General features: G+C 39.9%; 5 protein-coding genes across 8 annotated transcripts; 1 reads left to right on the top strand and 4 right to left on the bottom strand.

Moving 5' to 3' along the window:
• The first annotated feature begins 24400 nt into the window (after positions 1–24400).
• LOC138629574 (radixin) lies at positions 24401–71681 on the top strand. 4 transcript variants are annotated; one of them, XM_069713368.1, is made up of 16 exons: positions 24401–24547; positions 24743–24816; positions 34800–34899; positions 52798–52881; positions 58705–58800; positions 59221–59343; positions 61105–61256; positions 61595–61678; positions 61791–61937; positions 63524–63620; positions 63719–63882; positions 65298–65428; positions 66820–66980; positions 67416–67508; positions 67843–68061; positions 70390–71681. In XM_069713368.1, exons 3-16 carry the CDS (start codon positions 34888–34890, stop codon positions 70552–70554), a joined length of 1728 nt encoding a protein of 575 aa, XP_069569469.1. In that variant the 5' UTR covers positions 24401–24547; positions 24743–24816; positions 34800–34887; the 3' UTR covers positions 70555–71681. The 4 variants fall into 4 exon arrangements, with proteins under 4 accessions (XP_069569469.1, XP_069569470.1, XP_069569468.1 ...); XM_069713369.1 differs by lacking the exon at positions 24743–24816; XM_069713367.1 differs by lacking the exon at positions 24401–24547 and having other exon boundaries at positions 24641–24816.
• A 7205-nt stretch (positions 71682–78886) lies between these two features.
• On the bottom strand, positions 78887–85276 carry LOC138629598 (probable ribonuclease ZC3H12C). Its single transcript, XM_069713408.1, has 5 exons — positions 84477–85276; positions 83022–83161; positions 82363–82597; positions 81376–81482; positions 78887–80385 (listed from the first exon to the last, which is right to left on the bottom strand). Exons 1-5 carry the CDS (start codon positions 85274–85276, stop codon positions 78887–78889), a joined length of 2781 nt encoding a protein of 926 aa, XP_069569509.1.
• Positions 85277–92285: 7009 nt separating this feature from the next.
• LOC138629604 (E3 SUMO-protein ligase ZBED1-like) lies at positions 92286–107452 on the bottom strand. The gene is made up of 5 exons (XM_069713417.1): positions 107288–107452; positions 106603–107188; positions 106429–106500; positions 98152–98300; positions 92286–92432 (listed from the first exon to the last, which is right to left on the bottom strand). Exons 1-5 carry the CDS (start codon positions 107450–107452, stop codon positions 92286–92288), a joined length of 1119 nt encoding a protein of 372 aa, XP_069569518.1.
• Positions 107453–108998: 1546 nt separating this feature from the next.
• il1rl1 (interleukin 1 receptor-like 1) lies at positions 108999–123860 on the bottom strand. The gene is made up of 12 exons (XM_069713407.1): positions 123772–123860; positions 121637–121700; positions 120348–120594; positions 120047–120236; positions 117244–117391; positions 115900–115965; positions 112568–112685; positions 111459–111607; positions 111202–111339; positions 110032–110196; positions 109516–109661; positions 108999–109322 (listed from the first exon to the last, which is right to left on the bottom strand). Exons 2-12 carry the CDS (start codon positions 121695–121697, stop codon positions 109074–109076), a joined length of 1677 nt encoding a protein of 558 aa, XP_069569508.1. The 5' UTR covers positions 121698–121700; positions 123772–123860; the 3' UTR covers positions 108999–109073.
• A 5553-nt stretch (positions 123861–129413) lies between these two features.
• il1rl2 (interleukin 1 receptor-like 2) lies at positions 129414–138348 on the bottom strand. Its single transcript, XM_069713384.1, has 10 exons — positions 138098–138348; positions 137389–137557; positions 136200–136362; positions 134525–134587; positions 134056–134182; positions 132901–133040; positions 132577–132723; positions 132197–132361; positions 131103–131291; positions 129414–129864 (listed from the first exon to the last, which is right to left on the bottom strand). Exons 1-10 carry the CDS (start codon positions 138346–138348, stop codon positions 129650–129652), a joined length of 1629 nt encoding a protein of 542 aa, XP_069569485.1. The 3' UTR covers positions 129414–129649.
• Between the last annotated feature and the right edge of the window lie 4462 nt (positions 138349–142810).

Raw genomic sequence — 142810 nt, 5'->3', positions numbered from 1 at the left:
GTCAAAGTTTGTCATTGATAGTTAATGTGTAGCTTATTGACTGATTCACGATGTCAGCTCAGACTCGTTTTGATCCGCTCCTGTTTGACCTGGTAAAGTTACTGCATAACACATTAATAAAACACTTCCTGTATTTGTGTTTCAAATTAGAAGCCCTCCAACAAATCAGAAACCCAAACCCCTTCATTTCTTAATGAGGTTTTATTGTGAAACATTTGCAGGAACTTTGGACAATTACACTTTAGATGAGTAATTCCGAAGATCTGCTGACACGCTCCTGAACACGCACATTTAATGGACTTCCAGCTTTTCTGCAGCATCCAGAAACCTCAGGACAGTTTCCATGCTGTTTTCCACATGCTGTGTGTATGCATGTGTATTTGTGTCCCCCTCGTGTGTGCCCATGAAGGTGGGCGGGAAGTCACATGAGTCTGACCTTTGCTGGCATTAAGAAACAGATTAGACCCAACTTTCATCTACCTCTTTGTTATCACTGCCAACGCTCCCATCCATGTTCACCATGAAATGAATAAGAAAAGCTTCTAAGATCCTTTTGCTCCACCATTGTTGGGGAATCCCAGAATATGTCCTGGGAATCCCTACATAAAATAATCTGAAATCAGAAGGATATCATGGAAGTGTTACAGTTGTCTTTTGTAGATTGAGATCGATTTTTCTGTATTTTGATGATTTAAAATTGAAAAATGTACATTTTCAACCTTATACAGTTTCATTTTTCATTAAGTGTAAATTAAACTCCAGCACATTAAAATGTAATATGGTGTTATTAACCACAAATCTGAGCGCTGTTCTTCACTCTCAGGCATCTTGAGTATATAACAATTATACATTGGTTGTTTGGGGCACACATTAGCAGTACAGCTGGAAAGAGTTTGGGTTTAAGTCTGTTATCATTGTCAGAAGCTGGTATCAATCATGGCCGGTCATCTTCTCCTAACCATCATTTTATTTATCTTCACAAATTCATTTTATACACCATTACGTATTCACTCAATTCGGGTGATGGAGACATTTTTCCACAATATTCTTGTTAAGCAGACCTAACCCTGCCCAAATATGGCAGCACAAAACTTTTGCAACAGGCAGATGATGTCTGTCTCTTTTTATTACAGTTGAGCCTTTTACAAATCACAAGATCAACAAGTGAAATAATTCCAGTATAATTTCTATCCCTACCATGCTCTCCAACACATCACCCACAGCATCCTCCCAAGATGCCCAAAACAGTAACATCAAGCACAAATAAATACATAACACACATGCAATGACCTCATTTAAACAGCCACACATGAGAAGAGGAAAGAAATGAAAAAAATTGTAAAAATAAAAAAGTTTGCCCTCATTTTTATCTTTATACTAGCACTCTTTAGTTCAGTGCTGTTCCAATCCGAGAAGGAATCAGGGAATTAATTCTCCAAGTGTGTTATTTAGGTTAAGTCATTATAAGCGATAAAAAAAGAAGCTTCCAGGCTCTTTTAAATTCATCTTAATCCCTCTTCAAATTTATTGTTTTCCAAGCTTCAAGTAAAACATAATCTCTCTCACCAATTGTACAGGATGTTGCCTCTGATCTCCTCTAGTTCAATTCAGTTTTGATTCAATGCTCAGTCACCTCATTTTTTGTGCAGTTGCATTTTCAACTTTTAAATCATCCTTCAAATGGACTCTTTGCTGTGGTTTACAGCAAACACTGAAACACGGGAGGTAACATGAGAGAGGGAGGAAATGGCAGGTGAGGCGGGGATGCTGCCGTGACCTATGGGTAAAACCGAAGACATCAAGCACAGTTAATATCCCTCGCTCAACATCAAGGCTTCAAAAGCAGCCCCCCTCCACTCCCCTTCAACACCTACACCCCATGTTCCGCTCTGATGACTGACACGCATGTGAGTCATGTTTTGTGGCAGGTCCGTGCTATTCATTTTGAAGGTATAAAGTGTCCTCTTTGCACCTTTTTATGGATCGCTGCATGTGTTGGTCGTAGGTTACTGCAATGCACTGCAATGCACTGTACTCCTGCCTCACACAATTTAACATAAACAAACTTCAACTCATTGAAAATGCAGCAGCCAGACTCATAACTGGAGAGAGCACATAACACCTTTTTTTAAACTCACTTCATTGGCTCTCTGTCCGTTTTACAATAGATTTTTAACATTTTAATGATCACTTATAAGGCTCGCAGGGGGATGGCGCCTGAATATATAGCTGATCTCATGTCCCCCTACGAGCCTACATGCAACCTGAGATCCTCTGGTAGGTCGTTCCTGACCGTACCCCGAACTAACCACAAAACTGAAGGTGACTGGGCGTTTTCTGTTGGGGCCCCTCAGTTATGGAGGGACCTGCCAAACGTGATCAGGGACACTAACACACTGTTTTCTTTTAAGTCACTCTTAAAAACACATTATTTTAGCCTTGCTTTTTGTTGACTGCCTTATTTTATTGATTGACTGTCTGTTTTATTGTCTGTTGTATTTTATCATTGTATTGTATACTGTTGCATATTGTGTTTTAAATGTAAAGCACTTTGTAACTTGTTTTTGAAAAGCACTATAGAAATAATATTATTATTATTGTTATTATCTTCCAGTTTTGATCCTTTTGGTCACTGTGCAACAGAGAGCATAGCATTTAATCTTTTAAAGGTGCTGCATGTATCAGTTTATGTTGATCAAACTGTTAAGAAGTGGCTTTGACACTACATTATATCTAATAGTGTAGACCTTTGAGGTGGAAATGATCTTTATTTAATACTATACCCATCTTAATTTGACTGTAATTTTCATCATTTCGACACTAAACAGGGCAAAAGCAAAATATTTAATTCACTAGATTGCTTCAGGTAAATGTGGGTCTTTTTCTTCTTCTTTCTCTTGTTGTTTGAAAATTCCAAAACCCAAACGCATAACACTCTTCTTCTTTTAAAATTAAAAAACAAAGGGAAAACAATCTTCTTTGAAATTTCAAAAACAACAGTTGATATACGTCTTCTTACTATTATTATTCTTCGAAAATTTAAAACAGACATGGATACCACCTAAATACCACAGATACCTAACTGCACACACATGCACATAGCTACTATAGAATGATATACAATGCACCTCATGTCACCGCAGGAACCCAAACACAACAGTGAAAACATTATGGTAACAGTTTAGGGTGTAAAACATCAAACAGCATATTAAGCTGGGTGGGTTAGAAAACATGGGGACAACATATTAGGCTTATGGGTGGTTATTTACTTGTGTGTGTGTGTGTGTGTGTGTGTGTGTGTGTGTGTGTGTGTGTGTGTGTGTGTGTGTGTGTGTGTGTGTGTGTGTGTGTGTGTGTGCGCGCGTATCTGTGTGTAGTGATGTGTGTGCATGAGTCTCGGATGTGATTCAACAGCATCACCTCAGAGAGCTTGGCAGGCGTGTAAAGGAAAGTTGAAGTGTGTGTGTGAGTGTGTTTTCTTGTCCATTACCCGGTCATGTCTGCCCATTATGTTCCTGACCTTTCACCCCCTTACATAAGCTTTCTTGTTTACTGCACTCAGGCCTTTTTTCCCAAAGCAAGAATCCACACAGTCTTTGATATGACAAAAATATAAATTGGCTTTGGGCTGCTTGCCAGCAAGTGAATCAGAGCTGGCCTTTAGGTGACATAACACACCTTCTGGAGCCCTCCTGCAGGTTTCCAATTCTTGTGCAACAGTGTTTTTTTTTTTATTTATTTTTTTTTTTTTTTTTACAGCTAATTGGATCTGAGAACCTGCAGCATTACCTCTGACCATGAGCTCTGAGTTTTGACCAAAAGAATGCAAGTCCAGGTGCGAGGGTGATAAGGATTCCTCTTTGATGCCTTCATCTGAGGACATTGTCAAAACAGTGCACTGGGAGGTTACCCAAGGACAGATCCAAAAAATGTTCAAGGGGTTTTTACATCAATTCTTGGCTGAGAACATACTGGAATTCCCCAGGAGGTTCTGGAGGATGGGACTAATCTGTGCTAAAAAAAAAAAAAACGGATGGATGGGTTGAAAAGGAAGCCTTTGTCTTAGCAGTGCTTAACAACACAACAACTCATAACAACGTTATGACTGGTCAGTATTCCCTGTGTTGAGTTTTGCATCAAAAATAATACCGCTAAAGTCTATTAAACTGAAAGAACAACAATTCTTTGTGCCAAATTTAGAGTTAGACATGAGTCTCATGTTTGTGGTGTTTCTGTAAAGAAAGTGTTTGTTAGTCATTAGTATTGGTGAATCTACAGTTGTGTGTCAGTGTTCCAATGCAAACAGCATACATGTAGGAACAGGAACAGGAACATAACGATTGGAGTATTTGGACAATGTAAATCTCTGCATACAAGATAGAAACAGAAAAGCCAAACCAAGAGTAAAATGTCTGTAGCAGCAGTTAAAGCCTACACTGTTTTGTGCTACTGTACACCATATGCTTCCAGCATTGAGGTGACAGGTTGGGGAAGTTGCTTTCTTGCTTCAAAATGATATTGTACAGAGCCCTGACCTCGAGCCCATTCACCAGCTTTTGGATGAACCGGAACATTGACTGCGAGTTACTTCACAGTTGGACCTCATTCTCGTAGTTAAATGAGAGTGAATGCCTGCTTCAAAAATCGTTTTAAAAACCTGAAAACTGAAAAGTGAAAGCTTCTGTAGTGGCAGATTACAGTCCATGGCTCTGGAAATGTATAACACAAAGGCTTTGGATGTCTACATGCTTTGTCTGGGGGTTAAATCTTCAAATCTGAAAAACTGAATTGTAACTGGGAGATGCAGTCTGGATAATGACTTCACACTCTCCCCCCTCTCTCTCAGCTTCTTATTTTCCCGTATTTACCAATAATGAAACGTGACCTTTGACCTTTAATAGAGATGGGTGAGATGCAGAGACTAACAGCAAAACCTTTTAAAAAGGGAAAAAGTATTGCATTTATATTTATTTGTTTATAAATAAAAGAAATTCAGAGTTGAGAAAGCATGAAATACTTAAATCTATCGATTGGTTTTAATAGACCTAATTATGCAGTGACCAATTTTGGATTTTAGAAGCCAGAATTTAACCTTCAGCCAATCCTCTCAAAATGCTTTTGTTCTCAATCTGAACGCCTCTCATTTCTATTCACTGCACCATTCAATCGTAACCCTGCAGGTAACAGTATCCTTTGTGGACTTTGCTTTATTCTTAACTTCGCTCCTCCAATTCGAATCACACGCAGGACAGATAGACATATTCTCGCCTGCTTTTCATTACTGGCATTAGTCACTATCCTCTTCTGCCAGCAATTTGTTAATAAAGGAGCCAACCAGGCATGCTGTCCTAGCCTAAAGGGTGCTTCGGATACAGTATAAATGCCATATGTCATGTAAAGAGGGATGTAACACGCTGAACTGCTCCAGTTCAGTCTAACATTATTTTCTTAAATGAAAAAAAGAAAGCACTGTGCGCACTTACAGCAGTCTTTAGGCTCCCCAACTGGTTATTATAACCACTACAGATGATGTCATGGTTGAATAACAGTAGTCAGAGAATGGTTTCATAGCGGCTCAAAGGCAGATTTAGTCTGTTAATAAAGTGGTGCATCAAAGTTTTTGTTAAAAGTAGGGAAAAGAGATTCCAATCTGACAAATATTCTACTTGGTCATTTTATATATTTATTGTGGAAAATAAACCAATAAAACATAAATTTGAGTGGCAAAAGCAGGTGAACGTCCAGTATAAGCAGTTAATTTGAAGGTGAAATAAGAGTCTGGTGTTTTAGATCAATGGGATGATAATCACGTGAGATGGCACCTTGTTTTTATATTAAAAAAAAAAAAAAAAAAAAATATGGGGTGTGACTATCACAACACATTTGTGGAAGTGTCTCATAAGAACAAATAAACCTCAGAAAAAGATTTGGAAAAGGTAACAAATGAAGGCCATTCGAGACCATTGTTACCCTCCCCAGGAATAATCAACCAACAAAGATTACTCCAAGGACAAGGCGTGTTATAGTCTGCCCAGGGTGACATCTAAGCAACAAAAGGCCTCTCTGCAAATGGCTAATGTTAATGAGTCCGCCACCAGGGTTATAGGGAGAAAGCCACTGCTCTCCAAAACTAACATTGCTGCCCACTTGCAGTTTGCTAAAATCAAGTGGACAAGTCAGAAGGGTATTTGAAAATGTTTTGTGGATGGATGAGACCACAATAGACTTTTTTTTTTGTTTAAATGAGAAACTTTATATTTGGAGAAAGGAAAACACTGCAATCCGGCATCAGAACCTGATCCCATCTGTTAAGCACGGAAGTGGTAGTATCATGGTTTGGGCCTCTTTTGCTGAATCTGAGTCAGGATGCCTCGTCATCACTGATGAAACAATCAATTCTGTGTTAGAATGACCAAGTCAAAATCCTGACCTTTAATCCAGTAAAAATGTCGTGTAAAATCCTGAAGCAAACAGTTAATTTGAGAAACCCACCACCACCCCAGAGTTGAAGCTGCTCTGCATGAAGGAATGGGCTAAAATTCCTAAAAGAAGTTCGGCAGGACTGCTTAAGTTACTGGAGACATTTGGTTGTAGTTATTGCTGCAAAAAGAGGTCACATCAGGGAAACTTTTCTTTTGCTCAAAGTAGCCCACAAAATTTTTGTCTCATTTGTTTTATTGTGTTGTCATTATCTACTTTTATGAAATGTGTGAAAATGTGATGATGTTTGAGGATATTATTGAAAAAAAAAACAACAACTACAGGGTTCACAAAAGTTCAAGCACCGTTAAGCACAGCAATGAGTAAGTAATGCATAGAAGCTGCACGACAAATGTATGCACTTAAAGATGTGTGAGTCAGTCCAGTTACGTAAACTGCCAATCTGATCTCACAGAAATACATGAAATGACCATAAACTCTTAACGCCTCATTGGTGGTGGACAAAGATCCCCCAACCAAATGCTTCTCTGGAATGCTTGGTCTATATGTTTATATCTGATATCTCTAAAATCTGAATATCAAGAAATTGCTCTGAAACATGCTCTGGCTTATTTGCATCTCTTTAAACCAATCATGACTAGGATGCAGCGACCATGTCGTTGCAAAAAAGTGTTGGGGGGGAACTCGTTTTGGTGGAACATTCATTACTGTTTTTACAGCTCTGACCATTTATAGCCATTCATTTATATTTCAACAATAGTTACAGTAGTATACTATCAAGTGTTATGTCCAGCAGCTACAACAATAAACGGAACAATTTTGAGTTTTCATCAACTCTATAAATCCCTCAGCGGGATTTGATTTCCAAATACCCTCAAATCTGATTAATATAATCATTGTAAGTGGCTCTAAGAGGCTTTGGCCCAATTTAGTTCCTATCTGAATAACTGAACAATAAAAAAAGGGAAACTAATATTCAGGCATGTTGCCATCACTGGTGGGAGCATAATCTGCCATGGTGACCCCCTTTCTGCTTTTCTATTGGCTCACAGCCCAGCAGTTGTCGGGGGAGACGGAGTTCACCAGCTGTCATTCACCAGCCTATTTGTTAAGATGAAGTTCAGATTATCAGCATGCTTGTCTCCTGTATCACTCATGTTGTAAGGACATAACCTCAACCTAATGTTACCTCTTCACACTAAAAATTTAAGATTTACAAGGTCAGATTTAAGGTCAGGGTTGGTCTCCTGCAAATGAATGTAAGTTAACGTCCTCTGGATTGATGGAGATAGAGTCCGATGGTCAGGTACAGCTCATTAACACTGTGTTCATTCTAGCTCTGCAGATCTTGTTTCAGGATCAGGGACAGAACAGCTAAAAACTTCTGAGAAATGCCAGAGCTGAGTATAATGTATATATCATATATATACTGAGTCAGGAGGGACTTTCCGAAAAAGTGATTTTTAGCTGCTAAATGTCATTTTTAGTTACTGATCACAATTTGTGTCAAATAAAATATACACTCAGTAATAAAAAAAATATTTGATATAAGTCCATTTACCAGTCATTGAAGCCAATGTTATAGAGTACAATGAAACATGCAAGAAGATTTTATGAAATATTGACCTGTGCTGTTGATTACCAGAGATGCTATATTAGAGTAGTTTTAAATGTGCACAAAAAAGGCCTGATTCACTAAAGTTTTGCGTGTGTAAAATCACGTGCAAACTCCACACCACCCACAAACATTTTTTTCAAGCAGATTTACTAACGACGTGCAATGAGGATTCAAATGTTCAATTTAACACACGTTGTCCATTTTGCGTGTTTGCCTGCATGCATATGTAATATTGGCCATTTCTACCCAAAAGTGCAAAATACTGGGAGGGGAAATGAAAATAGAACAATTTAGCCCCCGCAACGATATTCACTAAACCTGAAAGTAGAAATAGGAGAAGTGATTGATGTGTATGTTGTATGTACGACTGAAGGGAACGTTTTAACGGCTGCTCTTATTGTGGTGAGAAGGAGACGCAGAGAAATCAAAGAATACGTAGAGAACGTGGTTTTACACCTGTGGAAACATTTTTGAGACGTCAGAGGGAAAAATGATTCAGACATATTGTTTGTCCAGCGATGACATTTCTGAGTTATTGAATGAACTGAATGATGATTGACAGCCAACAACATTGAGGAGCCACAAAATACCAGCAATTAAAAAACATCTTACGACTCAGCATTGTCCTGCCTCTGGGTCGTTCCAGAGTATCTCTGCTTGGATATCCCACCAGTCCTGTTATTCAGGTGTGATGTCACAGGTACTGAATGTGTCCCGTAGAATTCACAGGTAGCTTCATCAGGTTCACGAGCACTCGCGAGGCACTGAATGAAAAGTCACCTGCTCATCACAGAAAGATCTGGACCTGCTGATCGGTGTTTGTTAGAGGATCTCATCCACCGTGCCTCCTCTTTTATTTGCCGACGTTTTATTATGAAACCTTTTTTTCCGCCTTTTTGTTTTCCCCACAGTATTGACTTTCTTGCTGATAATCTCCTATATAGCGTTTTGTTCTTGTTATATTTATATTTCTTAATTTCAATGGGATCAGATTTGCTTTTCCTTTCGTGGTCGTTGTTTTTCATTGCTGGAATCACTTTAACACACGCAAACCCCTCTTTTAAATACAGCGATTTGCACCTGATTTCAATGACCAAATTACTCTTAATAAATCACCTGCAAAACTTTTAGAAGGAACACGCAATTCAGTACCCTTTATTAGCGATCTTAGTAAATCAGGCCCAAAGTGTTATATTATTGCAGAACAACACTTAAAGGGTCAACTGACTCTAAGTTACTACCTATCTTCACCAATCAAACGCTTCGCTAACTCCCTGGATGCTATGCTAACATTACCTCAATACAACTACCACAAGAAACTAGCGAGTACAAAGCCTTAGTAACAAGGTGAGAGTGTGCAGTATCTCTGAGATTATCGAGTCAGCACCTCCCTTCACCGGTGTTCCCTCAAGTTGGGCCCATGAGACTTCGTTAAGGCCCAACAGCTCTCCTGGCGTCCCAGAACTACTACCCTCAACACTCACACTCACACCCACCACCCCTCCTCTACCTGTTTAACATCTTAACTAGAATGACTTGTCCCCCAATCAACCTTAATACATGTCATTGTTCAACCTACAGGATGGGGAAAAACTACTACAAACCACAATCTGCACTTCCTGATTTTTCATGGATTATTAGTGATTATCAGTTACTATTTGTGTTTGGATTTTTAACATATCAAAAGCAAAATGTACAGAACCAGGAGATGGAAGAGGCAACTAGAAATCAGGGCCACAACATGTTTGGATTTTATATTTTCCTAGTTGTTGCTGATAGTTATAACATCCCAATGAATAGCCTCGTATGTATGTAACAGGATTTGTAAAAAATATGTATCTTCCCAGGGGGTTCTACTTGTGTTCAAAATAAACAAAGGAGACAACAATAAATATATTTTGGCTTTACGTTCAAGGTTGGTTTGTTTTTGCTTAACTTACACTGATGTTTTTGAAGTGCCTTTTTTTGACCGGTAATTCTTTGTAGTACAGCATCAGGCCAGGCTCTTTCCTAATCTGAGATATCATATCTGAAGCACAAACAAATGATGGAACTGAACTGCAGTATGCTTTCACTCCTACAACAACACTGATGTCAGGTATCAGAAACCAGCTTCGAGATTACTTTTATTCTCTCTGTTTTGGTTCTTGGACTCTGGGATGACCAGGAATCATCGAGGAGAGACGTGCAAGGTCATCCAGAAACCAAACCACCCACTTCCCTAACCAGAGTACTCCTTTGTTTGATCTGGCAAACCCAACACAACTCCCACAACTTCCTCCCTTCATCCAACAAAATGAGACAAGTCCTCTCCGGTGGTCAGCCAAGTAAGACTTTTGGAAACAGAAACAGATGGGAAGCAGCGCAAGACGGACATTTAAATTCCACCTGCCTTTTCTCCAAAAAATGTTGACTGAAACCTATTGGTCTTCAATGTCCTTCAGTAACCATTATTACATCATCATCTCATAAGAAAATTGTCATTACATAAAATAATTATTAATTTCACCCCGAATTGGAGCCACAGGAAGTCCTTCGATTCACTGTTAATGTTAACATTTTGTTAAATGCTGCTTTAAGGCATGGCAGGGATGTTTCACTGCAGATGTTACATTACAGTATGTTCACACAGACAGCAAATAGTGCCAGGGATTGACTAGTCATGTGTAACGGCATTATATAAATGAATTAGTTATTAAGAAAAAAAAAAACACAATTAAATTACAGTTACTATTGAGAAGTTACTTTTTCAGATCAGTTTTTTGGCAGTCCACTAAAAATAATCCCATCAATAATTAGATATTAAGTCTCAAAAAGCATGTTTTTGGGGGCTTGTCTGTTGATTGGCAGGCTTGTTGTGCAGTCAGATTTCCACTATGTTCACCACTTTCTAACATTACTCTACAGTGTAAAGCTTGTTTACCAGAGGTGAAAATGCTGTCAACATGTTCGTGCTCGATTTCAAACCTATGTAAGTTGATGTGACCACAGTCAGTCATACAAAACAAAGTACCTAAAACTCTGACAATAATCAGTGTTGAGCTCGGTTGTAAGGCTTACACTCCCGAGTTTACGTTTATTTTTTTTAGGACTTTTTAAGTTTACGGACTAGTTTAAAACATTTGTTCGAAAATTGATGAGAAAGTAATCAAAAGTATTTATCAATGTACATTTCAAAAGTAATCTCCCCAGCACTGGGCACCAAACAGAAGCATTGGGATTTTTGGGAGTTTGACACAAAATTCGATGTGCGCCCTCTGGTCATGTCCACGGAGAAATCGTTGATGCGCCAGACCAGCATTCACAGAAACGTGTTTTAACTCAGGAAACTGATGATGATCAAGAGCTGAAATCTGTAACACTTACTCATTAGAGTTATAGTTCGTTCTACTTTGTGCACGTTGCAGTGCTGCACACCGTTCACGCTAGTAGGGGCAGTCTCTGAACTTTTTGATCGTATTCTACTAAATTAAAACGAGAGCAACATTATGAATTCACAAGACGATTTATTTTAAGAAATGTATCAGCAGTGTTTTGGAAACAGACTCCTCAGTTCAAGAACTTTAAGTGATGAGGCAATGGGGGAAGACAAAGAAGAACAGAGACAACAGAGTAAGTGTTCCATATAACAGGCCTGCTGGTGCGTCTGTTCAGACTCAGTGGTGAGAGCGGAGCCAGAGAGCCAATCTGAAAACTATTGTAGCTTTTGGCTAACAGAACAGTGATTGTAGCTTCCAACAATGTTGTTTTCTTATTTCAGCTTTTGTTTGAATACGTAAAAGCAGGTTTACACACAAGCGAGGAAGCAGATGTGTGCATATAAACACAGACAGAATCACACACACTTTGCAGTAAGTCTAGATTTGTAGGACTGTCTATGTGAACATGTTAGAAATACAGTAGACAGTCTGAATGGAAACGTCTGCAGGTTCTGTTTGGTGGCCGAGTAAAAATATTGAGCTGCTTTTTAAATAACAAACCCTTTTGCTAAAAGGCTGACCAGGAAAGCAACTGTTGGATTGCCTGGGGAGCAATAAAAGGTCACAGATAGAAAAGCATTAGCCTCAACACGCTGCAAAGGGTCTAAATATTTCTGACAATGTTGGAAAGGCTCAGATTTTTGCTTTACACAACTTGGAGCATTTCAGCATCTGCATGTAGTTTTGTTTAACCTGTTTTTTCATATTTTTTTCTGAAGGGTGACATGTTTAAAAAAAATTGTTTCCCTCATTCGCTTGTCTATTGTATCTGTTTTTGTGTCGTGTTTTTTTTTTAGTTCCACAAATATGTTTGCATTACAGGAGACATTTTAAAGAGCAAATCAAAACTTCGAAAGCAATTTTGTGCAAAAGTGCAAAGATGGTCTCAGCACAGATCCGGTGCGCTATTTTCAGCCCATGGGGCCTTTTTCCACGCTTGCAGGTTGCTATTTTCAAATCTCAACATGAAATGGGTCGAGCAGCGCAACAAGTTGAGAAGCGTTCATGCGATGCAAGTTTGGTGATAATTTACGCACGGCAGCTTGGGCCATTCAGTTGATAACTGGAAAGTAAATAAGGTGCACTCAAAGCTCCAGATGCCATTCATTTACATCAGTTATGTTTGCAGTGCATTATTCTTTATCAGTTGTTAATAAATAAATTGTATTGTGAGCTTTGAGTGTGCTTCTCACACCTCAGCATACTTCCAGTGTTTTTTTAATTATTGATAAAATAGCAAATACAGTTAAGAGTTAAATCATCCACATTTCCAGTGCATCACCTGGTATTTCCTCCTGAACGCCCCTAAAAACCTTGACGTTCGCAGCTCAGACTGTTGAGACAGCTGCATCCTACGCTGAAACATGGCTGGCGCTGCTGGCGCTGCAGGTCTGCTCCTTCTTAAACTGTTATGAAATAGTCAATATGCTCCACAGCAGTTTTAAAGGGGATGAGAGGAGCTGATTATATTAGACATGATTGAAGTCAGCTGTGACACACCTTCTAATTATCTATTCCTCTTACTTTACCGCATGAGCCACTCTACGCCACAGATGCTCTTGTGTTTGTGTTCTACTAATTAGCACAAAAAAAGTTGGCCACATCAAAGTGAGCTCTCAGCGCACAGAAACTAGACTTGTGTTTGCGCTGTGCCTAAATTCAAGAAAATAGAGCCCCAATCTAGATGGTTGCACTTTATTTGGAATCAGACATTAATCACCGTGACAATGACTGATTGTTTTAAATCCTAAATTTGGGATTAAAATGAGATTTTCTCATTTTATATGTGTGAGTAGTTTAGGAAAAAAACAGGCATCAAATCCCATCAATTTTTGCTAATCCCAATTTCCTTTGCAAATATTTACACTATGATATTATTCTTATTCCAACTGTAAACAAAAATGGGGTCCTGATTCTGAAGGAGTTTACTGGCAGTCTGAGTTCATATTCAGTGTTTTATGTTCACAAGAATGATGTTTTATCTTTCAAGCTGTGTCTAGTCGCTCTGTTTACATCTTCATACTGTGAGCATGAGTATCCCTGCTCACATTAATTAACAAAACATTTTTAACATCAACAAATACAATGATCTGATCAAAGTGGAGGCACTAAAACCGTAAAATCGTCTACTACTAAAAGCACTCACTAAAAATAGGTAGCCTCCAAGAGACTGAATATCATGTGTGTTATTATCTTCTACAATCATCTGTCCCTACAATACTTTCACAGAGGACAAAGTGTCAAAACAGCTGTACCGTTTCAGGTAAGCGATTGCACTTCAGGGTGCTTTACTGGCCTACATCAGGGTAGCACAATCATCTGTTTCTGCTTCTATCTAATATGCATAAAGATAAACACGAGTCTTTTACACTCACAGGGCAAGAGAGTTCAAACACAATGCTGACATTGAATTTGGAGGAATACAAAGGTCCCCTCTCTCTCTCTCTCTCTCTCTCTCTCTCTCTCTCTCTCTCTCTCTCTCTATGTTTGTCTCTGTTTGTCTCTGTTTGTCTGAAGATTCCCAGAAAAGACAACGTTATCATTGCAATACCAAAATAGGTCAGAGCTGCAGGACAGTGAGGGAGGGTAGAGGGTGAGGACGTGACCAGAGGACGACTTTGGAAACATCGAGAGTGTGAACATATTGTAGCAGCATCTAATGTTAATGTGTCTTCTAAACTGGCTATTTTCAGGTTTAAGCTATTCAATATTTGGGACTCTTAAATCAAATGTAACTCCTTGTCCAGCCATGGGAAGATTCTTCTAGTTTATTTCAACTTGGGTTTAGTTGTGGTTTGATTGTAATTAGTTGGGTCTAGCCTGGCAATATGGCTTTCCCATATTTTATGGTTTGGTTAAAAACCAAATCTGGAGGGAGGAGGAGGCAGCAGCCTGGTATGACAAGACATAAATGTACTGTGTGAATATATAAGTCTGGCTACGCTCCATTGGGGATGGTTTTCCGGTTGTTGCATCCTACCGGGCATCGACCTCCAGTTAATTTTGAAATGAGTAGATCAGCCTTTAACAAGTCGGCATTGGCTGCCACAGACCACCAACATTAACAGCCATCTATCCATTATGTGTACCCACTTTATCCTGTACAGGGTCGCAGAGGACTGGAGTCTATCCCAGCTGACTTGGGGCGAATGAGGCGGAGTCCACCCTGGAAAGGTTACGAGTCTGTTGCAGGGACAACACAGAGAGACAGACAGCCATTCACATTCACATTCAATTTTGAATCCCTAATCTTCTTAACACACATGTCTGAACTGAGGCAGGAAGCCAGCCTGGTGTTAGGTCTGGATATGCTCCATAGGGAATTGTTTCCATTCGTTGCATCCTAGACCTCACGCTAACGTTGAAACTATTAAAACAGTCTTTAACCAATCGGCTTTTACTGTTCATTAACTGGACTGAACAAACCTTCACGCAAAAAAGGGTTTCCAGGCTACAATCACAGCAAAGACTAAAGCTGTGAGTAATTGTCAACCAAAGCCAGACCAGAAGAACAGTGCACTTATCATCCAAAGTATCTGTTCTAAACATCCATGACAGTTTAGCAGCTTACTGGCTCAGCTTTTACCTGCTACACGTAGTTAAGATGTCTGTCTTTTCTAAACTTTCTAAAACTGACTGTATTGTTCTCAGAGCTCAGAATTTAGTTCCAGGACTGTTATTATAACTGATAGAATTATTATTGTAGTGTACCACACAGTTTGGCCTGTCGAACCTCTTCATTGGTAGAGAAACTCCAGAGAAGCTTAAAGAGTCGTGTTGTTGAATTATTTCTCTTTTTCTTTCCTTTGCTTGTGTTTCTCTCACTCACTATCCTGCTCCGTGTTTCTCCTCTCCGGCTTCTTTTCATTTCAACATCATTTCACCTTTTCATCTTCATCCTCACCACCCTCCTCCCCTCACCTCTCTGTTTCTGGCCTGCAGCTCTTTGTTGTAGTGATTCCTCCATATAAAGCAACGGAAACACTGAGAGTCCTGAGCTGACGACGACACGTCCTCCCTTGTCGCTATGACTGATTGGGCTGCGTGTGAAAGTCATCCTGCATGTGAAACTGTACCAATAATCCTCCAATACCTTAATATGGAGAAACAGTACACAAATGACTGTTGGCTTAACAGTGGGAAGCCCTTTACTGTTTATTTACAGCATTTATTTACTTAAGTTTTGATAAAGAGTACAATAGTCCACAATATAATTAATTGTACCATGACAAATAAGAACATATTGCAGTGTAATATACCGTTTAGTTTAATAAACAGAATTTTACAGTTAAAATGGTCTTTCAAAAATATTTGTTTTAGCTATATAAATGACACTATATTGTATTTGGGGCTGAATTTAAGAGGTGTTTGGCTCATAACTTGGACACATACGGTATAAAACTAATATTTTCATGGTTAGATAAATTGGGGTTGAGTGGTAACATGTGTTTCTATTCATTTATTATAATTTGTATGAATTCATGCATTGCCACCCCTTCATCCTGCTGACTGCTGAGCAACACAGGGAGTGTGTTCATCCGGCCACTTTGATTTCTCTTCCTATTTTACATCATAGTAGGCGTCATTATGTAGCAGTGACACAAAATGATTGAAAGAGATGACAAGCAGAGGAGCCACCAGGCTGAGAAAAGGGAAGTCCTCCTTAGTCTCCATGACAACCACAGCCACCAAGGTTTGGACCACAGCACACACCTGAGGCTACTGGCCAGGTTTCAATTACAAAAGTGAGGATTTCTGCAGCCCATACACTGGCCAAAAATGAGTTTTGAAGCCAAATTCATTGTGATGCTATTTTGACGCTGTAAGCAGGATAATGCAAAGAAACCTGAAGGTAATGGCCAAACAAACAGCTCAACAGAATCCCTCATGACCTATTCTGCATATACTGCCACAGGACAAGAGAGAACAAGCACTATTTGCTTATGAAAATACCAATTAACAGGGCAGTGTTGATGCTTGCTCCCTCCATGCTGTGAGACAGTTGTTAATTTAGTCCCATTAAGAGTTATTTATCATATTACTGCATTTTAAACAAGGATCTGGTTTTGATTCTATCGGTTTGTTTGCCATACTGTGGTGTTGTGGTTTTATGGCACACTTTATTTCTGTGGTGTTCTGTGCTCCAACAGTGGGTGGCTGTTTGTTCTGTCTGATTTCTCCTTTTCCTTTTCCTTTCTCTTTAAGATTTTGTTTACATCCCTAATAAAGAGCCTGTTGATGTAAATAACAATTATCCTTCTCATTGTGATTGAGGCCATCATTTTCATCAGGCACTTTTCCAGCTGGCAGCACATAATTGTTCTACCTGCATAATGTTTAATTTGGCATTCTTCTCTACGCTGCTCAAAACATCACGTCACTTTACAGGCGAAGCCAAACTCTGTGTTGACTATCCAAGTCTGTGTTGGTCCTTGTTGCCAGAGCTCGACGCCCAAACAAAGCTCACATAACTGACATTTACGAGATGAACTGTGTGCAGATGATATATGCAGCACCGCATATCTGATGGGCGGGAGATTAAGACAAGCAGGTTTATTTTCTTGGCCTGTTTTCTGCGAGGTGATGTAGTGTTGAGGTAAGAACCAACAAGTGAAATTATTGAAGTTCCAGAACTAAAGTTTTGAGGTTATAAGATGATGGAGACAAGAAATAATGCTGACAGGGTGGGCGGCGTCTGGCTAATGTAAGGCAGAGAGGTCCTGCACTTTTACTTACTTTAAATGTATTTCAAGTACATTTTACAAGACACATGCAAAAGTAGCCATTAATCACATTTGTCCTGGAAACAGCACTCCTAAATTAATGCAGTTAAAGGATTAAAGTCCAGATTCTATATTTTTGTTGTGAAAATATCACATTCCTTGAAAAGACAGAAACCAAAGGTATAAATTTTAATTGATTCATCAAAAATGTCTTTTGTAATCGTAAAATATGTTCTCATTCCTGCCACACAAGTAGTAAGATGACATTTTCTTGAACAAAGCTTTAGTATAACAACAACGCTTTAGGATTCTTACAATTGTAAGAAATAGCACAAATTTAAGCAATCTCACCAATATTTATGGGAACTTGCAATCTTGTAACATTCCTGCGATTTTTCCACAGAAGAATTTCCTCAACGGAAGCATTATGGTATAAAGAAAAAGTCTTTCCAAACAACAACTCATTTATAATCAGCAAGAGTTCGCTGTCGTAAAGTTAAAGTTACTGAATAGAGGACTATAACAATAAAGATGTCAGACAAAAAAAACAATAAAGATGCCAAATAAAAGTTTAAGAAAGATGGTGGAAAGGTTTCTCAAGTTTCTGAGGTTAGAAGTTAAATCTATTTTTATAAAACATTCACAGTGTTTTAGTTCACTGTAAAGTTTACTTGCTGTATAAATGCCAGAATGTTGAATTGAACTTCACAATGGCTGACCACCTCCATGTGTAAACACACAGCTGTGAGCTGTACTGTACTGTTAAGTAACTCATAATGGGGATATAATGGCTGGCTGTATTGACTCTCCCTTCAAACAAGTGAGACCTGTGTTTGCTTAAAACTTCAAGGGATCAATAGACAAAGAATGCAACGTGCAAACATAAGGATTAAAATGTTCTGCACAGTGTTTTGTTTTTTTTAGATCACAGAGGGATCCAATATCAAACCGTATTCAACACCAGGTGGTGCTCTGCTGCTCTCATGTGGCCGTGGAGGAAACTTTTAGTCAGGTTTTAAGCCAGTTTCCAGGATCAGAGAGATAATGCAATGTGGTTTTAGATTACACCCAATAAAAGTGTTCAACTTTTGTAGCTCACTTATAGACTACAAAAATAACCCTGTAAAAGCATTACCTCTCACACTTAGTGAGCAGCAAAATCCTGTGACAGTGACCAGCTGGAAATTAAAGGAATTTAAGGGTCCAAAATGAGCTCTCAACAACTGGTTGAATGAAAGACTGTATGTTGTTAATTTAATTAGATCAAATTAAAGTTAAAAGGGCCACCTACGGTGGATAAACCTGTTAATATCAGGTACTGAAAAGTCAGCAGGATCCTGCCAAAGTGTGATGCACCCTTCAGTCCACTAGAGGGCACTGTGTCAGTGTCACATTTCGCCTCATTCAGTGTAAAAACATGTCAAATCTTAGTGGAACTTGTGTTATCATTAGTCTTTTGTAATAATGTTATTGAACAGAGTGGGGTGGGGGGAGTGCCTGCAGATATTACAGTGACATTTCCTGCACAAAGACAGAGACCTGCACAGTGGCAACCAATCATCACATGGAGAGTTTAACCAGAATCACTGTGAAGTAACATTTTCTGTGGCCTTAGAAATGGACCAGGGCAGTTTAAAGAGACAATAAACAGATATCCATGCAGGTCTGTTTTGTTAACTCCAGATGTGAGATTTTTAGAGGTGAATGTGTCACATTGTTGAACGATATGAATCATTTTGGTGATAGACTGAATTAGTTACATTGAAGTTACAGCAGTGGTTGTAGAAGTGACTCAAACTTAGGACTACTCAAAAAAGACCATATTTTACTGATAATACAACTGAGTGCCAACCTACACTCAGCAGTGGTTACATGTTTCAAATCTTTATTCCAAAAATAACGCAAAAAAAAACAAAAATTGTGGCACCGATTGATTTTCTCAAATCTGTATTTCCATCTTGTAGACTGGCTGTAAAGCCGTCATATGTCTCTCTCAAGGACAGCAGGATGGCGTTTGAAACTGGATTCATCTGTCAGAGAGACGTTCTTAAGTAACAGAAGTGTCCTGTTGCCCAAAATCTCAGTACCATTATACTTGTTTAGAAAATGATACACAGCTTCACATAGACTATACTCATTGACATGATGACAGTGAAATAAAGAGTAGGTTTACATACACTCAAATTGCAGTTAAAAAAAAAAAAGGACATGTCCAACAATCATAGCACATTTGTGTTAGGCTACAGAGGGAGTAGTGAGTGAAAAATATTCAGTCTTTTCCAGTTGAAATATAATAAATAAAGATGCAAAAATAGGCCACAATCTGTTCTGGTTTTGAGTTTTTCTGTCCTTGTCCGTCCTTCCATCCCACTCTGCTCCTGTGTCTCTCTTTCCTCCTGGTCTCCTCCCTGAATGATCTGTGGGTCAGTTAGGGTTCTTCATCCTTCTGTATTCCTAAAAGATTCATTACATCATTTCTGTCTTGGGATAAAAAGATGACAACATTGCTTAAAAATGTAAAAAATGTTTGTGCACATAGTCAGAACATTTCTACGCACATATTAGTGAATGAGGCCCAATGTTTTTACTGCAGTGCATTTGTATCTGATGTTTCCCTGGAGACGAAAAAACTGCTGTCATAAGGCAAGTGGCCATAAGGTGTCACTGTTGAACAACAGACATCTTCACAGGCTCTGATTTGAAGCTCATTTTTAGTCATGCGATCAAGGAAATAACAATTTCATAAGGAAATATGTTGTATTGTACCATTCATATGTGCAGGCAGGGTGCTTTGCATAAGATGGAAGAGGGGAAAAAAAAAGACTAAAACCGTTTTAAAAGTTGCAAACAAACTTAATAAAATGAATGTGTTAATTAAATGTCACTGAAATTTCACATCTACCACCAATCTGAAGAGCTAACTAAACAGTTGAGTTTAAAACGGTTTTGAAGACAATTTAGTTGCATCTCAGACATTTATGAGCAGCTGATTCCAGTTTTTGATGGAAAGATTTCATTAAGTCAGTTCCAGAGTCATTAGTTCACTTTCCAAGAGGCTCTAATTCACTAGTAAGTGAATGATCTCTGCAAGACCAACTGTGTTATTGGAAAACAGCCATGAGATTACTGTAATCCCATTTAATGTATTACATTACTTCTTCAAAATACTGACTGAAAGCACGCTGGTGAGTGAAAGTGAGAGGATGTTGTTTTCAAGAGATGTGAGGGAGAAAAGGAACCATGTGTGGGAAGAATGTGAAGGACATAAAAATATACTGATGTTTGCCTGCAGACAGCTGTGCATCGATTAACTGAAAATGATGTCCAGTGTTTAACTCCGGTACGCCGATCGTCATCAGCTATTGCAGGGCCGAAGCCAAGACCTTCTCTTAAACCACCAGAAGAAAGAAAGACAGAAATGTATGATGGAAGTAGAACTCCTCTTGTAACCATCCATAAGTGGATCCAGATGTACAGCGGATTAAATTGTTGGTATCCGTCCATGAAAAAAACAGAAAACGCAATATCCAGTGAAATAATGAGAAATTGACAAAAGTAATTGTCCTCCATTATTGTTAATTCATATTTGATTTAAAAAAAAAAAAAAAAAAAAAGAAGACAAAAAAAGGATTTAGATCAGGACCTATAGGAGGCCACTTCAGTCCAGTGTTTTGTTCTTAGCCATTCTGGGGTGATTTTAGCTGTGTTTTGGTTATCATTCTGTTGGAGGACTGAGACAGAGCTTTCTAACACTGGGCAGCTCGTTTTGCTCCAGAATGCCTTGATAGTCTTGAAATGTCATTGGGCCCGGAAAAGATTGAAGGCACCCTGACGCAGCAAAGCAGCTCTAAAACAGAACCGAACCTCCTACAGGTTTCACAGCAGGTATGGTTTTCTTTTCTTGGAAAACTTCATCATTTCATCTGTGAGCACAGACCTGATGTGAGCTACAGTTTTGTCTCATCTGTCCAAAGGAAGTTCTTCCAAAAGCACAATGGTTTGTCAAAATGCATTTTAGCAAATTCCAGTCATTCACAAATGAATTCTTTCAAAAGTGTTGATGCTTGTCTGTAATGTTCTTTCTGTTCCCCTCAGATGCTTTTCTTTCTGTGGTCTATGTTTAGTGTGGTGAACACAATACCACCAAACAGCAGTGACCACTTTTCTTCATGACTAATTACAAGATAAAAGACATGTGTGATACTCATTAAAGAAAACAGTTAGTTTGTAAAATCACTATATCCCAATTATTTCCAAGGTTTTCTAGGGGGGTACTAACAAATCTGTCAATAATTTATCTTTTATCATTTTTCAACGAGCTGTTAAGGGTATGAACATATTCATCCACAGCATTCTATTATAATATATTGAAATAATGTCAAATATGTCTTTCTAAGAGAAGTTATAATTGCTAACTAACTGTGAACGTTAATAACAACTTACAATGTCATTACCCCTTAAGGCCATTTGAAGTGTTTTACAGAGAAATGTATTGATTTAAAACCACAAACATGTAGGTTCAAATAGTTTTACACTTCACATAGTCGGCCTGAAGCAGGAAATAGGCCAAGTGATGAATCAGCCTCCCAAGAGATCTATCATTTTAATCCGACCTCCATACCCAAGCAGCCTCTTTCACTTTCTCTTTGAGGCTGATATCTGACACAGCAGTGCGGTACCACACATTCTTTTCGATTGCTGCAGCCTGTATTAAGCACTGATATTTGACACGCACACTCTGGACATACTTAAACATGAAATGCTGTGTGAGAAAAAGAGAAGAAAGATGAGCAATGAAAGGTGCGAACTTGCCCTCTCTGGGAAGGATGTGCATGTATGTTGTGGATTTTGGAGCTTCTTATGCTCGTTAGAAAATATTATGGAATTTAAGTCCTGACTTGTATGTCAAGGAGCAAAGTTTACCGATCCCGGTGGGCTTACATTTGGCTTCCTGTCCAACATAAGATGATTTTAAAATGTTACTGTTAGTTTTTGAAGTGCTTAAAAGGAGCAGCACCAGCTTTTCTGCTGACCTGTCATACTTCTACACCCCATGATGCTTCCTCAGGTTATTGAACCAGCAACTCTTAGTTACTCCCAGATCCAAACTGGCTCTTGGCCCGACCAGGTTTTCTCAGTGGCACCTCCAAACTTTGGAACAGCCTCCTCCTGATCAGGATGTCAACTAGTTTAAATCCTGTTTGAAAACATATTCATTTTCACTGTTACCAGATATGGTGCAACTAAATTTTAATTTTAATATTTGTTCTTGAGTATTATTACATCCTTGTAAGTCTTCTTTGGCCTATTTTTTTATTAAAATTTCTTTAACTTGGTTTTTATCATTTAAAATGTTCAAATCTGCTGCTTTTTGACCACCTTTTGTTGTATTTAAATGTGCTATATAAATAAATCTGACTTGAATGGACTTGAAGAAGCAGATAATAGCCTTCCATACAGACTTACCACGCTGGTGGATTCAAAATATTTATTTAATAGCCATATTTGACAGATCCTTGCTAAAAAACAAAACAAGGCATTAAACTTTTTTTTTTTTTCTTTTTTTTTTTTGTCCTTATGGGATAAACTAAGCAGAGGAAAGATTATGTGCTAAAAAAAATAAAAAAAAAAAAATAAAGTCATCAGAATTTTACTATTAATCCTTTATAAAAAACAAAAACTGAATTCATCATTGGCTCCCAAAAGGCATTAGTCAGGCTCTACCTGAGTGTACAGCAGAGCAGATCACTGATCGTAGCATCCTCGTGTGTTTTTCTCATTATGACTTCAGGTTTAAATGAGCTGCGTGCCGGTGACTCACAGCTCAAAGATGACACATCTCTCCTCCTCACAACCACATGGCCTCCGTTTCACAACACAGCTATTTTCATGAAGCCCTCGTTTACAGGCGCTAATGAATGGCAAGTTGGAGACGGGCAGTACCGCCTGGTGAGGTGGGAAAAAAAAACAATTTCATTACTACTCTTAGCAAATACATTTCTTAACATTATTATACTGAAATATCACATGGATTTTGATGTGAGTGCAGCTCTGAAGTAAATTTTCTAATTGACATATGCAATGCAAAGAGATAACATTTAAAGTACAGTTTGGTTGTTGACATATCACTTTAAATTGTGTTTGATGAGGGCATGGGAAGGTTTGGTGCTCTGTCAGCGCCACTTTGATTGTTTGCATAGTGATGCCTTAAAGTTACTGTATAATTATTATATCTTACAGTAAGTTTTTAATCACTAGCTGGCTCATTAGGGCCAACTAAAGCCAACAGTCATACTGGACACACATTAAAAACCACAGGTGATGTGACACAACATCATATAAGGCCTAAAGAAAACATCTGAGCACAACCAGAAGCTTTATGGGTCATTGAGGACACTTGAGGCCATGTTTAAGGTCTTTCACATGGGTTCTGTTACACCTCCATTTTTTTTTTTTTAACTTTTTCATTTACCACAACTTTATTTCCCAAAGCTATACACTGAGGAAGATTATTGAGGGGAAACTTGGGGATTACAAAGGAGTTAGAACTCCATGCTCATCTTGACGTTCCCTGTCCACAGCAACTAATCTACGTTTCATCACTGGTACAGACTTCGACCACTAAGGATGGATGTTTTACAGGAACATCTCCCCACATTTAAATAAAATTAGACTGCAAAGTGTGCCCTGTGGTGTGCAATTTAATGCAACGCAAACCAAGTTGTAAATCTAAATCAGCCTTCCCTGGGTACTGGTTGTCTATATTTTACAGTAATATGTGTGTATAAACTTTGCTGTGACACATGATATACTTCTCTATACAGTAGCACTGGCGAACAGCTCAAAACAAAAGGTGGCCTAACCCGTTTACCGGAGGCGCCTGGGAGGTGTAAAATGTCTCCTTTTTGGGTATGATGAAGTCGGGAAGCCCTGGCTGACACCCCGCGGCTCGCTGCTCTGCGGAGCTCCAGTGACCGGAGGGGGGGGGGGGGGGGGATGGAGGGATGGAGGGAGGGGTGTGAATCCGCAGGACTCCTCTCACCACGCCTCGGTACGGTGAGTTCGTCAGCCATATTGACTACCTCTTCTCCGGCCGTGGGAGACTGGCGGAGGAGTCTCATCCAGTGAAGCCTCTGTCAGCGGCTCCACGCACCGTGTCCGGTAAACAGCGCCGAGGACGGGAAGGTGAAACGGGCTATTTTTACTCGCCGTGGATATATAAAGTCCCGCTGCCAGCTGGAGGGGGTGACAGCTGAACACATCCTCAGCGCAGCCGGGCGTTAGAGGTGAGTTTGATCGCCTTCATCTCAGCCTGCCTGCCTTTAAGCCGTTCAGTGGAGGAGGAGGAGGAGGAGGAGGAGGAGGGGGGTTATTTGCTTCTATAGGCTGCAGAGCGGTAACGGTGTCTTTTCACGGGCCCGTTAACGAGCGGCAACACCCGCAACTTGTTTTGTAGCGCATCCCTTTTTTTCTTCTGACAGGCAGGTTAAAGGCGACGTGTTCTTTCTCTCGGTCGAACCGGCTTCTTCTTGCACGTTTCGGGACGGGAGGACGGGTGAGTAAAGTGGTGTCACTTCGCGCTGAGGTGCTGCGTGTCAGATGAAATGTTGTGCACCAGAACAGAGCGGTCGAGGTAATTAGATGCCCGTCCGCTTGGGTTGGTTTGTTTTTAGTTTATTTTATTTTTACAAAATGACCTGAAGGCGCTTCACGCTCATGTTCTGCCTTCAGATTCAGACGGACTACGTTTCGACAGTCTTTCCCTGTCGTTGCTCCACACTCGTTGTTACAGTCACACAGGAGAGCTTCAACGTGTCCACCTCGTCCTGTTTGTGTTTCCGTGCTGCCCGGTGCTGCCCGGTTTGTTTCCGTGCTGCCCGGTGCTGCCCGGTTTGTTTCCGTGCTGCCCGGTGCTGCCCGGTTTGTACAGCTCTGAGTGGAAACAACGTTTCTTGCGCCGTTAGCAACTTTGAAAGCGCGTGCCGCTCCTGCTGACGTCGCGCGTTTCTTTCTGCGACAATGTTGCGAACAGCAGCGACTCCAAACACAATGAGGACGTCGGTACCGACGAACAGTGAGGACGTCGGTACCGACGAACAGTGAGGACGTCGGTACACTGAAGCCGCGTCCGCCCCCTTTCTGTTGATGTTTTTGGAGTTGCTTCTCGTGGTCAGAGGGACTCGGAAACACTCGTGGTCGATTCAAACCCGACTCTTGTTTGCGCCGCCGGCCGCCGCCGCAGCACACGCTCCTGTAATTTAAAGCCAAACAACCACTTCGTTTGCGTCATGGGAGTTTGACGGTTGTTACCAGGGCGAAAAACACAACGTTTACACCGGAGAGCTCGGTGCTGGTTCTTACATGGACTTTAAAATGCCTTTCCTAGATAACCAAGTTCGTTTGAATGAATGTGAAGTCTTCGCCGTTAGGGCGAGTTCATCTTTTTTAAACTGCGGTGGTTTACAGTCAGCGCGCCCACACATGATGCTAGCGGTCCGTCTGGCACAAACAGATGCTCCGTCGGCGTCAGGGAAATTAAGAGCTCTCCGATTGGCCACATTACAGCCAAGGAAGTGAATTAATTGGCTATTATCCCTGTCGCTCAGACCTTCCTCTTGCTTTTAATCCCGCCCCTTCTGGGACCAAATTACAACTCATTTGAGAAAGAGGCTCTCCGCATCGTGACATGAGATAGGCTACCTTTGACGGCGGGTTTTAGATTTCTCTCAGCTGCGCTATTTGTTTTGTAACCTGTTGAATAATCCCATGACTGAAGACCAGAGCAGGAGATTGTGGCCTTACCCTATCCAAAACTCCATAGGGTATTTGTTTTATTTTCTGAAAACTGCACGTCAATAATCAGTTGTTTTTGTGTTGCTTTGGGACTCTAATGCCGGTTCAGTTAAATACACTTCTGAAGCCTCTAGAAAGCCTTAACGTTACTGTCTAAAATATGTATAGACATTCTCAATAAAAAGGTGACCATATTAAGACCAGGAAAGTCTTTGGTTGCCATTTGATAGATACACATTTTAAAAGAAAGTGTCTCAGAACCAATTTTTTAATTTCCATAAAGACTCATGAATGAACCTTTCATTTGGGAAATAAACCCTTGTGGTACCAAGAGTGTGCCTATGTGAGGAAAGGAAGGACACTTATTTCAAAACAAACCTTCATTAAAGCGGCATTTACTGTACAGCAGTGTTCCTCCTCAAAGGCAAAAAAATACACAAATAAGCTGTGGTTTACTTTGTGCAAAAGCAATGTAAACTAACTTGCACCAAAAAAACCAACATGTTAATTGTGAAGGCAAATTTTCCTCAGATTTAGCATGCAAGGCTGAATTGAGACAACATCTTCGTACACCAGCTGCCACTATGAGACTGTCTGAAACTGCTTCTACATCGTTATGGTGTTGGTTGTGATCGTGCCGAACGGCAGATTTGTTTCATTGAGCTTGTTAGAGGAAATTATTAATTCCTTTTTGGTTTTGTATTATTTGCTATTTCAAGTTGTCCAGTATAGTTTCCAGAAACTTTTAAACCATTTGACATTTCCCATAGTTTGCATCGTCCCTTTTACTGTTGAGTGAATATATTTTAAATCAGTGCCTATTTTTGTTCTATCCACTGGGATGTCCAGTTAAACTGAAATGAAGGATGAAACAAAAATGAATGTACCAGAAGTAAATGTTATAATCATCCTCGTATTGTAAAAGTGCATCCATGCATGAGTAACAAGTACAGTAGGTCAAAGTTGAGCTGGGAAGTTGCCCTGCACTGCAGCGGGCATTAAAATGTACAGTTTGATTTTACCACACAGTTTAGTCATCCTGTTCAAATGAATGGTTTTGGACAACGAGTGCCTCATGCACTTATTTACTTTCGAAGCCTCATCGCAGCCAGGTTTATTGACAGCTTCTTTCACTTTTAGCTGCTCGCTGTCTTTTCTTTCTCTTCCTTTTCCTGTATCTGTCTCTCCATCTTTCCTGTACTGTTTAAAATTAGATGAAATCATGTGGGATATGAACTATTCTGACAGAGAGGTCACCGTTTATGAGGAACAGACGAAGGAAAACATGTTTAATTATTGAAATTAAAATCTCACAAGTTTCCTCACATTTTTAATATCCTCAGAGCATCTCTGTGAATAAATCAAGCTGGTTTCAGGTTCTGCCATCAGTCCTGTGTCTTGATCTTGTGTTCGTTTTTAGCTGGTCAACTTCAACTTCTGCAGTTGCCTGTTATGATCCAGAGTGTTTAGAGGTGATGAGGAAGATGCACTGCTTCTGGCATACAGCATTTGGTGAGAGGAATTGACAGAATTAAATGCCTTTTTAGTGGCAATAAAGTAGTATCTACAAATGAGTTAGAATTTCACCGTCAGTTTGCAGTGTGTTTATATTTGTGGTTTCATGGGTCACAGCCTGGACAGGCCATTTGTGCTTCTTGGCAAACACTCTCCTTTGCTGGCACATCAGTGGTACAAAAAACGTTGTTGAGAAGGAAAGAAAAGCAGTTGGTACGGCTTCCTGCTGTTATAACAGCTGTCGGATGTTGAGTGTGTGTGTTTGTGTGTGTGTGTGTCATCTCTGGCACTTACAGCACAACATTTTGTAGTCTCTGGAAACACGCATGTAATGACAGACATAACAAAGAGTGAACTATTCATCCTCCAAAAACCACCAGGAACAAGAACAGTTTTTAACTGCAGGCCGTCACTCTGCTAAACGGTTCAAATCTTTTACATCACTGGACCTTTTTGCACTACACCCAACCGCATCAGCACAATTTGCATTAGGTGCAATTGCACGATTGTTTTAGATGTATATATGTATAGATTCATTCATTTCTATTCTGTAAATATTTCTTTTTATGTTTTATATGTCTATTTATGTCTGTCTGTTTTGTTTTTGTTTGGACGCCCAGAGCGAATCTAAAACCGGAGTCAAATTCATTGTATGTGTCAACATACATGGCCAATAAAGCAATTCTCATTCTGAATTCTAACTCAGGTGACTTTTTGTCGTCGAGTTGGAAGATTTTTTTGTGTCTTTAAAATGTCTCCAAGTAAATATTTGGCCCTCACAAAGATAGAATGAAAACAAAAAAAACACATGCAACCACAGCACACATCTGGAGCTAGAACCGCAAATCATCAGCTCTGACTGTGTCCAGCAGCCACAAAGCTTAGACTTGCTCGCTGAAAGTCCATTATATTTGCAAAACTGTGCAAAAATGTAGTTTAAGGTAAATTATAAGAAAATATTAACGTATGTATTAAAAATCCATAAAGTAAAGGAGTCAGGCGCAGTGGTGGAAGTCAATCAGACAAAATTAGTGAACACTACTGCTGCTGCGTCAGAACCAGTTCCAAATTCATAACATCTGTGGATTGTTACTCTTTTTAATCCTGCTGACCACTGAATAAATATTTATTGTCACTAACTTGACATAAAGTTTAAGTGGTTCTTGTTGAAGTCCGAGTGAAGGTCAGAATGCTTAAGACTCAGGTAGTGTTAACTCCAATAAAACAAACATTTACAAACCACATTTAACATGTGCTTTTGACGAGGGATGGACATTTTAAGATGGCATGCTGCAAACCAGAACCCAATTTCACTGTGAATATTTGGGTCTAGCGACTCTCCATAGGGAATTGTTTGCATTCGTTCCATCCTACTGGGCGTAGACCTCCGGTTCATTTTAACCAATCAGCATGCACCGAAAACGGCCGACACTCTGCCGCCGCTGCAATGACCTATAAGCGTTTTTTTCCTGAGGACAGCGTGTTTTTAATTAGTTTCAATGAGCTTGACGAGCCGCCCAATCACAGTGAAGGAGGGGCGGGACAAACTCGGTTAACCACCGACACTTGTCACTGATTGGTCTGCCCTTCAGAGTAGCTGCGCAAACGCAAATACGAGACAAGTTGCCAGACTGTATTCACAGTATAGAAAACTGAGTTGTGAGTGACAGTCGGTGCAGTCAGGGTAATGTTAAGCATAAGTGCTCAGGAAGGGTCACGAATTTCGAATACTGGAATCATTATTTTAATCTCCAAAATTGAATATTCGAAGAAAAATTGAATATTTCAGAGCGAATTTAGAATAGTGGTTTTGCTTGAAATACCCGTCCCTATCAAGTGCTATTCGATATTTGCCGGGAACAATACTGGTATCATTCGCACACACTCACACACACAGACAAAGAAAGAGACTGACTCACAATTTGCTTGGGCTTAACAAATGCCATTAAACCTAGACAATCCTCGGACCTGACCAAGCTGATGAGAAGCCTGTCTTTAACTATCCCCATTGAGATGAGGGCTGTTATTTGCTCTGCATGTCTTGCATCAGACTTACTTCACCTGGTGACAAAGCTACCCATCTATTGTTCATCTGTAGATGGACCGTCTGCTCTGTGCTTCGCTCTCAAATGACTGCACATAGCTGTGGTAGACGTATGATGTGCTAGCTTTACCTGGCAGAGTGTACACTGTCTTTTCTTTGCTTATAAAAGGACATGTTCTTTTTAAACGTAAAAAACATGTAATTTTGCTGTGTAATGAAAATTGGTAAAGAGCTTGTAGATGCTTTACCGCCACCTTCTGGCGGTAGTGACACTTTACCACCAGGTACCGGTCAAAGCAAGGGAAAATATGCTTTTAAGACAAGACAATTGTCAAAGATTTTATTTTATGATTTATTGAGTATTTTTAAAAAATCATGACCTTCTCCAACTTTTGACACACTTTTGTTGATTTTCTTACTCAAATAACAAAATTCAAATCAGAAGCAGAGGTAGCATCAATAAGGACGATCATTGTATTCGTCTGAATGATCGCAGAGCCAACCTTTCATACAACGTTGTTAAAGAGGAGAGGAAGCACAGGAGAAGTTTTCAGGAAGCTGTAAAGCAGGGCTACAGGAACTTCTATTAAAGTGTGTGTAAAATGCAACAGAGTAGAGGTTGACTCGGAGAAAACAAGAAAAAGAGATGAAAGAGTATAATGTAGAGTTTCTTTCTGCATGAATGGTGACCTTGAAGTTATATCCGCTTGGGAGTGATCCTCTGGTTTCACAGAGTGAGGACACACACACACACACACACACACACACACACACACACACACACACACACACACACACACACACACACACACACACACACACACACACACACACACACACACACACACACACACACACACACACACATATCCAGGTTTACAAGATAGTGGACTACTACATAGAGCAGACCTGTGTTCTTTTGAAAATCCTATTTTATACTTGTGCTTTACAGCTCATAGGTCACTCTGAGGTGTGTGTGTGTGTGTGTGTGTGTGTGTGTGTGTGTGTGTGTGTGTGTGTGTGTGTGTGTGTGTGTGTGTGTGTGTGTGTGTGTGTGTGTGTGTGTGTGTGTGTGTGTGTGTGTGCAGGTGTGTTTCCATAAAGCCTGGAGCATTTAAATCTATTTCATTTTGTAGATTATGATCATGTTCACCTTGCCGAATGGAGAACAACGGTGATGTTACCAGTTCAGTCGGCTGTTGTTAAGAAACAAAAGAGAAGAATCCCATTTGAAGAGGCTTTTTATCTAAAATATAATTGACATGTTTCATTGTATGATGAAATGAAAGTATGGAAGAATAAAGCAGCACATAATCTCTTCTTATAAAGCAAGTACGGTCATCTCTAACTTTCTCTAATTCTGATTTCAAAGGAAAGACTGAAAGTCTTTTAATCATTTTAGCATTCAGTTTCCTCAGCTATCTCCTCGCTGCAGGTATATGGGTCAAGTCAAGCTTTGAATTCTTATGTGTCTTCCCTATACCGACTTTCTCGTCTTTTTTTTCTCACATCAATGCAGTATTCTAGTCGTCTCTCTCTTACCGTCTCTCACCTCTGACGAGTTGGAAAAGAAAGATGCAGTGCAGGCAGGAGGTGCAGAGCTGGGGAAACTTGCACAAGGTGACCCGACTGATAAACTTACCACAGACTGCATGTTTGGCAGTTTTATTGACTCTACTTTCATTTTTAGCTCTTCAGCCAAGGGACTCGCACTGACAACAGTTTAAACTATTTGCTCATTGTGGCTGATGTTAAATTTAGTACCAAATATGTCTTTTCAAGCTGCAACCGAGCTGACAACTTATTTGTTACATTGATTGTAAAAGATGCTGATTCAATCCACCGATGGACTAAAAGATAACTGAATAGCAGTAAGTTTTGAACTGCAATAATCGAATTGAACTTCACAACTCGCTACTTTGCTGGACCTACATAGCTGAGACTGATACTGTCACAACTGCAGAGTTAGAGAGTTTAAGCTGTTTTGTTGCATAAACTTGAGCTTCATGGCACATTCAGATTTGGATAATTCTGCTGTTTTTGCTGCCACTTTTAGTAATATTAATATTACAGCTACTACTGTGAAACTACAGCTATTACTGCACCGATCACTGCTGCGAGTAAAAACACTGCTCAGACGAACGAGACCCTGACCGATACTGGATTTTTGGGTCAGATGTTGATGTCAATATTCAGGAAGTAAAATCATTCCTGTTTCGATACACTGACATTGACGTGGTCATCAAAAACTTGTGAAAAGGAACATGTAACAGAGGCAGGATTAACAATAATGTTTTTTGTCCAAATGCCATCAATACATTAAAACGGTGAAGTTTACTGGGAATTTCCTAATTATACAAGAAATTAAACAAAATAGAACAAGAAATTGAACAAAAACACAAATAGGACACTTTCTACATTACACCAAACAACTTTTTCTGCATTTCCGTCCGGGGGGAAAAAAATTAATAGTCCAACATTTTAAGCTAATACAGATATATCAGTTACAGGTGAACATCGGCGGATGAAATTGGACTACTAATATATCGTTCAGGCTCTACATTGAGCATCATAAACTGTGGGAATATTTGTATTCAGTATATGAAATATTAAATGTAAAGATCTCCGTTTATATATACTATTTTGTGGTAACATTCGTTTTCTTCTCCCTTTTATATTAATGATTACAACATAATTTTACTTTCTTTCACTTTGTATTTGAACTATTTCTCGTGTAAATGGTAGTATAATGGTCAGTTAAATGACAACACAGACTAAGCTGAGCTGCTTTTGTGCCTTAAGAAAGAAAGTGGTCTGCCGACCAGAGCTCACTTTGAACAAAGGCCTGGTATACCTTCAGGATTTGGCCCCAGAAGGACCCTGACATGATGATGGAAGGTCTGACTGAGCTGTGCATTGATCTGGAGGACATGCCCCACAGTTATGTGGCACATCAAAGGGAATTTCTTAAAGACTAATGTGAAGGAGAGAAGTGGGACTGAATTGGGACTTTTCTTTCAAAGTGTGTTCACAATGCTCTCTGATGTAATTATAAAATTTGCAGTTTGCCTCAAGAATATTCAAATATGTAGAAATCACTTTTTCCAGCTTGGGGTAGGACTTTATTGGAAATGGAAACATTTAGGACAGCTAAAGAGGCATGAAGAAATCTGTGACCCACATCGAGTTCTAGGAAGTACACGACTGAAGTTGGCAGTTATGAATAGGTTGTAATTAACAGCATTGATTAGTTAGTACATTATTCAGAGTTGAAGTCCAACATGCACATGTGGTAATAGTTTTAACAGTATAAGTAATTTGCAGTTTTGTAGAAATGTATCTTGGGCTATCGCTAACATTAAATTTTAGCTGATGTTTGATTGTCATACAAATAATTGTGATTAACGATTTAACTGTCCCTAACCCTAACCACAGAAGAAGAAGGAGGCACGATGAGATGACATCATTAAAAGAGCTGATGTCATCAAATCACAATTGGGGGCCAATGATGTGGAAATATTGAACATAATATGACATGTCTGTTAGTTTCATCTAGCTGTTTTTATACAGATAAATAGAAACGACTCTAATGGTTATTCAATATGATCGCAGTCAGCTGAGAGTTTATATATAGTTTATTTATTTGATTATAAGCAGTGCAAAGCCAAGTTCATGCTTATCTGTCATGGTGGATATTTGACTAAGTGTTGACAACATTGCAGGTGTATTTTTTCAGATCTAAAAGTTTAAGTCTCTTTAAATTGGATGATTATTGGTTTCCTTGTAAAAGAAGATAACTTACTAGAAAGTATTAGCTAGCAAAAAAAAAAAAAGGCCTTAAAAATATGTTTTCAAAGTGGCTTTGGAAACACCTTTTTAAGCCTTTTTTTTGATGACCTAGACCTCACACTAATCACACTGAATATCTGTGTGTGCCAGTTTTCAAACCATGCAGACCAAACCCGACATGAAGTTTGCTGGAAGTTTAATAAATCATCTTTATTAATGAACATTTAGAAAGGCAAACCTTTCTTATGTACTTTTGATCGAGTGCTTTATATTCAAAATCTTCCCATGTTGCTTTAGGTTTCAGTCTGTTTCTGTCCTGAGACGGAGCCTGGGTTTGTGATTGAGCCTGGTTTAATTCTCTGTGCTGACACTTGAGAAAGGTCTATTTCTGGCCTCACACATCACTAAGATCTGCCTTCTGTGCGACGCAGACCAAAAGCTCTCTTCATTTGATATTCTATTCAACATAAGATGTTCTAGATAAACCCACACAGTCCAGATGACCATCACTACTAGTGAGCAAGTCAAGAGTCATCACAGAGATCATGTAAATGGCTTCTCAAATCAAAAGGAACAATTCGAGCAGAGGACAGAAGTCATGGCTATTTATGTTTACTGTTTCTTTTTCTTTCTCTTTGGTTTTTGTGCTTCTGTTTTAAGAGTTTCTTCGCTCACCTACTTGCTCATTTCTCTCTGTATCTGAACACCATCTTCCTTCCCACCCTTTGTGTCTCATTTGCTGTTAATGTCATGTTTCATAGTGATGTCAGTCCAGGACCACTTCTGCCTTTCTAACTTCATCTGGACTCTGGAGAATTTTCTACTGTTGCCAACGTAGAGGAGCTCAGCAGCAGCTGCATGTTAACATGACCTGCAGTGTTTCTGTGTGTGTTTCTTTGGTTGCAGCTTAATAACAGTTTCACTTGTAGGAACAGATCAAGATGGTCCGTGGTCAAATTCAATGTGTTCCTCTGTTCTTGTTCTCTAACATAAGATGGCATTGCTATAGCATAAATTGTGCATAAACATAGTGCTAAAAATAATGCTAATTTGTACATTGGTCTTTTAAAATGGTGAAAAATGTCAATCAGCACTTCTCAAAGCCCAAAGTGCAGACAGAAATATCTTCTTTTGTCCCGACCAGCTCATCTGAGCGGGAGCTTGGAGTGGTTGAGCGAGAACTGATTTAAAATGGTGTTGACATGAGCCTAATCAGCACGTTTCATTGTTTCATAGTGTCTCTTTCAATAGTGACACTATTTTATCTTTTTTGATGTACAAGTATAAAAAGTGAACGATTTGAAAGAGATAGAGAAAAGCCATGGACTATGTTATATCTACCTGATGCTTCTGTTTGTTTTTTTGACATTTGTTCTTGCTGCTGTTGTGTGTCTCAGGCGTTGGTGCCCGGAGAGAGGCGGGAAGACGGAGGACGACTTCTTTCGGTTTTATCACCAACAGGGGACGGGCGGAGAGGAGAGAAAGATGCCCAAACCGGTTAGTACCTAACATGCCGAGATTAATGTGGCGATTAATGGCTGATTTATAGCACCACCCGTGCGCACCCTGTCATGTAGAGAGTTACTGCCTGCACTGCTGTTCGTTAGTCCTAATCGTCCACTGGATTCGTCAGTATCCCATTTTAGACTTCAAAAATGTACAGTTATTACTTTGTGGATTTTTGTGGGGTTTCTCACACTTCCATGGGTTTCTATGTTTTTGGGCTCATAAAATATGCACACGAAAATCCCTCTCCTGCTGAGCTGGTTCAGAGGATGTTTGTCCGAGGTTTCCACTGGCCAAGCCAGCTGAATTCCTGTTGGCTTCCCATATCCACGAATACGACAAAAAGGTTTTATTGTACGGCTCTTATGGACTCTCCAGATGGTATTGGATGCAACTGATAGAATTCTGATGGACGTAAAACTGTCTTTTTGGGGTTTGTATACGTGACCTCAATATGCAGCTGGAGATTTTGTCGCCTCAAAGGGTTTGAACATTCTCCCTGTGCCTTCGTGAGTATTCTCCAGGTGCTCAAGCTTCCTCCAACGAAGGTTACGTTGGGTTTGGTTGGTTGGTGGTTCCAATTATCTGTGGGTGCATGTGAGCGTGAATGATTGGCTTTCTTTCTGCGTTGGCCCTGTGATGGACTGTCTATACCCTGCCTTGGCCTTAAGTCGGCTTGGATAGGCTCCTGCCTGTGACCCTGTTCAGGATAAAGTGGGTTTAGATAAGGCTAGAAGGATTTTTTTTTTAAATGAAGAGTAAGACTTTGTACAAACTAAAGTTATTTCAGCCTGCAATTTGGGGTTTGTTGGGAAACAGCAATTAAATTTTTTTTATTTGCTAAAAGCTAAAAAAAACACAAGCTAAATATGCATCAGCCATCAAGTTGTTCTCATAGATGTTCCCAAATAAGAACCAATTACAAAATTCAAGCCAGAATTCCTGTAGTAACACAACATGACGTGATGAGTTCAGTTTAGACAGGCACCATAGCTGCTCAAACAAAGCTCTCTGTTGTTCCCTGACTGAAAAGTACTCCAGAGGCTAAAGTTCCTGACTAAGAAGAGAGACAGATTGTAAGAACAGGAGTTGTTTTAGGCTCTGATAAGAAATAAGAGCTTGACAGTTGTTTTGGTGCCATTCATACCTGTTGTGTCTATGTGAGGTCAGAGTCTGTGATCAGCTCCACCAATTAGAGGAGCGCACAGAGTTTTAGGGAAAACATGCACACTCACACAGAAGCACAACAGTCGGCCACTTTGTGGGACCGTCTTGTCCATTGAGAGGAACAAACACAAAGAGGGCTTTCTTTGCTCTATTTTTAGACACTGGGAGCTTTCATGTCACTCTGACACAAACACATACAAGGCTGTGATTGCACTGCAGCTTAAATAACAAGATTATGCTCCAATGGTTTCGGTACCTTTTTATTATAACACCTTTATGATATTTTAACCTTGGAAACAGGAACATAAACTTTAGGAACCAAAAGAGCACTGGAAACTGAAGCAGTTTTAAACCTCAGTACGGATCTTTGGTATTGTTTCGCTGTACACTACAATAAATCAATTAATGTCAGAAGTTGTAGTTCTGCTCTGACATTTTTAGTTCTTACATTTATATCAATAAAACATGGTCTGAACAAAGTTAAAAACCTGTGATTACTAGGGATGGGCATTTCAAGTCAAAATACTATTTGTAAATTACTCTGAAACCTTCGATTATTGAGCCGTAAACTCCGACCCAACAAATGTTCTCCAACTTCTAAAACCGTCGTCTTAAGCATGTCTTAAGTTTCGTCTTTCAGGTGAAGGCCGTCGTTTACGTTGAACATCAAACCCACTTCGTCTGGCCATTGATTATTGATCAGTGGATGGGCCGTCAGCTCGGTGCTTCACTCTAACGACTGTGCTCAGCTCTGGTAGATTTATATGCTATCTTTAACTGCAGAGTGTGTGCTAAACCTCATCTTCTTTTGTGTTTGGAAATAGTTACACACACAACCTTTTGACGGTTTTAGTCGTCTTTCCATGTTTCTGCTTCACACAGCAACTTCTAATTTCACAGCGGCACACAGTTTTACCTGGCAAAGCTCCGGAGACCGGCAGCAACGTGTTTCCTCTTCCCTTTATGTTGTTTAATGGCGGCTGGCAGACCGCTTTTAGGTGTGTTAGTGCCGTTTTCTGGCGGGAGTAACGCATTACAGCCAGGCACCGGTCAAAACAGGGGAAATAAGGAAGAACCATAATGGCATAATAATACATTTTTTTATACTGTAATGGTTATCTGAATATTTGAAAATCGTGTCCCATCTTTAGTGATTACACAGAAAATATTGACTCCTACTCACCATTTAAAGGCTGTTTTTCTACAACAGTCACATATGGAGGGATTATTTTGATTAACATGTGTTTCATTGAGAGGAAAAAGTCAATCGAATTAAGCAGCTGAATGCACGACTAAGAACCTATAAAAAAATTAAAACAATCACATCAAAATAGATTGAAAGAGATCAGTGAAAATTACAGCAAGGACAGGAAGTTGGTGGTTACAGGGTGTTTACAATCCCGCTGCACGTACATGCTGGCTGCTTCCACACTTATCTGGAGCCACCAGCGGTCGCACCGGGCTTTCGGTACATCAATCTTCATAATGGGGAATTAGGCCAGACCCAGTTCCTGGAAAGAGACTAGGGAAAAAAACCCAAAAAAGCTGTGAGAGGCTGGGAGGTGAAGCGTGGGACATGAAGAGGGGTAGACAGAAATAGAGAGAGGAAGATGAAAAAGATGAAGATGGGTAGAGGAAATGGTGATCGAGTTTGGTCAGTGTCACATAAAGGGACACGTACTTAGATATAAAAATCTTTTGAGGTGATGTAACTGTTCTTTTAGCATCAAAGATTACCTGTCTGGAGTAACAACGTGAGTGAGTCAGTGTAAAGGGATTAGCTGTATCATCTGAGAGACAAATGAAGAAGGCACTGAGCTGAATCAGAGAGGCAGAGTCACAGAAACGAGAGATAAGAGACACAACCGTCTGGACGCACCGATTAAGGACTAACGTACAAGAGTGAAAGAGAAAGTGGGAATGAAGAGCCGAAGCTCCGATTATCGAAACACACCAAAGGGAAGAAAAAAAAAAATGCACACAAAGGGATTAAAGAGGATTTGGGAGAGGACTGAGTGACAGGCACTTTGTTCATATCCACCCAGAAAAACGACACCCAGGCCGCCCTCGAGGGGAACTCCCACTCCGGTTACATTAGACTGCACTTTGACATTAAGCCTCACAGTTTGACGGTGAACTCATCAGCCCTTTCACTACCTAATAGGTGCAAAATCTTTTTTTTTTTTTTTTTTTTTTTTAATTTGAAATATGCTTAAATGTCACGTTGGATTAAAAGCTAAAGCTGAGTTGCCCCCGGAGGCACATTTGACAACCAGTGAGCACGTAAGGTAGCTTGGCTCCATTAGCTTGTAGCTAATGAAGAGCAACAAAAGAAAGAAATGTAGAAGATGAAAACCACAGCAGCTGTTTTACAGGTCGAGGTCATCTACTAGAAAGAGTCTTGTTGAGCCATATAGAAAACCGTCTGCTGACCCCCTAAAAGGCAACACAGGCTACTGTCTAGTTCGCCTCAGGCAGGCCGTTTGCTCCGGACCGTAACGTTCCCCAAGGCTGTGTTTTAATGGTGTTTTTGTGTGTACATACACCCCTAACACAACGTGGTTGACCCCCCTGCACTTGTTTCATGTTAAAAGTGGGGGTTGAACAAAATGAGCTCTGTCAGGAACCAGACAGGGATCGTTGTACAGACAGGAGGTGATTTAATCAGATTAAGAAGAGGATTTACAATGAGACAATCTTATCTTTTTCCTCACGTCACCGTGTTGTGCTGCATCACTGAGATAACCAAAAAGACAATTTGACATTTGCTTGATATCCTTGATATCTTGCTAACAGCAGGGCAGACCCCATCACAGTAATCCCAACCCAGAGCTTGAATTTAGTTGCATATAAAGACTGGCCTTTACACACTGTGGGGCATTTCTTTTTAGTGTGATTTATTCACAAATCAACATATTTTCCCAAAATGTTTTTTCATGTGTGCTTACACACAGAACGAGAATGTTGCACGTAGAAAAAGTGGCATTTTATATTTTCCACACCTTAAATAAAGATATTAACCAATCACATTTTGCATTTCTATTATCACATCATCCCTAGTTTCCCCCTGTGGTAAATATTCATTCAGATGCTGCAGAGCACACAGCTTCATGAGTGTGTTGTCAGATCTGAACCCAAAATATTCCCAAACAACAATTGCCCTTCCTCAGATTATCTGACTGTATCATGACTGACTGTTGTGCACTACATTACATCACCTTAAAGCATCTCCCTGTTAGCTTAAAAAAAAAAAAAGCGAGTTCTCCACCTACAACAGCTACTACCAGCCATGTCTATTTTAAAGAGGTTTTTTCCCATATTTAATCCATCATTGTTTTCTAGGAATGAGCTGGCGTGAATCTTTTCAAATATATATATTTTTTGAGCCACTATTTTCCTCATTCCTCATATGAATAGCATTCACTCAAAATATTCACCAAGTATTTTGCCTTTTTCGTGTTTATTCGTCACACGTCCGATGTGTAAAGACCTTCAGGATACAAACGGTTAAATCAGAAAGCTCGTTCTCAGGTGCACTTGAAAAAAAAGTGAAATTTAAGAAGTCTCATAATGTTACTTTCTAAAGATCTCTGTGGGATTTAGCTGGTTGTGTCATGGATTATGTGTGTGTCATCACACTGATCTTTGGACGAGGTTTTATTGAGGCTGACATCTACATAGTTCCTTCCTGAGATTCAGTTCTATATTTAGACCTCTTCAGAGAATTATGACAAATGAGACCCCACTGTGTTTCAGGTTTTAGGTTGTTAGTGTAGCAGATTTACTGCCTGACACAACGCCACACAAAAGCTTTCCCTTTTCAATTCAAACGTCTTGTTTTCCCGCAATTGTACACAGCAGGTAGGAAACCTTGTTGTCCACAGAGAGGTTTAAAACATGGGTTGACGGGTTTAGGTCTTCATCAGGATCATGAGGCACAGAAAGGCTCCGCCCCCTGTGAGGTGTACTCTTAGGAAACGAGTCTGACTCTGAGCATGTTAGTTTTATGCACCAATTAAAGGTCGGACACCTGGAGAAATCTTATAAATCTGCTGTAACGTAAAAAAAAAAATTCCCTCTGAGGGATTAATAAAGTATCTATCTATCTATCTATCTATCTATCTATCTATCTATCTATCTATCTATCTATCTATCTATCTATCTATCTATCTATCTATCTATCTATCTATCTATCTATCTATCTATCTATCTATCTATCTATCTATCTATCTATCTATCTATCTATCTATCTATCTATCTATCTATCTATCTATCTATCTATCTATCTATCTATCTATCTATCTATCTATCTATCTATCTATCTATCTATCTATCTATCTATCTATCTATCTATCTATCTATCTATCTATCTATCTATCTATCTATCTATCTATCTATCTATCTATCTATCTATCTATCTATCTATCTATCTATCTATCTATCTATCTATCTATCTATCTATCTATCTATCTATCTCTGTCTGTCTGTCTGTCTGTCTGTCTGTCTGTCTGTCTGTCTATCTTATGGATGCTCCTTTGAAGGCAGAAGTAGGACGTGATAACCGTTTGAATGAGGATAACTAAACCTCAAAAAGAGCAGTTGTGTGGAGAGTACAAAGAAAGCGTTACAGTGCTCAATCTTTCTTCTTCACACACCGGGCCAGGTTGTAAATATTGTAAAAAGCCTCCCCAATAATGATGTCAGAAAGTACAGAGGCAAATGTTCAAGACACCATTAAAGGATCCAACAAGCACTTATAAATATAAATTAAAAATTATAACACACACACACACACACACACACACACACACACACACACACACACACACACACACACACACACACACACACACACACACACACACACACACAAATAATGTTTTTAAATGAGGGAAATGACAAAAAAAGGACACAGGAAAATATAAAGAAGAGCAAACATGAAGGCAGTACATCAATAGTCATCCAATGACACACAGCCTGTAAGGTCAAGGGTTGTTGGAGAATCTTTTAGAAGTATTGATTTCCTATATTGTCAGAATGCATAGGTGTGTGTGTGAGAGTGTGTGAGAGTGTGTGAGTGTGTGTGAGTGTGTGAGAGTGTGTGAGAGTGTTTGAGAGTGTGTGAGAGTGTGTGAGTGTGTGAGAGAGAGGGGGAGAAATGAGAGAGAGGAAGGGAGGGAGAGAGACAGAGAGACAAAGGGATCATTTTGTGTGAATGACGAAGTGTGTGTGTATCTGTAGGAATTAAAGGTGCATTACAATATTTTAAAAACACGTCTGCCTGGTTTAGTGTGTTATTTGTGCAGCTACAGTTTGTTTGTTTGTTGGTTTGAGTGTGTTTGTGCATTTGTGTGTATGAGCACTCATCATTAATCCAGGGTGTGAGATGTGGAGGGACATCGTACATTATTGATTTATCGCTGCGTTTTGCACATGTTGCCCCTCCTGGTGACGCTGTCCCTGAGGGCCGGGGGCTCGTGGAGGTGGGGGGGGCAGTGAGCCCTCGCTGCAGGCTTTAAATATTTCAGAGGCCTATTTTCATTTATATAATGGGAATTATCCAAGTCACTAAATCTAATTAGAGGGAGGGTGTGAAGTTCGCCACTGCTCCTCTCTCCTCTCTCCAGCTTCGACTTTATTCAGTCACTGTTTTATTGGAATCTGTTTTTAAAAAATCTGCATTTTTCAAGTATCAGGATAAAACATCAAGCTGAATTTGTAAAGCAGTGTTCAATATGATTTACAACATGGAGATCTACAGGAATAATCATATAGCCAAAGTATATTGACTACACTGTACATTCGGTCTCGGTGTTTCTCCATTATATTGGCTCAGCCCCTTTGTTCCACTTCAAAGAAATGTGAAGCCAGGCCTCTGTCACCCAGCAGCAGAGTGGACCTCACTAATGCTCTTGTGTCTGGATGGGAGAAAATCCCTGCAACAAAATCTGGTGGAAGTGTGGAGGATGTTGTAGCACAGTATGGGTGATCATCGTTATGAAATGAGATGATTAAGAATCACATAGGGGTCCAGTGTTTTTATGTATCCACATTTTTGTGGTCATTTTGTATGCATAGTGTTATAAATACAGTAAGTGTATGTATGTAGGTACTGTATATATTTAGCGATCACATCAAATTAATTGATATTTTGATGAATTGGTTTAATCTTTTCATAATTTTAACTAATTTAACAAGTAAAAACAAGCAATAATGTTCTGGTTCATTCTTCTCAAATGTGGGGATTTCATGTTTTTTCTCAGTTTCAAGTCATTTTAAATGCGTCTGTCGATATTTCCTCCAGCTCCACTGTCACAATGACAGATGCAGGAGATCATTCCTGCCCACTGCTATCAGACTGCACAATAAATCACCTCTGGTTAAATCCATCACCAAACAATAATACTGTTGGGTATATGTTTGCTGCTTAAATATTTGCACTATTGTTAGTTAGTTCAATTTTATATTATTCTATTTCATTGTATATATTGTGCATTTTCATATTTAATATTCAATATTTTTTACTCTGTTATTTGTATTTCTTTACCTGTATCTATAATGCTGCTGTGGCAAAAAAAAAAAAAAAAAAAAAAATCCCCTTGTGGGATTAATAAAGGACCTATCTATCTATCTATCTATCTATCTATCTATCTATCTATCTATCTATCTATCTATCTATCTATCTATCTATCTATCTATCTATCTATCTATCTATCTATCTATCTATCTATCTATCTATCTATCTATCTATCTATCTATCTATCTATCTATCTATCTATCTATCTATCTATCTATCTATCTATCTATCTATCTATCTATCTATCTATCTATCTATCTATCTATCTATCTATCTATTTGGCTGTTGGTTGGGAAAAACTAACAGTTTGAGTTACCTTGAAATATTGACAGTTTTGGTAGGAATAATGTACCGTTTAAGAATTATTTTCATTATTGATTTCCTTCTTCAAAAAATGTATTGTTAGCTGCGGCTTCACTACAAATAATAATACACGTGGACAAAATTGTTGGTACCCTCCGTTAAAGAAAGAAAAACCCACAATGGTTACTGAAATAACTTGAAACTGACAAAAGTAATAATACATACAAATTCACTAAAAATTAACTAATGAAAATCAGACATTGCTTTTGAATTGTGGTTCAACAGAATCATTAAAAAAAAAAAAAAACGTATGAAAATGGCCTGGACAAAAATGAAGGTACCCCTAGATACTAAATAATTTGACCATAGGGACATGTTAAACTAAGGTGTGTCCTCTAATTAGCATCACAGGTGTCTTCAAACTTGTAATCAGTCAGTCTGTCTATTTAAAGGGTGAAAAGTAGTCACTGTGCTGTTTGGTATCACGGTGTGTACCACACTGAACATGGACCACAGAAAGCTAAGGAGAGAGTTGTCTCAGGAGATTAGAAAGACAATTATAGACACGCATGTTAAAGGTAAAGGCTATACGACCATCTCCAAGCAGCTTGATGTTTTTGTGACTGCAGTTGCACATATTATTCAGAAGTTTAAGGTCCACGGGACTGTAGGAAACCTCCCTGGACGTGGCCGCAAGAGGAAAATTGATGACAAATTGAAGAGATGGATAATACGAATGGTAACCAAAGAGCCCAGAAAAACTTCCAAAGAGATTAGAGGTGAACTCCAAGGTCAAGGTACATCAGTTTCAGATCGCACCATGTATTCACACATTTGGCCAATAAAGCTGATTGACAGTAAACAATGATTCAAATATGGGTGTTGGAGTGTGGATGATTCACACACATCTTCAAGCCGACAGCACAGAAGATCAATACAATCAGCACAGTTTCGAGGTGAACTCCCAAGTTTAGTGTCATCAATTCAGTATCCAATTAAATGTGAAATTTGGTCACCATCTCCCCTATTGTTCCTGAGTGAGTTAGTGAATAATGCCCAGAAAAGTGTTTTAGAAGAACACTATGATGTCACAGTGAGTGAAGCTGACTTTAGACCTTTTGGATATAAAATGTAATCACTATATTATTTTATCCCATTGGACATTTGTGTGAAATTTTGTCATAATAAGTGAATTAATTCTTGAGTTATGACCATAACCATGTTTTGTGAGGTCACTGTGACCTTTGACCACCAAATGTTAATTAGTTCATCTTTAAGTCCAAGAAAAAGGCTTGTGCCACATTTGAAGACATCAAGTCCTTTCTTTATTGCTTTCACAATAAGCGGACTGACATGAGGTCATAGCGTCCTTTGACCTTTGAACACCAAAATATAATCAGGGTTTCCTTGAGTCTAAGTAAAAAGCCAGATTTGAAGAAATTCCCTCAAGGCTTCCTCAGATGTTCCATTCACAAGCATGGGCAGACACCCTCAAAACACAGTCGGCACGCAGGCATAAAAATGAAAAACAAAAAAAGAAAATCCCCGAGGCCACATGGATTTCTCAAAGCACAGGCAATAAAATAATTACGTTTGTGCTACTTAACACTCTTCATTATGGCTTGAAGATGTATCTTTTTTTTTCTCCACAGCTGAAGGCAAAGCTGTGTCTGCCATGCTAACTCCTCCTACTCAAGTCCAAACTCAGCCCTCAGATCACTGTGTATTTTCTCTGCTTTGAGAAGCATCAGTTCCAGGAACAACTAAGTAGTGGATTTTCTCTCGTACATCCTGGATACCTCACTTTGAATCCGAAAGTACAAACAGCTGTTCGAATAAGCTTAATGCATAACTGATAAGTACATGGATTACTCTATATGCCAGGACCTAAACACATTAGACCACAGAAGAGGAGTGGACGAGTGGTTTTTGCAGAGGAAAAGAAGTGTGATGTCTGGAAACATTGGTTTTGAAACACAAAAATCAGAGTTGAAACAAGGAGAGTTGGAGAGAGAAAGGGTCGTAGAGGTGAAGAAACAAAGAGTTTAAGAGTGGAACTGTTAAACAGATGAGTGGAAAGAGTGGATGTTGATGAAAAACAGAAAAAGACACGAGGTGAAGAAGGCGGTGTGTCCCTGGTTGCCTTTAAAGCCTCTTTTAACCAGCTTAGCTGCAAACAGCTCTTAATTATGGCTGTCTGTCTCTAACATACTCAAACAGTCAACAGGTGGGCTGTGCTGCGTGGGCAGCCTCTGCCTGTACACACTAACCTACTATTTAGCTGTCACTACTTGTTATGAATGACATGGAGGCACTGGAGGATGCTGGTAAAAAAAAAAAAGCCAGCTACAGACTTTGAGGCTCTGTTTTCCCGAGAGCGTCCCCAGCTCGAGTCTCATTACAAAAATGACAAGTTAAACGGCTGGAATTTCAACACAACACTGCAATTATGACAATTAGGACTCTAATTAATTTAGCTTTATGGCTCATTAAATTGTTTCTTATATGTCTTATGTCCTAAAAGGTCAAACAGAACATGTTGAATATATAAACTCGTAGGAAGTCTGTTAGCAACCTACTGAATGACAACGTAGACATTTATGGACGTGTCCAATAGCAAAAAAGCATAAATTAATACAAACTAGTACAGCAGTTGTCATTACCACCAGCTGCTGAACTGCTCTCCAGTATGTAAGCGAGTAAAACATCCTGCACCATCTTTGATTCTGCAAAGTTTAAATTGACTTTACGAAAGGCCTCAATCAGAGCAGTTAAGGAGGTGAAATATGCCCCATCAATAACATTATAGCCCAACCACTGAGTTTTACGCAAATACTATATTATTCATATAGATATGATCAAATCCTTTCTATATCCCCTTATTGAGATATCGTGGCTGCTATTTTAGCTAATGATTAGCTGTGGACGTATACACCAATATAAATATATCATTAATAACGTAATATGAAACAAGAAATCAGCAGGATTAGGAACATTCAAAGAAAAGAACAGGTCTTACAAAGTAAATGTTGCTTTTTCAAAGGTTACCAAAACTCCCGTGACTGAAAGGCATGAAGATTAGTTGGGGCTTGGGATCAGACTTCAATACTTATACTGCGTAAAAGGTGCTGTCCAGTATCAAAAGATGCTGTTGCTACATCAATGCAGGAGTGAACCTTATCAGCATCAATGAGCCAGTACAACATTTTACATACTTGGAGGGCCTGTCCAGGTGGATAAAGTCACTTGGTTTGAACTTAGTTCAGTAAATTTCATGTTAGAACGCCCTTCTTCACTTTTTTCAAACAAGTTTTCGCGCACGTACCTTTTCTGAGTAGCTTGTGTTGCAGTATCTGGGAACTCTTTTGTGTGTAGCCAGCTGGCTAGCGTCTTGAAAACAATAAAAAAAAAAATAGTATTCAAGTGTTGTTCAGTCATTGTGATTGTTGTCAAGATCGCAGAACTGGTACACAAACACTTCTGCTCAGAGAGCTGAATGGAGTTGAGTATATTATTTTTCTGTGTTTATCATTGAATGAATTAGTGGTTATGATGGTTTGTGAAACAATGAACAGTGCTCATTGACTCCATCTCTAGTAGGTGCCAATGGGTTTTTAACATTAGTGTAACATGCCATGTGCCAGCAGCAGTCATTGCTGTTGTGGCAATGGATTTGTCGTTTCTTTTAATGTGCAAGTCAGCAAAAAGTTTGGTTTCCAAACTGTGTTTGTGAGGTGCCAGTTCTGGACATTTGGCCTGTGCTCAGTATATAATAAACTATCAGGTCTTGTCCAACTCTGTAAACATGAGCTGAAGTGGAAAATAATCTGCGTTCTCTCTGTTAGCTAATTACTTAGTTCAAGAGTTCAGAAACCTATTTGGCCTGGCGACTTTCCAATCTAAACACGACCAGCGACTGTTACTGTACAATAAATATTTTAGAATTAACAGTCTGTAGAGTGTTTCTGCTGCAAGCAGCCTGAACGCAGCTTCTACTAGGGAAATTCATTTCCTGATGTGGACTATCTCTTCTTTAATGACGAGCACAGTTTGCCTTCCATATGCCACCACTGGGTCGTTACATCTGATATATTTCTGCTCGTGGCCTACTTTTATATTTTAAGTAGAGGCTGTTGTGATGATTACAAATATAACACAACTATTGCTAGTAGGTTTTTTTTGCATGTCTGTGCAGATCTTCAATAGATCGCTGAAGGGTTTCAGCAGAAGTCAGTCTGCAGTAACAGAATAGATTGTGGTCAGTGAACAGGCGGAGACTGCCTGCGTTATCTGTTAACATATTTGCTGCTATCAGCAAGAAGACATGCCGTTCCTCCTCTGTATCTTTGTCCTTCTTTTTTACCAGACACACACATACACACATACGTTTAAACAGGTTATGTTCAAATTTGTAGGCAAAGACACAAATGCACACACACAAACATGTCCTCCTTCTAGACAATCGCACACTACATTAGATGTATATAGTGGACACTATAGAGGACTTTTCTTACTGCAGTGCACAAAGGAAATGGCTGCCTCCGTGCCTCTGTGCATATTCACTGTGGTCAAAAAGTAACCCTAAATTTAAGTACGTCATTCTGTATTCATTTTTCTGTGACTCAGTCGGTCAGGATTTGGTGCTTTTCACTGTAAACTGAGCGTCTTTATGTTGGTCGGACAAACCAAGCAATTTAAAGATGTCATATTAACCTGGAGTAAATTTTGATCAGCATTTTTCTGCCATATTTTAGGGACTGAAAGATGAATCAATCCAGGAAGTCCCCATTAATTAAACTACACTTTCAGTGTCCTTGTGTTTTGCTGTTGCTTCAAAAGGGGTCAATCCTCTCAAGGCCACCCTCAAGAGTCAAGAGTAGACTCAAGAAAAAAGTCTCGAAAATGACATTAAAAGCATCCGCAAGGCTGTTGCTATGGAGACCCAAGGGGCCAGAACAACACATGCCATACAATAATGTGTACACCAAAAAAAAAAAAAAATTAGGACACAGACTGTGTATAATGTAGATGTTTGTGCTGTACAGCGTCCATATGGCTGTGCTCCCATACATACATAAACACAGATGTCTGCCTCACTGGGTCACACACACACACACACACACACACACACACACACACACACACACACACACACACACACACACACACACACACACACACACACACACACACACACACACACACACTTCCAGCATCTGGTCACGTTCCCATACTTTCCCAACATCTACTGTTCAAACATTATTTCTTTATCATGTGGAGCTAAACAAAGGCAGACTTACAATCTACAAGCAGCAGTACACACACACACACACACACACACACACACACACACACACACACATGAACAATACACCAGCAGACCGAATAAGTGACATTTAGTTGACATGTTTCAACCTCAGTCCTATGATGTCTGCAGCACTGATGTTGCACAGATTTATTAAATATTCCCCCAAAAAAGGAACATAGGTCAGAATTTATGTTGGTTAATTTGCTAATTGACCGAAAGTTATGGAGTTCCCTTTGTGCCAAAAATATGTCGACATACACACAGTCTATGTCAATGAAACGTGTTAAAACAGTTGGTGTCTATGTTGAACTGTACGTCCGTCGTGTCTTTGCACCGCTCGTTGTTGTGCGTGTCGTCCTGAAGTAGAGACAATGTCACTTCAGGACGACGCGCACAACAACACAACGACATGAAACAAGTACAGTGCAAAGTTGAATAGATCTGGACAAAGGTTTTGTCACATTTTCAATTCATATAGACTGTGAACATATGAGCATTTTTTTTTTTTTGGCCCAAATTTAATCCCATACATACAAGCAAAATTGCCAAAATCTGGTTATTTTTGCCTGCAAGATATTCTTAAAATGTGTGTATGTGTGTGTGTGAGTGATTGATTGAGTGAAAGAGAGGGCTCAATTGGGGGTGGAGTGCCTTTGCTTTTGTCTGCAGAACAAGGCCCAGTGTGTGTGTGTGTGTGTGTGTGTGTGTGTGTGTGTGTGTGTGTGTGTGTGTGTGTGTGTGTGTGTGTGTGTGTGTGTGTGTGTGTGTGTGTGTGTGTGTGTGTGCGCGTGTGTAGCTGTGTGGTATTTGTGTATATTTTTCAGGTCAGTTGAGCTATCTGTAAGTCTTGTGTTTTTTGACTGCCGGCTTCTTATGATTGATGCACTCAGTTCACCGTAGACATCTGTCTGTCTTTGTCTCTCCCCCCTCCCCCCCCCCCACACACACACACAACTAATGCAGCAGTTTTCTCCCGAAGGCTGATAACAACTACCATTGTTACCTCTTTCTTCTTTCCTCTGTTTCACTCTCTCTCTCTCTTTCTTTCTTTCTCAACCCCCCTCCTCTCCTCCCTCGGTTGTCAAGGTTACTTGAAGACAGTTGGTTTCACTGCAGAAATGGGTTTGCTTACCGCAGCACAGAAACACACAACAGTGTAATGTATTACACCTCTAATTGAATGTGATAGGACACTCAGACAAATGTGGGATCGCATACTTATGTACAGTGTGTGTGTGTGTGTGTGTGTGTGTGTGTGTGTGTGTGTGTGTGTGTGTGTGTGTGTGTGTGTGTGTGTGTGTGTGTGTGTGTGTGTGTGTGTGTGTGTGTGTGTGTGTGTGTGTGTTTTCAGTTCTCTGAACAGGGCCCAGTAAGGATTGCTACAAGGCAAAGGTTTTGTTTCCGCGAGGTCTGCAGCTGGTTTGAAGTCTGATAGTCTGATGATTTCATGCTGCGACATCCACATGCATACACACATTTCATTACTCCGGTTCACTTCAGAATAGCGCGGTGTCAATGTGGCTGCAGCCATGATTAAAGTTTTGTGCCTTCAGTTTTGGCTCTTGAGAATCACAACTAACTCCCAGAATACCAGTCTATAATGACTTCTCTCTCTCATGCGACAGTGTGCTTGTTTTTGCAGCTGAGCAGCTCTTCCACTGCACCTCACTGCTGTCCTCCCACTGGCATTCAAATATTTATTTATTTTTTACATCATGAATTATGCAACATTATGCAGCTGTGAAAGTTTAGGTTGTTAGCGCCCAAATAAAAAAATAAAAAAATCAAAGGATATAAAACATAGTGTACAGAGCCTAAAAAGGCTGATTCATTAGAGCATTCACATTACCCCAAAACAGGTAGGTAAAAAGTTATAAGCTATACTTTGTTTATGATTTAATACAACTATACAATGTGTATAGTAAACCAACTGAGAAAAAGAAGAATCTGCAAATTAGCTTGCAAATAAGACTAATGTCAAAACTGTATCCTCACTTGTTATTTGATGATCCTATTCTTTTAAATCTTCTCAACTATTTGACAAACCACCGTGTCATTAAAAACAACCATTTGGCCCTCATTTATTGGTTTTAATGACACATTGTCCAAATTGTTTTTTTTTCTGGTGCAGTTCTCCATTCCTCTATGTTGAAGTGCAGATGGCCTGTGAACCCTGAAGAGACTGTATAAATGCTTCTTGAAACAGAAGTCATTGTCTTTGTAGTTCTGTCTGTCGAAGGTCTCAATGAGTTTCCACATCTCTGCATGGCGATGTTCCTTCCCCTCATCTTTATAATTAAATGTCCCATATTTGACGCTGTGCTGGTGTTTTATTTTGATATCCACGAGAAGATATTTTGTGGTTTTAAGTACCAAAAATCATCACAATGTAGTTTTTAATTTCCCGACTTAATCTTCTTTCTGGAGCTCGTATAACAAAAGGTTGCTTTGTGTCTGTGTCTTTAAGACCTTTTGACATCAATGACCCTCTTTTCTGATTGGCTGACTCGTTTCGGAGTGACACACATCTTGGTCAACCACAAGTAGCTTGCTAGCTGCCCAACAGAATGATCGCTGTGTGTTTCTTCAAGATAAAAGGTTGGACAGTTGGCCGTGCTCAGAGCGAACGTATAACATGAGCGGTAGTTTGTGACATCACAAACGCTGGCTGTAACACAGAGTGTGTGTGTGTGTGTGTGTGTGTGTGTGTGTGTGTGTGTGTGTGTGTGTGTGTGTGTGTGTGTATAACACAGACACACACAGCTGGCACAGACTGGGCCACCATTTCATTACGACTGTCATGCCTCCTTTGTAGGCCACTTCACCACCTTTGCACATATCATCTCTTGTTTGCACAGTGCCTTTATTTTCTTTATTTTTTTACCCAGCTTGTTATCAGCGCTCAGTTAAAAAAACAGCATCTGTGATGGTACAGGGATGCATTAGTGCACATGGCATAAGTAGCCTGCACATCTGGGAAGAAGCTATTAATGCTGAATGATATGTGCAAGTTTTGGAGTGACATATGCTGCCATTCAGACAACGTCTCTTTCAGGGAAGGCCTTTCTTATTCCAGCAAAACAGTGTTAAAGCATGTTCTACAACTATTACAACTGCATGGCTCTGTAGTAGAAGAGTCCGGGTGCTAAACTAGCCTCCCTGCAGACCAGACCTGTCTACCATTGTGATAGCAGCTGAAATCCTATATTAGGCAATAATGGGAAATTTGCACTTCCAAAACTCCAGAAACCGGTCTCCTCAGTCCCAGACATTTACAGAGTGTTGTAAAAAGAATAGGTGTTGCAAAACAGTGGTAAACATGCCCCTGTCCCAACTTTTTTTGAAATGTGTTGCTGGCATCGTTACAAAATAAACATATATTTTTTATAAAACAATAACATTTTTAAGTTTTCCCTGACATGTTGTCTTTGTTCAATTTGCTATTAAATATATGTTTACATGATTTGCAAATCCTTGTATTCTGTTTTATTTACATTTTACACAGCGTCCCAACTTCTTGGACACAGGGTTTTATATAGTATCTTTTATTATGTGTTTTCACTATTCCTTTTACACCTTTTCTTGTATTTTACATTGCCTCCTAATCTTCTTTCCTTTCCTCCAGTTGCTCCCATTCAAACTCAATGATCATCGAGTTAATACTTCTTTTTTTTCTCCAATTGAGTCAAACTGGAGATTTACTGATTTACTTTTCAGCAGTAAGCATTGGGCCAGTGTCTGTCATTGTGTCACAGTGTGCGGATCACCATTACAGATTCACTCTGTCCGCCTTTTTTTTTTTTAAGCAGCACATATATCTTCTGCATCATGTTTGCCTGTTGCTTAAAACCACAAAGATCTGCTTTTATACACACACACGCATATATTTTTAGGAAGTCATCTAACACTTTCTCAGTGCATTAGTAAAATTACTTTTATTAAAAGTTCATCTTATTATAAATAGGAATACGAAGATCCATGCGATTACGACTGGGGCTTGTATGTGCTGCATATACTCTTTCGGAACAAAACTCTAGACAACACTAGACTACGATGATGAACATGGTAAGATAAAATATCTGCTAAACATCAGAATGTGATCATTGTCATTGTGAGCGGGATCACTGCTGCGCTGAGTAAAACTTCCCAGAGCTGCAGAAGGGCAACAGGCTCTCTGTTGTTTTAGATTACGGCCTTTTTTACAGTCAGCCCTCTCACAGCAATTTTCCTGGAAATCCTGTGATACTTAAGTATTTATTTTTCCCAGTCAAGAGGTAAAACAATATCTTAAGCATGACAGTGAATGAAGGCGCGCGCTTTAAGCAGAATGTTTAGTGACTAGAAATGGAAATGGACTACAAATCAGGAATAAACATGGACGGATGCATATTTTTGGTGCAGTGATGCGACGTATTGTGGGCTGCAGTTGGGTCTACGATCATAACCAACCTTCAACAGTGGCATGTCTCTGACTTTTAAATTTGATTATTCTATTATTCTTTGATCCGTTAACGTATTTGTTTGTGTTTTGCAGATCAATGTGCGCGTCACCACCATGGACGCTGAGCTGGAGTTTGCCATCCAGCCCAACACGACAGGCAAACAGCTCTTTGACCAGGTAGGACACACATATACTCTACACACATATATACATGATTTAGTCTCTTTTTTTTTTTTTTTTTCATTTAATAACCAAACTCTCAGATTGTGAGGAAGCAATACTGAGACTCTGTGTGTGTGTGTGTGTGTGTGTGTGTGTGTGTGTGTGTGTGTGTGTGTGTGTGTGTGTGTGTGTGTGTGTGTGTGTGTGTGTGTGTGTGTGTGTGTGTGTGTGTGTGGGTTTGGGATGGTACTGGTTCTGTACAGAGATGACACACAAAGCACTCTTTGTCCAAATGGGAAGCTTTGGAGGGTGGAAGTGATGGATGGTGTGTGTGTGTGTGTGTGTGTGTGTGTGTGTGTGTGTGTGTGTGTGTGTGTGTGTGTGTGTGTGTGTGTGTGTGTGTGTGTGTGTGTGTGTGTGTGTGTGTGTCCTGACTGTCTGGAAGTAAAAGGGCACCTCTCACTGTTGTTTCATGTCAGACCACGAATGGTTGTTGGGGTTGTGGTGACATAGAGGGAGGACGATAGAATGCAAGAGAGAAGCCTTTGTTTTTCTGCTTTTGTTGTTGCTCTTTGTGTGTGTTCTGCTTTACAGTGTGAGATCAAAACACAGGGGGGTTTTTATGGCTGCACAAAATAGATTCTTGTAATCATATATTTGTCTTATCAGAATATATCACGAAGTGTTTTGGTGTAAAAGACAAACCCAGTCTGTGCTACTTGTGTCATGTACTTGCCCAATAATAATCTGGTGTTCATCTGGTGGTTTTGTGTATTTTTCTTTCTGCTGTTGTGTTGTGGAAACATGACCAACGATGTAAGGTCATTTTATGATATTCCAGAGCTGCCCATGATCCTGTCTTGGAATATTTACTTTAAAGCACCTCTGTGCCCAAATACAGCCTCACACAGCTGAGCCCGGTAGCACGCTAAAACATGTAATACAGCAGTGAGTCCACAAGAGGACACCGTGTCAGTGTCACGTTTTCTCTCAGTTTGACGTGAAAGTACTGGGTATGAGACGACTACTCGGCTGAAACGAGTATCCTGTACGGATAATGTACCACTTCTGGTAACTTCCCACACACTTCCTGTCTGAGCACCACCCACGTCCAGATTAAGCCCCGCCCCATCCGAGTATGGATACAGATACAGATAATTTAGTTGGTTTAACAGATACAGATAATGGTGTCCTCGCTCATCACTACTATAGGGAGGCTGTGGCTCAGACGGTAGAGTGGGTTGCACTCTAATCAAAAGGTTGGTGGTTCACTCCCCAGCTCCTCTTGTCCACATGCCTAAGTGTCCTTGAGCAAGACATTGAACCCTAAGCTGCTCAGAATGGTGTACCATCAGTGTGTGAATGTACTCATGATAGCAGCACTTTGCACGGTGATCCATCTCATTAGTGTGTGAATGGAAAAACCATGTAAAAGTGCTTTGAGACCAAAAGTTGATAAAGCACTGTACAAGTACCTGATGTTATTACATACTCTAGTAGTAGTAGTCTTTTTAACCCACACCATGATCTTTTCCCAACCCTAATTGAGAAGTTTTGTTGCTTAAACCTAACCAAACTATGACCATGCCACATGTAATAATCTTTTCCTGATCCTAATCACTTGGTTTTTGGTACCTAAACCAGGAATGGGTCATGATTTTTCAAATATTTGAGAAGTCATTAAAACTGAAAAAAATCTAATTGTATATGTGACAACTGTCCTTCCCCCTTATATTCTCTTTGTACTGGTGCCTGGCGTTACTACCGCTCTTTAACTAGATCTCTAACCTTTTTTCCTCTGAGAGCTACTTTGAAAAAAGGAAATTGTCATAATGCTCAGTCTTTGCCTAATATGAGAAAAAAAAAATCATTTGGTGGTGGAAAACAAATATTATTGGCATCCCATTTCTAGTGCTCAACTACTACTTTACCATCAACTCAACACACACGAGAGTAAAGACACAATTATTTTCTCTATTCCACGCCCTCTCACAAACACACTCATGTTATCCTCCACCAAGGACATGTGCTGACCTCTTCTTGACCTCACGTCTGAATTTCTTATCTCAGCTCCAACTCTCTACCAATTACAGTTTCAATTTGTGTTGCCATTGTGTTTTCTGGAAAACCAAAATACACGTTTTGCCAAAGAACAGAATTGGGAGATGAATAAACAAGATGAGTCATTGAAAAACAAAAATAGCACGCATAACAACAAAGAACATGCGTGTAGGCAGTATAGGAAAAGGAAGGTCGTTGTGGTCAGAACTGCTCTCCAAAAAGATGATGTATTTATTTATTTATTTATTCTACTTCTGCACATTGTCTTGACTTCATATCTTTGCTGTTAAATTCAGATGAATTAGCTCGTTGTTTTGTCACGAACAGACTTCCAAAGAGGAGAGATTGATACTACAGCAGGCTGAACACAATTTGGATGCTCTCTCTTGGCTGCATTACGCTGCATTGGCACACACACCTTCTCTCAGTAACACACTAACTCACCTACTCACTTTACTTCCACCTTTCTCTGGTATTCGCCCATTATTTTTCTCCTCTCCCATTACTCTCTTACCTATCTGCTGTCTCTCGATGAAACACACACTGCAACTGACTCACCAAATCTGAAGGCTTCCGTCTGTGCATCGCCATAGCAACCAGTGATGCCCAGTGATATATGCACACACAGTGCTTACACTCTGCATAGTGAATCTGCCCGAGGAGGCTTGTTTTATTGTGTGTTTACAGTCAGTATAAACGGGTATTTGTGTGTTCTGCATGTATTACTTGTGTTGATTTTTGAATGCTGGAATCTATTTTAGGGATTCTACCAATGACTATTCTCATGATTTATGGGCAGAACACGGAAAATATGCCATTAATATGGCTCTGATGCAATTTTAAGGGTTCAGGATACCAATGAGTGGTCAAAAGATAAGACATTTAATTGATCTTTTTAATTGACAGAGATTTTGTTTTCTTTTTTAAAACTGATTACCCGTTCATCAAGTAAAAACAGCAAACGGTCACAGCTGCTGGCTTTAGAAATGTGAGGGTTTGCTTGATTCTGGACCTTTGGTCAGACAAAACAAGCATTTTGAAGATGTCACCTCGGACTCTGGGACCTAGAATCAGACTGAATGAAAAATCAATCAACTAAAATATTTTAACAGATTGATAGATAACGATAATATTTTTAGCTGCTTTCCTAATTCCAACCAGACTGGACTCTACAGGGGTAGAAGTAATGGCGGGTTACTGAACTTCAATACTTTTATGGCACTGACTAAAGAACTATGATACTATCTAATATTTAAAAAAAAATCTTATTTGGTACCCAAATTTCAATTCCTAGGGTACATATATACTAACACGTTTTCAATTTAAAACACATTGATTGTCTATGCAGGAATAAATCTAATCTGCATTAGTGAGCCAATGTTTCCTATACATGGGCGGCCTAGGTAAACTCACATGGCTTCTATTTCCAAAAATCATGCATTGGAGTGCCCTAATTTAGTCTTTTCAAATAAAATGTATTTTGCACACTTCTGGGCCTATTTTATGTTTGGGGAACATCAGTAAATTTAAATGTCTACCAAAGGTCTGCATGTGAGGCATTTAAGGAACATCTGTAATCTGTAGTGTCTACAGAGAGTCTGCAGATGACATGTTGTTACTCTCTCCCCCTCTAAACTGTATCAAAACTAAAGATAGGTTCTGTCATGTTTAATGTAGTTTGTTTGTTTTCCAAAAATGGATTTTATAAAATTGAAACTGGAAAAAGTATTGTTCAGGAACCAGTACTGGATTCAAGTATCAAAAAACTGATATCAAGAATTTTGAACGACCCAGCCCTAATGATGAGGGGAAGTTTCATATGCCCAGCTACCAAAATTAGATGTAAATAAACTAGATAGACCTCTAGAAGTGTGAAATGACTACAGATTGAAAGCAGCATAAACAAGTGAGAGGGAACTTATTACTGTTGCTTACAATGACACTGACATCAAAATCTGATCAGACACATCTTCATCAGGCACCATGCTCCATGGTCTTGTTTTATGAAAACAGTAAAGTCTCCCTGAGATCATTAAACTGCAGTAACACAAGGTTTCACGGTACAGGAAAATCACGTGCAGGAGTGAATGGTGAGCTCTGTAAGAATGTGCCATGCAAGAAGCCGACCTCAGAAACAGCTGTTTCATTTTTAAACGGCCCTCATTCATACGAATGAAGAGACTCCATTGATGAAAAGACTGCAGAGCTAAATATAAACAGCCATAACACACACACACACACACACACACACACACACACACACACACACACACACACACACACACACACACACACACACACACACACACACACACACACACATACACAAACACACACACAGCCACAGCAAGACAGAAAAGCTTTTCAATCAAACTAACTCAAACATGTAACCCTCCCTCTGAACACTAACACTTTGATAATCACGCACACTTTTAGAATTGCCTGTGAGAAAGTGTTTTTATCTGATATGAAAGTAAGGAGTCCAGTCAGCTTGAGTTTCATATCACCTTTCATGTTGGCGTCTCTCTTTGTCCCTTTCATTATTCCTTCTCTCTCATCCTGAAGTCATTTATCCACATCTGAGGCTTTCCTTCCAAATCAGGCTGAGCCCAGTCCCACTGGAGGCCCTCCATGTGTGGGAGTGTGTGTGTGTGTGTGTGTGTGTGTGTGTGTGTGTGTGTGTGTGTGTGTGTGTGTGTGTGTGTGTGTGTGTGTGTGTGTGTGTGTGTGTGTGTGTGTGTGTGTGTGTGTGTGTGTGTGTGTGTGTGTGTGTGTGTTTCGATTGTACAGTTACCATTGCAACAGTTTGTTTTAGATGAGTGTTTATGCATGTGATTATCCGATTCACATGGGTATTTAACTTGTTTATAAGAGCATGTCTTTCTGTGGCCATGAGCGTGAGAGAGTTAATTACATTACATGGTATGAGTGCTGTCGTATTGACTGTGTAAATCACATCAGCATCTGAGTGAGTGTCCGCATCCCTTCTGGGACTGTCTCCCTGTCTCAGTCTCTCTTTGTAAATGGGACAATAGTTTGTGAATGACAAACATATGAGTGTGTTCAGAGAATAGGGAGGGGATATAAACATCAAACACATTTTGCAAAAGTTTAATGTTTTTATTGCTGCATTATCCTATTTTATATCTTTGCTTTTACCTTCTGCTGTAAAACACTTTGAGCTGCAGTTTAAGTATGAAAGGTGCGGTACAATTAAAGTATACCATTATTATTATTATTATTATTAAAGTAAAGGGAAAAGATTCAAGAGGGCGGATGGCAGAATGGAGAAAAAATAATTTTAGCGATCAATATGTCGCTGCAATATTAACTGTGTTTCCTTGGTATATTTGCTGTCGCAGCTTTTAATTCATGCCCCAGATATAATTTCTGGTCATAAATCCTGAAAGTATTGAACTGTGCATTCGCCTCACCAGATTCTCAACGATTACCTCTCCAGGGTTTTCAATTTATGCACGAAATACAATCTGTAATTGACAAATAAAAAGATGGATAATGTTTCAATGAGGTCAGCTGCCATGTTGTTAGGTATAAAATACTAGCCGTCACTTATATTAATTGCATTTGTGTTTAAAACCTGGGAAAGAGAAGTCGCTGAAAATATCAAATAATTCTCTCAGGGGGATTGAAACTTCATTAGAAATGTTTTTATGGGCAAAGCTTGCTCTGTAAACTCAATGATCAATGTCGCTGTAGGGTCGGGGGACACTCAAAACTTGTAAACAGGAAAAAAACGAGTCCTTTTTGTGGTTTCAGGTGGTGAAGACAGTCGGTCTGAGGGAGGTCTGGTTTTTCGGCCTGCAGTACACAGACAGCAAAGGCTACGTGACGTGGCTCAAACTCAACAAGAAGGTGAGTGAGAGCACAACCACTCAAAACACTTCGAATCTACACATAGGAGCTTATCTCATGTCTAGCACTTATCATATCTTCAGTTTGTTCTTGTTTTCATGTTTTGTGCAGATAAATTAATTCCCACGTCTCAAAAAAACATGATAGTTTTAATGTTCTGACAGCCTGTAAGCAGTAAACAGTCCTCCTGTGGTTAACACTTTACCACTGACTTTATCCGAAAAGCAAACTTGCATGTTTAATCTTACTTTAGTATTCTGTTTGCTGAAAGCTTTTATCCAAAGAGCCTGAAAACAACTTTAGTAAATATAATTTGTTTACAGATTTCGCTCTTTAATCTTATTTTAAATGACTCGTATTTGCCATTCGTGTTAAATTCACACTGAGGATGGACTGTTGGGTTCGGATGTTTCCCTCCAGGTCACCCAGCAGGATGTGAAGAAGGAGAACCCTTTGCAGTTCAAGTTCAGAGCGAAGTTCTTCCCAGAGGATGTTTCTGAGGAACTCATCCAGGAGATCACGCAGAAGCTCTTCTTCCTGCAGGTACTGAACAGAGTTATTTTGGTGGTCGGGTTTACCAGAATGATGCTAACATGTGAGAGGTGAGAATTGTCTCAGTGAGTGAAGACCATTTCTGATCTTACAGGATGATTCCGGCTTAATAATATTTACACAATTAGATTTTTGATCAATAATCATCAATAATGTGGATATAATAACTAAATGGGGAAAGAAAAAGAATCAAACAGCTAGAACAGTCTGGTGAGTTCAGAAAATGGCATGACTTTACTGTAATACAGCCTTTAAAACCAGAAATATCCAGAATCTAAGACAATATCTAGCCTTATATCACCATAGGATATCAATATGGGAGATCAACACATGATGCAGGCAGAGAGACAACACGACTGTCATGAAAGATAATACATGTCAGGAAACTAGTGGTTTTCTCTGCTCTGCTATTTTCACTGAGGATGATCATGTTTGCAGCACAGACAGACACCTGTCGATGCTGCACATGGAAAATCAATAGATAAAAGGAATCCCAGCAATGGTCAATTAATGTTCAGCTTTGGGAAACATTTTCATCCTGGATACGATGTTTCACTTCCCCAAAAAAGACCAAGACCAGCCGGAGTGCAGCTCTACGTACAACTGAATTAAAATCTGTTGTAAAACGTCTACAAGCTGTAAACCACTGGGAACCTCCCCCTGATGTGAGCAGAGTGAAACAGCATGTCACTAAATGACCTTTGCAGACTTCACCGACTCCAGCTTCTGTTCCTCGATGCTAAAACTCTCTGTAACTTTGAAAGTACATCATGAGCAACAGGAGCACGAGTTAACCAGAGCAGCCTCTTACACGTAGACGTATGTGGTATGTGTGGTTGACCTGACTGGTTCAGGTGACCTAATGCAAGGTGATTATGTTAGCCAGCAACGTGTCCCAGATGGAGATCACTAATGCACTTAGACAATAGGGCTCACCAGGTGGCCTGTTCTTGTCTCCAAAAGAAACGATTCATGTCAAAATCCAGTTTTTTGGAAAGCTGCACGCTCGTTTCCATTATTGTTTCCCTGAATCTAAACTACTTCGGTGAAGAGTACAAAGTTCATATAAACAATTGAGCCACTAAAGACACATTAATGGGAAATATACCAAGCTGAAAAACAGACAAAATTATCCTCGAAGGTGAACATTTTGGCAACTGTAAACTAAGCTGGTATTAAATTTGTGGTCTTTTAAAGCTCAACTATCTCATTTAATAAATCTTTGATCAGATACTTGTTAATTTCACTCAAATCTTTGCCAATTTTAGACAATATTTTATTGGATTAAAAGAGGTGGTCCCACCAAACTGATTAGACCGTTAGATCTTCCTCTAACTGAGCTCTCACTACTTTCAGCTACACAATAGTTTTGATTTGTCAACAGGTTGGTGTTACAGTGTGTGAAGCAATGCAGGTGACATAGATGATGATTTAATCATCTGTGGATCCCATAGGATACAAACATATCTTGAGTCCTGAAACTAAGAAATTATATCCGCTATAGCATAGAAACATTTCAAATAATACCCCGCAAGTCCAAAAGTCAGTGGATCCTTGACTTTTCATTAATGTCTGTACCAGATTTCATGTTGATCTATTTAGTGACTTTATTGACCAAGAATTGATGAAAGCTTGACTGAAGAACTCTATCGACCCGTTCCACTCCTGTGTTTCTAACTCTCGGCTACCACTGACAGTGTGTGCGTGTGTGTTTTGTATATGTGTGTGTGTGTGTGTGTGTCCTCTCTGCAGGTGAAGGAGGCCATCCTGAACGATGAGAACTACTGTCCTCCGGAGACCGCCGTGCTGCTGGCCTCCTACGCTGTCCAGGCCAAGTACGGCGATTACAACAAAGACATTCACAAGCCGGGTTACCTGGCGTCCGACCGGCTACTGCCACAGAGGTGAAGCAGACACACGCACACACAATACTGTCCTATACTCATGAGGTCCCTCTTTGAAATAATTTATTTCAGACAAAAAGTGTGCAAGATATTGGTCTGGTCATCAATTTTGGGTTCAATGTCTTGTTAAATGGCACTTCAACGTAGACAAGAAGAGAATCAACCACCAACCCTGCAGTTAATGGAGAACTCACTATTTTAGGAGTTATATTTGTAACTCTCGAGTCTGGTTCCTGGTCCCTACTAACTATCTCAGAGAAATTTGCCTGAAGGTATCTTTTAAATGTATTACTGACTCCTGTCCTGCATTTGTCTCCCTTTTCTTCTGTGTCCTGTAGAGTTCTGGAGCAACACAAGCTGACAAAGGAACAGTGGGAGGACAGAATACAGACCTGGCATGAGGAGCACAGAAGCATGCTCAGGTGAGTGTGTCTGTTCGGGTGTTAGAGAGGTGACAAAGCGCTGCGTAAAGGATTTTCCAAGACATTTATACTTGAACACTCGTGCCTGTGTGTTTACTGTTGTTGTGTGCAGGGAGGACGCGATGATGGAGTACCTGAAGATCGCTCAGGACCTGGAGATGTACGGTGTCAACTACTTTGAAATCAAAAACAAGAAGGGCACAGAACTGTGGCTGGGAGTCGATGCTCTGGGACTCAACATCTATGAGCATGAAGACAAGTAACCAACTCACATGCACATACACACTCATACATGGCTACATACCACACCTATCAAGTCGCATGGATATGACATAATATTGTATTTATTAATTACAGGTCCTTCATATGTCATCATTATCTATCATTAGGCAACAACTATGAATATAGTTTTAGGTCTTTTTATGCATTGCAGTCAAAATTTAATTTGTAAGTACAACCTCATGAATTGAGAATATATCACCGGGACTGCAACCAAATGATCCCGTACAGTTATGTTGGTTTCAGTGAGAGACGAACAAACCATACAAAAAAACAACAATAAGTCTTTATTGTGTTGCACAGTTATGATTGTGTATAAGAGCTCTTTGGTTGGGAATTAAAACAAGACAAGAGTTTCTATTGGTGGGTTTGACTTGGATAAACAGTGCGACACAGTTTCCTCCTCCCAATGTAAATACTCAACAGTACAAAACTGTGTGTTGAGTTACATGACGGTCAGTTATTGCTGTTTTGAAATGCTTTTAAATGTAGCAGTAAAAATCGTGCTGCTACATAATATTAGTAGTATAGTCATGCTGTGAATCCACATCTGCCAATAAAAACTCTTGTCTCCTCCATTGTATACCCCTGGACATGCAATTCGAATTGTAAGCAAAAGTTTCTGACCAGTAAGTAAAAAGGTCTGATTCAACATCAACATTTTTGTGGCTCATTAAAGAGGCTGGTTTAATAACCAAATTTAAAGTCTGTGAATGAAAACCAACAAAACTGTGAGGTATAGTCTGTTTTCAAGTTCATGTGTTTTTAGTCACAATTTAGATTTTAGGTTGCAGTGTGAGAAATTTGCTCTCAAAAGAGTCTTTTATGTTTCCATAAAAAAGACACTAAACTAACTTAATAAGCGGTTAAGTTCATTGGATTGTCTTCACGGGCAATTTTACACCATCTTTAATCTGGTTCGTCTTCTTCTGTGGTTTCCAGCTTCAATGCAAGTCTGAAAAAAGCCACTCTTTGGTTGAACCTCTCACATCACACAAACATATGCAGTTAGTTGTCGAGTGGTCACAAGTAAACATTGTTCATTATATGGGATCATGAGACCAGACAGTTGGGAACCATTGGTGTATTTGATCAACTTAAAATTGACATCAAAAAGAAAGAAAATAAAACCACAAAAGAAGTTTCTGTTCGCGACAACATTTAGTCAATTACTTATTGCAGATTTCCAATCACAGTTAAACGAGGGAGACTTTAGTTATTAACCATGTTTTGATCACTGAATCCATATTTCACAATGCTTTGTGATAGATGGGTAAAGAATGTACTGTGAACTTAATTTGGCAGCTCCTTAGACGGCCCTGGATTGCTTTGATTTGACAGTAGCGCCCTCTTTTGGTGATGAACAGCACGGCAGGGGAACAATCTGCTCAGAAAATGTTCAGTCTAGAACAAATAACAAAACGGGAAGCCAGTATGTTCAAATAAACAAACAAAAAATATATAAAGCATTGTTGCTTCTTGAAATTACCAAATTGTTTGTTGACAGTTTACAAGTAAATCATCTGTTATGAATATGAAGTAAACCCTTCGTCACCGCTGCCTCAGGTTGTCACCAAAGATCGGCTTCCCCTGGAGCGAGATCAGAAACATTTCCTTCAACGACAAGAAGTTTGTCATCAAACCCATCGACAAGAAAGCTCCAGTAAGTGTTGATGACTTTATTTGTGTTTTTCTTTGTCCAGGAGAGATAAATTTTTACTGAACTTATCTTCTCATATACCACACCTGCGCTTCCTCCAGGACTTTGTGTTCTACGCCCCTCGGTTGCGGATCAACAAGCGCATCCTGGCTTTATGTATGGGAAACCACGAGCTGTACATGAGGAGGAGGAAGCCCGACACCATCGAGGTGCAGCAGATGAAGGCTCAGGCCCGGGAGGAGAAGCACCACAAACAGATGGAGAGGTACACTGCATGCTGCTATTTCTTTTTCAAGACTTTATAAGTTGGTTTAGGAGTGCCATCTACCTTTTATCTCTGCTGCACCACTTCACAACATTTTCTTTTTAAGTGATTTCTTTCTATAGTTAAGTTGTAAAAGTCTTGTTTTTCACAAAAGAAAGTGTCTCCATTACAAATCCACGTGTTTAAAAGAAGAATGCACACCAGATTCTCACAGTTGAACATGAGCCTGGAGCAATGTATAAAAAGTGTCTTTTCAATTGGAAATGCAGGTTTTTATTTGTCTTTTGCAAAGTCCTACAGCATATTTAAATGAGAAGACTATAGCAGAATATGTATTTTTCATTTAGTGACTGAATAAATCACTTCATAAGGGGATTTTCCGGTCAGATGAGTGTAACCCTTAAGGTAACCCTTACGGAGGGTCCAGGGTCATTTAGCACCTGTGATATATCTCCTAACATACCGTGTGCACTGTATGGTGTTTCAAATGAAGAATTTTCAGCTGTTCACTGATGAGGCTGTGTGAGCAGTAGGGGGCAGTGTTGTATTGAAAAAAAAAACAACATGTTCCTCGTCTGTGAGACCTGATGGCGCTGCTGTTACAGTAGGAAATTCAACATCACTCAATCTGTCAGGTACAAGAAATGAATTGATGTAATAAAGTATTATATTGCATTGTCTAAAATTAGTGCACACACGCCAAAGAAATCAGTACATTCAAACCAAACAGCACTGATCACGGTAGGTTGTACATTTCTAGTTGTTCGCTCGGTACCTGATCGTTGTTTTTGGGTGTCAGCAGTGTGTGCTAATGGTTGTTGTTAATTTCAGTTTTCATTGATTTGCATATATGTTTGTTGTGTGTTTGTGTGTTTAGTTTCACTTAAACACATGAAATATCACTTCGTCTGACAGACTAAGTAGTGCATGACCTCAACAAAACATAAAAAAGTAGTTTTCTTGTATTGAGTGGTGACTTAAATACAGTTTATGATGGTGGTGTCAGTAAGCGACAAAATGTTGTGTCTGTTGCGAAAAAGTAGGAAATGTAATTTGTCAATTTAATGTAACATATTACAATTTATTGTATACAAATATTAAGTAAGACATGCTGGTATTACTCTGTCGTGTTGAGGTCCAGATATTTTTGGGGAATGAAGCCACTCAGTTAAACAGAAAGCAAACGTCACGGGATTGTTGTGGGGCTGCCCATAAAATACCAAAAGTTATGTCACAAAAGCCAAATTTTCTGCACACAAGAACAGAGTTTACTGTTATATATCAGGCTACGCAGGTAATCGGGCAGTTTATATGAAAATAAAACGGCTGACACACCATCAAGAAAACTTGGTAATTTCTGGATATTTTTCAGCTTCGGAGCTGAGTGTGTCTGACTGTTCTTTTCTGTGTGGCAGAGCGCAGCTGGAGAATGAGAAGAAAAAGCGCGAGCATGCAGAGAAAGAAAAGGAGCGAATCGAGCGAGAGAAGGATGAGCTGATGGAGCGTCTGAGGCGGATCGAAGAGCAGACTCACAGAGCACAGAAAGGTACGACTGCACCAACACGAAGCATCGACATGCATCTGTCCCTGTGTGAGCCTTGACTCAAACATCAGTACGGTTTTGGCCCGGGTGGAAACGTGTGTGTGTGTGTGTGTGTGTGTGTGTGTGTGTGTGTGTGTGTGTGTGTGTGTGTGTGTGTGTGTGTGTGTGTGTGTGTGTGTGTGTGTGTGTGTAGAAACAAGTTTAGAAAACTGTCAAAGGGTGCTATTGAATTTGTTCTCACAATCCGATCATTTCATTTTCCACCAGACACAGATCTTGCACAAAATTAAGCATCTCACAGCTTTGATTTCTTTTGTTTTAAAGAAAGAAACAGCTTTGTAGAAAGAGATCTATACAACTGAAGTTTAAAAAAAAAAGTGGGGTCAGTAACTGAAACTCGGATATAAAACCAGCTAATAACCAGCCCCCTTTGTTGTTTTTTTGATAAATGTTTATAAAAAATATCTATTAAAGTTTCACGATTTTTGTTTTGCACATCTTCTTGATGCATATTTATTTCTATTAAAGGTATTGAATATGGAAGACTAAAAACTCCCAAAGCCTAAAAGGACACAATAAGAACAAATCCAACCCAAATTGAAGTAACAACAGAAAACTACATGGGCACAAAAAACTCTAAAAACATCCTTAAGTGCGTAATTTATGCAATTTTACACGAAACCCATAGTTTGTCTTGTTCAACATTTCCCAAAGGTGAAAGGTCAACAGTGTTTGCTGCTCACAGACTGCAGCTGGTTCGCCAAGTTTTGTGATGTTACTTAAAGGTCAACCAGGACAAGCACACTGTTACAAAGATGCCTGTCAGTGTGAAGGCAAATGCCCTCTTTCTGTGAATTTGCATATAGCAGAGGAATAATTGGAGACAGCAAGGAGTAGGCTCAGGCAGCAGCAACCGACACGTTGACTGATTTTCATAAATCTTGTTGATTGATCATAGTGAAAATCATAACAAAACCAACAGTTTCACCTCCAAGAAAATGTCAAACCCATACAAAGAAAGTACTAAAATGTTTACAATGCATGCAGAAGTCCCTAAATCTGTCAACTGCCCATTTGCAGAAGAAAGGTGGTTTTAGTACAACTCGCATACACATTTCTGCACAGAAATATGTTTTCTGCTCATATATGAACAACAATATGGACTGTACATAAAGAAATGCACGTAAAATAATTGGCCTAATGGTGCACAAAAATGCATACTGTACAGGTCAATTCCAGTCAAGGACCTGTGCTGCATGTCATATCCTGTCTACCTTTATACTGTCCTGTTAATTAAGGGTGACAAAATCAAAAACATATTTAGATGAATATCCCCTTAAAAATGAATGAAGAACAACTTTCTGAACTTCTTGCTTAATAATATCGTAAAACAGAGCTGGAGGAGCAGACTCGTAAGGCGCTGGAGTTGGAGCAGGAAAGAAAGCGAGCGAAGGAGGAAGCCGAGCGGCTGGAGAGGGAGAGGCAGGCGGCCGAGGAGGCCAAGACGGAGCTGGCTCAGCAGGCTGCCGACCAGATGAAGAACCAGGAACAGCTGGTACCTGCACTCACACACCATCTCTGTTTGAAACTCCCACATGCTCTCCTTTTTAGTTCAGTGCTGTTGTCCAGGTGAAAATGCCGCCGTAAAAAAAAAAATAAAAAATTAAAAAAAGAATTGTTCAAGAAGCGGCATCAGAAGTCAATGTACTGATACTGGTATCAACAATTTTAGCACCCGACCCAACTTTAGTACCTATTTATACTTATTTAATATAAGTTACATTTAACAACTCCTTTTGAAAACGTTTTACACTCTGATCTTGAATAAATAAACAAACACCATTTACCATTATACACATACGGCAACATAAGAAGTTGATAGTATCCTGTCTATTCCATCTTATTTGAACTATTATAGATACCTGTGGGTGGTTGGACTGTTGGTTAAACATCTTTTTTTGTTACTGGCATGTGTTGTCATTTTCACCAGGCTGCTGAGTTAGCGGAGTTCACTGCCAAAATCGCTCTGCTCGAGGACGCAAAGAGGAAAAAAGAAGAGGAAGCAAATGAATGGCAACACAAAGTAATGTAACCCCTGCATGCAAGTTTGTGTGCGCGACACACATTAATGTGCTTTTCCCTTTTTATGGGGCTTTTTCTGTTCTTAATGAATTCAATTAAATCAAAAGATTCAAGGCTTTAGCCATGAATACAAAAATTTAAAAGGACACAGATTTCCCATGGGCTGCTGTAGCACGTCATTTTATTTTCACACCTTATAATGACTTTCATTTAATTCTTTAAATTCAAATTTTAGTGTAGTATGCTACATGCTGATGTTTTACTGTACACAACATGTAAACGCTGATGTCTGGATCTGTTTCGCTCCATAAATGATGCATGTGTTTTCTTTCTAGGCTCTGTCCGCACAAGATGACCTGGAGAAGACCAGGGAAGAACTGAAGACGGCCATGACGACCCCGCCGGCACCAGAACACGACGAGGAGGAGGAGGAGGATGACACGGACGGTGAGGCGAGTGCCGAGCTCCTCAGCGACGGCGTCACCAGTCACCGCAGCGAAGAGGAGCGCGTCACCGAGGCGCAGAAGAACGAACGTGTCAAGAAACAGCTTCAGGTACAACCGAGTAGGAGAAACAGCAGATCAAACCGAAGACATAGACATTTGGGTAAAATTGGAACATTAAGACACATTTCTGCAGCAAGACTCTAGTGCAACTGTGACTTAAAAACACTCAGCAGGTTTGCCACAAAAGAAACACCGCTTCTGAGCGAACATGTAAGTATAAGACCCACACATTTTTGGTGGCACTTAAAAGTGTCAAGTCAATAAAGCCTGGAGCCTGTCAATGTAAATGTAAAGTCAAGTCCCTTCCTGCTGAAGGGATCATTTTAAACTTTCCTCAGAATTCTAAAGGTTTCATAAGCAAAATCAGAAAGACACAAGTGCTACAAATTTATCTTTGTTACATAACAAAAGAAAGATGTCCAGTAACATTTTTTTATGGTGGAATCATGAACCTGGCTTTAACCAAACCTCTTTAACAGATATAACTCGTCCTAAAAAACAACCCATCTTTCTGACCATCACAATCTGCAGTGACTTAAAGAGATGCAAAATTACTTGCTGCAACTGATTGGACAGAAGTCAGGTTTTTGTTTCAAAATATATAACCCTGTTTTCTAAAAAAGTTGGGATTCTGTGTAAAATGGAGGAAAAAAAAACAGAGCAGTGTGATGATTGAAATCCTATATCAGGCAAGAATGGGGCCGCATTTCACTTTCAAAACTCCAGCAACTTCCTTCCTCTTTCCAAAATGTTTACAAAGTGTTGTTAAAAGAAGAAGTGATGAAACCCCTCTCCCAACTTCAAAAAAAAATATGTTGCTGGAACACAATTTGTCAGTTTCAACATTTGATATGTTGTTTTTGGTCTATTTTCAATTACATATGGATTTACATGATTTGCGACTCATTGCATTCTGTTATATTTACATTTTACACAACATCCTAATTTTTGGGGAAACGCGGTTGTTAATGAAAATGCAACACAGGATTTAGTAAAAATGTATGATTTCCAGTAAACAAAGGGAGGAACTACAGTACCACATGCTGTGAAGCAACTTTTAACATTCCTCAAAACATGCAGTCTTTTCAACTGTATTTCTTTGCGTGTGGAAAGTTCAAATTTGATAACGTCCTTTTTGAAGCTTCTGGTTAGAGCTGCATGATTCTGGATAGAATGAGAATTGAGATTTGTTTTGCTTAGAAAAGAGATCACGATTCTGTCAAAAACATTTTCTTTATATAGGATATAAAATATTCTAGTAAAAATATTGATAACAATAAAAAATATTGAGATTAATCAAGGGAACCTTGTAAATGTCAGATCAATTCTGTCAATATAAAGCTACTACTGAGTCTAATAATGCACTTAAAGGGCCTTATTTAGGTTTGCGTGTAAAATCACGTGTAAACTCCACACCACTCGCAAAAAAAAAATCCAGGCAGATTTACTAACGACGTGCAGTGAGGGTTGAGTCTTTCAAATGTGCAATTAACACACGTTGTCCATTTTGCGTTTTTGCCTGAATGCTTATGTAATATTGCCCATTTCTACCTGAAGGTACAAAATACTGGGAGGGGAAATGAAAATACGATAATTACTGAACCTGAAAGTAGAAATAGGAGAAGTGATTGATGTGTATGTTGTATGTACGACTGAAGGGAACGTTTTAACGGCTGCTCTTATGCTCTTATTGTGGTGAGAAGGAGACACAGAGAAACCAAAGAATACGTAGAGAACGTGGTTTTACACCCGTGGACAAAAATGTAGATGTCAGAGGGAAAAATGATTCAGACATATTGTTTGTCCAGCGATGACATTTCTGAGTTATCGAATGAACTGAATGATGATTGACAGCCAACAACATTGAGGAGCCACAAAATACCAGCAATTAAAAAACGTCTTACGACTCAGCATTGTCCTGCCTCTGGGTCGTTCCAGAGTATCTCTGCTTGGATATCCCACCAGTCCTGTTATTCAGGTGTGCTGTCACAGGTACTGAATGTGTCCCGCAGAATTCACAGGTAGCGTCATCAGGTTCACGAGCAGTCGCGAGGCACTGAATGAAAAGTCACCTGCTCATCACAGAAAGATCTGGACCTGCTGATCGGTGTTTGTTAGAGGATCTCATCCACCGTGCCTCCTCTTTTATTTGCCGACGTTTTATTATGAAACCTTTTTTTCCGCCTTTTTGTTTTCCCCACAGTATTGACTTTCTTGCTGATAATCTCCTATATAGCGTTTTGTTCTTGTTATATTTGTATTTCTTAATTTCAATGGGATCAGATTTGCTTTTCCTTTTGCGGTCGCTCTGTTTTCCATTGCTGGAATCACTTTTGCCAATCACCACTCCCTCTTTTTTTTCCCCCCTCTGTCCAGGCTCTGAGTTCAGAGTTGGCCGAGGCTCGGGATGATACCAAGAAGACCCAGAACGACATGCTGCACGCTGAGAACGTCAGGGCAGGCAGAGACAAGTACAAAACCCTACGCCAGATCCGCCAGGGCAACACCAAGCAGCGCATTGATGAGTTCGAGTCCATGTGAGCCAGAGAGACAGGTGGACACAACACTGAAAAGAGACAATTCGTCTCATTGCCATGCCAACGCCTAACTTTCTTTGTAAAGCCCAAAAGAAAATCGTGCAGCCACTCCAGGATCTCCTGCGTTTTTTTTCTATCCAGGAGAAAGTCCAGCGAACAGGCTTCGTAGCTTCAGCCTCGCCAAAGGGTTGGCCAGTCACACTGCTTTCTGCTTTTTAGAGCTCACCCCAATGAAGCACACGTTTTTGAGTCAGTCTGGAAAAAAACAAACAAGCAACGTATCCTCCTCCTTGTACATTACTGGCAGTTTTAATGCATGTACGATAATTAAACGATAACAGGACCCTTAGACAAGACGTGAAAGCGGACAGAATTGGTTGATGTTGTGCTTTTACTAAACAAAATAGAATGGCCATTTGTAGCTGTAGCTTGTTGATGTTGGCGGCTTGCCTGTCCACACAGCTTTAATATCTGTACCTTACTTTTACTTCTTTTGTCATCAGCTGAACAATTTAAATCATTCGTTTTTTTTAAAACGCCTTACCTGTGTCATTTCTTTCCTGTCTAGTATTACTCCTTGTCATGTTGCTTTGGGACGGTTCTGCTGTAAGCGTCATTGATCTGGTCATGTTACATCAGCTAATTGATCTTCTTGAATGGTTGTCAGTTTGCAAATGCTCCCGCTGAGCAGTTGGGAGCAGATACATTTGCTTCTTTTACATTCTTACTGTGCTGGCATTCTCTGTCCATTGAGACTTTTGTTCAAATATATATATTTTACCCCACAATAAAGAATTCATTTATATTTCCAAATATGCAGCTACAGTCCTGACTGAGGTTAAAGCCAGTAGAGACGTGTCAGACGTCCACCTTCGAACGCACTGTTGTTATGGATTTCAAAGAAAGCCTGAATTTGCTGCTTAAAGCCAATATTCATGAACTACTTTCCTGTCCGTAAAAGTGCTGTTTGCTCATTGGTCAAACACACAAGTAGAACAAAATATTGAGGTATTTTTTTAATGATCATGTGAAGACAAATCCTTATGTATCATTTTGACACGCTTTTCAATGCTACCAATTACAGCAGAGGAATCCTTCAAATAAACTGATTATTAATGTCAGTAAACGCAACCCTGCATTGGAACAATTGTGTTACTTCATTTACTGTTTCAGAATGTTTAGATAACACGTGTTCTGTAAAATATATGTTTTCGTGGTAAGTATTTATCCTCAGAACCATCATTTGATTTTGCAGTCTTCTGTGAAGACAATTGTGGTTTAGTATCAGGAAATTAAACCTGGTATCAAACCAAAGTGTGTGATACATCCACTAGTCCACTACAATGCACGGTGTCAGTGTCATGGTTTAGCCTCGCCTTAACATTCTTAGCTTGACGGGAAAAAACACGTTTATCATCTCATTAACTACCAAGGCTGAATACAAAAAATGTTTCCCCACAAGTGACATCAGTGTAATTCACTAAATTTGCTTTCTGGCAGTTCCTCTGAAAATAATCCCATCATCATTAATTAGATATTAGACCTTAAAATGCCATCTTTTGGAGGGCACTTTTGTTTTATTGCCTGTGATGAAGTGGAAAGATAAAGGTGGGAGGGGCTTAGTGTCTTCAGACTCCCAATGAGATCGAGCCAGATCTATCACTCACTCCTCCCCAGCCGTCCAAATATGATCCACTCTGGCTCCAAACCACTCTCAACACTCAAGATGCCAAAACCCTCATGGCTTCAAAACAGCAGTTCACAAACCATCGGGAAGTTGGTTCCACACCCAGGCGAGGCTAACCGTCACACTCAAACAATATCCTCTCGTGGACTGGTGGGTCCGGTAGACGCTTTGACGTAACACTCAATATAAGGAAAAAATAGTAATACGTTTATTTGATCAAGCACAATCAACTAAACCGCGAGACTTCCCTTACAAAAAAAGCTAAATATTTGTGGCTGATTTGCAGCAAAGAAATGACTTATTATTACATTTTTTGGCAAAGGTGGCCACTAATGGCAAACTTCCAGAAACACGCTGGCAATAATGAGAAGTTTGCCACCAATGGCGAACGTTAACCAGTGGTTTGCCACCACATTTTGCCACTAAAAAAAATGTCCCCTCGGGGATTAATAAAGTAACTACCTAACCTAACCTAACCTAGCGCCATATTTTTAGTAACCCTCTAATAATGTGTGTGCCATTAGTAGCAAATGTGCCTGCCGGTTTACCATAAAAGTTTGCTATAGATAGCATTTCTGGCAATAATGGTATTATTTATATATTGCCAAGAGGGTTGTTCTATTATTTAGCCTTATTATACTTTATTGCTTGATATTCAATGTGCATTTATCTGCCTTTTCCAATTCTTTCCAAACCACATTTCACAATGATGATAGGGAGTTTCATTTATTTTTAGGTAAAGTGGCCAAACTGAGAATTCTGTATTCCACATCAGTGACACATTGTAAGGGATACTCATGGATAACACACCAACTGCTCGTGATAAGTTTATGTACACAGATCCATTGTAAATATCTTCCATGTTTGTAACATTGTTTTTCTTCCTGTAGATAACTGATAACTGATATCATAAATAACTCTTCCCCTGCTATCATGAACACCGCTGCCCAATGAAGGAAGCAGTTCAATGATAGAAGACACTGGACGCTGAAGACTGGTACTAATTAAATGTCAAAGTGAACAAAGAACACTCATCTAGTATAGTGAAATCAGGTGCTTGTAAAATGTTGAGAAGTGAGCATAAATACGCTTCAAGCTCCCGATGCAATTGATTTATTAACAACACGAGTGAAGAGCATATGCTACAAACGTCACTGATGTTGTGGTGTTAATAAATAAACTGCATTGGGAGCTTTCAGTGTGAATAATTTCCTATCCAATCAATAATTGAATCTTTGGACCTTTTGTTCATAAATTCCAGTCTCACACTTTGTGTACTTGCAACGCGGGTTACATTATTAAACTAGATAAGTAGGTGAAAAGGCTTTTGAATTGTTGCCGCTTTATGCGTAATTTAATTTATTTGAAGTTAACCTGAGTTGCTTTTTATATTTTTTGGCTGAGGTTGGCCGCTGCCTCAACGACGTTGGCCAACTGCCTGATTTCTAATTCAATAGACAAGAGTCGGCTTGATTTTTTTTTATTTATTTTTTTATGATTAACTGAATCAAAAGTTTGCATTTAAAAGAAAATCTTGTTTTAACCATTTATGTAAATGGGATTAAATACATAGGGATTTTGGATAGGTCTGTTCATGTGCGAGGTCTGCGCCGGCTGTGCCGGGCTGAGACCTGGTCTGAGCTGGTGGAGGCGCAGGTGCGAGTTTACCTCATAATTAACCCGAAAATTGGATTGCACAGGCAAGGCAGGTTCAATGACACATCTCCTGTTGTGCCTTTCCACTCGCAGCCGGGCTCGCCTTGGTCTATAAAAATAGCAAAAATGTACTTTACTTTACATACTCTTTACGCAAGAACTCATTTACGTTTCTTAAAAAAGTACACACACATTTTTCAGATCTTAATCTCATTATTAAAGTGTTGGTTGCATGTCACAGTGACACATCACATAAAATTTGAATTTTCAGAAAAGTTGCTGCAGAGTGTGTACATTCCAGCAAACCTGGAGAAGATTAAAACAAAATTAAGAATCAATTGTTTTCCACAAAGTTAGCCCGAAGTCCACATTTGCTAATGAAAATATGAACTTGCTACAAATTTGCGGCAGAAACCCAACATTTTTTATGAGACTTAGAAACAAATATCTCAACAGTTCATAAAATCTAGTTTGTATCTGGAATTTTATTATTTTTCAAACCGTGCTATTGCAAAATATTTTTGGACAGAGTACATGGATGAAGCAACACGTGAAAGCTTGAGAAGGGCTTTTATTGGTCACTTTTACATCACACACAAGAAACGTTTCATGTCACCTTTGTTTTTCCTGCTTTTGTTTTGGGTTGCTAAAGCTTAGCGGAGTAGCAGGAATGTTTGTAGAAAGTCGCTTCGAAAGAAGATTTTCATGAAATACAAAGAAAAGACGAACAAAGACACGATGGTCAAACTCATTTGGCATTTCTGCCAGTTTCATTTAAATCCAATATTTTTTTTTGTTTTGTTTTTTATTTTCCTGAAATTGTAACGTATTCGGGCAGAACACATCCTAAAATTATCATTCTTTCAAATGCAAAAACAGCTTACCGATACCTTTTATTAGCATTGCACAGTATTATAGTTCAGAAACATTTTTTTGCCTTTGCCTTTTTGCCAACTTTATCTATACATATGAAACCACTGACTAATGCCAGCTTTGGGTTTTTGGCACCGAGCCATGGACCATCTCTTGGAAGGAAACTCTTTATTTGCCAGCGGGACACAGTCAAACAGCAGCAATGGTCTAACTTTTTTATATTTTGGTTCAATATAACCACCATTAGCGTGAGCAAAAGAGGTGACACTAACTTATTTCCGGAGCAGAAATGAAGCTGTATATTAAAGCACATTAGAAATAAAGGTGTGAATAAACTGTAATAAAAGAGGGACTGTCAATATTTTCAATTTTTTTTTTTCTGTTGGTTGAAATAGATGTTAGCATGTAACAGGACTTGAAGCAATTTTTTGACAAATGAGCAACAAACAGCATTTCATCTGTCTAGACAAAACCCATGAATAAACTCTTTACGGTGGTGTTCAGACTGAACACGAAGCAAATTTGAGAGTGATTAAAAACAGAGGAAGTGGATAGAAGCAAGTATACTTGGAAATACTTATCTAAGAAAAAAAGATCACCTTCATTCAAGCATTGCAGGATAGCTGGCAGCATAGGATGAACTTCAGTGTTCTTCCATAGCACTGAAATGAATGGAAAAGTTGCCCTGAAGCTCTGCAATGACTCGCTAAAAATAATTACCAAATAAATGAATGAAGCAAGAAAGCCTTGTCTTGCTGTGAGGGAAATATGACATGTCTACTTATGTCTGAGTAGGAATAGCACCAGTGTAATTACTTACAATTAAGTAAATGAATGATGTGTATTGTGCAGGGGCATAAAAAAAAAACATTCTTAATGTTAGGTAGTAACAAGCAATTACATTTTGAATTTGCCCTCAATGAATTGTCTGTGCCAGCTCGGGGAAAAGGGAATGATGCAAGTTTAAAATGTGATACCTTGGTTGAAAAAAGGTGTGATATTTGTGAAGGTATAGAGCTCCACTTGGAGAAGAAAATAAATCAAGAAACTGTGAAGAATTACAGAAAGAACTGGAATTAGAATCTGTAATGTCAGCATATTGGCTACACTCGAATTTGCATCAACAATGCAAGGCCAGAAGTTTGTTTCGTGTTCAGTCTGAACGAACTTTGCACGACTTTAGCACAGTTAAGGAGTAATTTCACCTTTTATATTCAGCAAACTCACGTTGACTACAATCTCTTCTTGTTGATAAAACTCATGCACAATTACAAAAATAGTTTTTTAACAGGTTCATGGTAATAGAAAAATATTTGTTGCCCTCATACTTTAAATATGAATTTTAATATCCACAGGAATGTTAACACTATAAAGGTTTGCTAAAAAAAAAAAAAAAAAAAACCATAGAGTCCGGACCCTATAGCTAATGCTAGCACACAGTGCCAGAGCAGCAGGGTGGTAGTGTCTCAGGGGGAAAAAAAAGCCTTTAGCATAGCACTTAGCTATGGAGGGGTCCAAGAAAAATAAATCAAATAACAGACGGTTTGATGGGACCAGAATTGTTCCTGAGACTTGTTCGTGACCTACATATCACTGCACAGCACTTGAGAAGAAAGCTTTTCAAGTTAGAGCTTCGAGGCAATTAGTAAATAAATGTTGTGGTTGTAGTTTTGGATTTCTGGGAAAAGTGTCTTAAAGGTTTTGGAGCCTGTGGGACAAATGGGCCGAACTAGTTCAAACCACTTTTCATCTACTGTCACTTTAAGTCCATTTTGACTCCTGTTCTCCCCGAGGTGGAGAATATGCCTCAGGAGTAAGGAGCAAATCAAGTTTAACCAAAGGGTTTCAGACAACACCTGTAACCCTGATATCATTTTCACTGTCAGCCTCAACCCAACAAATGTTAGAGGCTTCATCATTTTTTAGCTACACAACATCACACTTTCTGTTCACTGACAATATAAACAGTTAACCGTTTAAAAAAGTGCATTCCACACTTCCCTGCACTTGAAAAGAAGGGAATACAAATCCCCCTCTTAAAAGCCTAAGTACCAAAGGTGGCAAAAGTTTGCCACATAAACTAAAATATTCAACTCAAATATTTTTGTTTAAATACTTTCATATAAAACAATGATCTTGTTTAAAAGTTTATAGGATACAATTTGTATCAACAAAGAGAGGTATCATCTGCTAACCAGTTAAGAGTTTTAGCTTTTCGAACAGATCTTCAGGCATTGAAATAATCCCACTGGTAGAGATGATGATCAAAGTTAAACATATCTTCCATAGAGAAAGCTCACAAAAAGGGAAAAATTGGGGCTTTAAATTAAATTATGTTAGTTACATCGGGTTGGAAAGAACAAGCGATTTGAAGAGTCACCTTGAAATCGTGATGTGCATTTTTTTTTTTTAACTACTTTTGTTTTACAAATTTTATGATAAATCAAACCGTTCTAATACCAGGGCGTCAAATACTGCTGACTTGCCATAGTTCACCGGTTGGCTCAGAACTACGCTAAAGCAGCCTTAAGTTTAGACACCAAAAATCACATGTTTAGGAAAAGATCGTGGTCTGGGTTAAAATCTGTAATTTTGCACAGGTAACATTACATACAGTATCGCTCTGATGGCATATTGGATGCCCTGGGACTGAAAGTGACCTGGAGGAACTTGTGTTTTTTTAAAAAATTGGTGATACAAGTAGATTATTATTGTTTAAGGACAGTAATCAGTTCAAGTCTACGATGGTTAGGAATAGATTATACAAGTTATTTTTGAATATTTTAGTACTTTTTCTTGTTTTCTTTACCAACCACTGGGTTTCAATGTAACCAGTGAGATCACCCCTGAGAAAAGTTTGGAATACTAAACACGACCGCATGTTGGTATAACCACTGTTTTTATGATACTAGTTGTCTGGTAAAACCCTTTGTGGGAGGGTTTTTTGTTTTAGGAAGGTGTTACCCAACTTGTACCGCAAAGTTATGAATCTCTGTGTATTTAAAAGAAAGGTATAAAGAGTTCTACCCTGTTGGGGAAGACAAACCCTCTCTAATGGTGACACCTCCGACAACCCTGTGTCTCATGCACCGGTAATACAGTAATAAATTAACACATAATTTAAATTAAAATAACACCTACAATCTTTATTCCACCTCAACATTTCAGGTGACCATGCTCTCAGCCGCCACCTCGATGTGATTTGGAATATTTATATGGTTAAAAGGCAAGAAAAGAGCAGAGCGTGTGTTTAAAATAAATCCGTACTGAAAGCTGATGAACTGTGAAGTCAGCTGACAGGGCTATCCTAACAGAGGAAATAACTCTTACTCAAAAGTGAACAACAGCTTGGGGTTTTCAAGTGGAGTTTTTGCTATCTTCTTTTGTGAGTGCCATTTGAGTTTCACTTCCCTGCGGGGGAAATCCACAAACTCTCAACAACTGATGTGCACCTGTCAGCACAGACAGAAACCCTTGATGTGTTTGTTGAGCTAATTCGAGCATTATATACGGAAGGAATGTATTTGCAATGTGGCAGAGACATTTTAAGATATTCCATTAAACACCCCTTTTCACCTCAGTGACTGAAAAGCAGACTGCACAGAATTGAGCTATAAAGTATACCCTGATATGATTGCCAAAAAAGAACAAAAAACAAAGCTAAGGAGAAAAAAACAATATGAACAAAAAGTGCCAAAAAACTGAATAATTTTAAAACTATGTAAATAACTTAAAATGTAACAAATAAATTAATTTAAAATAAACAACATTGTCACCCTTTAAACATCAAAAAACCTGTTACAACTCATCACCAAAAGTAACCCAAATATGCAAATTAAACCGCAACCTCTCCACATCTTAAGTGCTGAAATAGCAGGCATATTTATAGAAAATATGGCAATTTGGGGATTTCTCTTTACATAAATACCATTAAAATTAATGAGATGACATCCCTGCAGTGAAAATAAGAAGTCCGTTATCAACCTAAGGAGTCTTACATCTTGTGCTTTTGGTTTGTGTATGTCCAACTTGACTTTAATCATTATGATTATGATTGCAAGGAATAAACCTGGAATGAGCTCAGTTAAGATGAATATTTAACTTCCTCTTCTGTCTGTATTCAAGTACTGTGCTGCAATTTCTCCAGCAGAATTGCAGCTGCAAGCTCCTGAGCATCCACCACATGAGGGTTCCTGATCATTACCATTCTCACCAAATCTGGAGGGAAGACGCCACACAAGTTAACAAACACCCTCTCCCTGAGGTCCTGGTATCGACCCAAGGCAGGAGGCTCCTGGTGTTGGGGTCCTGGAGGGAGGTGGCTCTTATGAGTAGTGATGGATGGAAGGGGCTGCTGCGGCAGTGGTGGGAGACTTGATGCAGAAAGGCCACGAGGTGATGAATGGACTTGCTGTCCCCAAGGAGAGTGCCAAGCCTTTCCATGGACTTGTGGGAGGCTCTTGTAGGAGAAGAAATCATAGCAAGGCGTTGGGGATGACTGATAAGTGGGGTCCCAGTTAATCTGATGCTGAGGTTGTTGGTTTAGTCCAGAGAAGTTTCTTCTGGAGTGAAGTAGCGATCCTTCATACATACGGGAGTCCTGGAGCCCACCCTCTTGCCAAAGGGAGCTCATCAGATTACGTCCGAGTGGGGAGCTCTGAGACTGGGAGTGAGCGGTAGATGTTTGAGGTGGCTGTGGTGGACGAGGCAGTAATTCCCCTGGAAAACTGCTCAGCAATGGATGCTGATGCTGGGGCGAAATGTAGGTTAAAGGTGTCTTGTAGGGACGCGGAGATGCGTGGAATGTGACAGAAGTTGGGGGGTTTTCCATGCCGAGACCATGTTGTCTCTGCAGTACCTGAGGAATGGAGTAGCCATGAGGAGAGTGCTGGCTCAGTCCAGGAGAAACGTGACTTGCAAGGTGGGCATACTGGTCAGAGTAGTGATGATGGTGGTGAGGGTGGTGGCATTTGGGGCTATCGTCTAACATGGGGTCAGGGGAGAAAGAGTCTGAGCTGATACTGCCTTCACTGCTACAGTCTGAAAGCAGTGAATTTGCTCGCAGATCAGCTGGAAAGAAGCTTTCAGGAGTTGGAGGCACTAAAAGGCTGAGACTTGAATAGGCCTTTACCAGAGAGCTGTAACCCACCTCTGGAGACTCGCATCTGTGGTAAGATTCCGCCTTGCTTGGTCCAGGAACCCTGGAGCTGCCTCTAATACCTTCCCCAGGGTACTCCCAATGATCCACATGCCCTAATGAAGGGGGGGCCCCTGAAGCAAGATGGCCTACAATACTGCTGCTACAGCTGCTGCCTCCTTTATCTCCTGCTACTGTGGAATGGATCTGAAGTCTATCCCCCATGAGGTCAGTGAAGGACCTCTGAGAGCTATGGTTTGGCTGTTTATTTCCAGTGCCCCGACTTTGTTCAGCATCAGCCATTCCTTCTAATTGACCAGTACTTTGGCTCTTCACCATCAAGGCTTGTTGCAGCCGGCCTCTGGAAGCGATTGACGAAATTTTGGCACTGGCACGGAGCTCATCCGCCACAGAACGCTGGGGTTGGCTGCCCCTTTCGGGGTGATAAAACTTACACTTGTGGCCATATGTGCACTTCTTCCCTGTTGAAAGAAAAAAAGCATCTTTCATTATTATGCTGGAATGAAAACATTTCTAACATTTTGGCTCGTTAATGGTATTTGTTTCTTTTTTATCATCTCTATCCAATTCCACTGCTCTAGAGGAGCCACAACAGTAAAAACCTGAATTATACAAAGTGTGATCAAAAAAGTTCTGAGCAGAGCAGGGAGAGCAGTAACTTCCATGAGTAAAAAGTACAAGTTATGTCACTTTATTAACATCAGCACCTGTGTTACACGTTTTTGTGAACATTGGTACGTGTGTATTTGCAATTTCACCATGAACCTGAAACTTGAGCAAAGAGTGCACATAAAATTTCAAGTCAAATTATTGGGGAACAGAAAGAAGTCACAGGGAGTCAAATCCAGTGAGTAGGGGTATTAGGGAGCAACCATTTTGTTGTTACTGGCAAGAAACTTGAGCAGTTTCAATGGACTGTGAAAGGGCGTGTTATCATGTTGGAGAACCCAAATACAATTGTGCGAAAGTTCAGGTCGTTTTCTCGAAATGTTTTCCCACAGACGCTTCAAAACATATACGTTCACCCTGCGAATGTCTAAGAAAATTCACGTAGTTGCGCCCCTGACCTGACGCACGTTCCTTGGTCTTGGACTGTGACGTTCTGCCCCTCTTGAAAAACAAATGCCACTTAAAACACCTCGCCTGGCTCATTGCATCATTGCCGTACATTGCTGAGGCACTTCAAGGATCTCCCTTGTTGATATCACACGTTCGACACAAAGTTTGATGTGCAGTCTCTGCTCAAGTCCATGGTGAAATCACAAATGCACATGTGTAACACAGGTGCTCACGTTGATTATTACTTGGAATACTGAATTCCAAAGGTTGTTGCTTCCCTCTGCTCCATGTCCATTTGTGCTCAATTGGAAAGGCCTTGGAACTTCTTGATTGTACCTCATGTTTTCTTTGGGTTCATTATTGTTGTGAGCAAGAGTGGGTGCATATATTACCATAAGGACAAGGCTGCTTCCTGTGCTCAGGAATAACAGGCCTCTTCCTCAGGAAGTTATCCAGACTAGGTCCGTGGCGTCCCAGTGGGTCATCTGGTGGCATGAATCTAAACGCACAGTTAACATATTAAGATTATGTCAAAATTAGATCCCTAAAATCAGAGACAACTCAAAGTTCTTTTATTCATACTCCTATATTGAGAATTCAGGAAATCTGACAGCACTAATGGAGACTGTATCAAGGACGTTCTGCAGTGACATTGTGTTTTCAGACCACAACAGATCTTTGTACAATAAGAAATCTGAATTAATGTGGATGCTCTGAAGTTTGTATGAGCTACGAGAACAATCATTCACATTTTAGGTATTGAGCTGACAGAGCAATACAGAAGCAACAGAAAATACTAATATTACTTCTAGGTTTTCCTAGAGGAGCAAAGTTTAGGTACATATTTTGCATCCCCAACATTCCAGCAACCATCGATCGCTTAGGCACAAGAAAAGACACAAAAAGTGAATACGGTAGCACTTTGCTAATGTGTCCAATGGTGTTTTGATTAGTAGAGAAAAAGTGAAGGGAAGTAATTAAGATCAAAAGAATAGCAATGACAAAATAAAGATGCCTGTGCTCAAACAAATCCCCTGCAGAATGGCATTGCACAAATATTAAAGGAATACTGGCTTAATTTGATTCTATTTTAAAAGTGCCTTTTAGTGTTTAGGGAACTCATAGGATGTTGCAGACAAAAGAAATTCATGGCTTGGACAGAAGTTAAAGCTTTTCATTTTAACGGCTAATGCATAGCAGCAAAGCCTCCTATGACTTCATAGAAGTTTTTTTTTTTTTTAAATTTTTCTTACTGAGAGTAAAATATGACACGATAAAATGCATAAGAGATGCATGCTTTTTCATACATTTCTTGAGGACTTTCTCATTTTCTCTTTTCGTAACTCAGAATCAGTATTCGTTTGGCATTGTTATCTTACTTGTCATTTACAAAGGAGTACATCAGTAGACGTTCATCAATGAATTTTTTCCACTCTGGTTTCTCATTGGCCAGGTCTCGGTAGTTGTCATTGGAAACAATTATGCCGTCCGACTCGTAGGCCAGTTTGACGATGAATCGGTCGTCGTAGCAAACCACACGGCGTCCCTGCACACGTCGAGAGGGAGTGAAAACCAGGATCTTCTCTTTCTCCAGTCGCCGTAGGATCTCTTGGTCTGAACAAAGAGAGGGGACTCATTTAAACAAAGAAAAACTGACAGGAGGAAGTTCTCTTTGGTTTTGACGACGATACAAAATCTTTTCCAAAGCAGAAGATTTAAGCTCTTCCTTTCAGTTATTTACAGTAGTGTATCATTTCACTGACTTTGAATCGTCATCAGTGAACGATATGTGGGCTTGGGTAATATAATATCAACATCATGATATGTAACTCGATATGGTCTTAGACTTTCTTCATCATAAGGTGTTGTATTTTTTCTGGATTTAAAGCCTACATTACAATGAAGTAATGTCATTTTCTGAACTTACCAGACTTTTCTAGCTGTTCTATTATTTGCCTTTACCCACTGAGTCATTATCTATCAAGAACATATTTTGTCAGAATTTAGTCCGTATCGCCCAACCTTAGCCGTTTGTTACCTGTGATAAGAGCATCAGGTCGCGACTGCTCCTTTCTCCAAGCAGGGACAAAGACAGTGATGTCGCGGTGACCCTGCTCCAAGAACCAGTCAACTGCCAGCTGGATGCCTTGGCAAGAGAAAACTTCCTTATTTCCATGACTGCGTGGGCAGGAAGAAATTTTAAGGGCACAATTAGTGATGCAAATGCAAACAGAAGGGTGCAGCCCCACAACCAAAACTACACAATACTAGGTATTTATCAGTAATATCAAACATACAACAGGTTAAAAAAAAAATAATTATGGATCAGTTGACATGACCCTTTTGAGGTGAAACTGTCATGAATGATATGGGTCCATCCATCCATCCAGCCATCTGAGTAGTGTAACTGCATTCAGGATGAGAGATGAATTAGCTTGACGGCAACCAATGCTATACAGCAGATAGTAATTATTAAAAAGGTATGCCAGTTGGAACGTTTTTTTAATAATCAAACTGATGGCACACAAGGTATATCTGAACAAATGATCACCCTCCAAGAAAAATGGCAGTAATGGTAATATACACACAGCCTACTTTTAATATTCAATGCCGGTTTGGGATGTTTTCTTTTGCGTCAGCAAAACGTTTCCCACAGTACCTAGAAGTTTAATTTTGTCAGTCGCTGGCTTGTAAGTATAAACTCTGCCTTTTACATGTAAATATGCTCACAGCTATTTTAAAAAAAAGATGTTAGTCATTGTCAAATAACCCAAAGAGAGCCTCGATAAGCTCTACGGAGGAGCCTTCTGGATTCATGCTTATAATGACAACCTACTGGGAACCTGTTCAGCATTCCAGAATTTTTTTTAATTTTTTTTAATACACTACAGAATTAGTCAAAATCAACAAAAGTTGTTCCACACAAAGGTTTTTGATGAAAAGTGACTTCCCAACATATAGATAAAACACGTATATAATCAAACTGTACCTAATTAAAGCCATTTATCCCTCTAACCTCTGACATGTTTTCACATAAAGACAGCGTCATGACCACTGACATCACATGAAACTGTATGTGATAATCTAAATCACATAAATCTATGTGAAACCATTGGACATGACACTGTCTTTCTTTACCTCTGGAGACAGTTTAATTACAGACTTGATAAAATATCAAATAACTCAAACAGCTTCAGTACAGTGTGAAAAAAAACACGAGACAAGACAGCCAAATGTTTCGTGTTTTCAGCATAGAGCAAGTAATTGTCTTATGGTGCTGTAGTTTAACTGTTCACAGCCAGAAAATAGTTTATTGTTTCATTTGACTATTCTAAAAGCAGACATGGCTGTCGTGTTAATGAATAACTACTGTTCCCTTTCTCTGAAGGTGAAGCATCTCTACAGTCATCATGTAAAATCTGGCTACATTTTTGAGTAAGTAGAACAAAGAAGCTAAAAGACATGGTGTTTTCTAAAGCTTCTCTTTCCTCACCTCATGGCTACGTTGCTCCCGTCCACAACAACAGGCCGAAGGTTTTCTTTATCCTCCGGCATCTGGGACGGACAAAGTAGGCGACATGAGTCCAGAGAGTAGCTGGAGGAGGAGGAGGAAGAGGAGGAGCAGGCCAAAGAGGATGACAAAGCAGAGGAGGGGGGAGACTGAGAGACAGTCGGACCTCCTTGCTGCTCCATCTCTGTCTTGGTTCCCAGTTTGACCAGCTCTCCCAGGATGTCATTGATGAGTGCCCCTGGGCCCAGTTTCCTCAGGACTAGCAGCACTAGGTCCTCAGAATAGCCAAGCTTTAGAGCAAACTCTACTTTATTGCGGCAGTCTGCGAAGGGGTCAGTGGGAGGTAATGGTTCCGGCTGTGGGGGGTCTCCAGGGGATTGGTTTGGTGCCAGGTCCAGCCTGACTGGCTGCCACACTGAGGAGGACTCTCTGTGCTGGACTTGAAGCTGATCTTGGTGCTGTTTTTTACATTCAGAGCCAGATCCGGTCCGGATCCGTTCATCTTCACTGTCAGAGATGGCACTCTCCTCAGAAAAGTTACTGCAACTGCTACTGCTGCTGAAGCTTGAATGAGTACTAAAGCTCGTGCTACGACTACCAATACTGTTACTGCTGCTACTTGGGGGACCAGCTCGGACCTGTAAGACTCCTATATTCCCTGCACCTGTTGCAATGCCTTGGTCGGCCTGCCTTTCAGTACCTTCCACATGGAGGTAGTCCAGATCCAGCCCCAGGCTGAGGATGTGGCCTGTTCCATCCTCCAGATGGTCCTTCAGGCCCATGAAACTGTCTCATACATCCAGCTCCACGCCCTCCGTGACCTCCCAGGCACCTGATTGACCCCACCGTTGCTGCTGATAATTAACTGCTCGCTGACTGGTCCTGGGAGGGAAGCTTGAAGAAAACACAAGAAGTGACTGGTTAAATTCCTGGGGACTGTGTGAAAGACTGGTTAATTTCAACCAATCAGCATGCGCCAAAACTGGTTGACACTCTGCCACTGCTGCAACAGCATACGGCCCTGTCCACCAAAGCGGGTTTTTTTTCTTCCTAAGTACAGCATATTTTCTAAAATTGTTTTAATGAACGCCAGCAGCTTGACGAGGTGTTGACTGTTTATTCTGCGCTGAACGCTGAACGTTTGGCGAGTTTGGTACTCTGGGCGTATGTCTTACAGAGCAAGTGGCATGTTGCTCTTATCTTTTTGATGCCAACGGGTGTGACGAAGCGCCCTAGGAAAGAGTCCAGGCCAAAGCTACACATTCATGAAAAATATGGGATCAGTACTCTCAGATTTAAAAGCAGTCTGGCTCACTTTGTTATCAGATCTCGGTCAGGTGTAAAAGCAAACAGACTTCTTCTTCAACAAAGAAAAACAAAGTAGGGTGCATCGAAACATGACCTGGGATGGGTCGTGGCAAAGTCTGCATGCTCCACCTAACTAATTTGCTTCTTGCTTAACTGAATTCTCTGACTTTTTATCTGATTTAGTGCCAAGTTCAGATAAAGTGATGATAGTGGGAGACTTTAACATTCATTTTGATGTGGGAAATGACAGCCTCATTTCTACACTCAGCTCATTATTAGACTCAATTGGCTTTTCTCAACATGTAAATAAACCCACTTACTGTGGTAACCACACCCTCGAGCTGATTATATCATATTCCATGGAAACTGAAAATTGTATCATATTTCCTCAAAACCCTCTTTTGTTGGACCACTTTTTTAATAACATTTGAAGTTACAATAATGGACTACACAACATGTGGAAATAAATTCCATTACAGTAGATGTTTGTCTAATAATTCTGTGTCCAAGTTTAAGGAAGCAATTACATGTTTATCTTGTTCAGTGCCATGTGCTAAAGCAGTGGAAGGCATCTACGTCGACTTTAGTCCCACACAAGTGGATCATCTTGTAGAAAACACTGCAGCCTCTCTGCGTATAACTCTAGATAATGTCGCACCTCTGAAAAAGAGAGTAATGAAACAGAGGAGGCTGTCTTCTTGGTACAAATCACAATTACACTCTGTTAAGCAGGCAACGCAAAAGCTGGTAAGGAAGTGGCGTTCCACTAATTTGGAAGAATTTTGCCTGGCCTGGAAGGATAGTTTAATATTACATAAGAAAGCTCTTTTTAAGGACTTTATATTATTCATCATTAATAGAGGACAACAAGAACAACCTCAGGTTTCTTTTTAGCACTGTAGCAGGCTGACAAAGAGCCACAGCTCTGTTGAGCCATCTATTCCTTCAGCTCTCAGCATTAATGACTTCATCCACTTCTTCACTAATAGAATTGTTACCATTAGGGAAATAATTGGGCAGACTCTTCCTGCCACTGTTACTGATATGTTGCTAAGCACAGCAGCCCTGGAAGCAACTGTGGGAGAAGATTTGTACCTTAAACATTTCTCTCCTGCTGAGCTCTCCAAGCTAACTGCAATTTTTTTCCTCATCTGGATCATCTACCTGTCTCCTGGATCCCATCCCAACTAAACTCATCAAGGAAGTCTTCAACTTTGTGATCATTTACAAAGGAATGATCTGTTTGAAGATTTTCAGTCAGGCTTTACAGTTCATCATAGCACAGAAACAGCACTGGTGAAAGTTACGGATGATCTTCTAATAGCCTTAGATAATGGACTTGTCTCTGTTCTTGTTCTTCTGGACCTCAGTGCTGCTTTTGATACGATTGATCACATGATTTTATTGCAGAGATTGGAAGATGTTACGAGGATCAAAGGAACTGCATTAGACTGGTTCAAATCCTACTTATCAGATAGATTCCAGTTTGTCCATGTCAACAATGAATCTTCCAGACAAACAAGAGTTAGTTATGGAGTTCCACAAGGCTCAGTGTTAGGCCCAATACTTTTCACTTGGTACATGCTTCTGTTATGAGATGTCATCGGAAAGCACTGCATAAATTTCCATTGTTATGCAGCTGACATGTAGCTATATCTTTCTGTAAAACCAGACGAAACAAATCCGTTTGTAAAACTTGAAGAATATCTAAAAGACATAAAGGCCTGGATGACCAACAATTTTCTGCTTCTAAATTCAGACAAAACGGAAGTTATTGTACTTGGCCCTAAACACCTCAGAAACTCTTTCTCTAATCACTTAGTTAATCTGGATGACATTGTCTTTGCCTCGAGCACCACTGTGAGGAACTTTGGAGTCATCTTTGATGAGGATTTTTCCTTTAGCTACCATATGAAACAAGTGTCCAATATTGCCTTCTTTCATCTACGCAATATTGATAAAATCAGGAAATCCTGCCTAAGTGTGATGCAGCAAAGCTAATTCATGCGTTTGTTACTTCCAGGCTAGATTCTTGTAATTCCTTGTTGTTAGGATGTCCAAATTACTCATTAAAAACCCTGCAGTTGATCCAAAATGCTGCAGCAAGAGTACTGACGGGATTTAGCAAGAGAGATCATATTTCTCATTGGCTTCCTGTTAAATCAAGAATATAATTTAAAATTCTCCTGCTGACTTACAAAGCTCTTCATGACCTGGCTCCATCTTATCTCAGAGATCTTATAGAACCATATCACCCTGACAGACCTTTGCTCTCAGACCTCTGGCCTGATTGTGGTTCCCAGAGTTTCCAAAAGTAGAATGGGAGGCAGAGCCTTCAGTTTTCAGGCTCCTCTCCTGTGGAACCAGCTCCCAGTTTGGGTTTGAGGGGGAGAAACTCTCTATAGCTTTAAGGTTAGACTCAAAACTTTCCTTTTTGATAAAGCTTATAGTTAGAGCTGCTCAGGTAGACCTGAACCAACCCTTAGTTATGCTGTTATAGGCCGAGGCTGCTGGGGGACCTTGTTATGCACTAAGCCTCTTTCCTCACATTCTTTCACTCTGAAAAATATAAGTTCCCATAGTTTTTGCTTATTATCTGTTGACTCCATTCAGTTCCCTCTCTCGTGTAGTTTCTGTTCTTTCTTTTGCAGATGTCCCGTCATGGAGCTGCATGTCTCTGCTCTGTGATTGTCGGCCCCACCAACTGTCCATGTCTTGTATCTTTCTGCTGTCCTTTTCTCTCTCTGCTCTCCTCTCACCCCAACCGGTCGAGGCAGATGGCCGCCCACCTCTGAGCCTGGTTCTGTCGGAGGTTTCTTCCTGTTAAGAGGGAGCTTTTCTTTCTTCTGTTGAAGGTTTTTCACCCTTAAAGAGGAGTTTTTCACTCCTGGTTTATGTGGGAATTGTGGGGTTTCTCTGTATAATGTTGTAAAGTTCTGTTGTAAGGACTTTAATGTGCGAGACAGATGATAGAAAACAATTATAGTTAGTTTCAAAATTTAGTACCAAATGACAAGGCAATTTTTGATAGTCGATGGTACCAAAGTAATTTGGACGGTGCCATACAAATCCAGAAGTTCCCAGCCCTGCCCAAACCAAGATGTTTTTCGAAACCAAACCATGTGGTTTTGGTCCCTAAACCTAGGGACTGACGTTACTGAAATTAAGTCAGACGGATGAACCAATACAATACACCAAACACCGAAGCCAAGGTAAGGACTCATGTGGGACTCTCTGGTAGCAAATGAAAGAAACTCCGAATAGTCCTTTAAGCCTCTGTTTCTCCTATGAGTGTGACCTGCTGGCTCTGTGGGGGTCCACGGATTGGTTGAAACAAAGAGCGTTTTGTTGTGTTGGTAAATTGCTCAGTGACCCCTTTAAGAAAACATCATGTGTTCTTTTGCTCCCAATGTATCAAGGACACACACACATATAGCAGACCCACTAAAATAACTATACTTTGGGTTTCCGTAGGCTCCTTTTAAAAGTTCTCTAGTTCAGTGTTGTTTTGATGCATACATTTCTCTCAATGCAACAACAGGCCTTTGTGTTGCAGATGATTAATCGTTCACAATGGGAAAGGTCATGCTTTCAGTTGCCACAACTTGTTTTTCTGGTCAACACAAAAACATATTCCTCAGAAGGCTATACACACACACACACACACACACACACACACACACACACACACACACACACACACACACACACACACACACACACACACACACACACACACACAGAAACTGACAGTTAAAGACCAGTCATATGATAAGTAATTTCAGCACAGCCTATGTAATGCCTGGTATATGGACAGAGTGGCCGTGGGCCTGCCTCCGTTGCATTTTGACAGCACTTCAAACCACAAAAAATAGTGTGTTTGTGTGGAAGGTGCTTTATCTGTGGAAATACCCATTAAGGGTACTTCCAAAGCATCAAACTCCTCCAAGGTGTGTGAGAAAACTTTGTTCCAACAGAACAATCTACTGCTGTCAAACAGAAATGCTTCTGAAAATCTACGATGCTGTTCTGGACAAAAAGGCTGTTTGGATAACAGCCACTGAACAAAATTTTAAAAGTGTCAAAATTGAAAAACATAAACTGTTTAACATATAGGTAAAACATAGTGACAAAACAGTCAATAACAGCAGACACAATGACCATATGCACAATTCCTTGAGACATTTAGAATTTTTTTTTTTTAAATGGTTGTTTTGAAGACATCATTTGACCAAACATTCTCTGGCAAAGTTTATAATATGGATGAAGTAATGTGGGTCCATTTGTCTAAAACTTACTTACTTTATCCACCTCCAACAAGCTGCTCGTCATACCAGAATGAACAAAGATGTAGCATCAAGAGCTTTAAGTGTGTTAAATTGGTTGAGGGTGTTTGTTTTTTATTATTTAGGATTTCAGCTTTTAATTTGAAAGCATTTTTTGTTGTTGTTTTTCAAGTTAGTTATCCTTACTTTAAATTAGAATTAGCATTGTACCCAAACATTAAATAGCTTTAAAAAAAAAAAAGAAGTTATTATTATATTTTAATTGGATGCTTAGACTATCGACCAGTCTTCACAGACTGACTCAAAATAGTTCATTTTGGACACTGTATGCATGCATATGTGTGGTTCTATCTAAGCCACAGTTCTAATGAGGAATCTCTTGGATCGCAGGCTAAAGCACCGGAAAGCAGGGGCCTCTTAATGTCCTGATCCCCGATGTCTAAGCTGCCGCGCCACTGTTTGTCATCCTGAATGCCACAAGAGAGCTGGAATAATTTAGTCCACCAAACAACAAAGGAGGCACAAAAGGAAGGAGTGAGAGTGAGTTTGTGTGTGTCAGGAGGTGGGGGGAAGAAGTGTGTCTGGCTTGCCGTCCTTCAATAATGCAGCTGCCACCCAATCTGTCCCCCTGTGATGGGGACTATTGTTCTCTGGGCCTGAGCAGCGTGCACAGACAGAGGCTGGTGCTTTTTTTTTTTTAAAGAAAAAAACCCGTTCACCCCCACCAACACACACACACACACACACACACACACACACACACACACACACACACACACACATACATGCAGAACATGCCTGGTAATGCAGCAAGCACAGCAGCTTCAGTGCAGGTTGCCAGACGGAATCTTTGAGGAGTCAGCAGAAATATAACTGACACAGCAAATGAAAAAAAATGAAAAAAAAACAGAGGCAGTCGAGTAATGTTTGTGTGATTTCTGCAGCCTGAACTGATAGTCTTGCTTTTACTGTGACCTGTGAGCTTAAGAAAAATATGTATTTTAAACAAGGTAATAAAAAAAACATATTTGTCTAGTATTCAGAATTCAGAAAAGAACTGAAATCATTGTAATATGAACCAACTACTTTTAACTGTTTTTGAATGCTTTTTTTATTCATTACCACTCATCGACAGTGAAGTCGTATAGTTTGTGTTTCATGGGTCATTTGGCAGTAAATTATACTCTGAATATTGAGTTCATATTGCTGTTGGAGCTACACCATATTACAAAATAAAATCATCAACCGCAAAAAGAAAAAAATAATTGTGAAATATATGCCTCTATTGTGTTAAACTGATGATGATGATGATGATGGTGCTGGTAAAATCCTTATAAAATCATGTATAACCATCTCCTGCTACTGAAATCTCAGTGAAAGATCAGTGCAATGTACTATACAAACATTAATGTTTAGATCAGGTTCTATGAAATGAATCATGCTTGATACAAAAGAGACTTTATTAAAGTAAAACGGAGTAAAACGTTCTGCGCAGACGACTTCCGGCCTTCAAATGATTGTACATGCAGCATTGCAGGGCTGCACAGGAAGAGTTCAGTTACTGTTCAGGTATTTTAAGAATACGAGAGCATTCCCCTGTGCACTAACGTCAGAGCTGACATGCCCCCTGTTACTGGTTTATGCTATTCTCTGTACATCTAAACTACAAATCTGCCATATTACAATTAAATTACATCATGGATGTTGTTATTTGTTATATACAGCTGAGATGCACCGGCACTTTTTCAGTTTGTTTTTTTGCCCGTAAGACTAAGTGACATTTCACGACATTTTTGTCAGACAAAATATTTGGAATCTTTCCCCATTCATTTGCAAATGAATTCTGATTTGTGAGCATTTTGATTCGTCTAATAAGCTGAGAAAAATAAATACCTGCATACAACAATGTAAAAGTTTAATAAAGCTCCAATCAGTTCCTTTGGTTGAAATAATAAGTTCTTCAATTGATAAACTACCTATTAAGAATATAAATTATTCACCTGCCAGCATTTTAAATTCAAGTCTATATGACAAGATTATATGGAAAGAATAATTCGTCCACCCAATAAAGTCTATAAGTGTGTGTGTTTCGTAGGAGGGCCGCTGTGAGTCCTTCCATAGTGAGCAGATGCTGCAGCCTCCACCTCGGTGACCCAGCCTGCCTGCACTGCCTCTGCACTGCGCATCTCTGTGTGTGTCATGAACCAGGGTTAGCCCCGTTGGGGGTGTATGGAAGGATGAGCTCCCCTGAGGTCAGACCCTGACCAGTCCCTCTGGGCCAGCGCACGGCTGCCATTTGCCGGCTAAGCCCGGCAGTGAGCCAGTCTGCCACGCTGGCGACCGTCTGGGTGGGGGGGACAAAGAGGGTGCAGAGGGTGGGGGTGGGGTGTATGGATGGGCAAGGGTGGAAGAGGGTGTGGGGGCAACAGATGCCTGCTGAAGCCACAGGGGACCTCCCTGAAAGCATCCTCCTCCTCTACCCTCCCCTACTGCTCTCCTGCAACTGGTGGTGTCCTGATTCATTCTCAGTGATACATATCACCACTGTCTGTCCAATGTGGCCTTTGGGGGGTTGTGGTTAGCACTCACTTTCACCTCTGAGTTGTACAGACTCTCAGTTGGTTACGTCTGGTGCTGCCTCCAAGTTGCTAACTAAGGGATCAGAAAGGTCGTAGGTATGTGGAGATGTAGAAGTGAGACCATTATCATTGATCATCACTGGCTCCACTCTCATCATTATATAAAATATTCTATAACTGTTTTAGTTTAATTCAACTAAAGTAAAATGGAACCACCCCTCATGTTTTGGGGGAACCCCAACAAATCCCATGAGGAGCCTTACGACCACACAAAGCCCTTCTGTCTCCAATTCACTTGTGAACACATTCTCTACTTTATATCTAAATTAAAACCTGCCAAAGTCAACAAAACATTTCTGAAAATCCCTCTTGGCATATACTGATGTTCAACTTTCTGTATTAAAGAATGTGTAACTTTCTACCTGTAAAATAATTGAAAAAAGGCAAAACAACCCAATTATATCTTAAAATTAGAAGATATAACATTACACCATTATGCACAGGAGTAACATATACAGACAATATATGTTTTGGTAATGTGCTCAGGGAGGTTCATTATAAGAAAGTATGCATAAAAGGTGAACAACAAAACACTGCAACCAATGGCACAGCATGACAACAGTGTTCTGTGTTCTCTACCCTCTACCATGCCAAATGTGTGCTAACTCAAGCCGCAAACACAAAAATAGAAACGAAAACTACTTACCACACAGTTTCAAGAGAAACAGCAAGGCAGCAAAAGGGACAAGGCAACAACTCCTACAATTTTGCTCCTGAAACGTTACCTTTGGTCATTAAAGCAGCAATGCTGAAAATCAGAAAGTCTAAAGCGGGTAATTTCCTGATAACGGTGTTGGTAAATTAAGCCCAGAAGTAATGCAAAATTCCTTTTTAAAGGAAAAAAAAGGTCAAATCTCAGTATCCGCTAGAAAGTTGGAGAAAGTAAAGTAGTTAGTCAAAGTGGTTCCCAGCAAGACCGGTTTCCAGGTTGAGTTATGCAGCAATCCTAAGATATCAACTTTAAGTTGTCCTTTTTGGTTGAGAAGCAGAGTGCAGAGTCCTGAAGCTGCAGGACGAGCAGTGTGACTGACAACAGATGGAGTGTAAGACATCTACCATCCCCTCCTCACACACGACTCTGGCCACTGACCAATACGAATGCACACCACGAACACGCGTCTCACTTCCCTGTCTCCCCCGAAGCTTATTCTGTCCACACGCCAGTCACCCACTTCTGCTCAGATATGGAAGGATAACTCCACCCCCTGCCCCCCTCCCCCCTGCCAAACACACACAAAAACACAAACACACACACACACACACACACACACATCTCAAGCCCATCCACTGGCTCGAGCCTTGAATGGACGAGAAGGCGTGAGTTGACAATGGTGGGGAGGGGGACACAAAGGAGGGCCCTCGGCAGGCAGCTGCACACAGCCACACCATGCTTAGGGCCATTACACACACACACACACACACACACACACACACACACACACACACACACACACACACACACACACACACACACACACACACACACACACACACACACACACACACACACACACACACACACAGAAATACAGATACATGAGGAGAAGGAGTGAGTGAAAAAAACACACACAGGACCCAGAAATGAGCTCTGCGGAACACCTGGCCCACTGGAGACGGCTGCTGCCTTCGGCCTCTTTGTTTCATGGGTAGGGGGACTGGCTTGACTCAGACAATGAGACGAATTATGTTAAAAGCAGTGTGTGCTCTCTAAATGGGTGTCAGGAGCACGAGAGCCCAAGTGTGCGCGCGTATGTGTATATCTGATGGAAAGTTAGCAGGTGGGGAAGAAAGCAGTGAAGACAGAAAGACTTCAAACTAACCAGGCAAAAAGAGGAAAAGAGTGGGACATGACAGAAGAAGAAACAAAAAATAGCAAGAGTAAGACATTATGGTTTGGACAAAGGCCTTAAAAAAAATGGCGACGCCTTTTCAAAGGCCCGACATTCTGCGGCAGGGTGATAGTTTTGGTTTAAAGGAGGTCAGGCTGAAAGAAAGGCTGTCTGTCGGGTTGGACTTCAACAGTTCCAGTTAAAGAGCCATTTCAACTTCAGAAAAGAGAAAGGAGGCTTTATATGTATCCCCCAATACTGTCAATGGAACAAAATGTGATATACCCTTCAGAAGGAAAGAGTACAGAGCAAGATTGAATACACTAAACAATAACCTGTCATCCTGTCAAGAAACGGAATCCTTGTGAAATTATGTATAGAAAGAGAAAACACCCAAATAAAACAGTATTATGTAAAACAGAGCCTCACTTTGTTCTAAACAGGAGGATTGTAATCTACCATTTCAGGGGAGTAGATAAAAATGTCTTTGAGCTAAATGCTGATGTCAGCTAAATGTTGTTTAGCAAGTTCACCATCTTATTTGGTATCTGGTCATAACAAAGTGTAAGACAAGTTCAAAGTTTGACTTAATGATGGCTGTTTGAATGTTTAAGTGTTCAATAATGTCTTAATTCAACCTTTCAAAGGACAGTTTGACCTTTGACATTCAATATCTCTTTGCTAACCTCTTCTTATCTCATGGAAAGTGACGTGTGTCATGTTTCCTGTTTTAAATAAACATTGCTAGCAGACAATGTGGACATTTCAGTTGGGCCCATGCAGTCTTATTGAAAGGTTATTTGTGGGAGGTGCCATTCAAACCGCATAGACTACAGAAACATTTGAATGGAGCATCTTCAAATGTCACCCTTAATCTAAAGCCATGTTTTTGAACATGGTAGAGCCTGGGAGAGGCATCTGTCCTGCCCCAGCCTATCACCTGCAGCTGCCTGTCTGCACACCTGCTTCCCATTAGTCATCACACCCAGTATAAAGATACTTCATTAGGCAGCGGTCCCTCATTTGCCTTTTGTTTTTATCTGCCAGTCTCAGTTTGGAAGACCAAGGAACAGAGAAAAGACTAGTTTTGGCCTCTGATCTGTTCTTAGTAATTGCATTAATCCTCACACTAGTGCCATTTTCTTCAGGTCCATCTCCTGTTTGGGGGAAACATAACACCAATGTTAGTCACCAATTTACCTAATTCAACTGCTTTCTGCATTAAGTTTGAGCAATGTGTATCCTAGAGCAGGGGTCTTCAACGTTTTTCAGGCCAAGGACCCCCAAACTGAAAGAGAGATGGAGCAGGGACCCCTACTATATATATTGTATAAAATGGTGTTTTATATTAAACTGGAGGAGTGCAGGAGGCTTGGCGGGACAGGTCCAAGCTAGTCTCGCGCTGCGAGTGAACCGCTGTCTAGCTTGAGAAAGCTCCTGTGTGTCGCTGAATGTGTGACTGAAAGATAACATCTTCTGCCTCCATTTATCCATTCGCTACAATATATTAGATTCATGTTCATGTGTATTAAAGACATTTAAATTTGCGGGAAAAAAATTGGGGTAAAAAAATATGAAAAATTGTCTAATCAACCAAAACTTTGACGACCCCCTGCAGTACTTCCGCGGACCCCCTGTTGAAGACTTCTGTCCTAGAGGATTACTGGTACCAATGAAGATGGATAGTAATATGCGGTTAGTGAATTTCTTGTCTAACCTATGTTTCAATTGTATTTATGTAGTGCCACACATTGACTTTATATAAAAGTGGATGTAGCTTCCAGGTCTGGAAAATGAGGTCTATGCGGAAGTGCCTTAACCTGCAGTACCACCGAGTACCGCTACAGGTTGGCTCCAAAAAGCCTCCAAAACCAAAAATGCTATCCTGAAATAGCACATAAGTATAAAATTGGTTAGAAGGTGACACACAATATAGATTTAGTGGGCCAAAAGCTATTTCTCAATGTTAATAAAAGTGTAAAATAATTAGTAGATCTTCTGCCTATGGTTCATCCTTCCACAAACTTTCATGAAAATCAGGCCGGCAGTTTCTCGGCAATTCTTCAGACAAACAAGCAAAATGCAGACAAAACACAGCCTCCAAAGTAACAGATAGGAAACATGGGTGTTATTGCACCTGATGTTTACACTGATAATTATAAAGACAAAAAAATGCTGTTAACCCAGCATGCCTAAACTTGCTGACTGAAACCCAGGCTATGCAAATCGGTGGACTATGCAGAGTTTGGTAGTTTAGTCTTCAGCCATTGTATCAGTGTACCATTCAAAGTGTTGTATATCTGGTTCTGGTTCATATGTGCAAATATACCTTCTCTGGAACACAATATATACTTGGCAAACCGCATCACGTACCCAAACCTGTCAGTTTATCAAACACACCTTCAACATAATAGATGGTTGTTATCACTCAAACTGAAGTCTATAAATTGGATCCAAACACGTTTCCCTTTTTGAAAGTTAAATCCAACACTAATAACTGATTTTTGTGAGGGAGTCAAAAACCCAAAATTTAAAATTTTTAAAATCGGAGAGAAAATGACAAAAGCAACAACATATAGCAACGACCAGTGATACAAGTAAACAACAGGTAAACCTTGCCACATTGCAAAGAGTACATTTCCCCTTGCCAAACAAAGACTTGTGCCCTTAACTGATTAAAAGTACATCTGACTTCATCTTTCAAAATGTCCCAAAGCCCAAGCAGACCGGCTGGTCGTGAAAGTAAGCTACCATTCAACCAATAATTGTAAGGGAGTAATCATTTGTTTTCACTGATTTGATTTCACTTTACTGCCAGGTTACCTAGTCTGAAATTTGGCTTGCATCAAAAGGCATATAGTATTTCACCTAAATAACAACACTGAATATTTAGTGCATATAGCCAGGCACAATTACAATTACTGCAAACATAAAATAAATACCTCATCAGACATAATGCTATTTATTATCGGTGATAATTACATTTTATATACACAAAGTCCTGTATGAATAAACCTGATCCAACAAGAACTAGCTGTGCAAACTTCATTTCTGATATTGGGACATTTTGCAAATTTCAATAAAAACAAGAATCTATGATATTTTGGGGGGTTAACATTGCTGAACCTTTATTTACATGACAAAAGTAGACAAAAAAGATTTCTGATGTTTTCACTATCCAACTTGATTGTATTTTGTAAATGTATATAAATTTAGATGTCCTTTTTTTTAATCATATGAAGACATTGTTACATTACTTAGCAACATTTACATAATGAAGTTTAGTTTTTGCATTTGTAAGTTATCAAAGTTCATTAGATTTTGCCAACTTCATTGATATCACATCTTTTACAAAGGAAGCATTTAATGTTCACAGAAAAGAAAAAAATGGATTGAATAATATCAATGAAAAATGTAAGTAAATAAGTGATATTTACTTAATAAATTTCACCTATAACTACAATTTCACTATAATTTGTTCGTTTATCAGTCATTTTTATCTTCATACTGCTGTTCTTCTTCTATCTCTAGCTTTTATCATCCACCCCCACCCTGCTCTGACTTGCAGTGACTCCGTAATTGGGGCTCAGCTGACAGGTTTTCCCCTTGGGGAGCAGGAGCCATGTGGACCATCTGCCTGTAGTCGCAGATTGAACAGGTGTCCTGCTCCCGGGCCGCCTGCCTGCACCTTACCAAGCCTGCGGATCGCAGCGCGGCGCGGCACAGAGCTGCACGGTGTGGCCGCTGTTTACACAAGATAAATTGGAGCAGTTTTGTTTGACCTGAGCAACATTTCTGCCTCAAACAAAAGATGAAGCATATGGAAGTGCCACCTAATCTGACAGAATGATCACAGCCGTGAAAGTAAAGCCTGTTATTGCATGTTTGAGCCGGTTTAACTTGTTTTTTTTATTTTTATACATCTGTTCTTAAAACATTTTCTTAAATGGATCCATGTATTTTAATAAGCGTTAGTTAAATTGTGTGTGCAACCCAGATATTCCACAATTATCTCACTTTTGTTTATACCTTCATCAAATTAAGGAGTTTTGCAGGGACCTTCTCTTTTCTATTTGGCCCCTTGTGTGGCTGTGTTGGCTGACATATGGGACAAAATCCCACTTTGATGTTATTTTAAGCGCAGATGTGATTTTGGTCTAAAAAGAGAGATGTCCATCGTAAGTTTGCCCTGTGTTCGGAAAAACCTTTGTATGTGATTTGTACAACAATATACAGCCTAACTTACTAACAGGTAAATAAATGAATTTTGAGCCTCATATTTAGGTAATGTCCTTAGAGTGGGGGAAAACAAATGCACAGAGAGGAGAATATTTAAACTCCACACACACAACACACCACCTCTAGTCTCATCAAAACTACATAAAACGGCATAACAGTACCACATAAACAGATTTTTATACCTGCATACATTACAACAAAAAACAAATGAATGAATATCAAAGTACTCTCTGCCCTGCATTACATTAAATTGACAAATTTCACATTCTGCAGTTTACTACACAACTACACACTATTTTTGTTTCTAAATGTCCTCACCTAATCCAGTCAACATACTTTAACAAATTCAAAACTGCTTGACATCATTGCATCGCATATACCCCATAAATAAATGATGAACCTGAGATGACTGCCTTTCAGTATTTTGCAGTGTGTCTTGGATTTCAAAAAACATTATCTACTATTTTTAATGAAACTATCAATGTATAACTTATTGTCGCTGATGCTGTTCACACGGAATATGCTTGTGTGTGTACTGTGTCTTATCTGTTTTATTTCTTATTTCTTTCTTAGAAAAGAGATCTCTATCTAGATGGATGGATAAATGGATAGATTACTTTAGTAATCCTTGGAGGGACTTTAAAGTGTCATAGCTGCCAAATACAATAAAATACAAGATAAAAAACTTTATAAAATAGACATTTTCTCTGAGTTCATACTGTAAATGAGGAACTACCAAATCGGATGTTTTTGGTTTCTAATTTCCCTACTTAACATTTTATATTTATAAATAGCTTTTTCAATACCTGTATATGTGTGTGTCTCAGTGATTATCAGTGTTTCTCAGAGCTCAGTGAGCACTATTGTCATCATGAGCAGGGTTGTCGGACACCATAGGTCAAAGGAATCTGTCCAAAAAACACACATTTCACAGCAATTCTCTGCAGAGTATTTTTTTTTTTTAACATGAGTAAAATCAATCAACTGAGTGACGAGAAAAAAAAATCGAAAAGGACAGAGGAGAGAGAGTGGGAGGAAAGATAATCCAGGCAGAGGGAAGGATGAATGTGTTAGTAAAGAAACAGCAGGAGAAGGGGCTGCAGCAGACCTTCAATCAGCCCAATGGATAAACACTGATCTGGGTAGCAAGGATTACTCCAGCCCCCTTAACAAGGCCTGAGGGGTGGAAACAGGGAGAGGAAGAGGTAGTCCAGCTGCTATCAATCACACACACACACACACACACACACACACACACACACACACACACACACACACACACACACACACACACACACACACACACACACACACTTTACAGGCATAACAGACCCTACACATGCTCCTACCTTTGGAGAGGGAGGCCAAACAAACCAGACGAGACCACATTGTGTGTGTGTGTGTGTGTGTGTGTGTGTGTGTGTGTGTGTGTGTGTGTGTGTGTGTGTGTGTGTGTGTGTGTGTGTGTGTGTGTGTGTGTGTGTGTGTGTGTGTGTGTGTGTGGCGGGGGAAGGGACGGGGTCACAGAAGACTTTGAAGGCACAAAAGGTTGGCCTTAGGGCCAGTGGCCTCTGGGTCATTTAAGGAGGCAGCATGGAAACATGTAAGCGCACACACACACACACACACACACACACACACACACACACACACACACACACACACACACACACACACACACACACACACACACACACACACACACACACACGTATACACACACATGCACACACCACCTGCTGTTTCCTGCAGGCTTGTGTTTGGTGTAATGGAGATGGAGTGATTCAGCAGCCACACAAAGTAAAGACACATTGCTGAGATTTACCACATATCTCAGGCTAATAAAACCTCCATGGAAACCTGCTGTAAATCTTTGGAGTTGTAGTTTTGGAAGAGAAAAGTTAAGATAACGTTGTACTGCCACATTAATGGGAGAAAATAAGAGAAGGAACATATATGTTTTTACTTTTAATTTTTTTTCGAGAATGAAGTCGATAATTTAAGATTGAAGTCTGACGTTTTGAGAATAAATCAAACTAAAACTTTGCTGCATATACTTTCACAAAATGTCTGATTATAATGTATTTCAGAGAGACATTAAACACATAAACAGTGGTGTAATAAACATTAGGACTTCGAAGAGATTGTGCTGCAACTTGCACTTTGTTCAGAAGGAGAAATGACAAACTTGGTCTGAGCTGTGTGCAATACAGAAATGGACATGTTGTATCACAAGACACAATGAGACAATGGATCGGGTTGTTTGATCCTGAAGGTGTGAAACTCAGTCTGAGACAAAGACTTTACTGCAACAAGGGTCCCAATGCACTTTGGTGTATTTCAATCAGTGGTTGTACTGATGGTTCCAGGCTCTACGTTGTTTGGATGGAAGCCTAAAACAAAAAATGAAAAAAAAAAAAAAAAGGAATAGTAGAAAACTTGATCCTCCCCATTGTGCATTTGGGAGGACCCCCAGCGTGATTTCTTACTGACACGAGGAGCATAAAATAGTCCCAACATATCCTCTCTGTTTTGCAGTCAGGATTCGACTGCAGCTTGCACAAATGTGGCCGCCTTTCCCAGGGTTTTGTGGTTTACCCTTCTGAACAGACGCAATTTTAAGCATAATCCCTTCAAAGTCCTAATGCTTGTTACCACACTGTGTTTATGCCCAAAAAGAGAAATAATGTCCTCGTTACCAAAACCAATTCTGAAGCGCAATTTCACCAGTTCGTAGCAGTTTATTCGCAAAAGCTAGTAGTCTGATTTATTCTCAAAAGTTCAACTTTTATTTTGAAGTATTGATTTTATTTTCAACATTTTGACTTTATTCCCAGAATGCAAAATTAATTTAATAAAATCTTCCTTCTCTAATTTGTTTTTTATTGTGGCCCTAGTACTAGTAAAAATGTAAAACAGGCTGATCACTAGTTCACAGAAACAATTGTAACTCAAAGAAATTTTGATTATATAAATGTCTGAAACATGAAAAAAAAATTGTGGGTTATTAAATGACATAATAAATGCATAAATGCACTAACTCTCTCAATAGATTATTGACATTATACTGAGCTGTTTGCTGGAAAATCACTACACAAAACCACCTCTGGCAAAATGTGAATCAGAAGAAATATTTTCAGTCAAGTGTTTACAAAAGAAAAAAGAAAAGCTTTGCTACCATCTTGCTTTGTGGTGTCTCCCTCTGAGAATTGTACTGCCAGTTTAGAAGATGAAAAAATATTTCAGTTCTAACCCCTGAATGTCTCTGCTATCCTGATGTCACAAGTGTTCCTGGAGCACAATGGGATTTAGTTTTTTACCAGAAAGAGAACATCGGCACATTTTCATCAGTGAGAGTCAGGATAATCTGGGAATGAAAACCCAGGACGTTCTGATTGCATTGTTTAGTTATGGAGGTACTTTGACATGCTTTTGGAATGAAATGGAAATATGGAACTTTGAATTCCATGTTTACATGTCATTTTCTTACTTTTACATAGTCTATAGTAAGACACACACATACACACACACACACTCTCACACACACACGTAAATTCACAGCTCTCTGATTAAGTCATGATAGATCGTCCCCACAGGACCTGGCCTATTGAGCACTGTGTGTGTGTGTGTGTGTGTGTGTGTGTGTGTGTGTGTGTGTGTGTGTGTGTGTGTGTGTGTGTGTGTGTGTGTGTGTGTGTGTGTGTGTGTGTGTGTGTGTGTGTGTGTGTGTGTGTGTGTGTGTGTGTGCGCACAAGTGCGGCCATGTGTCTGACTATGTGCAGGTGTGTGAAAGTGTGTGTGTGACATTGGGGCGAGTGCCGGGTCAGCGGGGTCAGCGAGGAACAAAAGCCCGGAGCAGCTCCCAGCTGCCGGGCCAAACGTCATCCGCCCAACCCCTGCCCCTCCCATCCCCCGGGCTTTTCAATGGGAGCGTGCCGCGGCCCTGCTTCTGCTGACACATGGATATTTACACACGCACGCACGCACGCACACACACACATGCACAGGTCCACAGTCATGTCTAGATCTCGCTGCAGCAGGCGAAGGGGGTGAAAGGTCACATGGGGACATATGCAGAGCCTGCATGGATGCAAATGCACCGCGCAGACTGAACTTACACAGCACTGCTTCCCCTCAGATGTATTTAAAGATATCTCACAGTGCTACAGGAACTTTGGAAGTATGCCATAAAATCCGACATTAAAAGAAAAAGGAATGAATATATTGCTTTACGGCAGGAACAGATAAATACCAGTATCCATGGTCTCATTGGCTGTGTTGAGTGACTGAACCTTTCACAGAGGATTAGACAACACATTACTGTGAAAACCAAAATATCTTGTTCAACAATGCAGACATCCACTTTGCATATAAGCACAAAGAGCTGAGAGACTAAGTGGGAGAAATAATTTCTGTGTGCAAGAAGAGTGACGCAAACTGAACATGCTCAGTGAGGGAATTGTTTCTTCAGACTAAATTATGTTACAATTTGACCTTTTCATATTCTAATAAGACAGAAAAGTATTCAAAGGTTTTAAATTTATCTTTCCTGAACACCAGCAACACCCAAAATTAATGCATTCAACATTAATTCATTCATTCATTTCTTGTGTTTCTAACAGTACTTTTACTGCATCAAGCTTTTTTTCACAACCAAAAGAGAAGAACTACTGCTTAGTTATGATCGACTGATTAATTAATAACTCTTTATTGTTAGGATAGTCTTGTGAAATTTGTCTTACACCCCAACTAGTATATATAAACACCAATAAGTATTTGTAATAAGTATTTACCAATTCATATATATATACCAATAAGTATTCGTATTACTGCATCAATTTAATCCCTTTTTAAAATATCTTTCAGGGTCTGTGAGTGTATCTATGGTGCTATTTAACATTTACATATGATTTTACTGAAGTTAATAACAAATTTTATTAATCTCTAAGTAAATATTTAGGACGTTAACTCTTTCAGCAGAGATAACTATTGTGTTGAAGCAGGTCTGTAATGATTATAATCGTTTAACTTTTAAGATTACACGTCGTCTACAACACTCATTTTATGGAGCTAAATCTGTTGTTGCATTTATATTTAACTTCTCTTCAATCAGCCAAAGCCAGACAACACATTTTATAAAAATGGTCTTAAATTAAATTATTTTATAACATTAAGTTATTCATGTCTGCAGAATCATAATGTATCTGGATAAAAACAGGAATCTTAGCTTATCACTTACTTTCACATGGCATCCATCCCGTCTTGAATTAATTCTGCATCACATACTGTCAAACTGTCCCTGAAAACAAGCCTGAGTAAAACAGGAGTGTCATGCAGGAGCTGCTTTTCCAGTAATTAGAGCTGCTTTCTGCGTGTGTGTGTGTGTGTGTGTGTGTGTGTGTGTGTGTGTGTGTGTGTGTGTGTGTGTGTGTGTGTGTGTGTGTGTGTGTGTGTGTGTGTGAATATTTTCATATCTCTGCCTGACTGTCTCCACCCAGTGGCCATGTTTCTTTCGCCTACAAGTCAAACATGTTCAACTGCTCTTGCTACAACAAGCAGCAAAGTATGGAGCAATATATCACGTTTTATTGGTTTGCTTCAGTTAATGCAATAAATGCTTTTACTTTTTCACCTGTATGTGTTTTGTGTTGAATATTTTCTGTTGTTGTGTGTGTGGGAACTGTTTGTTTACAGTGTGCATCGTCCACTGCTTAAGACAGATTTCTATTTTATGCAATTCTAATGAACAATAAAGTAAACTATATTTTAACAATAATAAATCAGTCAAATTATAAGCAATTTCTTAAAATGTGCAAAAATGAGCTTCATTAACTGGATCAATCTATTCTTTGTAATCGTGGACATGTTTTGCTGTGATGGGAAACAAAAGTGGCTAAACAAACAACTGAATTTTATGACATGCAGTACATTGTTGAAAAAGGTGCAAAAAGATTTGAATTTCTTTATTAATGTATAAATATAGTAGTGTGGTTATTTAAAGCTAATTTATGGATGTTTTCAGTTTTCCGTTGCCTTTAAGGGAATTTCATTCTATATAAAATCATGTCATCGCTCAACATTTCTGGTAAAAAATATAGTAACAAAGGACTTTTTGGATAAACACTGTACAACAATTACTTTCAATATGTGTATTGTCAAGCTAGTAACAATAGGGACAAAGGACAAGAAACCAAAGACCACATTTTGTAATAAGTGTGATATTTTGTATTTGTTTATTAGCAGAACAGATTCCTTTATTTTGATATTAGAGACAAAAACTGAATATTTTGTTACATCGTTGAAACAGAAATAACAACAGCTGTAAAAAAGTAAATCTAAAACCCCCCTTTTCTTAATAAAGTCAATACTGATCTACTTTATGTTGACTTACATATCTTTGTGAACTTTCCCCCCATTCTTCTACAATACAGTGCTATCATAAAAAATAATCAGCAACACTGGAAGAGCCTGCAGTCATTTAAAAAAGCAGAAAGGCCTGAGGATTCCTAACATCCTGTCCCGAATATAAATGCACCACATCTTTATTAACTGACGTCATTATCAAATATACAGTGGAGACTCGACATAAAGGAGTGTGGTGGTGGGGGGGTGGTTTGGCTGCAGGAGGGACTGATTGGGGGAGTGGTTCAGGGAACAGTGCCTAGAAGAGGTTTAATTAGCCCCAGCTGAATCAAATCCCTGATTGTCCCTCTCTTCCTCCTTAAAAAACAAGTAGCAGGACACCAGAGGTCTCGCACTCCTCCAGAGACTGGGCTGGGCTGGGCTGGCTGTAGACCAAATGTGCTCAGATGCTTGTCAGGAGAACACACAGTCCTTGATATATTGTTGGTGTTTGAATAAACACGTCAGAAACTGTACTTTGGCTGGTTGTTGTTCGTTTGTGCTGGAAGAACCCACGGTGATGCCAAGATGTCTGTCACAAGGAGTAACCTAGTGATGGTGAGATGAAGCCTCATGAGGCATCGAACCACTTCAGCCAATTGGTTCGAGAAAGGGTTCATTTCATGTGCACACGAAACCACCTACTGGCCAAGTGTATAATCACAGGCAGCTGTATCTGAACCACATAATGTGATGCATTGGATTTTTGTGTCTGTTATGGCTGTTGGGAATGACTATGAATTACAAAAATGTATGACCAAATAATTTCTGTACATAAATTATCACATATGTGCATAATAAAATATTTTTGAATGTATTCTGTGTGTGTACATTTTCCCAAAATATGATATGGCAGGTTGTGTAATAATGTTTTTCTGTCACTTTAGGAAAATGGCATGGGCTTAAGCAGGCAGAGGACAGTGAAAGTGCTTGTGGAACTAGGAAGAGGGGACTGAATATGCTTGTGTAACTTGGACAATGATGTACAGGACAGGGGACATTTTATTCATTTTTATTCAGAAATAACAGTTTCTCAACCGTTTTTGGTTTTAAACGATTCCTTTTTTTTGACACAACCTCTCCGGCCTTTGAAAACACCCTTTCACAGGGTACAGAAGATGCTGGCGTGCACAAAAACGCAAGAACAAGTCTATATAAATTTGGATACAGTAATTTTTGCCTCTCCCAGTACTCCAGAGGGTTTTCCAGCCTGTTTATATTTGGCTCTGACAGGTAGCGCTGGACCTCCACAGGGCATCTGCTGTTACATCTTGAGTCTTCCGTGCCTCCATGACGCTGGTGTCTAAACGATGCCACAGTTTGCTACCGAAGAGGAAACCACAGATCATGTTACTAAGTGTTCTCATAGGAATAATTGATCTCAAAATGTAAAATAATAGATTACCTCCTGTGACATCATGAGAGGTGGAAGCCTGGGGGATTTCCTCTCTGCTTTGTTTTGACCGTATAATGGTGGCACACTCGGAGGTCAGTCGTTTGATGGCTTCGGTGGCTTTTGTTTGGCTGAAAAATCCTATTGCTTTAAATCGGGGGTCCAGGAGGGTAGCAAGAGACACGATGCTCATCGACTGCAAAGTGTACAGCTTCTCCCGGAGTTGCCTGATGAGCTGGTCTCCCATTTCCAACGCTGCTGCAGGTGCCGGCTTTGTTATTTCCTCCTGAAGGGTGTGATCCAGCATCTTCACGAGGGGGACAACTTTGGAGGCAGACACATTTTCCTCTGCCGACAGCTCTACAGTGGCATCATAGAAGGGAGACAGCAAAGAAAGGCACCCTCCAACAATGTTGAACTCTTCTGATGTTAGGAAGGGGATGTCATGTTGTAACCCAGCTAACGCTGCTCCTACTGGCTCCCTTTGCTCCACCAAACGTTGCAGCATCAAATATGTGCTGTTCCATCTGGTCTCCACTTCTTGCATGAGCTTCATGTTTGCCATCCCCAGATAAAGTTGCACTTGTGTAAGCTTCTCCTTTAAAGATACAGATGAGTAGGCCATTAAATCACTGCAGTAGGAACACAGACAAACTATTAGCGTTATTAGAAATTGGAATAAAGGGAAAGAGCATACCTTAGCAGTGGTGCTGCTTCTAAAGAAGCCAACCAGCTTCCGTGCTTTGGCCCGGATGCCAGAGAGCACAGGCTGCTGGTCAAGTGTCTTCTTCACGATCAGATTCAGTGTGTGTGCAATGCAAACATGGTGCCGAAGCTTCAGCTCTCTCACACTGGCAACCATAGTGGGAGCACCATCAGTGACCATACATGTCACCTTATTGGCGATTCCCCATTCCTCCATCAAGGAGGCTTTCACACGAGCTATATTTTCAGCAGTGTGTGATTGGGGGAATGCCTGCACTCCTAACAGCACTGAACTGAGTGTGGTTTTCTCACCCACAAAATGGCATGTTACAGCCAGGTAGGCATCCATATTGATGGATGTCCACATGTCCGAAGTAAGGCTAACAGCAGCCACCTTTTCCACTTTAGCCTTCTCCTTCTCCTTAGCTGACTCATACTTGGCCTCCACCATGGCCTTCAGAGCCTAAAGGAAAAAATATATAGTGCTGAACTGTGAGACACAATAAAGTACTCATTTGTTTCATGCATGCACCCATACATACCTGCCTTGTAGGGAGGACATAATTAGGATCCAGTTTGGACACAAATGCCCTGAATCCAACATCATCCACAATACTGAAGGGCTGTGTGTCCTTCACTATCATGGAGACGAGGGCTTCATCCAGCTCTTGTTTTCTGGTGGCTGGTTAAAAGAGAATAAATACAGTGTCTGTTACCTGTCTTTATTTGCACAATAAACAAAAGTGAACAGGGATAAATTGTGATGGTGCATTTGTAATATTGTAATGACTTACCTTGGCTGGGTGAAGCTCCAGTTTCCTCCTTATTCTCATGCAAGGCACGGTAACGCCTCAGCATGGATGAGGTGTTGTTATTGTACCCCAACTCCTTGGAGCACAATAAACACCTCACCTTTGAATAAAATAAGAAACTGTGAAAAATACAGTTCTTGATAAGCAAACCTAATGTGTCTGAAATAGAGTTAGATTTAGCTTACCTTATTAGGAGTTATCAAATCAAAGTGTTCCCACACAGGGGAAATCCTCCTCTTCCTAGCTGGCTCCATCTTATCACCTCCTTCTCTCCTCACTCTCCTAAATCTCCAAACTATCTCTCTCTCTCTCTCTAACTTCTCCAAGCTATCTCTCTCTCTCTCTCCTAAATCTCCAAACTATCTCTCTCTCTCTAAACTCTCCCTCTCTCTCTCTCTCTCTCTCTCTCTCTCTCTCTCTAAACTCTCCAAACTATCCAAACTCTCAACTGACCTCAACTCTCCACCAACAACCCACATTTTGAATGGAGCCTGAGGGGTTTATATTGCTGTCAAACCTCCCGGCAAAATCTGAACCACTTCCCGAAGCAGTCACGTGGTACAGCCGGCAGCGAGGCTTCGGACGTCATCATTTTTGGCTCCTCCCCTAAATGAAGCAAGCCTCGACACGCGCTTCGAGGAAACGCCCCCTCCATTACTCGACACACGCTTCGAAGCGTCGGCACACCTCGTAACATCACTAGAGTAAGCTTTAAGCACTTTAATATTTATGATTATATTAAACTTTGTGTTTTACAGCAAACTCATATTTTGTTCTTTAACATGGTGATATGTAAACTATGAAATTCACAACCTTCAATGGAGGAATAAATACACTCAAATGCATTATTTTAATAAATAATGCCTGTGATTTTTATTAAAAAAAAAAAGGTTTTACAGTAAGGGGTGCTTTACATCCTTCCTTCAGTTCTATTCATTTATTTACATGCAAGACTTTGAGAATGTGTCAGATAATATCAGACAGGGCACGTTTTTTGGCCGGTGTGGCAGGCATCAGGTATCGTACTTTCTTCCAGAAGCGCGAGTTCCATGCCGCAGCACCCTGCGAACACTCGGGCCACCTGATGGGGGCGCTCTTACGAATGAGGTGCTGCACGCCAGGGGGAAGATGTGTGTATCCTTCCGGCCCAGTGTCCCCCAGCTGGATCAGAATCACGTTCATTTCCCTCTGGACCAGTGCATGGTGGAGCCCCACCTGAAACATAATTGATAGCATGTTGTACCACTGGATTCATTACACAAATAATTGATTCGACACAGCTGAATTCATCGGCCCAAATATACACATGCTTATCAGTTTTGTGTTAATAGTGTTAAACTTATTCCAAAACTACCACGGTCTGCAGCCAAGACAAAAGCACAAATCATATCATTGTCTTCAGACTCACCTGCCAGTCAAACCCTCCTATGGCGGACGTCTGAGGTGGTAAGAGATCCCCGTCTGTGGTTTCGGACCCTGATCCTGAACCCGGGGTGAGGAGGACCATCAGCCTCCTGCTCTGCCTCATGCATTTCTCCACCACCTCCAGGCGATCTGTTAGATCACATGAAACGCTCAACAAAAACTACTCTGTGCTTTATTTTAACATATCTGATTGTTGTTCAAGTCCTTTAAACTAAAACTAAACCACCATTTAAAGCAAAGAAAGAAGAGGGGAAAGAAAAGAAAGGTGAGTTGGAAAATAAGATGAGGATAATGTATAAATTTTGTTCCTACATGACATCATTTTATTTTACAAATTGGTCAACAACAAAAAATGTTTTTAAGAAAGTAAAATAACTCAAAGTGTCTCTGAATTATACTGTATCTATCAGCATCCCAAACACAGTATTAGTGCAACCCCCCCCAAAAAAAAAAAAAAAAAAAAAAAATATATATATATATATATATATAAAATGCAGACCTTCCCCTGGTATGTCGTCCCGCCCGTGGAGGAAGAGTCGATATCCGCACTTCTTCTCGAGGACGGAGGGTAAACTCTTGGTGATGAACATGGAGAGTGTGTTCTCAGTCCCCTTGTCAATGCCCTGTGTCTGGTAGACCACATAGGCATCGTATAACCTCGCATCTGAAGCACAAAGGAATTCATGGAAGTTGAATTGTAATTTTGTTTTGTTTTGTAAACCTTGTTCTGATTTTAGTTCGTCCTTTTTTTTTTTGTCTTCTGATGAGTATTATGATATATTGCAACCCTGTCACCACTCAGTCATCTGCAGATGATGAATGTGTATTGTGGGCCTGAGGCTAAATGTAAATGGATAAAACCGAAATGTAAAATGTAACATAACAAATTAAAATGCTGAAAAAAACTCCAGAAAACTTTCGGACTTTAATGTGTTCCAATTCATGCTAATTAATTCAATTAGAACCATTCCCAAAAGTATTTGAGAATTGCTGGAATTATGCTTCCATGTGGAGACAGAAAAGCTTCCAGTGACACACATATTTAAATTGTTAACATTTCCATATTCTCAGTTGCTTGAAAGCTAATTTGACTTTTCAAAACATTTTATAACTTATAATGAATTAGCTACTATACTAAATGTTTTTTTCTCTTTAAAATTGGGATAATGCATTGGGAGACACAAAGATTATGTTTCTTGTCATGTTAAATTAGAAAACTGGCACCAGTCTGTGCATTAAAAAGATCACTTTAGCGTTGCTAAATAGCATCTTCACAGCCAATGCAGCACCAGATATAATCTTTATTCAATTTCACGCAGCCTTCTTTACTGACAAAATGTCACTTTACTTCTGCATTAGCTTCACTTTTTTTTTAGAGCCAGAGACCAGATACAGTTTTTGCACAGTCTATGGTTGGAGCCACTCGGCATTAAGACCAGAAGCAGGGAGACACAACTAGCCGAGCTCTGTTCAGTGCAGGACAATCCATGTCTAAAACTGACTGATTAAGATGTACCCTCCTTCAAACATGTTTGTTTCATCACAAAGAGAAATGATGAGTTTCAAAGGAACAATGAAATAAAAAGCAAACATTAAACATCTGTTGTTTGGGATAGTGTTAAGATTACTAAACTCCGGTCCTTTGAAAGAAATATCCTTCCCTTCTTACCTTCATTGCGGCTTCTTAGTGTGCAGAAGGGTCTGAAGAAGAGAGTGAGATCAATAGCAAACCACTTGACCAGCATGGCAGCAATCACACAGAAGAGCAACACACACACTCCTCCAATGACCAGTGGAGTTATCGACTCTGGAAAACAAACAAAATCAAAGTTTAAAAGAAAATGTGTCACTAAAAGAGAAGGCTGATGATATTCTGCACTCTGTCCGAGTTTGACATGGAAAACAATCAATGAGTCTGCCACTGACCTCTTCGCTTCAGTGTTAAACTGGCAGTCTTGTATGTGTTAAAGCCCACGCCAACGCACATAAACTTATCCTGGAAATGTTTGGCAGACACTTTGTCAATGGTAAGGATGGTGGTGGAGATGGTAATATTTGAAGGGTTCACCATAAACCTAACAAGGGACACCGTTTGGTTTATAACAAAAAAATGAGACTTCACTTCATCAGTCAACCAGCACAAAAGCAACATTTATATTTCACACTACACAAACGGACATTTGATTCTGAGTATAAGTTGTAATGATTTTTCCACTAGTGCCCAACAGGTCAAAATTTTCAATTATACAGAAAAATCTGTTGAAAAAACATTTTATAAAATATACACCTCCAGGATTGGCCCATTTAGTAAAGACATTAATAACTACCCATGTTTGTGGCCGCCTTACGTTTACTTAAGGTCCACCAAGCATTTGAAAATTTGGGTTCCAAGTGAAATATCTTGACAATTATAGGATCGGCGGCTGTAAAATTTTACACACAAACTCTTGTTTCCTACAGGATAAGTTGTAATAACTTTGCTTATCCTTCTAGCTTCACTGTCAAATTTAAAATATCAGTTTGTCCATGACTAAATACCTACAACATTTATGATATTCTTTCGAGTCCAAGCTGTACTTTCTGCTCAATTGTCACATGCTAAAAAAAGGTGTTAAACACTACCTAGATTTTCCTCCTGTTTAAAGGGAACTTTTCCTTCCCACTGTTGGAGGATTTCTTCCTATTAAATGGAAGTTTTTCCTTCCTTCTGTAGGAGGTTATGTTCTTGTTAAAAGGTATTTTTCCTTCCAGCTATTTTTGTTAAATTCCTGTTTTAAGTGCCCTTTTGGCAATTGGCATTAAACAAATAACAAATTTGAAATCCACATGCTGTGCTCCACAACCTCCAGTATATAGGCTCCCGGGGGTCCTGTCCCATCTCCTACAACAGTTTGGGACATCACTCTATGAAATGGCCTCTCATTGTCAGAGTCTAAACATCAAAATGTATTACTTAAACGGTCATTTCTTTAATAAATTGTACTAATGATCTCTCTTTTTTCACATGTTTTATTTCTGCTTCTGATCAGACTCACATCTTTGTGGATATGTCCATCTTCTTGGCAGGGTTTCCATTGACAAGCCAGCTGGCATCACAGTCACGTTTCACATTGACCCCACAGTAAATTGAGCAATTAAGGATGATCTTTAAGCCTGGAAGAAAGAAGACGTACTACCTTTAACCTACATATTACATTTAACCTTCAGGGTGTGTCCATATATAACATCAAATTCAAAAGCAATCCATTGACACACAGCAGCAATTCCTCGTTTTTTTTTTTTTACTTTGTCCTTCTATGGAGAAGACAAACAGGCAGCTCAGAAGAAATTTCAACTTGGCAGCACTCAATTAAAACAGAGTAACATAATAGTGTTCTCTTGGTTCTGCTTTTACAACAAATATGGCTTCTGTTTTTATGGCTGTGAATCCACACGAGCTGACTGCCAGAAACAATACCCAAAGTATCTGAAAACCAAACTCTGTACAGATACTTTGGGAATTCAAAAAAACTTTGAGAGAGTACCTATATATGAGCAGGACTACATGTATGTGTTTTGTTCTGTTGTAAATTCATTTGTATCTATTTTTTTGTTTAATTTACGAGCTCTGTTAACTCCTAAATGGACCCGTATTTATCACAGACATTCATGCCAGATGATGAATCCATCAGATTCCCGATTAATATGTTATCGATGCCTAAGATGGCGCCGCCTGTTGCAGCAGCTCCTCCCCGAGTGTGTTGTTATTAGTATTTTTTAAGCCTTTCTCCTCTTCAGAGTTGTTTTTTTTTCTTTCTCTCGTGTGTTAAGTTAACGGTCAGACAATGGACCGTAATTTTTCCACGTTTCTGGTTGGGGGCACTGTTATTGTTTACTCGCATGATCAGCTGATCGCGCTGAGTAGCCCTCTACTGCTACAGCCCGGAGCGAGGCCTGAGATCCCCGTTGAACTTCGGAGAAGACGGCGGGGTTGCAGAGCTGGAGCTAAGATGAAGGCGGAAAGGAGGAAATATAAACCAGCGGTACCGGCAATCTTAATGGGGAACGTGAGGTCGTTGGCCAACAAGACGGACGAGCTCGGCGCGCTGGTAAAGACCCAGAGAGAGTACCGGGAGTGCAGCATCATGTGTTTCACCGAGACATGGCTGCACTCACATCTCCCGGACCACAGCGCGGCCGTACCCGGCTTCAGGACTGTTCGGGCGGACAGAGACGTTGTTCGGAGCGGCAAGAAGAAAGGTGGAGGGATTGAAGTCTATGTGAACGAGAGGTGGTGCAATCCCGACCACGTGTGTGTGAAGGAACGTTTCTGTAGCCCGGACATTGAACTTCTAGCCGTGGGGATGCGCCCTTATTATTTGCAGAGGGAGTTCACGTCCGCCATTGTTATCGCTGTGTACATTCCTCCATCAGCTGACGTAGAGGCAGCAGTGGACACCATCCACTCCACTGTGTCCAAACTTCAGACTCAGCATCCCGGTGCAATTTTGGCAGTTACTGGAGACTTTAACCAGTTTGGATAAAGTACTGCCAACTTTGCACCAGTATGTGAACTGCCCCACAAGGAACAATAAAACTCTGGACCTACTGTATGCTAATGCCATGGATGCATACAGTACTACTGCCCTCCCCCCCCCTTGGTAGATCAGACCACAACCTGGTCCTGCTGACTTCCAAGTATGTTCCCCTGGTGCAGAGGCAGCCTGTGTCCACCAGGACTGTGAGGAGGTGGACACAGGAGGCTAAAGACGCCCTGCAGGACTGCTTTGAGTCCACGGACTGGGATGTGCTGTGTGGACCACATGGGGAGGACATCAACAACATGACGGACTGTATCACAGAATACATTAAATTCTGTGAACACTCCACCGTACCATCCCGGATTGTACACTGCTTCCCCAACAATAAACCATGGATCACCAGTGACCTGAAGGTTCTTCTTAATAAGAAGAAAGCAGCCTTCAGGTCTGGGGACAGGGAGGAGCTCAGGAGAGTTCAGCGCCACCTGAAGGAGAAGATGAGGGAGTGCAAGGGCTCCTACAGGAGGAAGCTGGAGGCCAAACTCCAACAGAACAACGTGAGGGAGGTGATGACCGGTATGAAGGAGATTACTGGGTTCAAGGGGAGAGAGAGACAACCAGGGGGAACCTGGAGAGGAACAACCAGGGGGAACCTGGAGAGGAACAATGAGCTAAATTGTTTCTTCAACAGGTTTAGTTCACCACCCTCATCTGTCTCCTCCACACCTCACACCTCCCAAACACCTCTGCTGCCTCCCCCCCTCCCCCCTCTGCGCCCCCTGGTGAACTGCATAGAGCCCTCAATCTCACAGGGCTCTTCCTCCATCGACACCTTGAACCCCCCCCCACATCCCTCTCACCCCCCTCTCTGTGACGACTGGCCAGGTTAGGAAACAGCTGGAGAGACTCCACCAGCGCAAGGCTGCAGGACCTGGCGGCATCAGCCCCGGAGTCCTGAAGACCTGCGCCGTCCAGCTGGCTGAGGTCCTACAACACCTCTTCAACCTGAGCCTGAAGCAGGAGGAAGTCCCGGTGCTGTGGAAGACGTCCTGCCTGGTTCCAGTCCCCAAGAAGACGACTCCATCCGGCCTCAACGACTACCGACCGGTTGCCCTCACATCTCATGTGATGAAGGTGCTGGAGAGGCTGGTCTTGGCCCACCTCAGGCCGCTGGTGAAATCTTCTCTGGACCCTCTGCAATTTGCGTACCAGCCTCATGTGGGAGTGGACGATGCCATCATCTACCTGCTGCATATATATATATACATATATATAGATATACATACATATACATATATATATACACACATATATATACATATATATATTCTATTCCGGGTTCCGGGTATATATATATACGTATATATATATATATATATATATATATATAGAGGGTGGTGCAGTGGTTAGCACTGTCACCTCACAGCAAAAAGGTTCTGAGTTCGAATCCGGTCCTGGGCCTTTCTGTGCGGAGTTTGCATGTTCTCCCTGTGCTTGCGTGGGTTCTCTCCGGGTTCTCCGGCTTCCTCCCATCATCCAAAAACATGCACCTCAGGTCAGGTTACCTGGCGCCGCGCTAGTGGCAGCCTGCTGCAGCATCTCCCCCCTGAGAGCCCCCCTGCTGTAGTGAAGACATTTCCCCTCGGGGATTAATAAAGTAAATACCTATACCTACCTACCTACCTTATGCAAGTACAAAAGTCTTCTTTAATTGAACAGCAACAACACCACGTCTAACAATTCACATATATCTCAGTTAACACTCGATAACATATACTGTAGGTTTAATGTGCGTTTTATAGTAATTGTATTTGCAGTGTTATGACAGAACTCTGACATTCTTCTACCTTCATCTGCAACCTGCTCCTTGTTGCTCGGTGTGAGGATTTGTATGTCATCATGTTTGTGTAGTCCTGTAGGAGAGCAAAAATAAAACTCAGTGAGGAGGGCTTTATGTTAGTTTCTTTTCTATAGGACACTCGGCAGTGGTCACAGTCCAGTGCCAAAACCATAATCAGTTATTTCTTGCTAAAACACAAAGCTATACCTGCAGTCTTTTTCTGCAAATGTAAAAGCCACTACAATCGTGATGCAGTGCATCTTTTTGAAAAGGTGGGAAGGGGGGAAATATTTGATAACTCAGAATTAATATGCTGGTAACTTTAATGACTTTAACCAGCGACACCATGAATGTAAAAATGAACCAACTACATAATGTCCAATGTCACAGCAATGATGAGTGGTTCACTTCCTGCTGTACATACTGAAGGACAGTTAAAAGGCATTGGGTTCGCATGAGGAGAACAGTGAAGAAACTACAGACTTATATTAGCCTTCACTGAGATGCCAAAGGAAACCTGTTCAATTCAAACTTTTGCTGGCATTGGGAAGTTTAAATAGCAAAAAGTGATCGAATATAAAAAATATTTAAAAAAAGTTTGAGTGAGATTTTGCAGAACATTTAGATGTGAAGGATATGAAATCTAAATTACAATCCTATCTGTGCACAACACTTCTATTTTTAAAACTATGGTTGTTGTTAAATTTATTTAAATTATCCTGCATTTCACACTTCACATTAGGGAAATCAGGTTGACAGAATATTTATCAAAGGTGGCTTGCCGTTTTAGAAATACAAGACTGGTAGTCATATACTAAATCATTTTTAAACAATAACAATTTGAACAAGCATTTGGATGTATACAGTATATGTAACATTAGAATATGTAGTATGTACAAATACATAGCTGGATTATTTGCATATAAATAGCATGAAAGAAAAGCTAAAGCCAGTCGCTACTTTTGTCTCCTTGCTGTATGTTGATCAAAAACATCAGTCACACTCTGCTTTTGAAATACATTTGAAGGCCATTGATGAGCAGGTATTATTTTGAACAATCATATATTACTTTCTTTATTTGTGTGGCAGGTGAATTGCTGTAAATATTTGTGTTATTTAGTTTTAAACACATTTTTAGTACCGTTTCATTGTTAAAGCTGTATTTAATCTACAAGTTAATCAAACTAAACGCCCTGCACTACCTTCTTCTGAATTATGTTAGTGTCCTCTTTTGAAAGTAAAGGCATGAACAATAGACCAGGAAACAGGGCTGTGGGAATCCAAAGAAGTAATGACCATAAGCATGACTAAAGGTTTTTTTTTTTTCTAAAAACTAAAAAAGGTCACCCACCTTTATGTTTTAGTCTCCTGGAGGCTGACGAGTTGTACACCTTGTGATTGTGAGTCCAGGTACAAATACAGGTGTACATGCCCTCATGCTTGGTAACATCATTCACCCACAGGTTTTCTTCATTCTTACCTGGAAGAAGATTTAACTCCTGCAGCAAGAGGGGCCACATGTGTCAGGAGGGGAAAGATAGAAGAAGAAATACATTTTATAAATTAAATATATTATAAATTTAAATTATGAGATTCAAATTATGTTCTTAATTTAATAATTCAAGTTGAGCAATTCAAATTCTAAAATATATTATTCAAATTCAGTTTCTCCTGACATATTTCTGCCCATGGCACTCCCCCTTGAGTCATTTGTTGCACCTGTGATGTTCTCCCTCACCTGGTGGCAATCAGCCTGACTGAGAGGTCATATAAAGAGGTTGGTTTGCTGCTCATTTTGGTGTGTGTCTCCAATGGTCAACATCTTCAGTTAACTGTCTGGTTTGCTATGAGCTTGAGTTTTTTGGGGGGGAATTTGAAGTCGCAAAGGGTTTTTTTCCCCCTTTATTTCAACATTGGAGAAGTTTGCTACCTTCAACGCGCTTCAACTTTATATTCTGTCCCAGTTCCCAATGACTCCCAACTTTCATTTTATTTGCTTGCATCCAGTTCTTTTGTTTTTACTATAATTTATGATCCGACATGCTGTGAGCTGGAAATTTGCAGCAATAACAGAGATGAGAGCTGCTCAATATAGCACAAAATAACCAAAGTGTGTGTGTGTGTGTGTGTGTGTGTGTGTGTGGGTGGGCGTGTTGGTTTAGACTTGCTACTTTCATTTCTTAACGAACAGCATAGAAGTGCAGATAAATTAAAGGAAAGGCCTGCATGTTTAACCTCAGCAATGAGGGGATCCGGTGGCTCCTTTTCTGCTGTGGGGGACATTTTGCTGTCATGGTGTGGGTCCACTTGTCCCTTTAGAGGGAAGGGTTACTTCAAATTGTTTCGAGTGATCACGTTTATCCTATGACATATTTCTATATCCTGATATGAATGGTCTCGACCATGATGACCATGCCCCCATTCACAGACCATGAAAGGTTAATGAATGGTTTTGATGAGTATGAAAATGATGTGATTTATATGCTATGGCTTTCACAGTCAGAGATCCTAATGTAGTAGACAGCGCCATCGTCAAAGTTCCGGTAGACTTCTAGAGACTCAAGGGGCATTGATGCTATAGTGGCGGCCCAACACCTGACTAGGACACTCCATGTTTTTTCCTTTAACGCATCACCCGTTTCTATATTAACAAGATAAAACAGCCATGATGACGCTTTCTCTGCTCATAATCCCTAGCTATGTTCTGAATCACATACTTTTTTCTTTTTACTTTCAGTACATACAGCCAATATTACAAAGCATGGACTGTTGCATGTAGTATGCATACAATTTGGACATATTACTTCATTATAAACATGAACTTTGGCCCTCTTGGTCATATCCATCGTGATCCTTAGAGTGACATTTGAAGTAAAAAGAAAAAGAATACTAAATTGTATATGGTAGTAGGGATAATGTAACGCACAGCCTGAGTTCTATCATCTCCATTACCTGTCCACCACAGTTTACCCAAAAATGTAACTGGATTAAATGTTTTGTAAATTACATTAATAGGTTCACAATTTAGAAAAATACCATGCGTTCCAATATCCATACACTCATACCATATAGTATGTCAGAAAAAGATTTAGCCTGTGTTCCAAATGGTGTACTTGTGTACTAACACTCACTATTTTGAGTGCAAAAGTGTGTTCACATTGTCCAGTACAGAAACATGCACCAAACTACAAACATCCAGATGATGCATTCAGTATGGTCCAAAAAAAAAAGGGTGAAATGCTGGACACTTTCCAGCCTAAACGGTCGCCATCTTGTCTCCATAGAGGAAGGTGCGGTGCCACCACCGTAAATAATTTTCAAATTAAGGCGTCTGAGGAAGCTGCAGCTGTTCCTGAACACTGAACAAAAGTGTTTTCATTACTGCTGCTGGACAGAAGAATCAGTGTGTTTATTAAGTGTTTTAAACATAGGGCGCAAAAAAACACTAATTACTGGATAAAACAAGTAAAGCTGCAGATGCATTAGTGGGTGATGTGTTCACATGATGAGGTAATTTCCTGTCTGTGCAGAACAGCAGTGTGCAATTTAAAACAACACTACACTGTAAAAACTCCGGCACTACACAAGTAAGAGTCCTAACATGTAAGAACACTATTTGTTAGTGTACTGAGGGAAGTATGTAATTTGGAACACAGCATTAGTATGTCCCAATACATAGTGATAGTAGTATGCTAAATGTAGCATGCCAAAAGTACCAGATTGTGCTTCTGCATCTGGTTGTATTTTGCAGTCTGCAGGCCAGCATGTTTCTCTGGCTGTTCTGACCCACAATCCTCTGCGTGGCGGAACATGCGTCACATCGACTGAGCTGCCGAGAGAGTTAGTGGCGCCAATGCTTCACATGGTTGCAACTCACAAAAGGAAGATGATGCATTAAAAGGAAATGTAGCCTTTCCAAATTGCATCCCGTTTCTTTTTACTTCAAATGAGGCACTACGGATCGCGACAGATATGTACAAGAAGGTCAAAGTTAAAAATGCATTTTTACGATGAAGTAGTGTTCCAATTGTATGCATACTACATGTAACAGTGCAATACATGCTTAAAGAAAAAGTATACGCTTCTGAACGCAGCCATAATTGCTTTTCACCGATTCTCACACTAGGTGTCACTATAATGCCACGCGGCCATACCTTGTACCAGGTGAAGTTTCCTTTGAACGTTTTGCATGTGTAACTGACGGGGTCTGGACACGGGATCTTTTTGTTCAGGTCTGAGTTCTCGATCGGCCCATAAGTAAATGCCTCGCTCCCTCGATAGCTTGCACTGAAGAAATTAATGTTGACATGATAGTTGTAACATTTTCCTGATGAGGATATTTTCCTAGAAGGGAAGCAGAAGGTATGACATCGATATAAGGTAAATCTAACAAACAGGTAATAGATTCAATTTTAGAAGTTTTAAAACATGTTTCCTGGAGATGAGTGCTCTTACCGGGCAGTGTAATGGCCAGAATCAGCACTATCGGGGTTTAAGAAAAAGAGTGCTCCACCATGGAAATGTACTCTGTCTCTCTCATCTGAGGAAATCTTCTCAAACTGGGAGCTGTTTTTGTACCATGTGAAATTTACATTTGGGTTGTTGGGGTCAAAGAGAGTTAATGGCACAAAATAAAACGCTTCATCTTCAAGAATTCTAAATGTCTCCGTGTCCAAGTCCTTACATTCGGGCTGGGTGGTCTCTAAAAATGAGGGAGAAGATGACGGCGATTATGATTACAAAAAGCCTAATAATTCCTGGAAATATAAATGAGCATGTTGCAGAGGCAACCCAGTATCACGGCAAAGTGTGAAATAGACACTCCCGTCCAAACGTGAAAACGTGAGATAGTCATGCTTTGGGCTGTCTAGGCATGAAAGTTACATGTTTTGTAATCGTGAAACTAACACGCACTTAAACATTACGTAATGAAGGATCTTGTGACCATGGTCCCGCAACAGAGGTATTCAGACCAAATACATAGTACATTTTTCCGTGGTATTAGGAGGGGGAGGGGGGTGGCTTGATGGCATTTATCAGACTGTCAAGCGGGGCAAAGACGTTCGAATCCAGGAGGTGGGAACACTGATCTTGAGTTGTTTTTTGTTCCCGAACCCCAACCATGTGTTTTTGCGATAACTTTCATTTTCCTGTAAATCAAATGCCTCAAAGCATGCAGTGCATTTCTTTCACGACAGGAAAACGTGTAACTGTCAGGCCTAGAGAGCGCCAAGCAAAGCTATTTAAAATGTTGTAGTGGACGGACGTATCTATTCCACACTTTGCCGTGATAGTCGGTGATTATTAAGTGATTTCTGAAGTAAAGACAGTATTCAGAATCCCCTTTGTGTCAAGAAACTGATCCAAGAATTTTTAACGTAGCTTCATCCAGTTTTCAGATTTCTGGATATATATGCAGGTCAGTGCATATCTAATTAGATACCTAATTTGCATATCAAAACATGACATGTTTGAAAACTTGTAATACAAAAACAATTTATTTATTTTATGTAATCAACTTGCAAAGTTCTATGCTGATATCTATGGGTTAAATGTTTTACCCTGTGGTGTCTTGCCTTAAGTGGGCCTTTAACTGTATATGTGCAGTCTCAGCACTGAGTGTATGTACTTATTGGTCATCGTGAGGAGTTTTTTTAATTTTTTTATATGGTTACAGCGGCATAAACATACCATTTAGTGGCCTGCTGTTATTTTGTATTCTTTATCAATAATGCATACACTACCTGAGCATTCAGATGTGGATATCACCACGACAACAAGGAAGAGAAGTCTGAAGGCCTCCATTCGCTGAACGAGACAAAATACATTCAAAGTCAAACCACACTGCTTTGCATCTTGTAAATAATTAACCGTGTATGATATACACCGTTTAAATTGTCTCGTTCATACACTGTCACTCCAGAAACTTCTACCACAATACTGATAAGTGAAACTGACTTCCGTCTGAAGGACTGTCAACAGGATGTGTGATTGCCGGCTTAGATTTCCTTGCTTCATCACAGCAAGGACAAAGCCCCCAGGAGAGAGGCTCATTCAAATCAAGAAAACTACAAATGTTTTATGTTAAACCATGCCATAAAATCAAATTATACTCAGAAAAGAGCAGGGTGATACAGATGTTATTGCTTGGCCATGTTTTGGTCTTTCTGCCTTTCAGTTGATCCCTACATCACTCCCTCCACCCACCAGAGGTCCCCAGTCTCTCTCTCTATGTCCTTTCTGCTACACTCACCTAACCTGCTCCCAGTTCCCCCTCTGCTCACCTGCAGTTAATCTGCCCACTCAGTAGCTCTACTCCCAGCCTGCCACTAGTAAATTGCCAGATCGTAGGGTTTTTGTCTCTTGGGGTTTAACCCCTAAACTGTCTCAATTCCCGTAAATACATTTGATAATTTGAGAGCATGATGAATTTACACTTGCAAGTATGGAAACATGTCAGATGGTGTTCTCACAACGGTCACAAAATTCAGTATGAAACCCTTTATACCTCTCACTTACAACGGTTGCCATCATGGCTACAGAGACCACCAACTTGTTTTCAAACTGTGGCCGAGAGAGCTGAAGCTCTTGCCACACAGCAGTATTTCAGTAAGTACCACTTTATTGTTCTCTGATAGAAGAGTATGTTGGTGTACATAAAAAAAAAAGAAAACAAGCAGATATTTTCATGAGTGATGCCTTTGAAACAACGCCACCCTGTCAAATTTCATGCAATACACATGTAAGAGTACTAAATGCAACAGAAGTACCTGAATGGAAACACGGCTTTAGTCTTTTACTTTTAGTACTGTGTACACATGCCTAATCTTTGTAATTTCACCAATAAAGTCAGTAAAGTCTACCATTTGATTCCTCACCTGCCTCGGCGTCTTGTGAAACAGTTACGCAATCATGCAGTGGAACCGGTTTTAAAACGGAGTCCTCAGATCTCACCCTCTGTGCAGCAAGTTCCTCCTCTGGTACAACTGAAAAACGTCAGGTTCTGTTGACACTGATAAAGACACAGTTAGATGCAACTCAGAGATATAAGCAGCGATAGGAGAACCTCTTTTATCAATTCTCTTCCAAAAAATTTCGTTTTTAAAAGATAAAATAATAACCAAGTTGCTTTCCTGCATCTTTAAAATGAAGTAGATTTGAAGAACTATTCAGAATTTGTGGGACATAAAACCAAAAGAATAAACTTAATGAGTCCAAATAGCTTCTCTGAGCTGAGGACTTACAACGCGCTTTTACGTTCTATGTACCCACTTGATCCACTATTAATATAAAATATTCATAGCTTTAACTGTTCTCGAACTGCCTTTTGTAGATGCTGTGGTAGTAACTAATCAACAAGTCAAACTGATCTCACACAGTTGGCCTGTGTATGTTTTCCATTCTCTCATAGGGCTTTTAGTATTTCTAAAAGTCTAAACTCTTGACCTTATTTGACATAAATTTCCAAAGATGAAAACATAGTTAATGTTGAAAGAGATTTGATTAATCATAGATGACGCTACTGCAAATATTTGCTCTACTGAAACAGCCCAATTTACTCATACATTACATGATTCACTTCACATAACTGTATCATATTCAAGATACATATAGTATAATTCAAATGTCATGCTTATTTTAGCTTTGGCCACTCATCTCAGTGCAGTTATAATTAATTTACTGTCTCAGGTTTATTTCAAAAGCTCCAACTGTATGTGAAAGATGGAAGCAATAATTATTGTACATCTGTCAAGTTCAACATCAATAAGGTAATATGTTATTTTTTGGTTTTGGTCAGTATACTCATTAAAAAGTTAAAAATATCCTGTAGTCTTAAATTTTTAATTAAACATCTCTAGTAATGAAAATGTTTGCTTACCTCAAAAGTGTGTGCCGACAGCTGGAGTGGGTTCAATTAAAGTCTGGCTGTGTTGCTGTTCTTGTGCACATGGTTTTATATCTCCTCTGGTATCACTGCTCTGAGGAGAGGGTGAGCATCATCAGTGCAACATGAAACTCGCATGCACGCACGCACCCACGCATGCACACACGCACACACACACACACACACACACACACACACACACGTGTGGGAGTGGTTGTTTGACAATGTATTTGGAAAAAGTGACGCAGCTGTTGATGGTGGTAAAATAATTGCACACTGTGGTACAAGACATACACAGAGGAAAAGTTTGAAATTGAAAAACTGCTACAATACTGAATTATCACCATGAATCCAGTGAACCAATACCAGACATGGTATTGGTTCACAGTTCTAGGAAACTGTTCTAGGAAACTAATCTTGGGTGTTCACTTTGAAACTTATTGTGATTGTATTCTGTAGATCATCTGTGCTGTCGGGTTGAAGATCTGTGTGAAGCATTTACGTTTTAGAAGTTCTAGCTCCTTTGTAGCAATATATCTAAATCAGCTCTATTGGCCAAGCAGAATTGCTGTAAAGTCTTCATTATGGGCAGATATAGATATAAACTGCAAGCATAGATTCTGGTAGGAACTAGAATAACCGAAGTGGCATAGGCATAAAATCATGAGGCCAGGCAAAATATTGTTTCATGGAATTCCTATTTACAGGAGGTTTCTCAAACTAGTAAATAAATAATACCCTCTAATATTTCCAGGAAAGACTAACTGAGTGAAAATGCTTCCTACTGAGAAGACTTCAAAGGCATATTGTACTGTTCAAAAATGAGACTCTGAGTGGATGGCTGTAAGTGCTTCCTCAGTGAGGCTCACTTTACCAGTTCAGATCTATAGCAATAGTAATGCATTACTATTTAAACACATCGGTTCACTATAGATGGCAAGTTTGTTTCTGGGGTGCTTTTCTTATTAAATATACTGAGAATGCCAGCTCACAGTTCATATGATTTTGTAACTACACATCACATTTCTACAGTTTCACACATTTCACTTTGGCATGGCTGAAAGGCCTGTGACCAGAGCTCAGCCATAACTGCCAATGTACTTGACAGTGTAATGGTGTCAAGTATGTAAATTAAACAGGGTAAACAAATAAATATACATTTTTAATAAAACAATAACATTTCTCTGTCTTTGAAACTGTCTTTGGTCTACTTTCAAGCGTCCCAACTTTTTGAGGAAACGGAGTTATAATAGGTGATATGTATTAACCACCAACATGTCATATCTTAGTGTAGTTTTCAGATCTGATTACATATTTTTTTGCTACAGGTTTAAAACATTAAAGCTACAGCTACTTACCATAGTAATGCATGTGAGATTGATTGAAATTAAATATGTTGGTACTGTGTGAATCAGGAGAAGGAGGACCACTTACAGTGACACCTCTGTGTAAACCTGGTCTCAAAATGAGTGATAGTGTTGGTGGCTTGTTTGTTCAATAATGTAGTTTCATTCATTACAATCCATTGCAGAGGTGTGTTGACTGGTACCCTGACGTCAGAAACTGTACTCTTGGCACCTTGAATCTGTCTGTTCATGATGACAAATGAACTGTGTTCTATTTAGTTTTCTGGCATTTATGAAACATTGAGTGACAACAACCTACTGCCTTGCACGGAAGTTTTTTTTTTTTTTTTAATGGTGCAATTTGCGTACTTATAAATTACCAGGAAGCTTGTCAAAAGCAGTGATGCAATTTCCAGTTAATTAAAATGACTATGTGGTGAGCTCACTGTCGGGCGTCTCTGTAAATTGTAATTCCTCGCAGTGCTGAAAAAATACTGAGCCGGAAACCAACACCATAATAATGTAATATAATTCATCCCCTTCGCTTTCCTCTTTCACCCTCCTGTCGCCCAACCAAGTTCTTACTGTTATGTGGTGGAGTATAACAGGACCCAAATGCAGGCTCACAGACTCGGGTATCAGTACAAAAACAGTCTTTATTCCAACAACAAAAGGCGGTACCTACATTGTCTATTTCCTCCCAAGTTGGGATCTGACTGATCCGGGGAGACGAGGCCGGCAGGACAGCGGGCAGAACAGCGGACAGGACCGCTGGTATAACAGAGTCTATATTCTCCGAGTCGGGAGTGCAACTCAACCGACTGGTGGCTGCGACTGGTAGCTTTGCAGCAGGAACAGGAACAGGAGGAACGGGAACGCGAACAGGACGGACGGGTGACTGGCGGTTCTTGCGTCCTTGCGGTGATCAACAGGGCACTCGCAGTAACTCGCAGTATCTAGCTGTTTCTAGTAGTTGCATGCACCGACAACCAGATGAGTGCAGGGGCAGGGTACATATAGTCCGGGGAGGTGATCAGGTAAATGAGCCACCTGCAGGTGGTGAGCTGGGGAGAGCAGCTGCTGGGACCGGTGGGGGGCGTGGCCATGGGAGGTGGGGAGAGGAGGACACAGAACACATGGGAGGACAATAACAAGCAGACAGGGGAATGACAGGACAAAGGAGGAGAGGTGATCTGGGGTAAAACAGAGGAAAGGACAGGAATCCTGACACTTACCTTGGTAACCTCCGCCCGCCCAACCACCTGCCCCCTTTGACCCCATCCCATCTCATATTCTCCAGTCTATTGCTCCTGACCTTCTTCCTTTTCTCACCCATCTCATCAACACTTCGCTGTCAACTGTCTGTTTCCTGAACTCTCTGAAGGAGAGAGTGAACCCTCTCCTGAAGAAACCCCCCCTCAACCCGGCTGAAGTAAACAACTACAGACTGTCTCTCTTCTCCCCTTTCTTTCCAAAACTCTCAAACGAGCTATCTTCAATCAACTCTCCTCCTATCTTCACCATTATAACCTTTTTGACCCTCACCAGTCTGGTTTCAACAGGCCACTCAACAGAGACGATCCTCCTTCTGTCTCTGAGCAGCTTCCCACTGCTAGAGCAGCCTCTCTCTCTTCTGTCCTCATCCTTCTAGACCTTCTGCTGCATTGGACACAGTGAACCACCAGATCCTTCTTTCCTCCTTCAGGACCTCGGTGTCTCAGGCTCTGCTCTCTCCCTGTTCTCATCCTACCTCAACGGCTGCACTTACCGGGTAACTTGGAGAGGATCTGTGTCTGAACCTTGTCCTTTCACTACTGGTGTCCCTCAAGGCTCTGTCCTGGGTCCCCTCCTCTTCTCTCTGTACACCAACCCTCCTCTACCTTGGACAACTCTGTGTTATCCCCGACCCTGACTGCTAGGAACCTCGGTGACACTCGACAGTCAACTCTCTCTTACTGCCAACATCACTGCAACAACACGTTCCTGTAGATACATGCATGCTGCACAACATCAGGAGAATATGTCCTCTTCTCACTCAGAAGGCGGCGCAGGTTCTGGTCCAGGTTCTGGTCCAGGTTCTGGTCATCTCACGTCTGGACTACTGTAACTCCCTCCTGGCAGGTCGACCTGTTAGCGCCATCCGACCTCTGCATGTTGTTGTATGTTCATTATAAATTTTGCTAACCATAACTTACTGATGCTTTGGAAGAGGGTGTTTATGTCATTTCCCTCACAGTGTGCATTAACTCCCTGTCTTCTGTCATGTTGATGGCAGTATTTGCTCATTGACATTGTCACCTCAAAAATCTCAAAAAGTACATTTTTTGAATTATTTTTCGCTGGCGGGTATTTTACATCATGCTAATCTGAATAATTGGCAAATGAAAGTATTTTTTTCAGTGAGCCCTGCTGTTGTGCGTTCATGCAAGCCTGTAAGCATGTGCTGACACATCATGACTATGCAACTGTAAGAATTATTACATTTGAATTGTCCAATTCTCCACACATAATTTATGTGGTCTCGTTTCTCGTTTCAGTGCCAATACACAAAGTCACGTGTGACATGTATTGTAATGATGTTTGATTTAGGGCAAGTAGTAATTACCATTACAGATGTTTTAAGTAGTTATTTTACTAACTGTAATTATGAGCTTTCTTTAACCTATAGTTACCTTAATTTGCAGTGCCTAACCTTAGGCATATCCATGATTTATTTTTGTATTGTGCCATCACAAACTGTAACCTTAACAATAGGAATAAAGGGGTCAATCAGAACGTCATCTTCTTTTGAACATAAACCAAAGGCGCGTAAACACAGAGTTGTACTGTAACACTCGGCGGGGAAACATTCAGTGCAAACAACCTGGACTGTGACGCGATGGCACGGTGGGTTCTCTAACATGACAACACACTTGTTTACTGCACGTTGAAAACACATTCATTTTTAACTTTCAACAACCCAATCGTTCTTCTGCACACCTTCGCTCACCAGATTTTGTTCCCTGCAACTTCTTTCTGTTCCCCAAGAATTAGACACAGAATTTGATGTGTGATCTCTTCTCATGTTTCAGGTACATGATGAAATTGCACAAGTCCCAGTTGTGTAACACGTGTAACACAGACACTGGTGTTGTTTAAGCGGCCTAACTTGAAATACTTACTCACTTGCTTGTGTCATGGCTGCATGTCAGACATTGGCTTTAAAATACGCTGACCAATTGTACACGTCACTGTACAAATGAAATTCTCTGTTCACTGCTCTCCCATTTCTGTACTCAGGTACTCTGAAGTCACAAGTAAGTCGCAAGTATGTCAGGTTTAATTTCTTAGGGATTAGGGACATTTCGAAATGGGCCTAAAACATTTCTACTGAAGGGAGATAATGAAGCACATCTGCTTGTGTTTTATCATTCAAGCCTTTAGAATACATCGTCACCCCTCCACGAAGTATTAAGAGCTCTAAAATGTCCTCAATCATGGCGGATTTGACAGATATAGTCAGGTGTAGAAAAATTAGTTAGGAGACTTATGGGAAAACTGGCCCTAACTTATTGACTCTATAATATCGTCTTGTCAAATGAAGCCATCACTTTTTTTAATTTATTGATTCACAATAGTCCAGTTTCTCTTTCCCAACAGAGGTTGCTTGATATCAAATAGTTTGTCATATTACAGATGCCCTGAAAACTGCATAGCATAAGGGGTTCTTTGAGCTAAATACTAACATGAGCATGGTAACACGGGCTGCTAAAATGCTAATCAGATATAATATCCTACATTATAATATATACAGTAATGTATTGCGATCCAGCATGTTATCGTGTTTTTGTCTACCATTTCTTCCAGTTTGGTGACCCAATCATAACCTATGATAACCATTTAACTGCCTTCAACGACTAGAATGTCTGGCTGTGTGAGAGCTGGAGCTGATTCATTCATTTAACACAGCCTCACCTCCGCTTATTCACTAAGAGCAGGGAATAAGATCCATTTGATGAGGGGATTAAAAGGTTTAGTTTGCCACTAAACCTTTTACCCTGGCTTGTCAATGGATGTATGAAGAGTGGGCAGAGATTAGATATATGTCACATGTAAAAAGATTTGTCCCAAAAGGCAAGCTCACACATACCCATACAAGCTGACACACATCAACCTGCAATGATTTGTGTGACAAGTTTACATAAAAAAAAATGGTTGTGGGTGTTTTGATGGATGTCGTGTGTTGCCCTTTAGAGCTGTCTATGCATAGGATTTAAAAAGCATTTTTTTGTGAGATGTGCCGTACACCCGAAGCGCACTCATTGTGAAATTCATTGCCAATGAGCAAGGCAGTCAGTACTGTTTGCGTACAATAGTCTGAATGGTGTATATAACGTGATGATGATGAATTACAAATAGTAGTAAAGTGAAGGAAATGCTTAACCATGTCAAAATGTGAAATGTTCCAGGAAACAGATATGAAAGTAAAATGTCAGTGTTTGGATTCTGTCAGACTTTCCTGGATTTTATGTTGCTTGAAGATAAATTCACACTTCACTTGGTTTAGACAAAAGCCTCGTCTGGAGTCTTCTTTCAGGCACTGGCGGCATGTGGTACCTCAGATTCTTCCAAAAGTTTCTGTTTGAGTTTAATTTAGTTAGTTTGTGGGATCCAGGAAAGACTTTCTTCCACTTCAGAGCACCTTGTTTCCTCTTTATGTAGCGCAGAGACTCTGGTAGGTGACTGTAATCCACAGGACCGTCTGATGAAATAGAAAACAATGTTGACCATATGAAAATTAAAAAGTTAAATAAGTTTTCATTTGATCAAACCAATTATTTCCCTTCCATTTGCAGTTGATAGTTTAATGCTTAATTTTGAGACTTTGACTGTAGTGTAACAGCCCTAAGGTTTATACCCACACTCAAACCCTAGCATGACTCACTACCAGAAAACAGAATTGTTTAATGGATGGTGAACAGGGGGGTAAACTTTGTTATTCCTAACCTTGTGGGAAATCCATTTGTTTTTTTGCTGAAACTTCATGTTGGTCCTTTAAGATTTTCAAGCATCCAGTAAGCTTAGCTTAGCATAAAGACGGGAAGAAGAGCAACGTTTCTAGGAAGAACCTAGAAGTTCAGGAAGTACAGTAACTGGTCCCAGTCAGGATGCTGTGTTCGGACTGTCCACTTGTCACCTGTATAGTCCAGCACTTAGCTTACTAATCAAACATTTATATCAAAGTTGTTTCCACAAATCTGACAGATTTGAGAGTAGCATCCATCCTCTCATTGGACTCTCTGCCAGAAAGCAAATTAACTTATTTCCTAAAATGTCTAATTATTCCTTTTAAATCCTCACTAGTTTTTATGCAAAACATTTCCCCCAAAAGCGAGCAGGAAATAGTTAAAGTAAATTATTATTCTGTGCACCATGGTTCTTGATCCCAGAAACAGCATGCCCTTTCACTCAGCGGTCATTAGTTTAAAGTGTGTCTAGTTAAACTCTAATGTATGTTCAGCTGCTAACATATGGGATCATATTTGACATATTGACATCCAATTAAAAACAAAGTAACTAGGCAAACTCAGGAGTCGTTGCATTGCTTTCATTTTTGGGGAATTTGTTCTAACAGTGTAGGCTGTACCATAAACTCATTGCATCTACAGAAAGAAAAACCTTTTTGCAAACAAAACCTTTCTCATTGCAGCACATTGCATTTTCGCTGTCTGGAATTCATGTTTTATTGCCATGGATCTCGGGTTGTATGTGTTTTGTGTCTAAACTAAGTAGATTCAAGTGGACTCAAGTGGATGGATGAGATGAGCGCTATCCAGCACTACACAAGATTAATTTGCTTGCTAATGCTACTTTTTAGACTCCAAGGGACTTAACAGGACCATTATGGCCCCTTCTGAATCAGAGTATGTGCTGCTACAGGCAGTTACCTCATGAGCAACCAGACGATTTATATACTGATGTGATAGAATGTGTCCTCACCAATTTCCACCAGAATAACTTGAAGATCATTCCGGGTTAAAGCGTCAAAAAGGCCAACTTTCTGCTCATAGCACAGCTGGTTTTGATTGTCACAAATGTGCGATGCCTCCCTTGTTTTGCCATCAGATGACAGGATGATTATCAGTCTCCGGCACTGGTGTATTGTAGCCGCTATTACATTGTGCACCGCTGTAAGAGATTAAAGACCAGAAACAAAACAAGTCATCACTCTGGGGCACACTCTGTTTCTGCAAAATGAAAACAATCCATCTCCAAAGCATAATTTCTGACTTCTTCAAGGAAAACATTTGCAACAATAAACAATGCATCACAATTGTTTCCTTGTCACTGAAGAGGATAGTGTGTCAGTGTCACGTTTTGCAACGTTCAGGCACCGAATAACCCGTCATTAGGTTTCAGAAGAGATCGTGGTTTGGGTTAAATTTTACACAGTTGCAATTTGGTTAGGTCAAGGCACCAAAACTACTTGTTTCGGGTTTAAATAAGTAATTTTACATAGGTAACATCATGTACATCACAAGAAACTTACTTACATTACATAAACGAAATCTGGTCTGACTTTTGCTTGCTCAAGGACTTAAACACCAGTCTCCCAGGTGAAAGTCCTGTGTTTGTTCTGTCCAACCAATCCCTACCTCCTCCCTAGATGTATTTTATCACTCTTTTTACCCCTGGGAATGAGAATGGGCTGTCATACCTCCATGTACTTTTCACGCCTAAGCCAGGCAAAACGTGACACTGACATGGTATCCTTTAGTGGTCTGACAGGGCTATTGTACGCTTTGGCATGATAATGGGCTGAAAAAAATGAATAGTTTACCCATATTACAAGAAAATATTCCTCTAATGGGACCTGTGGAATATCCTGAGCACCAAGTAGTCAAAGAAAAGTCGAACTGATCCTTGTATTTGCAATCAGGGGCCGAAAGCGCTCCCTGCTGGTGAATTTTGAAAACTTTTGATTTCAAGAAATATGTGATTCTTTTTCCAATGTCCATGTTGCTTCTTCTTTGTGTTATTTTTTACCATTATGACAGCTTTAAAAGTGAACCAGATGATTGTCTGTTCCTGACCTTCTCCAGGACAGTCGTCCCGTCCTCTGATGTACAGGGAGTAGCCATGTTGCCCCTCCAGCTCCTTAGGCAGGATCTGCAGGGCAAAGCTTTCCGTCTCATGTGAACTCAGTGTGTCGGGATGGAAGTAGCTCACATAAGCATCGAAGAGCTTCCCATCTGAAACTGTAAAAAACACAGAATTGTAGTTTGTGTTCAGTCTATAGAGCTGATGTCAGTGTTTGTGCAGTACTTGTTTTATCTTTTCTTGATGTCAAGCAACAGCCAGCAAATGGCCTAGATAATGTTCATTTAACATATAGACAACAATATAGTTCCTGGCAGCATCTAGTCAGGTGGTTACACATAAAAGCACGTACCTTTATTGATAAAATACCAACCTTGTTTTTTGGGAAAATGTGTCAGTAGTTTTCTGTAAGCCAGAACCAGGTCCACTTTAAAGAAGAAGAAGGAAGCAGTCAGGACCAGAACAACCAGGAAGGCTGCGAGGCAGAGAGCTACAGTCATGTGGAAGGCACTGTGGTCAGCTGGAGAGAGGAGGCAGACAGGTATAAACACTCAAACATGTGGTTTGAGAACACGTATACAAAACTAAACTAAACAAAGTACTCTGAGAGGACTTCGAGGTATGATCCAATCTGTGGAATTTTTTTGTTTTTTTCTATTATTTCACATGCATTTCAAACAAAAAAAGGGTAGAATACCTTCTTGAAGACAGACCAAGCCCTCTTTTGCTCCAGTTGGGGTCATTACATGGCATTTAATGGGGACATTCAGGAAGTGATGAACAACTTTAGAGATGGACAGAGTGGACTTTCCAAACACCCGGCCTCTGTCATGAAAACTAAAAGGGACAGGACCCGTCAATTTATCAGTCAGTCAGTTAGTTATTAATCAGACAACCAAGACAATTTTTGTCTTCATGCTTTTGTTACACTTTGTGTAAAAGCTGCTTTTCTTTTCTTGATGATACTCCAGTCTCGGCACACATTATTTGGGCCCATTTTAGTTTTTTCTTCAGATAACAAGTGCTGATTGCCAGACTACTTTAATCACTGACAAATACGGTCCAGTGCCAGGTTTGTTGTTTTGCAATTAGGTAACTTCAGAGTTAAAGGGTGCTTTCATACCTACCTTGTTTGGTCCAAACCTTCATACTTTTCAGTTTGGTCTGAATCTTAAGAACAGGTGTGAAAGGCCCTTTAACTCCGTTCCATACCAAAGGAACACAATTTGGTGCAACCAAAAGAGGTGGTCCAGAGGTGGTCTGAACCACGGCTCAGTTACTTTAGAGTGTAAAAACTATTTTTGGAAGGTTCAGACTTTTGGATCAAGTACAGGAGGTTGATGAGGAGACAAATATTTCATTTAATTTAGTCTGAAACACATAAAAATGCAGAAACTTATAACTTATTTTTGCAGGGTAAAATACATGCTGGTAGTAATGCCATAATGATAAAAGTATAATGGCAATGCAATAAATGTTAATTTGTTTTTCTCCATTCAAATGGAAAAGGCCACAACACGTAGACGTCTGTTGCACACCCATTAACAAACCAATCAATGTCAACTATAGGGAGACACAGCCTCATAGGTGATCATGATAGCACATTGGTATGTCATTCACAGTTCTTTCATGAAAAATTACAAAGTGAAAATGAAACTAACTGGATCAAATTTGTACACTGCAATAAAAACATGAACCTTGGAAAACGCCACAGATTTGGTAGTCGCACCGTTGGAGGGTCGTGGCTCTAACTGCAGACTAGTTTTAGTTTGCGTGTTTATCGCGTTTTGTTAACAACCCTGTCTGTGTGAGTGGACGGGCGGAAACAGCATGACAGGAAGCAGAAACTCACTATTTCCAGGACTCACTAAGCTCCTCGTAGTCCTCAGTGAAAGTCCCTTTAACTGTCCAGTACATGGTGGTTTCACTGTCCTCCATCAAGCCTACGTAGGCTTCACATTTCAGCTCCACTCTCGTACCTACTCATGAGCAAAGAAAAAAAACAAAGCAGCTGTCACGCTACACATCATGATGTTTTGATTAAATTGTCACCGTCAGCAGAAAAGATCTTTCACATCACAGCAACTAGAAATCTGAAATCTGAGTACTTTTGCAAACCAAACGGGGAAAGATCTAAAACACATGTATATCAAAGCTCCAGTATCTCTTGAAAGGTTGCCCTTTGGGTGAATCAAGTCCAATTATAAGATGACAAACCCAAGGATTTTTACTGTCCCACAATTCTTTCATTCCTTTCACTTCAAATCATCAAACAATGTGTGTCAGTATGTGCATGTCACTGTGGTTTGTGTATTGCTCACCCAGTTTAACCATGACCACTTCCTGTAGGAGCACAATCTGGGGCAACGGAATAATTGACACATCTAAAAACACATAACAGAAATGAATACAGTACAATGAAAGAATCTGTCACAAGGAAAAGCAAAATATAAACTAAAGCAATAGAATGAAACAAATAAATCAGAGAAAACAAAGTGGTACTTAGTTACACTCATTCACTCCCACAGCAATACTCTCACTTTGGCCTCCTGCAGCTCATTTCATAAAGTGATAACTATAAATTAAACTGCTGTACAGGCCAGTGCATGGATTTCAGTCATATGGCATTACAATAACAGTAATTTACATAATAACCAAAGATGTGCAGTCCTGTCCGAAATCATTGGTGCTATCAATTTTAAGTAAATAATTTAGAATATCTTTGGAGATAAATGTACTTTTATTTTATTTTTTTGAATATTTAATTAAATGTCTCAAATGTATCAAAGGAATGACGAAACCAGAAGACTACCAAGGCATCTTAGAACAGATTGTGTTAACCAGTGTCAGAAAACTAGGTTTGAGGCGACGGTCTTGGGTCTTTCAGCAGGACAACAACCCAAAGCACACATCCAGCAGCACAAAAGACTGGTTCAAATGGAAAATATCATTTGTTTTGAACTAGCCAGCAATGAGTCTTAACCAGAATCCCGTTGCAACCAGAAATCTGCCAATGCAAAAAGACTCCTGCAAACTAAAAAGAGCTTTGGATGGAAGAACCTATACCAGAGAGATATTAGAAGCTTCTGGCTGGCCATAAGAAATGTTTAAAGGCTTTCATTGTTGCCTGGTTTTATATCACAGTATGTAATACACCTGCTAGTCCATAATGACATACTTTGTCAGTGTCATGCTTTACCTCACCTAGGGGTGATGAAACCATGTGGTAAGGTTCAGGAAACCTTGGTTAGGCTACACACAAAAACTACTCGGTTTGGGTTAGGACAAGATTTGTTAAAGAAATCCATGCTGCTCTCTCAAACTCAAACTCAAAACCAATTCCTGTGTTTGATCCATCTAACCAACAAAAATCTGCCTTAAAACTCAAAATTCATCACTTTATTTTATTTCTTCAAATGAACTCAATCACATGACCTTCGTCACAAGACTTCTTTCTTTGACCCTGGTCATACGTGTATGTAGTTTTAATGCCTTGGCGAGGCAAAATGTTACAGTGACACGGTACCCTCTAGTGGACTGACCGGTGTATTACATATTGTGGGGTGATACTGGGCTGAATTATCAGTGAAGCGTGCCAAAAAAATGTACGTACATTTTGCGTTTGTATTATTTTACCACTATGCAACTTTTTTTCATAAACATTTTATTATAGCTTATGTGGGAATTGTTGAATTGTTGGGTTTCTTTGTATAATATTGTAAAGTCTTGCTGTAAGGACTTTGACGTGTTAAGTGCCATGAAATAACCTATGTTGTGATTTGGCGCTATATAAATAAAGTTGAATTGAATTGAATTGAATTAAAAAGTATCCTGATTATACAAAATTGGTTAATTTGCATAACTTTCTAAGGGTATTTTGAATGATGTACTCAGGGCTGCCAACAATAATTCAATGATAGGAAAAAAAAAAAAAAATCTGAAAATGCTAAATAATTTCCTCATCATGGATTTAAACACTTCAGGTACAGTACATACCTGTAATATTCAGCTGGATGCTGCGTGCTGCTGTGTACTTCCTGCCGTCCAGGTTAATGTCTACCAGGCAGGTGTATTTCCCAGCATCCCTCTCTGAGGTTGGAGTCAGCCTCGCATCACCATTTGCATTCAAAGAGATGGGCTGCTGCACTGGGTGGCTGTCCTACACACAGAAACACACCATGCAGTTATTTGTCAGTGTGATGACAAACATTATTTTGCATTTAAATTCTACAAAAAACATTTTAACAAAGAGGTGCACACTTGACAACAAATCAAAAGTCAAAAGCAATTTAATAAATCACAACAATTAACATTAAAATTGACCTCATTAAAATAAGATCAGTTAAATGAAAAGACAAAATACCAAAATTAGACTACTAAAGACAAAAAAAATTGGACAGGCAGTTTTCCTCTGCTTCTGGTCTGTATGTTAAGATAAGTGGACAATAATCACATCTAACTCTCCACAAGAAACCAAATAAATGTATTTCTCTAAATGTTTTGGTAAAAAATGGTTGCTATAGTATTGTTCTTCGATTTTGGGGCGTCACAAAGAACATTGTACTCAACAGATGCCGGCCTTAAAGGATGAGGATGATTGCATATTTTTAACAATGCATTCGTCAATTACTCATAACTTTCTCATCACCCTGCATTGTCTGTGGAATCCAGTGAGTGACTGTCTGCCAAGCTTCCATCCAATCAGATATGTACTGTAACTACTGTAGAACTATAGAAACCAGTGTCATCAGTGAGAGAAGATGTTTTGTACAAGCTTCACTTCCTGTAGATGTCAGGACACACGCGTCCCCTGGTATATACAGGAGGGGGCAGTGTTGCATTTATCAAGCCATAGAGTACAGGACACAATGCACACATCACTACACAAACCACAGCTAAGGAAAAAATTTACAATTCTGAAAATTGATTATCTAAAGTAGTTTATTAAATTTCAGCACTTCCCGTTGATATCATCACTTTTTTTCTGCCCTCTCTTCACTGCATTCATTTCCATCTGCTGGGTTTATACAGATTGCAACTGACTACAGAGGCAGCACTTGTGTGACGTTTGGGTGGTGACAACCATCAACCGACTTCCTTTGTAATCTAAACCAACCAAACTGAAAGCTAAATGAAGTAAAGACACATGCATCAAGGCAGGTAAATGCAGTAAAGGAGTTATTACCTTCATCCATCGTATGTTACTGATGTTATTCAGTCTGAAGATTTCTTTCTGTTGGCAAGGAAGACTTCCACTGACGTTCATCATGAATCCTTTGGTATCAGATGCATCAGGACACTCTCCGCTGGACACCAACACCCAAAACTTCATCCTAAAAAATCTAGTCCCATCCCTAACGAGAAGGAGATAAACACTGAAACAGCTGTTCTAGTGACATATGTGACCTTTTTGTTCATGGATCTTGTTTATTTTGAGGCTCTGAGTTGATGTTCCAATTATGTCATTATACTTTCAACGTGTGTGTGTGTGTGTGTGTGTGTGTGTGTGTGTGTGTGTGTGTGTGTGCGTGCGTGCGTGCGTGCGTGTGTGTGTGTGTGTGCGTGCGTGTGTGTGTGTGTGTGCGTGTGCGTGTGCGTGTGTGTTTAGCAAAACTGAAGAAAGGCGTTAACATTAAATTCAATACAGACGTTTGACTTAAAATACAAACAACTTTATAAACGTGCAATAAACAACCACAGGTGCGAGTAGCCAGGTGTTGTCACTAACAGATAAACCATCCATGCTTGGTTTGTTTACATTTTGTGGGGTGCGGGACAACCTCGTTTTATACGTCAACAATTTTGCAATGAACTATGGGAAAGTCCCTCAGGAAAGTCTGCAAATAAGGGCGCATAAAAGGATCAGAAAGTCTGCATCTGTGCTGTAAGGATACCTTTTCTCACAGGTGTAGATTCCATTATGAGACAACTGCACGGGCAGAAACCACAGTAACCCGTCCCTGACTTCCACTCCGGTGGGCAGGCTCAGGTCCCCTCTGTCCCCTCTGCTCCAGACGACCCGGGCACGAGCATCAACATTGTGGCACCTCAGCAGAAATAAGTGACCAGCACTCACATGGTAGATCTCTGTCTCCCTGCTGTGGTCTGGAAGTGGCAGTGCAGAAGGAGGCCAGTGACATGTCATTCAGTGTTGGGGTAAAAACTTTGACATGAACACAGCAGTAGATGAGGATGACATGCAACATGTTAGCTGACAGAGGAGGCGTTGCTGAAATAAACAGAGAAAAGTACAAGTCCGGGCATAAACAAGCACTTTGCATGCAACAAAAGGGAAGAACAATGCGATTTTTATCCATCCGTTCATTCCCTGCCATTGCTAAGGAGGGTATGTATTCAGTCCTGATTATTTGTTTCAGCACAATATCTCCGAAACAACCTCTTACATTTAATTTTTTTTTTAAGTAGTTGGACAGTTTAGCAATGGCCCACAGACAGCTCCATAATCTGCTCAGTTATAAAGAAATAGCTTATTGTTTTTCCTCAGAACATTTGAAGTAGAACCTTTCCAGACACTCACTAACATCAGAATAACAGAGGAGTACAGGAAATAAGGGGATTGTGCCGTGTTGGTGGAATTATTCCCTCTGACTGCTTCCATGCTGTGATGCACAACCGAATTCAATATTTCAATTTTTCTGTGGTTTTTTTAACCTTCACTTTATAAAATGATTGTCATATTAATATGTGGCATATATATAGCCTACATTTATAAATCTAACACTAATCAGCTAATAAATTGAAAGAAAGGCGGCTACTGAGTACACAATGAAGACTTAAATGATGAGACTGGGGTGATGGTGCTCATTCTCTTTTTAACCCTAATTACAGTTAATTTGAGACATTAAAATGAGGCATGATGGAGAAACAAATTTCATTTAAAAAAATGAATCATCAAGTAGGCCTACAGAACAAGTGTGCAACGACATTAATGAAGTTAAAACATTAAAAAAAAAAAATCCAACATCACAGCTAAGGCAGGAAGTGCAGGATCAAAATGAGAGTGTGTAACAGTGTACAAACCAAATCCCTGATTCACTGGATGTAGAATGTTTAAACCCGCCATTAAACTTCGAGCAGCAAACTACACACTGAAAATGGCTCGTTTTGATGAAAATCCTGCAATAATACAGGCCGCTTGGTTCTTTTCTTTCTATTCCCAGTATTTAGCCATTTTAATGCCAGTGCTCGTCTCTCCACCTCCAAATGTTCCACCAAAACACCCCCTCCCCCTCCCTCCCCAACGCTATTTTGCAACAGCACCATCAGTGCGGCTTTGGGCTGCCCAAGATGATCGTGATTAGTTTAAGGAAATACAAACAAACCAAAGTGGGTTTTTTTTATATTATATATATAAAAATCAACTCTGGTTTAACTTAAAGTAACCTCACTTCAAATACACACGTCCATTTGCTTCATCGCTTGTGACACTTCCCCGTTACTGCCACATTCCAGTGTGTGTAACATGCTTGAGTAACGCATGTTTTGAGTCATGTTTTAATACAAAAAATATATATAATTCTTATTCCATCATTTTGAATGTAAATATTTTCCTTCCTTTAGTCCTCCATGGTAATAAACTGAGTGTGCTTTGGTTGTGGACTGGTGGTCGGGACAAAACAAGACATTTCAGGCTGCGACTTCAGCTTTAGGAAACACTGAATGACATTTTTCTCCATTTTCTGACATCGTAAAATCCAAACAACTAATCAATTAATCAAGAAAATAATCGACAGATTCGTCGATATTGAAAGTATTTTTCTCTTTGATTGCCCAATCCTGTGGGTCTTTCCCAGCACTTCTTCAAAGAATGAGGAAGCGCCTTGTTTGCCAGTTACTGTTACAGATGTAAATCCATTTTCAGTAAAATACTGAAAGCACCAAAAAAACATAAAGCAGTGATAAATGACACTAATCACAGATTCTGTTGCTGCCTAGTTGATCACAGTGTTATCAGCTGATTGCACCAGTTTATTGACACACTATAGGAGAATGAGGCGCGAAAGCAGATTACAACTGGACTAAAATATAATTGACAATTATGGCAGATTGTGATTATAGAATTATGATACGAAAATTTTACATTGACTGCTATTATCTGTTGTGTAACCTGTTCACTAAGAAATAAACAGTAAAGTTGCCATGACGCTGCCTCAGAAATAGTGAAACCCTGCTGGAAACATCCTGCTGCAAATATCTCCCTCCTCATGTAAAATTTAAAACTTGCTGGATGAAAAATGACCTCTTAAAGCATCAGGATTGTCTGCTTGTTTAATCATCTCAACCACAAATGAGGTATACTTTACATTACCAGTAGATATTTCAGGAAGCGCATATTGTCAGTTTTATGACTGATATCGTATTCTTCTGGTCTCTGGTTTCCCTTCATTTTATGACAGAATGAAAATGATCTTTTACATTTTGTGTGAGACTAAACAACTTGTCAAGTTTATTTATTCTTAACATTGTTGTTATATGGTAGTGCAATGCAAGACTTAATGTATGAGGCTGTCAGTTCTTCTGTTGTCTCTTGGATTGTTAAGGAAACCTCGTTTGCTGCAACAAGAGGAGTTTATGAAATGCTTCTTAGCACATCAATAGATCCAGCTTTCCATGCCAAGCTGACTTTCGTTGTGTAAATTCACTCCTTTTCCTTTTTCATGCAGTGCTGACCTCTTTCAGCAAAAAGGGGCTTCCTGAAGACTCAACCATAAAAGCGTGAATGTAAATGTTTGCTGTGTTTGACCTATTTACTCAGCAGGGGAGGCAGGTTAAAAGAACCCGCTGACCTTACAAAGTGTTGAACAGTGGCATCTGTTAAAAATCTTTTTATGTCATGAGATGATTACGGTAAGTGAGGCCTGCTTTCTACTGCTCACCTAGCCAGAAGTCTAACTTGACCTGTACAGGGTTTGTTTTTAGATCTTCCTATTAACATTGTGTCTATTGATGTTAATATGAGCAGGGAGAAGGACACACATGTTGCTTTAATACTGGGTCTAACTAATATTTTAGGTTGATGCCCACAAGAATAGCTATTATCTTCATCTATCTCTTATAATTATATCTATTATTATCAGCGACACGGTTCTCAACAAAATGTTAACAGCAGCACAGTGGAGCACTCTGATATTACAAAACAAGCAGCAGATTTCACTATGAAATAACACGAAGCTGATGTTAGAAGTGGTAATGAATGTCTTGTACTTATGATGGACATCGATGCTACCTTGAAAAAGTAGGTTAAAATCCATCGGTGATGCAGAATGGAAACGGTCTTCTTAGCCTAATCCTAACTATGTGAACTCACGTGGCTTTCTATTTCTCTCTGGACTGTGTTCATATAATTTGTTGGCCACTTCACTGTGCGATTGCTGAAGCAGCCTCAACCTTTAGTTTTACCTACACCTGCATTCAGAGCTCTCTCTTATTGAATGCTGCTGAGGACCATGCAGCTGTTCTGCTGTCTTCATTCACTCCGAGGCACAATTTTGGGCAAATAGTGAGTGCAAGTCCGTCTCATCAGAAATAATATGGCTCATGTCTCACATTGGAATTGCAGGATCCCTAAACTATCATATTGTGTTGTTGTAATCTTCAATTATCACTATAAGGTTTTTTAATGTGAATATGTCCCTTTTAACTTGTTGGTTCAGTTTAATGTGTTTCTCATTGACCACTTTGCCATCAGTTAATTATTATCATTAGTATTCGAGTGCCTTGACTAACTACACTAACATAACTCTGATGAATACTATCTTGTTCTGTGCTTTCTAGACCTTTGTCTTGATCCCATATTTGATACCTCATCACATTACCATATCTCTGTGAATACAGTATGATGTCCAAGAATTTGAAATTTGACTTGCATATGAAAAGTCATTAGGACCCTAAACTGTTTGTACATATTTTAATACCCCTGCAGTTCTCTAGAAATATAAGGATGACTTAATGTCTGGAAGTACATCCTCTGTTTTCCAACCAACCTATGAAAATGAACTGGCTGAGAGTTCTGTTTTGTTTTCTTTTATTCAGAGTTAAGTTATCAACATATTTATGTTGTTCATAGATTATTTAATTATTTGTGGTGTTCTTCTTTCAGTTTTTAGGTTACCATATTTTTTTTTAAAGATATTTGAAAATATTCTGGTGCTTCATACATTTGAGGAAACTCAAAATGTTCATGTCATAAACAGTTTGTTATGAAAAATCCAATCAAGCGTTGCTCAATCAGGTTTATGCAGCAGGTTTATGCAGCAGGTTTATCAAGCAGGTTTATCAAGCAGGTTTATCCAGCAGGTTTATCAAGCAGGTTTATCAAGCAGGTTTATCAAGCAGGTTTATCAAGCGCCTGTTAAACAGTTCATGTGCAACAAAAGCAATGTTGCAACACAAGCCACTAGTTTTAACTTTCAGTTTATTGTTTAACAAATAAGGAATACATGTTCCTGTCTTATAAGCTTTCTAAATGGTTCATGGTTCTGAGCTTCACATTTACTATGTCTTTATCCAAAGGTAGTATTTGTTTCCTAACACCTAGACTGCACTGTTTATTCCTTGACTGGAAGAATAAGGAAACTGAAACTACT

This window comes from Brachyistius frenatus, unplaced genomic scaffold (genome assembly GCF_029030835.1).
Source record: "Brachyistius frenatus isolate BFR_SWC_R1_liver_20210118 unplaced genomic scaffold, ASM2903083v1 Contig_118, whole genome shotgun sequence".
NCBI classification, from domain to species: Eukaryota; Metazoa; Chordata; class Actinopteri; family Embiotocidae; genus Brachyistius; species Brachyistius frenatus.
The sequence above is the reverse complement of the archived record's forward strand: the minus strand, read 5'-3'. Positions and strand labels throughout refer to the sequence as shown.

Excerpts from the sequence above, each read along its gene's own strand:
- il1rl1 (XM_069713407.1), bottom strand. The coding sequence starts at position 121,697 with ATGGAGGCCTTCAGACTTCTCTTCCTTGTTGTCGTGGTGATATCCACA. Across the intron at positions 111,608-112,567 it reads ATGGACATATCCACAAAGAT|GTTTATGGTGAACCCTTCAA; the intron begins GTGAGTCTGATC and ends GTCCCTTGTTAG. Across the intron at positions 111,340-111,458 it reads TTTAACACTGAAGCGAAGAG|AGTCGATAACTCCACTGGTC; the intron begins GTCAGTGGCAGA and ends TTTGTTTTCCAG.
- il1rl2 (XM_069713384.1), bottom strand. The coding sequence starts at position 138,348 with ATGACATGTCACTGGCCTCCTTCTGCACTGCCACTTCCAGACCACAGC. Across the intron at positions 137,558-138,097 it reads ATCTACACCTGTGAGAAAAG|GGATGGGACTAGATTTTTTA; the intron begins GTATCCTTACAG and ends CCTTCTCGTTAG. Across the intron at positions 133,041-134,055 it reads CTTAGTGAGTCCTGGAAATA|TTTTCATGACAGAGGCCGGG; the intron begins GTGAGTTTCTGC and ends TGTCCCTTTTAG.
- LOC138629598 (XM_069713408.1), bottom strand. The coding sequence starts at position 85,276 with ATGGGCCTGAAGGACCATCTGGAGGATGGAACAGGCCACATCCTCAGC. Across the intron at positions 81,483-82,362 it reads TACTCCTTTGTAAATGACAA|ATTCATGCCACCAGATGACC; the intron begins GTAAGATAACAA and ends CTGTGCGTTTAG. Across the intron at positions 80,386-81,375 it reads GAAGCAGCCTTGTCCTTATG|GGAAGAAGTGCACATATGGC; the intron begins GTAATATATGCA and ends TTCTTTCAACAG.
- LOC138629574 (XM_069713366.1), top strand. Across the intron at positions 61,938-63,523 it reads ATCTATGAGCATGAAGACAA|GTTGTCACCAAAGATCGGCT; the intron begins GTAACCAACTCA and ends CCGCTGCCTCAG. Across the intron at positions 63,883-65,297 it reads CACCACAAACAGATGGAGAG|AGCGCAGCTGGAGAATGAGA; the intron begins GTACACTGCATG and ends TCTGTGTGGCAG.
- LOC138629604 (XM_069713417.1), bottom strand. The coding sequence starts at position 107,452 with ATGGTTGCCAGTGTGAGAGAGCTGAAGCTTCGGCACCATGTTTGCATT. Across the intron at positions 107,189-107,287 it reads GAAGCAGCACCACTGCTAAG|GAGAAGCTTACACAAGTGCA; the intron begins GTATGCTCTTTC and ends GTATCTTTAAAG. Across the intron at positions 106,501-106,602 it reads CTCTCATGATGTCACAGGAG|ACACCAGCGTCATGGAGGCA; the intron begins GTAATCTATTAT and ends GGCATCGTTTAG.